General features: G+C 49.5%; 1 protein-coding gene and 1 long non-coding RNA gene across 2 annotated transcripts; one reads left to right on the forward strand and one right to left on the reverse strand.

Moving 5' to 3' along the window:
• Positions 1 to 6,323: 6,323 nt before the first annotated feature.
• LOC144729120 (homeobox protein Hox-A3-like) lies at positions 6,324 to 97,613 on the reverse strand. The gene is made up of 3 exons (XM_078609079.1): positions 95,560 to 97,613; positions 25,058 to 25,862; positions 6,324 to 7,591 (listed from the first exon to the last, which is right to left on the reverse strand). Exons 1-3 carry the CDS (start codon positions 95,770 to 95,772, stop codon positions 6,714 to 6,716), a joined length of 1,896 nt encoding a protein of 631 aa, XP_078465205.1. The 5' UTR covers positions 95,773 to 97,613; the 3' UTR covers positions 6,324 to 6,713.
• Positions 73,804 to 81,209, forward strand: LOC144729118 (uncharacterized). The gene is made up of 2 exons (XR_013587630.1): positions 73,804 to 78,505; positions 78,725 to 81,209. It is a non-coding gene; the product is annotated as an uncharacterized LOC144729118 (long non-coding RNA).
• Positions 97,614 to 144,179: the final 46,566 nt, after the last annotated feature.

Genomic DNA, 144,179 nt, shown 5'->3' on the forward strand with positions numbered 1-144,179 from the left:
GGGTGTGGGGGATTGGGTGGAGGGGGTAAAGATGAGGAGGAGTAGGAGGATGAGGAGGTGTATAGAGGAGTAGGAGGATGAGGAGGGGGGAGGATAGAGGATGGGGGAGGCGGATATTCCATAGTAACGAACAAAAATGACAGAAAAAAAACACATCACTTTTAAGTGCAATATATGTTTGCTTAATATATATTTAAAAAAACATAATGATGACATCATAACGTGAAATAAAATAGAATATTTAAATTGTCTCCATCCATCCCGAAAGAAAGAACACAAAACACTTTTTTACTTTTTAAATAAATACTGTGAGATAACGTTGTCACATTCGCTCGCTCTCTCTCGTTTCAAGCATTTTATAAACGAAAAATTCAAGACGCCTTCTCGGTTGACTTCTTCAACGTATATACAACGACCCTGTGAGTTCGAATACATTAACGTCTGGCTTTGTATCGTTATAGTTTATACAAGCACTAAGCATGTAAGGTAGGTAGGTAGTAATAATAATAACAATATGAAGTTTGTATGTATATAGGTTACAAAATGTTCCAAATCTTTAACCCTAAGACGACATGGCTGACACAAACAACAAACAAACAACAACAACAAATGACGTCACTAACTTCATCAACAAACAAACCGCCTATACCTGGTAGAAACCAAAAATATAAGCATGAGTTTTTGTTTGCCTAAGTGGAACTTGTTATATTTTTTCAATTCAACTTGTTAAAAAAAATGTGGTTACTTTTCATCAGTTTACCACATTCTCTGAAAGATACAACGCGCGCGTGTGTGTGTAGTTTTTACCCTGTATTTTTAAAGCACAAGTTTAAGTGGCGGAGCGTGGGGGTGGGGTACATCTTACAATCCGGTAAGCGTTGAAGTGTTTCACGCGTCTCTTTGTGTGTGACAGATCAGATTTGTGGAACTCTCCAACTTGCACCAAATATGAGACTCAAACTGATCATTTACAGCGACAACAAAAACAACAAAAACTATATATTTTAAATAAGTGATTGTAAAACAAAACCCCACAACAACAACAACAAATATCAGTTTGGTCATTGGCTGATCTGAGCTGATTTCACGAAGGCTGACTCGAGAATTGATCAACGCGTGCGTCTGCTCTCATGACCCTGGATTGGAACCCGGACATTTTTTTCAAGGTTGGCTGGCGGCAACAATGAATAGCGGCTCTCCTAATAATGAGCATTGGCCCACTGCTTAGACGGTCACGTCATCTCATCATCATCCATGGTCTATTCACTGCTGGATGAAGGCCTCATACAAGCCGCAACGACCTCTTACTATCTGGTAATAATAATAATGATGATCCACCTTGCACCTTGACACGAATATCGACACTCTCATAACCATAGGTGAAATAATTACGATAATAATACGAATAATAGTTTTATAATAATCGTAGAAACATATTTAGAATCCACCCACATTATCTGACCATTGCCTGGCTACATTGTCTTTTAAACAAAACAACAAAGAATGCCACGAGAACGTGCAACGTGTACATAACCACACCCCGAGACTTGCACGTGGTCATTTATAACAAATATCTCAACGTATTGCAAGGGTTTGAAATTATTATTGGAGGATGTGAGAATGAGGATCCATAGCAGAGAGGTTTGACACTTCATAACCATCATCACTACCATCATCATCACCACCAGCATCATCACCATCACCACCACCATCATCACCATCACCACCACCATCATCACCATCACCACCACCATCATCACCACCACCATCATCACCACCATCATCACCATCATTACCATCATCATGCTACTGCCCGCGAATATCGTGCTAGATTTGTGTGTATGTATGCACGTGTGTGTGGGGAGCGGTGGTGTAGTGGTGAGCGCGCTGCGCTTCTAACCCAGCGAACCGAGCTCGATGCCAAGCTCGCGGCCACCACCAGTGACGATTATATGAACCGGTCCTGGGCCTCTCCTAGGTCGACTTAGCCTCAAATGAGCACCTGGTACGATGTGTAAACATCGCCACTGGGGAGACGAAGGCGGCCGGGCGTGGTGCTGGCCACCCACCTCCTCGTGTGCCGTCCCGGCCTTCATAGGTGCTCGCTAACAGCACTTGCCCCAACAGTCTGTTAAGGCTATCCGGGGGATCTTTGTGTGTGTGTGTGAGCGCGCGTGGGGGAGCGGTGGCGCCGTGGTTAGCGTGCCGCGCTACGAATCAGGCTGTGACCCGAGTTAGATTACCGCTCACGACCAATACTAGAATCGATCCTGTGCCTCGTCTAGGTTCATTCATCCTCAAAAGAGTACGGTACCCTGCGCTTTGTGAACATCGCCACAAGGGAGACAAAGGCGGCTGGGCATGGATTCAAAAGCGTTGGCCATACCACCCCACCGTGTGCCAGACAATGCCATGCCATCCCTAATAGGTGCTCGCTAACAGTGCCAGCTCATTTACCCTGTAAAACTAAACTGAGGATTTGTGCAAGTGTGCGAGTATATGCATGACACTGTGTCCTTGTGTGTGCAGGTTTTTGCCAATGTATATGTGCGTCTGTGTGCATGTGTGTATGTATGTGTTCTGTGTTTAGACATCAGTACTGGGGAGACGAAGGCGGCCGGGCGTGATGTTGTACCGTGCCGGCCTTCACTTGTGCTCCTCGCAAACAGTCTGATAAAGGCTCGATGGAGGACATTTGTATGTGTGTTCATCGATGCACGCATGTGAGTTGAAGAGTACATACCTGTCAACCCATGCGGCTCAGTCGTATTCTTGAACAGGGAAATTGAGTTTTCAGGTCCATACGGCGTACATCCGTTTAAAAACAACAAAAACACATTTTTTGTCTCTTTGTTTGTGTTTCTTCCGTGTGACTTTGTAGGATGAACGCTGAGATTTATCGGGGGCAAGGGGTGACCAATACGGTCTGAATTGGTTTGTAATAAGGTAGGGCGCTAGTAAGGGGTTGACAGGTATTAGTGTACGTGTGTGTGTGTTTGTATGCGAGTGACGTTGTGTGTCGCCGTGCCAAGCGTGTGCGTAAACATTCGCATCTTTCCTTCACATCGCAAAGGTTTTTCACAGATTTGCCGTACGCCATAGCCCTCTCAGCCCTACCACGTGTGCCATAGGGATACTCATTATGACGTCACTTCCGCCACACCCACCACCACCCCCCACCGGGATCCGCTTCCAAATGACAAGTTGAGGCTCGTTATACGCGCTTCACGCGCCCGATGATTGCTAAACAATTTAAGTGAGTGCGAGGCCTTCAGTGTGTATGTGTCTTCGTCTTTGTAAGAATGTGTGCGTGTATGTCTGTTGTCTTCGTACGTGAATTGTTGTATGTGTGAACGTGTGCGTACTGTGCACGTGTGTAGTGAATGTGCGAGTACATGTGTACGTATGTCTTTGTACGTGTATGTGTGTGCATGGATGTGTATTTGTGTGTGCACGTGTGTGTATGTGTATGTCAAGGTGTGTGAGTGTGCGTCTACGTACGTGTTTTTTTGCGTGTACGTATGTGTACGTGCGTATGTGTGTACGTGTGTACACTGTTGAGACAAAGGCGGCCGGGCATGGTACTGGCCACCGATCTCCTCGTGTGCCATGCCGGCCTTCATAGGTGCTCGCTAACAGTACTTGCCCAAACAGTCTGTTAAGGCTATAGGGGGATCTTTATCTTTGTGTGTACCTGTGCATCAATGTTACGTGTGTACGCGTGTGCATGTGCGTACGTGCGTCCCACGTGACGTAGAGCGCTGATTCAACATTCTCTACATCAACGTGGGCAATCATCGGGTAAGTTTAGCGTGTAGCAGCAGCCGATTGTACTCACAACAAAGGAATGGGTAAAACTCGGAGAGCAAATGGGGGGTTCGTGAAATCTTCCCTGAAACCGCTCGCCCCGCTCAACAACAACAGAAAAAGTGTCAAGGTCCACGCCCTCCGATTGCCCGGTCGCGCAACTTTGTCGCACGCAACCAATCGCCGCAACCGGTTGACTGCAACCGATCGAAATGTCACCGCTGCTGCAACTCCTCGCTCAGATGCGTGCGAAGCAGGTCGCAGGCGATTTTGCGTCGCTCCGCCGACGGCATGGATGCCCAGGGCTTTGGGCTCTAACAAACAAAAACATTTTTTTTTTCAAAATGTAGCCGTTGGTGTTCTGATACCACACGCAACAACAAAATCGCTACACCACCACCAGCAGCAGCAACAACAACAACATTACGAGAGGTCTCCAAATTCCATCATCGTCGTCGTCGTTGCCATCAACGTTTGCGGAACAGGCGTCATCATCATCATCATCAACAATGGAATGTACGTGACACATAAATAACATTGACTTGTATAATAAGAACGCGACTATTGCCTACCAACTCCGTGTTACGTTTTCTTCTTTAATTATAAAGAATCACCCAGCTCCCCCCCTTCCCCCCACCACCACCATCATCATCATCATTCCCTTGGCACTGACCTCATCACACCACACAGGTGACTGTGACCAGCACTGCGGTGCACACACCAGGCTCGCTCTCACTCCAAAGTCTACGCAGTTTAGACGTACGTACGTACGAACGGACTGTCGGGGAAGGTTGGGTGGTTAGCGAGCGCCTATTAAGGCAAGCAAGGCGTGTGTGTGACAGAGAGATACGGTGGGCTAGCGGCAGTGGGTTTGCGCTGTGCTGCGCTACGAACCCGGCGACCCGAGTTCGAATTCCGCTCACGGCCACCAAACGCCAAGGGACGATTATCTGAGCCGGTCCTGCGGCTACCCCGAGGTCGACTCAGCCTCAAATGAGTATTTGGGGCGGTGTGTAAACAAGCACACTGGGGAGACAAAGGCGGCCGGGCGTGGTGCTGGCCACCCACTCCATCGCGTGCCGTGCCGGCCTTCATAGGTGCTACTCGCTAACAGCACTTGTCCCAACAGTCTGATCAGGCTATTCGGGGGATCTTTGTCTTTCACGAGAGAGAGATAAGCGTTGGTGTGGTGTGGCCAGAAATGATCGAAGCCCAACCGACCGAACGCCTTTGTCTTCCCCGGTGTGGCCGTTTACGAGGTGCCAAAGTTGAAGTCGAGGAAGCCCACACCGGGTTCAAGTGTATGCGGTACAAGATAAAGGTGCAGATCCTGCAATGGCATGGAGTAGGGTGATTGACAGGGTCTGGTTGACTGTGTTGGGTAGCGTTAGGGATAGGGCCGTGATCTGGTTAACTGGCTGTGGTAGCCAGTGTAGGTTTAACACTTAGTAGGGTTTTAGCGACCAATATCATTCATAATACAGGTTTTGTTTTTGTGGGTTAGATCACGTAAATATATAGACGTGTGTTGTGAAACCCGCCACCACCCGGCACAGCCAACCAGTAAGGTTTGACACGTAAACAGAACGTGGTCAATTCGTCACTAGTACAGCAGCACCGGCGTATTGGAGAGCCAAGCCACAACATTTACAATTTGAAAGAAACCCCTGTATGTAGGGTTAGACGGAGGGTTAATGTGGTGGCTAGTGTTGTTTGGGGTAGGGGTCGTGTTATGGGCTGGTAGTGCTGACAGTCCGTTCGTCTAAACTAGGTAATAATCTTAATCAAAGATGCCCATTCACATTAACATACCAACAACGCCCACACTCGTTCACACACTCACGTACACTCATACAAACACTCACATACACTCATACGTACTCATACATGCAATCATTACATCCACTCATACAAAGACAAATATCCCCCGTATAGCCTCGAGCAGACTGTTGGGGCACACAAGGAGAATCACACCCGGCCGCCTTTGTCTCCCTCCTGGCGATGTTTACACGTCGAGCCAGGTACTCATTTAAGGCTGAGCCGACCTTGGGGAGGCCCAGGACCGGTTTGGATAATCGTCACTGGTATTAGCCTTGAGCGGGAATCGAACTCTGGTGGCTGGGTTAGTGGCGCAGCGCGCTAACCGCTGCACCACCGCGCCCCACACACACGCACTCTCATACACTCTCCGTGTCACACACACACACGCACTCTCATACACTCTCCCTGTCACACACACACACGCACTCTCATACACTCTCCCTGTCACACACACACACGCACTCTCATACACTCTCCCTGTCACACACACACACGCACTCTCATACACTCTCCCTGTCACACACACACACGCACTCTCATACACTCTCCCTGTCACACACACACACGCACTCTCATACACTCTCCCTGTCACACACACACACGCACTCTCATACACTCTCCCTGTCACACACACACACGCACTCTCATACACTCTCCCTGTCACACACACACACGCACTCTCATACACTCTCCCTGTCACACACACACACGCACTCTCATACACTCTCCCTGTCACACACACACACGCACTCTCATACACTCTCCCTGTCACACACACACACGCACTCTCATACACTCTCCCTGTCACACACACACACGCACTCACCACTGTTTACATATCACAGGTGAATCACCACCACCACCACCACCACTGTCTCACTTGTCCACCACCACCACTAACACTCATCCAACCTAACCTACACCCCCATCCTACCCCCACCCCTACCCCCACAGCAACATCAACAACAACATCAAACGACAATAACGACGACGACAACAACAACAACAACCCCGGAGTCAAACTCCAAACCACTGAGTCTCATCGGGCCCACCTTCTCCGCGTCCTCCCCCACCCCCCCCTGCCGCTACAGGTGCGTCAGTTTGGGCACATCCTGGAGGCCCGGCGGTGGAGGGTGATGCGACGACAAATCGGTGTAAGTCGGATGCTGGTTGCAGGCCGCGTGCGGGTGGTGCCCGCCGCTTATCTGTCCGTTAAAATCCAGAGTGACGGGCGACGAGTGGTGATGCCCCGGCGGCGGGAGGTGAGAGAGATTAAACATCGCCGGTCCGGCCGATTCCACGAAGCCGCCGCCGCCGCCTCCGCCACCTCCGCCGCCTCCCTGCACGTACACGGGGCTCCCCGCCTGCTGCAGGCCGCCGCCGCCGCCGCAGAAGCCGTCGGCGCCCTGCAAGGGGTGCGAGCCGTAGTCGGGCACCATGGGGGCCCCGCCGTAGCGCTTGGGGGTCGGCGGGCAGTTTGTGAGCGCCGCTCCGTACGCGCCCGTGTGGATGCCGTACGCGCTGTGGTGCGACTTGGGGAACGACGTGGGCGAGCTGACGTCGTAGCCTCCTCCGACCACGCCGCCGCCCATGAGGCCGCCGTTGCCCAAACCGTGCAGGGGGTTGCCGTAGCCGCCGGGCAACCCGCCGGCGACCCCGCTCAGCTGTGGGCTCCGGCTCGGAGAGTGGCCGCCGCCGGGCGAGCCCATGATGCCCTTGGCCTTCTGGTCCTTCTTGTACTTCATGCGCCGGTTCTGGAACCAGATCTTGATCTGGCGCTCGGTGAGGTTCAGCAAGTTGGCCATCTCGACGCGGCGCGGCCGGCAGAGGTAGCGGTTGAAGTGAAACTCCTTCTCGAGCTCCACCAGCTGGGCGCTGGTGTAGGCGGTGCGCGCTCGCTTGGACGGGGGACCCCCCGGCGGGCTCTTGTCTCCGCCGCCACCGCCGCCGCACGAGTTCTCTCCTGGTGGTGGTGGTGGTGATGGTGGTGGTGATGGTGGTGATGGTGGTGATGCGTCCACCATCACCATAGACACGTAGGAGGAGGGGGGGAGTGGGGGGGCAGTTGGGATGGAGGTGAGAGGTGAGTTGGGTTTGGGGAGAGATTTTTTTTGGAGGTGGTTGGTGAGTGAGATTGACAGGTGGGGTGGTGAGTGGGTGATGGATGGATGGATGGAGGGTGGCAGGGAGGGGGGATGGAGGGGTGAGGGGGACGTTTAGGAGAAGTGGATGGATGGAAGATGATTTTGGAAATATTGCAGAGAGTAATTGGGGGTGGGTGGGGGGGTGAGCGTGGATGGTGAGTGGAGGGGGGAGATGAGTTGGAGAGATACGGGGAGATGGACACATCGTGGGGGGGGGTAAGGTGCAGAGGGGGAGGGGGTGTTTAACACAGCACAGTCAAAATCATAGAGGCAAGGAAATAAATTAAGTAGCACTCTTTTCTTAATGAATTCATTGATTTATTTACGTTATTTAAATATTCCGTGTGCTAATTACATATCGCGTTAACGCATTAACATGTGTTAATTAATTACAATACATTATCCCCTGTACATGAAATAAAGTGTTGGAGTGATCGACTAACATTTGTCTATTGCTGTTGTTTCTGCTGCTGATGATGATGATAATGCTGCTGCTGATGGTGAATCTCATGCTGCTGATGATAATGCTGCTCATGATAACGATACTGCCACCATCATCACCATCATACATGGTCTATCCGCTGCTGTACGAAGGCCTCACCTGCCCGTTGCTGCATGAAGACAACTTAATAAACAGGACTGCTGGGTATAAACGGGGATCGTAGCCAGAGTCAAGCAAAAACGACGCGACTGAAAAAAACACCCAACCCAACTCAGCTCAGCGTGTCAACGGGCACGAAGGCAGGTTTTCGAAGGCCGGGTCGCGGGAGCGACGTGGGATGCCAAAAATTGTTGACAATGGAGGAGAGTTTTCCGGCAGCCCTCGTTATCCCGACTGAGCTGAAAAAAGCCGCGTCGGATCAGACGATGAAGCTGCTTTTGGCGCTTGCGTTGAGTTTGACGGCGCGGTCTATCCACTGCTGGATGAAAACCACCTCCCAAAGCCATCGGCCAATGAATACAACTGAATCTTCTTGGTTCTTTCGGTAAAGTCACCACGTAGAAGGGAGATAATGAAATTATAAAAATAAAACATAATAAAATAATACAATTCTCACGACGTTTCGGCCACAACGCAAGCAGCTGTCCTCAGGTGAAGAACGAGGTCTGTCGGAAAGACAGCGTCTGAATGAACACCACCAAGCTTGGTAGTGTATATTTAAGCTGGGTTAGGGGAGGAAGAGCGCCTTGACAAAGGAATTTGCATATCAACAGATGAATTTAGCATATTTATGGGAAATGCAGATATGGGATTAGTCACTACTTGTGGAATGCGTAGGAAAAAAAATACAACTAAACTTTTATTTTTCATTTTACCAAGCAAGGCCCACTGAGCTATAGAGCTCTTTTACAGAGGCGACTTGGCCACGAATGATAGTTCAACGAAGTGGGCTTAATTACTCTAAACGCTTGTTGATTCTAAATGCGCGGAGAAAAACCAGAGGACCCAGAAAAAAATTCCACGCGACCACAGGGAGAACACGCACAGTCCAAATATACAGCAGCAGCCGTCAGGGTCGGGATCGGGATCGGGATCGAACCCACGACGTCCTGTATAGCAGGCGAGGGAGTTAAGATCTAGCCACGGGTCCACACTTGCAACAATGTCCGCCAATTCAAAGTTAACTTATTCATCAGGTTAACATTGTTCTTCATCGGCATGATCACCATCGTCTGCCGTGATGTACACGCTGCTGGATGAAGCCTTCACGAAGCCATCGGCCAATATATCTCACGGTCCCGGGAACAATTGCAGCGATTGAGGCCAATTTAAAGTGAACTTATTCATCAAGATGAAGTTATTCTTCATCATCTGCATAATCATCATCATCGTCGTTATCATTGTCAGGCATTATCAATCCACTGCTGGATGAATACATCCAGCTATCGACATTTATTGCAGCCCGTCCATGCAATGATCCTAATAATAATAAGCCATGGTTTCTCCACTGCTGGATGAATGCCTTCCCAAAGCTGCCACCATCCCTTCTCAAGTTCCTAGCGATGTCGCTTAACCATCTCGGCTCCTCCGCGAGAGCTGAGCCCATCGCTCCATCTCCACGGAGTGCGTGACTCTCACAAAGGAACTGGCGGAATGTGAGTCTGGATTTAATGGGTTTGCACCAAAATCGCGACTGAGCCAAATGGGGAAGTATGGTCAAACAACCCACCCGATGGCTGACACGGCGTTGTGAGTGAGGCCTTCATGCAGCAGTGAACTGATAATGAGCTGTTTCTTTTATTTATTAAATATTAGTAGATTCCCACACGCACGTTGATACCCATAGACTCATAAATACCCACTTGACTCACACAGAGACCCACAGATTCACACAGGGACCTTCGCACTAACTCAAAGACCTAAGATCTGCATAAAGCCGGGTGACCTGAGTTTGAATCCAGGCCATGGCGACAACACCAGTGGTGAGCGACTGGTCAAGCCAACCCCAGCTCACCTCCCCCCCCCACCCTCTCCTCCCACGCCTCTTCACCAACCCGCATTGACCAGCGTGGTGAAGTATGCTCAAGACCCCCCCCCCCTCTCACCCTCCCACCCTCCCATCCTCCACTTCTCCAGCTCCTGAAGAGGCCTCCATCCAGCAGTGGATTTGACAAAGCGACTGCCAATTAAAAAGAACAATAATCGGCGGCTGCTCAGCGCAGTCCGATCGTGATATTTCGGGGGGCGTCCCACGCGGAACGCCCAGCCAGCAGAGAGCAGTGAACCACCCAGTGGCGTCTTCCGAGGTCACTCGCCAAGACCTCAATTATTGAACCACAGTCGAGGGGGCACACCCTGCACCATCGTTTAGGAATAAGTGAGGACTTCCTGGCAACAAAATTTAATCTCATCATTATGAGCAGCAGTTTTTATTATTATTATTATCGTTACGGAAATGTTTGACTCGCCGACCCTGCGATTATCTAAAGGGTGCTGGGCTGAACCGGCTCGGGCTCGGGTATAAAACAGAAAAAAAACACGACGTGAGTTATTCGTAACGGAGCAAACGAAAACCTCGCTGGAGACCTCCACAAACAACAGTTCTCAACCTTGTTGGGGGTCTCATCGGCGAGATGCACGGCCTCTCAAAACGAATGCTGGGTGCCTACCCACAGCTGTTATTGGCAGGAAGGGCGCTGCGGTGGCTCGGAGATGTTGACTACCTCGCCTGGTTTGCAGGAGGTCGTGGGTTCGATCCCGACCCTGACGCCTGCTGTAGATTTGGAGTTTGCGGGGTCTCTCTCTCTCTCGCCGTGGTCGCGTGGATTTTTCTCCGGATCCTCCGGTTTTTTCCCTCCCCATTTAGAATCGACGTGCGATTACAGAGTATTTAGCTTCTGCTATAAATGTCCACACGTTGATAAGCCACTTCGTTGAGCTATAATTTGTGGCTCAGGTCGCTTATGATAAAAAAGCTGTATAGTTCAGCGGGCCTTATCTGGTAAAATGAAAATAGTTGAGTAGTTTAGTTATACAAGTGAGACTTTAACATCTAAAAAAAATAGTTTAGTTTGAACACTCCAGTCTACACGATAGCCCCCCCCTCCCCCCCTGTTGATTGAAAGGGAAACATTTGTGGGGCTCAGTGTGCAAATAAATAAATAGATAAATAAATAGGCTCCAGCTCCATATCTTCATAAAATAAAATGTATTATTCCACAACCCAAGGGCCTTCCAGGACAATTGTATGATGATGTATATTGTTGGGTCTTTCGGTCAAGTCACGTAGATAGGTTCAAAGAAAATAACAAAAAAGAACAAAAAACTACGACGTTTCGATCGCAACACAAGCGGTCGTCTTCAGGAAAAGGGGGGGTTAGCTTCCGAGGCAAACTGTTTATAAAGAGTTTGAAATGGGCGTAGCCCAAATGTCGGCAGCCAATGACAATGTAAGGGGTGGGTAGCCCAACCCGACGGTGGTTGGTTTTCCACCAATCAAAGTGCTGCCAGGTAAAAATTTGCATATTAACGGGAAATGTGCATGTTAATGAAAGATTGCAGAGCCGCAACCAAGAGGCCGGCGCGCCAAGTGGCTGTGTCGGTGTGAACCCTGTGAAAGCGCAAGTTTGAAATGTGCGTAAAGCACAACTAACATCGGAAGGTGGTAGGATGGGAACATCACAGCCAGTTATGACTTGAACTGGTTGATAACGTCCTTCCAATGATTGCTCAGTGTGTACCCATCTTCTCGGTTGAAATTGTGTCTATATATATGGAAGGCTTCATGAACGAATCTTTGTTCAAAGCCTGTGGGCTTGTAAAGTACCTTCGTCTTAGAGAAATCAATTTCGTGTGAGCCCACCGCATTAAAACAATGAACAATCACGGCCAAGGTATTGGTCCTACCGTGTTTCAGATCTGCCTTATGTTCACGAACACGGTCATCATCATGACCACAATTGTCATCTTCAGACATAATCAATCAATTCACTGATTGGAGGTGCATGTGCTGTGGAGAAGGGACATTGCCCGAAACGTTGGCAATTATATATATCTTAAGGCCACACAGTGTTGTTGACGAGTGTGTCGAGTTTGCTGTTGTTGTTCTTGTTGTTTTGTGTTTGTGCACCGCTGCCAAAGCAGCAGCAGCAGCAGCGGCAGCATCACCAAAATAATCTTCTAACGGGATGGAGGCCCATTTCAACCATACTTCACCATGCTGGTCAGTAGCTGTATCAAGTAAGAGAGTATCTTACTTGATACAGCAATCGTGCTGTGACGGTTTCACCTGAAGACGGAAGCTTGTGTTGCCTCCGAAACGTCGTGATTTTTATTTTATTTTTATTTTACTTTTATTAATTTAAATTATTTACCTGTTGTTTAGTGTTTAGTTTGTTGTCGTTCCCCCACACCGCCGATTAGCGCGGTTGGCTGCGTATGGTGCGAAAGAAGTTCAACATTCACACGTGTCTATGTAAGTCAGTGGGTCTCTATGTAAGTCCACTCGTCTCGACGAACACCTCTGCGTCTCTATAACAGTGTATGAGTCTAGATCTATGGTTCTCTATGTATCTCTATGGGTCTCTGTGCAAGTCTATGGGTCTCTCTGTGTAAGTCTATGGATCTCTCTGTGAGTCTATGGGTCTCTCTGTGGTTCTATGGGTCTCTGTGTGAGTTTATGGCTCTCTCTGAGTTCATGTTTCCCCATGTATCTCTATGGGTCTCTCTGTGAGTCTATGGGTCTCTCTGTGAGTCTGTGGATCTCTGTGTGAGTTCATGGATCTCTCTGAGTTCATGGTTCCCTGTGTATCTCTATGGGTCTCTGTGTAAGTATATGGGTCTCTCTGTGAGTCTATGGGTCTCTGTGTACGTCTATGGGTCTCTCTGTGAGTCTGTGGATCTCTGTGTGAGTTCATGGATCTCTCTGAGTTCATGGTTCTCTGTGTATCTCTATGGGTCTCTGTGTAAGTCTATGGGTCTCTCTGTGATTCTATGGGTCTCTGTGTGAGTCTATGGATCTGTGTATCTCTATGGGTGACTGTGTAAGTCTATGGGTCTCTCTGTGAGTCTATGGGTCTCTGTGTGAGTCTATGGATCTATGTGTATCTCTATGGGTGCCTGTGTAAGTCTATGGGTCTCTCTGTGAGTCTATGGGTCTCTGTGTCAGTTTATGGATCCCTGTGTATCTCTATGGGTGTCTGTGTAAGTCTATGGGTCTCTCTGTGAGTCTATGGATCTCTGTGTGAGTTCATGGTTCCCTTTGTATTCCGTCGGGTCTCTGTGTATCCCCCCCCACATACCCCTCCCCCTGGACCTGCTACTGACCCATACACCTGTCCCTCTCACACACAAAAGGCAAAGACCCCCCCCCCCCCCGCATCACCTTTAACAGACTGTAGGGGCAATTGCTGTTAGTGAGCACCTATGAAGGCCGGCACGGCACACGAGGGGGTGGGTGGCCAGCACCACGCCCGACCGCCTTCGTCTCCCCGGTGGCGATGTTTACCCACCGCACCAGCTTCTAATTTGAGGCTGAGTCGACCTAGCGGAGGACCAGGCCCCAGTTCAGATAATCCTCACCGGGGGCTGGCCTTGAGCGGGGGTGTGGCGGCGGTTAGTAGCGCGGCCGCTACTAACCGCTGCGCCACCGCTCCCCGCACGCGCACACAGCACGGACCACCATCCCCTCCGTGGCGTCGTCTCCATGCAGCCGCGTGCGCTAAACACGACCCCCCCCCCCCCCCGTTACCACGCGGCCCTTCTCACTTTCAAAGCCGAGTCAGCCGCGACGCTTCATCTGTCTCTCTCGTGTTCCCCCCCGCCCCTCCCCCGCCCCTCCCCCCGTGCACCACCTACCCCCCCACCTCTCCCCCTCCCCTTGGAATCCCCCCACCTCAGCGAGGAGGTTTCTCTGTTTGTCGTCTAAACTTGCTCCACGCCATAGCCCTTGAGCCCAGCCAGACACAGGTATGTGTTTCACTTGTCCGTGCACCCATTAAGCACGGGGGAGACAAAGGCGGCTGGGCGTGGTTGCTAGCCCAGACTGTTGAAGAAAAAAATGCAAAAAAAAGAAAAATATATATATTTGGCCCTTCTCCACAGCACATGCACCTCCAATCAGTGGATTGATTATGGCTGATGATCATCATACAATTGCCCTGGAAGGCCCCTGGGTTGTGGAATAATACATATTTAATTTGATGGGGATATGGAGCTAATTTATCTATCGTGTAGATGGAAGTGTTCAAACGAAACTATTTGTGAGAGGCATTGGGTCTCTGTGTGTCTATGTTGTGTGTCTCTCTCTCTGTGTGTCTCTGTGTTGTCTCTCTCTGCTTGTGTGTCTGTCTGTGTGCCTATGTTGTGTGTTTCTGTGTGTCTCTGTGTTGTCTCTCTCTGCTTGTGTCTGTCTGTGTGTCTATTTTGTGTGTCTCTCTCTGTGTGTCTATGTTGTGTGTCTCTCTCTGTGTTGTCTCTCTCTGTGTGTCTATGTTGTGTCTCTCTCTGTGTGTGTCTCTCTCTGTGTGTCTGTCTGTGTGTCTATGTTGTGTGTCTCTCTCTGTGTGTCTCTCTCTGTGTGTGTCTGTGTGTCTATGTTGTGTGTCTCTCTCTGTGTGTCTCTGTGTGTCTCTCTCTGTGTGTATCTGTGTTGTCTCTGTGTGTCTATGTTGTGTGTCTCTCTGTGTGTCTATGTGTTGTCTCTCTGCTTGTGTCTGTCTGTGTGTCTCCGTGTCTGTATTTTGTCTCTCTCTCAAATTTAGCTCTACCTGATGACGGATGCTTGTGTTGCAATCGAAACGTCGTACTCTATTATTTAATTTATTCTCTTTCCACGTGACTTTACCGAAAGAATCAAAGAGTATTTTTCAGATGTTAAAGTTTCACTTACATAAGCTGAACTACTCACGTATTTTTTGTTTCACCAGGTAAGGCCACTGAGCTAGCATTTCAGCTCTTTTTGCCAGGAGCGACCTGGCCATCACGAATGACAGCCCAACGAAGTGGTTTTGCTATCACGCGGACATTTGTAGCAGAAGCCACATACTTGATTCTAACCGTGGAGGGAAACACCTGGAGGGAAAAACCGGAGGACCCGGAGGCAAAATCCACAGGATCACGGGGAGAGAGAGAGAGACATGCAAACTCTAACTATACAATCTAGATTTGAAGTTTTCGTGACTGCAGGGATCCATACTTCTTGGTTATTTCGGTAAAGTCACGTAGGTAGAAAATAAAATAAATCACGACGTTTCGATTGCAACACAAACAATCATCATCAGGTGGGAAAACCACGGCAAGAAAATTATTCAGCAAAAAAAATGTTCTTCAGAAAAATTATTTTTATTGCTGTGGTTTACTCACCTGATGATGAATGCTTGTGTTGCAATCGAAACGTCGTGATTTAATTTATTTTATTGTATACCTACTCTTAACTACTCTTAACTATACAGGCGTCAGGGTCGGGGATCGAACCCGCATGAAATGAGTGCGATTATAAAGTAAAATCACTCATATTGGCAGTGGAAATAAATCTGCGCGACTCAAAAGTGTCAACTTAGGTCGAACTGCTATCGGTACGTAGTCCCCAGGTGGATTAGATATCGGATGTGCCTTTGCATTTATGCTATCGAATGATCCTGGGCCTCCCCTACGTCGACTCAGCCTCGAATGAGTACTTAGTGCTGCGGTGTGTAAAGCATCGTCAATGGGGAGACAAAGGCGGCCACCCAGTCCTTCGTGTGCCGTGACAGGCTTCGTAGGTGCTACTCGCTAACAGCACTTGGCCCAAAACATCTGTAAGGCTATACGGGGGAACTTTGTCTTTGTTGACCAGTTCAAATGCCTTTGGGGTACACTTATCGCTAATGTGTACAAATGAAGTCATAGATTGCCTATACAATAAGTCTTGCTGACACAGCAAGTTTCTACAGCCCATTACACACACACAGTACACACACACACACACGCAATAACCCCTTAGGCTGATATGTACGGGCTTATTCATTTAACCTTCACACACACCCGGTTCAATTACATTGATTTCTTTTCTATTAAATGTGTCGTCTGTGAAAGTCAGTTCTGTGTGTTCAGCCGTACGGGCATTCGTTTAAAAAACGTTCGCCAATCTCACGCTAAGCATCGCCCGTTATGTTCACATCTCGTCTGTACAGAAGCCAGGCGCAGGTCGTTTCAAAACAATTGGCTTTTCTCTCCCCCCCCCCACCACCAATTCTATTCCAACGAGTTGGCCTGTGGCCGCAATCTACGGTACTAAAGCTACGCTGTTTCCTGCTGCACGTATCTGATGATTCTATGATTTGAAACGTAAATTAACAGACGAGTTCAGCCTCTGTGGGCCCTCAACCCCAACTCTTCATCTGAAGGCCCCAAGCCTTCCTCTGTAGGCCACAAGCCTTCCTCTGTAGGGCCCAACACTTCTTCTGCAGGCCCCAAGCCTTCCTCTATAAGCCCCAACTCTTCATCTGAAGGCCACAAGCCTTCCTCTGAAGGCCACAAGCCTTCCTCTGAAGGTCCCAAGCCTTCCTCTGAAGGCCTCAAGCCTTCCTCTGAAGGCCACAAGCCTTGCTCTGAAGGTCCCAAGCCTTCCTCTGTAGGCCCCAAGCCTTCCTCTGAAGGCCCCAAGCCTTCCTCTGAAGGCCACAAGCCTTCCTCTGAACGTCCCAAGCCTTCCTCTGTAGGCCCCAAGCCTTCCTCTGAAGGCCCCAAGCCTTCCTCTGAAGGTCCCAAGCCTTCCTCTGAAGGTCCCAAGCCTTCCTCTGAAGGCCACAAGCCTTTCTCTGAAGGCCACAAGCTTTCCTCTAAAGGTCCCAAGCCTTCCTCTGTAGGCCACAAGCCTTCTTCTGAAGGCCCCAAGCCTTCCTCTGAAGGCCACAAGCCTTCCTCTGAAGGCCACAAGCCTTCCTTTGTAGGCCACAAGCCTTCCTCTGTAGGCCACGAGTCTTCCTCTGTAGGCCCCAACCCTTCCTCTATAAGCCCCAACTCTTCCTTTGCACCTTTCCTTTTTAGGACCCGCCCCTTTGTATATAGGCCCCACCCTTTTATGATTCGGTCCCACCCCTTTTGCCCAGACACAGCCGGTAAGGGTGGGGTCAGTGGGGGTGAGTGGGGTCAGTGGGGGTGGGCGGGGTCAGTGGGGGTGGACGGGGTCACTGGGGGCTAGGGGCGGGGCAGTTTTCTGACTATCGAATAATCAGCAGTGGAGATGGAGTGCGATGAAATCAGCTTGCGTGTAAAAGCCTTCATCCAGCAGTGGATTGACCATGGCTGATGATGATGATGAATGATCATGCTGATAATAGCTTGCTGCTGGCGGAATCGTGATGATGAAGCACCCCACCCCGGGTGTTTGAGAACTGCCCCACGTAAGTGGATAACGCAGAGCTACATCTGAGATCCATGCAAGATCGGCAGTTGACGAGCGCTGATTGAAAAAAGCCCGAGTCTGTTGACGAGACGCCGTGTGTTGGAACTGGTTCCAGAGTTTGCTTGTCTTGAATCAGTGCCGTTGAAATGATGCACTATGGAATGGTTGTCCGGCTGACGGAATGTGTAAAAAAAACAAAGTAAAAATATATTTTTTACGTGGAGAAATGGATTATATGACGGCGACACATTGCCCGCTGATGTATACTGTATCGGTAATCGGTAAGAGTCATCGACTACGAAAACAAATGGGAGCTCTATTCGAAATCGACATAAATGCCCCCCTCCAACTATTCCTGGTATAGCCTCCTCCACTTTACCCAGGGTGACAGTGAGGTCACGAAAGTTCAAAAGTTCAAATATGGTGACCCTCCTCCCCTCGTCCTCCTCGTCCTAACTCCCCACCCCCCCCACCCCAGCTGCATTCCTGAGCCAAAGGCGTTAACAAACTTTGTTAGCGGGTCCCCGTGATCCATCTCCCGGTGTTTACCACTCGCCGCTATTCACACGCAAAGCATTCAGGAGCGGTGACTAGGAGATGTTAACCACCTCGCCTGGGGCACAGGAGCTCGTGGGTGCGATCCCGACCCTGACGCCTGCTGTATATATGGAGTTTGCGTGTCTCTCTGGGGATCGGTGTGAGGCTAAGTGGGTTACAGCGACTTCTTATTTCGTACAGTCGCACATTGCTACCGGATAGTTTTACATTTTCCATTTGTATATGCCATGCATATACATTCTTAGTCATATTCACGTATGTACCTGACATGATACATCTATCGGCCTACGTACAATCATATAGGCAGTCATCTCTACATAGTCATATATAAACCCACGGTGACTGAGTTTGGTGGCAGTTGTGGTGGTGATAGTGACAGTGACAGCGGTGGTAGCAGTAGTGGTGTTGGCGATCGTGTTGCTGATGGTGATGATGTTGTGAATGCTGATGACGGTGGTGCTGCTGCCGTTATAATAATGTTGACATTCGTGGCGATGTGATAGAGGCGACGATTGTGGGAGTGGCGATGCTGAAGATGGTGACGATGGTGGTGGTAGTGACTCTGATGTCTAGGTGTTGCTGTATGTCGAACGTTACACCTCTCTCTCTCTCCTCCCACACCTCCTCGCTTGAGCTCTCGGTGCCAAAATCCAGCACGTGGCACTGCGATCCACTGATTCTCACACCTCGAGCCCAGATGGCTCTTGCGCCCAACCCCAGCATAGGGATGTGAAATTCCCATCGCCGGCTCAGAATCAGAGTCAGGTTGTTTGTTTACACTACTGCGGGAGGAATCCGATGAGCTATGAAGCTCTTTTTTTCACAGGCGTCCAGTACGGGGGGCGGGTTCAGAAAGTGACAACGACTAGAAATACGAAAAAAACACGACGGGAGTTCAGAGCAGAGGAAAGGTAAACAGATCACTGGAAAAAAAATTGAAGGTAAAAATACAAAACAAACGATGTTTGACGTTAAATTTAGATTTAAAGCTTTCGTGACTGCAGGGATTCATATTCTTGGTTATTTCGGTAAAGTCACGTAGAAGGGAAATAATAAAGTAATATAAATATAAAACAATAAATATTCTCACGACGATTCGACTGCAACACAAGCAATCGTCATCAGGTGTGAAATCCACAGCATGGAAAAACCGCCACTTTTTAAAAACTTTCTTGCTGTGGATTTCACACCTGATGACGATTGCTTGTGTTGCAGTCGAGACGTGAGAATTTGTATTGTTTTATATTTATATTATTTTATCATTTCCCTTCTACGTGACTTTACCGAAAGAACCAAGAAGATGTTTTACGTTACCAGGTTAAAGCCCACAGGGCCATGAGCTTCCTTTTCAGAAACGACCTCGCCGTCACAAATGATAGCTCGACGAAGTGGCTCATCATCATCATCGTCATCATCCTTCATAGCAGCAGCCAACAGAGTCTATCGGCTACAACACTTTCTCGACGCTTGCTGTAGCAGAGAGGCACCTGGTCGACAACTGCGCTTCAGTTCAGTTTCACGAAAACGGTCTCGGTAAATGTCCCCCCCCACCCACCACCCACCCACCTCGCCTGACCACCAAACCTCAATTTGCCCCCCCCCAACACCCCTCCACCACCCCCCCCCCCTCCAAAAACCCCCAAAAATGAAAGATGTTCTGGGGTTTTAATATTTTTTTTGTCAAATTTCAAAGAAGATGCAGCAGCGACCTTGCTCCCCATCTTTCTACCCCCCTGCTTTTCACAACCGGTTGAGTTTACGTTTGACGGTGCGTGCGTGCTTGTGCGTGCTTGTGTGTGCTTGTGTGTGCTTGTGCGTGCTTGTGTGTGCTTGTGTGTGCTTGTGTGTGCTTGTGTGTGCTTGTGTGTGCTTGTGCGTGCTTGTGTGTGCTTGTGTGTGCTTGTGTGTGCTTGTGCGTGCTTGTGTGTGCTTGTGCGTGCTTGTGCGTGCTTGTGTGTGCTTGTGTGTGCGCGCACTTTCACGAAGCGATGTAACGGGCCTGCGTGTTGCCGCAATGAAAAAAAGAAAATCAACGAAGGTTAAAACACACGAGACAAATTGCCAGAGATTGTTTCCAAATTGGGACCCCAAACACTCCCAAACTACCCCCCCCCCCCCTCCGTCTTCCATACGATTGGCGTAGTGAAATATTTTGGTCACAATTATATTTTTTTACACCTTGGTCAAAGGAAGGTCAGAGATCATAGATACAGTAGCTCATAATCAATACCGGTATCCGCACTGACTCAAACTCGCATGACCAACATCTGCCCAAACAAGCGCTGCGAGTGACGGACTGACTCACCGACTGACCAATTTCATCTCTCTGTGTTGTTCGCGCAGTCACTGGTGACCGGCTGAGACCATCAACTCACTACTAGACTCGAGAACCACGTTTGATCACAACCCAAGTCATGCATGTGGGCGTGTACGTGAGTCTATGAGTATGTGAGCCTGTGGGCTTGTATGTGAGTCTATGAGAATGTGAGTCTGTGGGCTTGTATGTGAGTCTATGAGAATGTGAGTCTGTGGGCTTGTATGTGAGTCTATGAGAATGTGAGTCTGTGGGCTTGTATGTGAGTCTATGAGAATGTGAGTCTGTGGGCTTGTATGTGAGTCTATGAGTATGTGAGTCTGTGGGCTTGTATGTGAGTCTATGAGAATGTGAGTCTGTGGGCTTGTATGTGAGTCTATGAGAATGTGAGTCTGTCGGCTTGTATGTGAGTCTATGAGTATGTGAGTCTGTGGGCTTGTATGTGAGTCTATGAGAATGTGAGTCTGTGGGCTTGTATGTGAGTCTATGAGTATGTGAGCCTGTCGGCTTGTATGTGAGTCTATGAGTATGTGAGCCTGTGGGCTTGTACGTGAGTCTATGAGTATGTGAGCCTGTCGGCTTGTATGTGAGTCTATGAGTATGTGAGCCTGTGGGCTTGTACGTGAGTCTATGAGTATGTGAGCCTGTGGGCTTGTATGTGAGTCTATGAGTACGTGAGCCTGTGGGCTTGTACGTGAGTCTATGAGTACGTGAGCCTGTGGGCTTGTACGTGAGTCTATGAGTATGTGAGCCTGTGGGCTTGTATGTGAGTCTATGAGAATGTGAGTCTGTGGGCTTGTATGTGAGTCTATGAGTATGTGAGTCTGTGGGCTTGTATGTGAGTCTATGAGTATGTGAGCCTGTGGGCTTGTATGTGAGTCTATGAGAATGTGAGTCTGTGGGCTTGTATGTGAGTCTATGAGTATGTGAGCCTGTGTGCGTGTACGTGAGTCTATGAGTATGTGAACCTGTGGGCGTGTACGTGAGTCTATGAGTATATGAGTCTGTGGGCTTGTATGTGAGTCTATGAGAATGTGAGTCTGTGGGCTTGTATGTGAGTCTATGAGAATGTGAGTCTGTGGGCTTGTATGTGAGTCTATGAGAATGTGAGTCTGTGGGCTTGTATGTGAGTCTATGAGAATGTGAGTCTGTGGGCTTGTATGTGAGTCTATGAGTATGTGAGCCTGTGGGCTTGTACGTGAGTCTATGAGTATGTGAGCCTGTGGGCTTGTACGTGAGTCTATGAGTATGTGAGCCTGTGGGCTTGTATGTGAGTCTATGAGTATGTGAGTCTGTGGGCTTGTATGTGAGTCTATGAGTATGTGAGTCTGTGGGCTTGTACGTGAGTCTATGAGTATGTGAGCCTGTGGGCTTGTATGTGAGTCTATGAGAATGTGAGTCTGTGGGCTTGTATGTGAGTCTATGAGTATGTGAGTCTGTGGGCTTGTATGTGAGTCTATGAGTATGTGAGCCTGTGGGCTTGTATGTGAGTCTATGAGAATGTGAGTCTGTGGGCTTGTATGTGAGTCTATGAGTATGTGAGCCTGTGTGCGTGTACGTGAGTCTATGAGTATGTGAACCTGTGGGCGTGTACATGAGTCTATGAGTATATGAGTCTGTGGGCTTGTATGTGAGTCTATGAGTATATGAGTCTGTGGGCTTGTATGTGAGTCTATGAGTATGTGAGCCTGTGGGCTTGTACGTGAGTCTATGAGTATCTATGGGAGCCTGTGGGCTTGTATGTGAATCTATGAGTATCTATGCGAGTGTGTGGGCTTCTATGTGAGTATGAGTATCTATGTGAGTCCATGAGTGTCTATGTGAGTCTGTGGGCTTCTATGTGAGTCTATGATTATCTTCGCGAGCATGTGGGCTTCTATATGAGTCTATGAGTATCTATGGGAGTCTGTGGGCTTCTATGTGTGAGTCTATATGGTTCTCGATGATGAAAAATAAGAATAGGTGTTAAGATAATGAAACACCAAAATATACATTGCAAGGCATCAAGTCTGCATTAACCACACGTACTTGTGGTGAGCATGCAAACAAACATGGGCATTGTCCTTGAAACTGATTGGCCCACACCAGAAACAAGCCTCGTTCTTTATGTCCTTGTCTCACCAGGCGAACAGCACAAAGATGAGCAGTTGTATCAATGGGACATTTTTTCCCCAGTATCAAATGTCCCTTAGAGTTCTCGATATTAAGTCTTTGAGTCTCTGTGTGAGTCTATGGATCTCTTTGTGAGACTATGTGTCTCTTAGGCGAGTCCAACAAATGCGAGTCTCTCGGAGAGTCTACGACTCTCGACAGCAAATCTGCGGGGATCGACGTGATACTCCGGGTGTCTTTGTAGGTCCACGGGTTCCTACGTTAAGCCCGGGCTATCGGTATTTGAAGCTCAATGTTTTATGAGTGTGCCACGTGCCCATTGAGGCATCTGCACATCCCCCCCCCTCCCAGTGCTGGGTTATCTTAGTGGCACAAGTAGCTACATATGTAGTAGCTACGGGCCCCGCACTTTCAAGGGCCCCGCGCTAAATGCTTTCAAGCTATCAATTCCGGCTCAGTGATTTTACACTTGCTCTAATACTATAGTACTATACTGCCTTCAACTTTTTTTTTATGAACGACTGGGTGTTTAAGGTTAGACATTTGTCGTATTTGGCTGTATAGCAAATGAAAAAATATAATTACTTTACTATGCAAGTAAACATTTAGTGTTTTAATATTTACGTGTTTTTGATGGGCAGACGTCGTGTTCGTAACACGCGCGGGCGTCCGCGGACCGCGAGCATTACGAGCTGGCGTCACGCGCCGCGTACGATGACAAAGGGAGAGAAAAAAAAGCTGAAGAGCGCACATAGAAGGATGCCGAAGGGTGCATGCTGGGAATTGTGCTGAGAGACGGGAAGATGAAGACGTGGATGTGAATGGGAGGCGTCACTACGATCTTTATCCAGCGGTAGAGAGACCATGGTGGTGATGATGAAGGGCAGAGATGGATGAGGTGCATGCTGGGAATTGCGCCGAGACACGGGAAGAGTAACACGTGGATCAGAAAACCAATGCAAAGCTAGAGACAGCGTATTTATTAAGGAAAAAATGAAAGCGGGGCTTGTGCACAAGATGGCATGGACCAAGAAGGGACGATGGCCAATGGACAAATATGATCCCCCCGAGAGCAAGGCCATGGTGGAGATGGAGCGACGGTAGCAGTTGATGCGCTTTGTGAAGTAAACATAAAATGTATTTTAATTGTCGGGCTTTCGGACGAGTATAATTTGTTCATGAAAACGAGGGCAAAAATTCGACCAGGCTTGACTTCATTGAGGCTCATCAGTTGGGCGTAGCCTCCAACTGACAAACACACCGGGGCTCCCCTACAATTCATAACAAGGTGTGTGTGTAGGCAGAGTTGGTGAGATTTCAAACTCGTAGCATTGATCACTGCTTACGTTTCCAGAGATGCTGCAATGTATTATTATTGCATCACTTCCTGTTGACCTAAGCCTTCCTGGGGTCAGCAGGCCTTAGGCAGCTCCTGATTGGCCAACGTGGTGTATACATTGAGGCCAGTGAAACAGGAAGTGATTGTGGAAAATGCTTACGACAATGGGATGGTGGCCTTGAGTCGGATAAAATAAGCGTGTCTATGTGTCGCTCTGAAGAAGGGCAATTGCCTGAAACGTCACGTTATATTGTTCCCTTTTAATGCCACAGCGTTACTGAAAAAATCCGTTGAGTGGTTTTGTGCATCACTGCCAACACACCAGCATCATCACCAGGGAACTGCGGTGACGAGATGTTAACTGCCTCGCCTGGTATACAGGAGGTCGTGGGTTCGATCCCGACCCTGACGCGTGTGTAGTTCGAGTCTGCATCTCTCTCTCTCCCCGTGGCCGTGTGGATTTTTATCCAGGTCTTCCGGTTTTTCCCTCCACAATTAGAAAAAAATCGATTAGAGTATTTGGCTGCTACGAGATAATAAGCCACTTCGTTGAGCTATCATTTGTGATCGCCAGGTTGCTTCTGAAGAGCCATATAGCTTAGTGGGCCTTACCTGGTCAAATAATAAAATATTTTAAAGTTCATAAATAGTTTCATTTGTTTGCATATAGAAAGCTCTGCAGAGCATGCGAGTGTGCCAATAGCATTTCACCGCTCTTAAACACCGCTATGACAGTTGTTAAATCCAGCTAATGCCCTGGTATGGCCGGGGTAAAAATCTAAGCGTCTTGTCCCGTTTTTAAAATTTTCCAGCTTCACGCTCGAATCATGAACCGAGCAAACAAAGGGTGCAGCTACTTGAGTAGTGAGTGGGGCTAGTAGATCAGTGGGAGTGGCTAAATTAAAGTGGGCGGGGCTGACAAAGGCAGGGAGGGGCTGCCACCTGATGTCTTTGAGCCTCCCAGAAATCCAGGAGCTTGAGTCGTCGCGCCCGGTACGTGTGTATCTGTCTCTGTGTGCGCGCGCATTTGCCATGCTCGCTAACGGCACTTGCCCCAACAGTCTGTTGAAGACTATGCGGGGTGATCTTCGTGTTTTGTTTTTGTTGTTGTGGTGGTGCCGCGCGGGTAATGTACCTGGCAAGGGCGAGCTATTCTTCTGCTTGGCGTTCTGCCGCGACTCCTTCATCCACGGGAACACCTGCTTGGTGAGGCTCGGCGCGTTGCCCAGATTCGACGCGGCAAACGGCTTGCTTGCCACCCCCTTCTGTCCGCCCGTTCCATTCCCTCCACCGCCACCGCCGCCGCCTCCACCGCCGCTCCCGTTGCTGCCCACGGTCCCTCCGCCGTTAGCCGCGGGGGCGGCGGACGGCGGCGGCGGCGGCGTGGAGAGCGGCGTCGGAGCGCAACCCTGCTTGTCGGGCAAGCCCGTGGTGGGCAACGTGGCCTGCCCGCCGTTGCTCGACCGCATGCAGCTGCCCCCGAGGTCGCCGGCCTTGGGGAGGGCGGGCACCGCGCCCGCCGAGCCGGAGCTCTGCTGCTGCTGTTGCTGCTGCTGCTGCTGCTGCTGCTGCTGCAGGGAGCACGCCGAGTGGCCGTACTCGGGCCCAGAGTGCTGGGAGGTCGCGCCGACGTAGGTTTGGGCCGACGGCTCGTACACGTATCCGTTCGCGCCTCCTCCTCCTCCTCCGCCTCCGCCTCCTCCACCTCCTCCACCTCCTCCTCCTCCACCTTGGTAGAAGGAGAAGTCGTAGAAGGTGGACTTGTGCATTGCGCTGTGGGGGTCCACCTCCCTCGATCGCCGGGCACTGCTATCGCTGCTGTTGCTGCTGTTGCTGTCACTGCTGATCCTGCTGCTGTCGTTCGTGGAGGTGGTGCTGAGGTCTTCACGCAGTTGGCGAAGAACATTTGCCCCCCTGGTCAAGTGGAAGAGGATTTTACCCTGTGGAGCAATTGGGGGGGGGGGGGTGGTGTTGTTGAGGATGGTGATGGTATGGTAGTGGTGGTGATGTGTGTGTCGGTGTGAGTGAGCGTGAGTTTGTGGTTGAGTATTTGAGTCAATGTTCAGAGGGAATGCGTGTGTGTGTATGTACATGTACATGCATGTGTGTGTGTGTTGCACAGGGGAGAGGGGTTACAAGGACAAGTTATGGACAGGAACATAGAGACATCGATGGCGCTCCGCTTTAAAAACTCAACTATTTTTTAACTTCACCAGGTAAGGCCCACTGAGCTGCATAGCTCATTTTCAGAAGCGACCTGACCACAAATGATAGGCCAACAAAGTGGCTCGTCACGTAGAAATGTCTTTATCATTCTAAATGTGGAGGGACAAACCGGAGGAGTCGGAGAAAAATCCACACGACCAGGGGGAGAACATAGAAACTCAAAATATACAGGTGTCAGGGTCGGGATGGAACCCGTGACCTCCTGTATACCGGGCGAGGTAGTTAACATCTCACTATATACCCGCAGCCTCCAAACGAGCGGATGCACGCAACTTGCAACGGCACACGGAAGGAAGTTACAAATTACACCCCGATCGTCATGGTTAGAAAACTCGTCGAAGACTGACTTGGCCAATCATCCCAATTGTAGGATCACAGAGCTTGGGCAACTGTTGGTAGCGCCGGTTCTGCCTGTGCAGTGCGTAACGACGTCCCACAGCAGCAGTTCGGGAGCGCGATTTGCACGAATGACGTCGCTGTATACAAATAATAAATGTCATCGTTATTATTGTTCTGCGGACTGAGACGTCTCCTCTTGTCTTTGTGTCCGTTCGTGTCGTCTGTGTGTGTCTGTGTACACACAAGTGGGGGGAGCGGGAGCGTAGTAGCGGTTAGCGCTAAGAACCCCGGTCATCCGGGTTCGAGTCCTGCTTACGGCGAACACCGGTGACGACTGAACCGGTCCTGGGCCTCCCCTAGGGTCGACTCAGCCTCAAATGAGTCCCTGGTGCGGTGTGTAAACATCGTCATTGGGGAGACAAAGACGGTCGGGCGTGGTGCTGGCCACCCACAACCTCGTGTGCCGTGCCAGCCTTCATAGGACATTGCCCCAGCAGTCTATTAAAGGCTACACGGGGGATCTTTGTGTTTGTACACACAAGTCTTCTTGGCCACGGTTATGCCCTCCCTTGGCTACGCTTGCAGAATCTGGACCCCTCTGAAGGAGGATCATCTGCACTGGTTTGAAACATTCAGGCTGGCCTGCCTATGATTCATCCTGGGTCTAACCAGACTGGATTGTGTGAGGAGCTCACAGATCCATGAACGATCTGGACACAGTCCCATCGGTGCGCTCCTCCAGCAGGCGAGACTCTGTTGGCCGGGTCATGTAGCCCGCATGCCCAGCCAATACATGCCCAAGCAGCTTCTGTTTGGCCGGATAGAGGGGGCTAAACGGGCACGGCATGGGCTGGAGAGGAGATGGACTGATGCGGTACAGGACGATGTGGAGCTGAGTTGGCTTGCCAATGACCGGTACCAGTGGGGTCAAGATGGACCTCTATGGAGGAGGCTCGTAAAGGACCCAACTGGACAGTTGGAGGCAGTCACCCACCAACAACGGAGTGGAGAGGAGCGACGCTCTCAATAACGCAGCAAGCTGGCACAGTGGGCAACACAGCTGGTGCGTCTGCCAGTCATCTCAGTCAACTTAAAACACCCGGTTCTGTCGCGTAGCCTTCGACACTTCACGTGGCCTCAAAGTGCACCTAGCCTGGCACAAGCGCCGTGGTGCCGTCGCCGTCACTTAATTGCGAATGGCGGCTGTTGTTGTTGTTGTTGAGAGAATGTGGAGGTGTCAATTTGTGTGTGTGTGTGACAATCTGTGTGCAGGTGTCGGTGTGTGTGGGTGCGTTTGTGAGTACATGTGTGTGTAGGTGTCAATGTGTATGTGTGTGTGTGGCAATCTCTGTGCAGGTGTCAGTGTCAATATGTGTGTGTCTGTGACAATCTGTGCACAGGTGTCAGCGTGCGTATGTGTGAGCACATGTGTGTGTAGGTGTCAATGTGTATGTGTGTGTGTGACAATCAGTGTGCAGGTGTCAGTGTGCGTGAGCGCGTTTGTGAGTACATGTGTGTGCAGGTGTCAATGTGTATGTTTGTGTGTGGGCACATGTGTGTGTAGGTGTCAATGTGTGTGTGAGCACATGTGTGTGCAGGTGCCACATTGGCGCTCGCTAACAGAAATTGCCTCGACAGTCTGTTAGAGCCTATAGCAGGGGGTAAGGAGACGGGGGGGGGGGGGGGGGTCTTTGTCTTTGCTATGTATTTACGTGAACCCCTAAATGCCCATTTCTCATGATAATTCCGGGCAGATTTGAGTGTGGGAATGAACATCGATCGTGAAGACACACACTCACACACAACACAGTGACGCAGCTCTCGTTCATATACACGGGACCCATGGGTAGATATTGACGAATGCAACCCAACGATCCACTGATACACGAGCGAGCGATGGCGATTCTAATGGTGTTCGTCTAGAAGGGCTAGAAAGTTGAAATCTGACACAACCACAGCCGAGTTTAGTTTCTTAGAGCTGGGATAGTCTGAAAAACGAAATTGTCCGTTTGGGTGACAGGCTGCATGCCCCCCCCCCCCACCAGATGTGTACATCGGGGTGCAAAGTTTACGAAATCAAAATCTGTGGTGGTCAGCCCAAGGACTAAAATTACGAATGGTGCTGAATCCCATTGCGACGTCACATTCACGACACTTTTTTGTTGTTCGTGAGTCTAATGAAGAGGGTTTGACACCAACGTCAGAGTGTGACACCGACGTCAGTATGAAGCAGGGAAAGCGCGTATACAACTCGTGATATGCCGTTTTTCGTATACGGGTGTTCGTTTTGAGTGTCTCTTAGTGGGGGGGGGGGGGGGAAATACAATACAAACACGCACGCAGATCGGGCTGAGACCATCATTGGCTACAATGCGCGTCACACTTTCCGCTCTCTTTTGAGTTGGTGGTCTAGGCAAGGCTGGGGGGGGGGGGCATTGTGGTCACGTGACACGCACGTCATACGGATGGGAGTGGCACTCATCGGATATTTGTGAGCAGCACAAATTTGTGTGTTGCTAAATCTACTCAAACCAACCACACACTCACTAACCCCCCCCCCCGCCAAAAAAGACAAATATCCCCCGTATAGCCTCAACATACTTTTGGGGCAAGTCCTATTAGCGAGCACCTATGAAAGCCGGCACGGTACACGAGGGGGTGGGTGGCCAGCACCACGGCCGACCGCCTTTGTCTCCCCAGTGGCGATGTTTCGTCAGCGTGTCAGGTACTCATTTGAGGCTGAGTCGACCTAGGGGAGGAGGCCATGAGCGGGATCCGAACTCGGGTGGCTGGTAAACGCTGCACCACCCACTGACAACGTTGCATGTTGTTAAATGTACCCCCCCTCACCAGAGGTGTGGACTCGAGTCATGTGACTTGGACTCGAGTCAGACTCGAGTCATGAATTTGATGACTTGCGACTCGACTTGGACTTGCATAACAATGACTTTGTCCCACCTATGAGATGTGGACTCGAGTCATGTGACTTGGACTCGAGTCAGACTCGAGTCATGAATTTGATGACTTGCGACTCGACTTGGACTTGCATAACAATGACTTTGTCCCACCTATGAGATGTGGACTCGAGTCATGTGACTTGGACTCGAGTCAGACTCGAGTCATGAATTTGATGACTTGCGACTCGACTTGGACTTGCATAACAATGACTTTGTCCCACCTATGAGATGTGGACTCGAGTCATGTGACTTGGACTCGAGTCAGACTCGAGTCATGAATTTGATGACTTGCGACTCGACTTGGACTTGCATAACAATGACTTTGTCCCACCTATGAGATGTGGACTCGAGTCATGTGACTTGGACTCGAGTCAGACTCGAGTCATGAATTTGATGACTTGCGACTCGACTTGGACTTGCATAACAATGACTTTGTCCCACCTATGAGATGTGGACTCGAGTCATGTGACTTGGACTCGAGTCAGACTCGAGTCATGAATTTGATGACTTGCGACTCGACTTGGACTTGCATAACAATGACTTTGTCCCACCTATGAGATGTGGACTCGAGTCATGTGACTTGGACTCGAGTCAGACTCGAGTCATGAATTTGATGACTTGCGACTCGACTTGGACTTGCATAACAATGACTTTGTCCCACCTATGAGATGTGGACTCGAGTCATGTGACTTGGACTCGAGTCAGACTCGAGTCATGAATTTGATGACTTGCGACTCGACTTGGACTTGCATAACAATGACTTTGTCCCACCTCTGCCCCTCACTCACTCCCTTATCCACTCACCAACCAACCCACCCACACACACGTGTTGCGTATTGTTACATCTTCTCTGGACGCAGCACGTAAGCAATACCCTCCCCCCCCCCACCAATTGCCGTGCCACTGACGCGAAGAATCTCATCCCGTTCCGGGCTTTGAATCGCATCGGAGAACGGCGGCCGTGCGACCGTCGCCCACTGATCCTGCAGCCACCATCCCAAAATAAAAAAAACCCGGAGCGGATCTCCGGGCGTGGAGCGTGGATCGTGGAGCGCGGGGCGCCGCCGACACAGACCGCGCCGTGTTTATTGATTCCCACCGCGGAAAATCTCCGCTCCCGGCGAATTGTGTTGGGCCGCATCACCCAGAGCGCCGACAACACGCGTTTATATTTCTGACTCTGTACTTCTCTCCCTCCCTCTCTCCCTCATCTTCCACACAGCCAACGAAACCCTCACCCCTCTCCCTCCCACTCTCTCTCTGGCTCCATGCCTCTCTGCACCTCACCTACCTCCCTCCCTCTCTCTCTCTTTCATCTCCGCCCTCCCTAAACCTCTCTCCCTTGCTCCCTCTTTCTCACCTCCATCTCCCCCCCCCCCGCCTCCCTCACAGTCGCCACTCTGGCTCCATTCAACTCCCTCCCCTCTCTTCCCTCCCTCCCATTTCCTCATCTCTCCCTCCCCTTCCTCCACCCATACCTCTGTCTCCCTCCGCCCCATGTCTCCTCCCTCTCCATTGTGTTTCCATACATTTTCCTGCTCTTCGTGACGCGAAAAAACAACGATTTTCTTCTTACAATTTTACTCAATTCTGTGCCCTTATCGGCGTCACGTCACAAGACGAGGATTTTTTTCCCACCTGGAATTCTTTCTCTCTCTCTCTCTCTACGCAGTGAGAAGCGCATCACCTTGTGTGAGATGAACGGCCGCGGAAGGTGATGTCACAGAGCTAGGTCCGAGATCACTTAAACCAGCCACCCCCCCCCACCTCTTTTATATGCCCCAACAAGAGTGGTTGTCGCACACCAGTCTTATTTGTAAATCTCCGAGCTGGAATTTCGCCAGAATTAAGGGAAGGAAAAAAAATCAACAGAATGGGATGATTCGTTCTGTGCAGTCATTGGTGATTCAGGCCGAGATCATCAGCGTACTAATATCTACAAGCTCTCTCCTCCCTTTCCACGCACTCCTCTCTCGCTCTGTTCCTACTGGACATCTTTGAAAGAAGAGCTTGATAGCTCATCGGTTTCGTCCAGGATAAATACATATTCTGATTCCCATCCTCGCCACAAGATCACCCTCTCCACGTCTTCCACACGACATCCCCGCATCTCACCTCACTATGACCCTATCCGTCTCTCCCTAATCTCTCTCCCCCATCTCCCCGCGTCTTCTCTCAAACCCTCGCCTCTCTCTCGCTCTTTTCCTCAACCCCAGAACACCCCCACCCATCCACTCTCCCTATCCTCCCCTCTCTCTTCCCCCATCTCACCCATCTCCTCCTACCCATCTCTCCTCCCTCCCTTAACCCTCCCTCCCTCTATTCATCTCCTCCTATTGCCCATCGCCTAATATTTATTTTACCAGGTAAGGAGACCCGCTGAGGAGCTATTGTAGCTCTTTGAAAAAAAATAAAACGACCTGGCCACAATTGATAGCTCATCCAAGTGGCGTATACATCGCCTGGGAATTTATAGCCGCAGCCGAACACTCCCAGCGCGTGACGTCGATTCTAAATGTGGAGGGGAAAAAACACCGGAGGAACCGGTCAAAAATCCACGCGACCGCGGGGTGGGAGAGAGAGAGAGCGAGAGGGGGTAGAGAAAGAGGGGGGTGGGCAGAGAGGGGGGGGGATACATAAAGCAAAGATAAAAAAAACTAAATGATGAACGAAGCAAAGTGCGGACTACACCGAGCATCTTCTTGTTTCCTCTGATCGTAAAAAAATGAATAAAAAAAAAGAAATAAAAAAATAGAGAAACACTGCAAATATACAGCAGCAGGCGTCAGGGTCGGGATCGAACCCACGACCTCCTGCATATCGGGTGAGGGAGTTAACATCTCCTAGCCACCGCGGGTGCACTACATCCCTCTTTTTTTTACGATCAGTGGAAACAAGAAGATGCTCGGTGTATTCGGCACTTTGCTTCGTTCATCATTTCGTATTTTTTTAAAATTAAATTTACATTTTTTTACTTTGCTTTATGTAAAGCCCCACCTCTCGCTCACTCTCTCGCTCCCTCTCTCGCTCACATCCCTCTCCCCCCTCTTCCTCCTCTCCCTCCCTCTCTCTCTCTCGCCCCCTCTATCTGTCTTCATCTGCCGCTGGCTGCGGGGTTATTGTTCGCTGCCTATGACCCCTCTCAGCCTCTAGGAGCCGCGCTCACAATCTCTCCCCTCTCTCTCTCTCGCTTCCCCCACCTCCCTCTCTCTCTCTCCATCTCTCTCCCGTGATGGATCGGAGCGCGCACGGGCGCTGCTACAACACGGGGAGAGGAGAGGTGGGAAGGTGGGACAGAGGAGGAGGAGGAGGAGGTGAGAGAGGGTAGAGAGAGAGGGGTTGGAGAGATACAGGGAGATGTAAGAGGGAGAGTGGGAGGGGGGCGAACGTTGGCTCTGCGGGAGGCGAGACGAAGTGGAGAGCAAATGATGAGATCGATTCTCGTGCTATCGCTATCGATACACAACATCGATTGTTTACTAGGTATGTAGCTATTCGTCGATTCCAGCTACTGACATCAATGAGTGCGCTCGTAATGCGGTGGTTTGGAGTGGTGGCGCAGCGGTTAGCACAGTGTGTTGGATGCACACAGCCGCGGCTCATAATCCCGTGGCGAATGACATCTGACCTGATGACCTCTGACCTGATGACTTTTGACCTGATGACATCTGACCTGATCTCGGCCTGGGCCATGTCCACTGCATCAAGCCGCAATGACCAGGGTGGTGAAGTATGGTCAAACATCGCCTTACGACCGACTTGGCCTGCGAGTAGACGCCACCGTTCCGCAGTAGATTGATGCAGCGCAGTAAATGATCGTATTACTATGCTGCGTATTATTAATCACTTATAAATCACGCGTGATAATCCACGAGGACACAGCATACAATGTAGATCGACACAGAGAGACAAAGACGGGTGAGAGACGCACCTGCTGTTGAGAGACAGAATCAATATATTTTTTGTTTTAACGAAAGAGGAATAACAAATCTGGGAGAAGGGAGGGAGACAGATAAGACATTGGGGGAGAGCAAAGGGAGCGTTCGGAGGAGAGGTCTCGGAGGAGTTAGAAAGAGAGAGAGAGACAAAGACGGGTGAGAGAGACACATGCTCAAACCTACCCCCCCCCACCCACATCACGAGCTCCACCGAGCAAATGGGCCATGAATTAAGGGAGGCCTGGTGGTTAATGATTGGCCCTCGTCCGGTTAATGAGTAATATGTTTTGAAAGAGATGAAAATTCAACACGTCTTCACCCCTGCTAACCCTCGACCCTTTTTCTCGGCATTAATTGTCGTCTTTGCCCAAGCTGGGACAATTCAATTGCTCGAGCCGAACTATCTCACAAAGAGGGGGGGGGGGGGTTGAGCGCCTGCAATCGAGAGATGGGAGAATTGTCGTGAATAGGTTGCGGTGACACAAAAGTGTCACGGCTACGTATGCGCGACGTTCACTCGGACTCGGATATTCGCATGGACACAAAGATGCCCCCCACACACACACACCCCACACACACCTCCACACACACTACCCCACACCCCCCCACACACCCCCCACACACCCCCCCACACACCCCCACACACCCCCACACCCCCCCCCCCCACAACCCCCACACACCCCGCCACACCCCTCCACACACCCCCACACACCCCCGCACACCCCCCCACACACCCCCCCACACACCCTCACACCCCCACACACACACCCCCACACCCCCATACACCCCCTCACACCCCCCACACACCGCCCCCCCCCACACCGCCCCTCCCACATCCCCCCACACCCCCCCCCCACACGCCCCCACACACACCCCCCCCACACACCCCCCACACACACCCCCACACACCCCCCCCACACACACCCCCACACACCCCCCCCCACACCCCCCGTGTAGCCTTAACGGATTGTAGGGACAAGCGCTGTTAGCGAGCAGAACCTGTGAAGGCCCGCACGGCACACGAAGGGGGGTGGGTGACCGACACAACGCTCGGCCGCCTTTGTCTCCCCGAGATGGCGCATGTTTCTTTTTTTTTTACACCGCACCAAGTACTCATTTCAGGCCGAGTCGACCTAGGGACGAGGCCCCCGGGGAACCGGTTCAATGCGAAGCAGACGCACACACAGCAGTAGGGGCAACTGCCGCACAGATGCAGCACGGCTTCGGGGATGGAGATCGAAACCCCCAAAAAAATTTGCACGGCCGCGATTATTTATCCCTGCGCGATATTCTTCCTCGGTGGCCACAGACAATGCGCGTTGGGCGATTTCTTCCTCCGCTGGGATTGTTTACGCCTTCGATAATTGATCCGCCGGGTCTGATTAAACACACGGTATAGGGTTGGGGATGGGGGGTGAGCGATGCATTTCTAAACGGCCATTCCGTTCTCTCCCACCACCAACACCAGCACCACCATCTACCACCCACCAAACACCCCGGTTCGAATTTAAGCGGAGCCACGGATTGATTGAAATTTTCATCGCACGGCTGTTGCTGTGACGACTCCGCGGGCAGAGGGGCGTGTGTGAGTAGAGAGAAACACGCGTGTGTGTGTGTAGAGAGAGCCACGTGTGTGTGTGAGTAGAGAGAAACACGCGTGTGTGTGTGTGTGAGTAGAGAGAGAGACACGTGTGTGTGTGTAGAGAGAGACACGTGTGTGTGTGGGTGTAGGGAGACACGTGTGTGTGTGGGTGTAGAGACATGCGTGTGTGAGTTGAGTGACACGCGTGTGTGAGTAGAGAGAAACACGCGTGTGTGTGTGTGTAGAGAGAGACACGTGTGTGTGTGGGTGTAGATAGACACGTATGTGTGTACAGACACGTGTGTGTGTAGAGACATGCGTGTGTGAGTTGAGCGACACGCGTGTGTGAGTAGAGAGAGTCACGTGTATGAGTCTATATGATTCCCTCAATGAGTCTACGGATCTCGCTGTGAATGTCAGGGTCTCTATGTGAGTCTATGGGTCTCTGTGAGTCTTTGGGTCTCTGTGTGAGTCTTTGGGTCTCTGTATGAGACGATATGGATCTCTTTGTGAGTCTATGGGTTTCTATGTGAGTCTATGGGTCTATATGTGAGTCTATGGGTCTCTATGTGAGTCTATGGGTCTCTCTGTGAATCTATGCGTCTCTGCACGATTCTATAGAATAGATACATCACACGGCGTGGGGAGGGAGGCATTAATCATCCAGCAGTGGATTGACAAACGGGTCGTGTGTGAATATTTTTTTCTGCAGAATTTCCTCCCTCGCTTCTCCCGAGCTTGCGCTCGACTAGAAACGATTTCGACCGCGGCCTCGCCCTGCCGACGTCACAATCACCGCAATCACAACGATCACAATCACCGGCCCCCACTCGAGAATGCCGATCGGGTCACCCCACCATCATTGAACCCTCCTGTCGCCACCACCGTCATGAGCCACCCCCCACACCTCGCCATCGCCGCCTTCCTCGTGCTCGATTAAACAGCTGCGACAACGTTGGCACCTGCCCAGCAAGGTTTGTTCTCAAAGTCTCACTACAAAGACAAAGATCACCCGCATAGCCTTAGACGTTTGGGGCAAGTGCCGTCAGCGAGCGGCACCTGTGAAGGCCGCCACGGCACGCGAGGGGGTGGGTGGCCAGCAACCACGCCCGGCCGCCTTTGTCTCCCCAGTGGCGATGTTTACACACCACACCAGGTACTCATTTGAGGCTGAGTCGACCTAGGGGAGGCCCACGACCGGTATACATAATCGTCACTGGGTGTTGATGGCCATGAGCCGGAATCGAACTCGGTTCGTAGCGGTAGTGAAGCCGCCTATAGCACACACCTTTGCACCAATACCACTCAACTTAACCCGATACAACTACCACCACTAATACCAACAAAACTCAATACATTCGTCGACAACACTGTGTGGCCTTATAAGGAAGGACAAATATATATGAGCAACGTTTCGGGTAATGGACCTTATTCATAGCACATTCAAAAGAACACCAGCACCAAAAATAAAGACACAGATTCCCCGTATAGCTTGAGTAGGATTGTTGGGGCAAGTGCTGTTAGCGAGCACCTATGCAGGCCGGCACATACATTTGGAATACGTACATACATACACACATGCATTTGCAAGACATATACCTACGCAAGTGTGTGTATACATATACATACCCACACACATGAACGAATATACATATGCAATGCACACACATACGTAACATACATATGCAATGTGTGTGTGTGTGTGTATATCCACACGCACGCACACACGCGTGTGTGATATTTCTACACGGATCTCTGCGCGTAGATTGGCCATTGACTTGCAACAGTGGAGAAATCCATTAACAAGCCGCGCCTGGGCCGCGTGATGGATGTGGCGTAGAGAGAGAGGGTCTGGGAGCAGGGTGCAGGGGGGAGGGAGGTGCACATGGGGGAGGGAGAAGGGGGAGGTGAGACGTAGGTGAGAGGGAGAGAGAGAGAGAGGTTAGGGGGAGGAAGGGAGGGTTGGTGAGTGGAGGGGATGGAGTGGCGGAAAGCTTTGGGAGAGCAGGTACAGGGTGGGGAGAGAGAGGGGGAGGGGGACGGGGTGGGGGTTACGGGGGGAGGGGAGGTAGGAGGAGGAGGGAGAGACAGGTGAGCGAGGTGATCGAGAGGTAGGAGGAGAGGGAGAGAGAGGTGAGAGGAGGGGGCGGAAGTGGCGGAGAGCGCCTGAGAGCATGGGGCACGAGGAGAGGGATGGAGTGGGGGAGGAGGTGGGGGGAGGGAGGGTTGGGGGGGATGTGACCGATAGAGCCGCCTAGGAACATGGGTACAGCGGGGGGGGGGGGGGTAGAGGAAGGGGAGCGATCGAGGCAGAGAGGTGAGGCATAGGTAGGTGAGGGGGGGGGCGAGGTGAAAGGGGTGGCTTAGAAAGCGGTCTGGGGAGAGAGGTGGGAGCGAGGGAGGGAGGGAGAGAGCCAGGTGAGCGAGAGGGAGGGAGGTAGTTGAGAGAGAGGGGTGAGAGGGAGGGTGGAAGGTAGCGAGCGTAATGAACACACACCTGGACAACACACCGCATTAACACAACGTATGAACACGATCCGTTAACACAATGCATTAGCACAACACATTCACACAAATGCATGAATAGCATTCGTTACGCACGACATTGACACAATACGTTGAAACAATCGATAAACAAGGTTCGTTGACACAATACATTAACACAACACATTAATACAATCCGTTAACACGATACATTAACACAGTTAATGACCGTAGTGCATTTACATAACCCATTAACACACCGCACTGACAGAATGCATTAACGCAATGCAATCCCAGAACACACAAATACAACGCATGAACACTATCCGTTAACACAACAACATTGACACAATCAATGAGCATAGAGCACTGACACGTCCATGACCACAATGCATTGCCACAATGCGTTTACACAATGAGTGAACACAATGAGTGAACACAATGTATGGGGAGAGCAAACATTGTGTCACAGGAGGATTTGTAATTGTGCCAACCTTCCAGCACACACACACTACATGCTAGACAGAATCAGAATGTTGATTTGCGCTGGAGGAATCCGATAAACTATAAAGCTCTTTTTTCACAGATGTTCAGTACGGGGGCAGCCCAGAAAGTTCCAACAACAAACAATAAAATAAACTCGATAGGAGTGCAGAGTGTAGAAATGTAAACACATCCCTTACAAACATATATACAAATACAACTCAACTCTTTGTTGTGTATCTTGCCAGGTAAGGCCCACTTCTTTGTCGGAAGCGGCCCAGCCACAAACGAAGGCTCAACGAAGCGGCTTTTATCGTCACCACGTGGAAATCCACAGCAGCGAATCGATCTGAATAATCGAGTTTCGGTGCAAGCCTTCATCCAACCGTGGATAGATCGTGGCCCATGTTGACGACGACACTGAGATTCAATAAAGAACGCACACGCCGCTGTGTAAGCATTTTGTGAGTGCCACGTAAGGGCGTTTGCGGCAGGCGTGATAATAAAAAGAAAAAAAATGTGTGACGTTGAGAAGCGTCAATTATAAGAAAGTGAGTTTAACTCGTTGTAGGCTTTCGCGACCAATCGTATCCATTGGAGGGGGGGGGGGGCTGGGTTAGATCGCGTAAATTTATAAATGTGTCGTTAAACCAGCCACCACCCGACACAGCCAACTAGTAAGGGTTGTCACGTGATAATGCTCGTTGTGATTACGAGCGAAATGTCGTTCTCGAAATGCGAACGTTGTGGGTTTACTCTCCAGCACACAGCCGGCTCGTGATGTACGAGTAACGAGTTGGCACATTTTGTTGACGTGACAAACCTTACTCATTGGCTTAACGACACATTTATATGCATGCGAACTATCCCCCCCCCAAAAAACCTCTCTATTGTGGATATAAGAAACTGATAAGGTGTAGTAGGGTAAGACACCTGGAGGTTCGTAAAGTGGACGGGTTAAGTGAATCCTCGAAGATTGAATCGGATGTAACGAACAATTAGGTCTTGACTTAAAGCTTTCGTGGCTGCAGGAATTCATACTCTGTGGGGCTTTCGGTAAAGTCACGTAGAGATAGAAAAACAATAAAATAGTAAAAAAAAATCACGACGTTTCGATCGCAACGCAAGCAATCGTCTTCAGGTGAAACAATACAGCGGGCGGACTGCTGAGGCAGGAATAAATGTAGTTATATTTAGCTTTGTAAATATAGCTATATTTAGCTATATAAACATAGCTATATTTAGCTATGTAAATATATATATATTTAGCTATGTAAATATAGCTATATTTAGCTATGTAAATTTATATTTAAAGCTTTCGTGACTGCAGGGATTCATATTCTTGGTTCTTTCGGTAAAGTCACGTAGAAGGGAACCAAGAATATATAAATATAGCTATATTTAGCTATGTAAATATAGCTATTTTTTGCTTTATTTATCTATATTTAAGACCCAAAGAGTATGAACAATTCGGTGGCTGCTGCTGCTATGGGCATGTTGCACAAGTACGATTAATAACAATAACTAACCCAACGCATTTGTCAACGGCAACATGGCGTGGCCTTGAAAGGGAAACAAATAATAATAGGCGACGTTTCAGGCAATGGTCCTTTTTCATAGGAGGTTGTAATGTGACGGGGTGGCGGCTACGGTTGCCACCTGTTACGTTATTCGATCACATATCCTACAATTATCAAAACTGCGCAATTTACTTGGCATAGAGTTCAACGCGACAACGGACAGCGAGTATGTTTTATATATTTGGAAAAGGCATATACACAACGGGTAGCAGATGTTGGGTACAAAAAGCGGGCTATGCCACCCCGAACACAGACGCCAAATCGGGACAGGTGGCAACCGCTTGGTTACCAGGCAGAGCAATGGAGGCTGTTGCTGTTGTTAAGCGCGTGGTCGTCACGGCAACGCTACATTCAATACGGCTGAATGTGTGTGTAGTGTGTGTGTGTAGTGTGTGTGTGTAGTAGTGTGTGTGTGTAGTAGCGTGTCTGTGTGTGTGTGGCGGGGAGCGGTGGTATAGCGATTAGCGCTACGCTGCGCTGCGAACCCAGCGAGCCGAGTTCGATTCCCGCTCACGGCAAACATCAGTGACGATTATCTGAACTGGGCCTCCCCTAGGTCGACTCAGCCTGAAATTAGAACCTGGTGCGATGTGTTAATATCGCCACTGGGGAGACAAAGGCGGTCGGGCGTGGTGCTGGCCACCCACCCCCTCGTGTACCGTTCAAGGCCTTTATAGGTGCTCGCTAACAGCACTTGCCCCTACAGTCTGTTAAGGCTATACGGGGAATATTTGTCTTTGTCTTGTCTACAACGTGCTGGAGGAATTTAAAAATACAAATATAATTATTACATCTATCTTTATAAATATACGCGTGCTTTTTGTGTACACTCTGATTATTGGTGATATTTGACACTCTCATACACACACAAAGCCAAAGATTTCCCTCTTAACAGACTGTAGGGGAAAATGCTGTTAGCGAGCACCTTTGAAGGCCGGCACGGCACACGAGGGGGGTGGGTGGCCAGCACCACGCCCGGCCGCCTTTGTCTCCCCAGTGGCGATATTTACACACCGCACCAGGTACTCATTTGAGGCCGAGTCGACCTATGGGAGGCCCAGGACCGGTTCCGATAATCGTCACTGGGTGTTGGCCGTGAGCCGGAAATCGAACTCGGGCCGCCGGGTTCGTAGCGCAGCGTCGCGATAACCGCTGCGCCACCGCTCCCCACTCTCTCACACACGCACAGGGGAGGGGAGGGAGAGGGGTGTTGATGGCGAGGCTTGGCGCCTGTGGGCTGGCTGCGAGTGGGGCTGTACAGCACGCGACATCGCATCGATTTCATACGAGCCCCGTGTAAGCGTCAGCCCTCGGGACGCAGCGAGACTGACACGCGCGCGTGTGTGTCAGTGTCAGCGAATGTGAATGCGCCGGTGTGTGTGTGTGTGTGTCAGTGAATGTGTCTGTGTGTGATAGTGAGTGCACCAATGTGTTTGTGTGTCAGTGAATGCGCAGGTGTGTGTGTGTCAGTGAATGTGTCTGTGTGTGTCAGTGAGTGCACCAATGTGTCTGTGTGTCAGTGAATGCGCAGGTGTGTGTGTGTGTGTCAGTGAATGTGTCGGTGTGTGTGTGTGTGTCAGTGAATGTGTCGGTGTGTGTGTCAGTGAATGTGTCGGTGTGTGTGTGTGTGTCAGTGAGTGCACCAATGTGTGTGTGTGTCAGTGAATGTGTCGGTGTGTGTGTGTGTCAGTGAATGTGTCGGTGTGTGTCGGTGTGTCAGTGAGTAGCTATCGGTTCACAGTGCACTGCGTTACGAACCTGAACACCCCGAGTTCGATTCCTGCTCACGATCAAGAACAGTGGCGAATATTTGAACTCGTCTTGGGCCATCCCCAGGTCCACTCAGCCTCAAATGAGTACCTGGTGAGGTGTGAAAAACACCGCTACTAGGGAGACAAAGGCGGCCGAGCGTGGTGTTGGCCACCGACGCCCTCGTGTGCCGTATTGTAATTCATAGGTGCTCGCTGACAGCACTTGCCCCAACAGTCTGTAAAGGCTACACGGGGAGGCCTTTGTCTTTGTGCAGATGAATGTGGGGACCGGTAGTATAGAGGTTAGTGGTTGGCCAGCACCACACCCGGCCGCCTTTGTCTCCCCAATGGCGATATTTACACACCACACTAGGTACTGATTTGAGGCTGAGTGGACCTGGCGGAGGCCCAAGACGAGTTCAAATATTCGCCACTGTTATTGATCGTGAGCAGGAATCGAACTCGGGGTGTCAAGGTTGGTAGCGCAGTGCGCTGGGAACCGATAGCTACTCACTGACACACCGACACACACACTGGCACATTCACTGACACACACATACATAGGCACATTCACTGACACACACACACCGACACATTCACTGACACAACGACACACACCGGCACATTCACTGACACACACACACACACCGGCACATTCACTGACATATACACACACACTGGCACATTCACTGACACACACACACACCGACACATTCACTGACACACACACACATTTCCGGCAAATACCAACACTTACAAATACCAACACTTACATACCATTGCGCACCCATCCGCAAACAGCACATACGCACATCATCAAACACACGCCATCACAGACACAAAGGTCCCCAGTGCAGTTTTCACAGTGCGGTTGGCCAAACCCAATGAAGGCCGGCCATGGCGCGCAAGATGTGTCACCCAGTTCCACGCCCGGCCGCCTTTGTCTTTCCCAATGTGCCGTTGCTCAAACGTCTCGCCAGAGACTCACACTGAGGCTGAGTCGACTCAGGGGATGCCTGAGGAACCACCATCCGTTCAGATGTATCTCTCTCGCTCGCCGCTCATGTTAAATATCCGTGGGCCCCGGGAATTGAACTCGGGACGCCGGGTTCATAGCGCGGTGCGCTCACCGCTGCGTCACCGCTCCCATTCCCCGCTTTGAATTTAGTTGGGGGGGTGGGGGTGGCACAGTGCGAATGAGAGGAGCAAAGGGAAGGGAGAGAGAACATCGAAGCTTCTGCTGCTGCTGCTGCTGAACTCTGCGTGAACCGAGTGCTTGTGGCCAGGCCATAAATCACTGACACACACACACATTCACACACGCTCACACACTCACGCGCGCGCACGCTCACACACTCACACATTCACACAAACGCTCGCTCGCTCTCTCCGTGTCGTTCTCTCTCCGCCTCCTCCTGTCCCTCTCTAAAAATCCGCTCTCTCATCTCATCTCCGATGCGGTCTTCCACCGTTCCCTAGTCGCGGCCCTCTCTCAATATCGCTCTCTCCTCTCTCTCTCCCACCATCTCTCTTTCTCTCTCTCCATATCTCCCTATCCACCGCGCCTGAATCTCTCCCTCCCCAATTTCGCTCTCCGCTCACTCCCAATCGCTCTCATCTTTTCTCTCTCTCTCTGAACCTCTCCACCTCTCCTCGTCTCCCCCCTCCCTCATCCCATCTTTCTCTCACCCTCCCTCCCTCTCCTCCTCCTCCCCTCTCTTGAAAATTCTGTCGGACAGCGATTAAGAGAGGCTATGCCCCACCCGTGGAGACACAGCAAGTGCTAAATTGTACATTCGTGCGCGCACGAGTGTGTGCGCGTGAGCGGTTAGCGCGCCGCGCTATGGATCCGACCACCCGAGTTCGATTCGCGCTCACGGCTATCATCCGTGACGAACATTTTAACCGGGCGCTAGGCGACTCAGTGTCAAAATGAGTACCTGGTGCGGTGATAACATCGCCACTGGGAGCAACAAAGGCGACCAGGCGTGGTGCTGGCCACCCACCCCCTCGTGTGCTGTGCCGGCATTAGATAGTTGCTACTCGACAGCACTTGCCCTAACAGTCTGGTAAAGGCTATCGGGGGTGGGAGGTAGCTTTGTCTTTGTGAGCAGCACTTGATCTGTGTGCGTGTCTATAGGAAGTGTCTCGAAAGGTATAATCTTAAAGAAAAGACAACTTCTTTGCGCAATAATATTGATCATCACCAGCAGCAGCAGCAGCCATGCTCTCTCCACTGCTGGATTATGGCGTCTTCCCCAGAAATACCTCTGCTGATTTTGCAGACGTTATTCGCGACAGACCTCCCTCAAGACTCTATGTAGCGGACACATGAGAATAATGATAACAACACAAAAACACTGTTCATGCTCTGTGGTGACGTTCAGAGAACCATTAATGAACAAATAATTATACTTCCGTTGTACTGTGTAGTTCTGTGTGCTACCCATTGACAAAAATGGGGGGGGGGGTTGGTCTCCCATTTTATTATTTATTTTGTTTCTTGAAAGAGGTTGCCAAATGCCCTTTTTTTGTTTTTTAAAACGGTGACCTGTGTTTGAGCAATGACCTCTGACCTCCAACCTCCCCCACCCCCCATACCTCCACCCCTCCCTCCTTCCCTCCCTCCCTCCCTCCCTCCATCTTCCCCCCTTCTCTTCCACATTCTATCCCTCCTCGATCGCTTGCGTTCTTTTAAAATCTTAGTTGGTCCCAAAAAAAAAAACCCCACACACAAACCCCGCAAGCAAAATTGTCTTTAAAATGTGCAATGAAGAAGGACCATTGTACCGAAACGTCGCCTATTATATGTTTTCATGGAAAAGTGTTAATTTGTTTTGGTTGTGTGCGTTGCTTTGTTATCTGCGCTTGTGCACCACTGCCGACGCAGCAGCGGTAGCGGCAGCAGCACCGCCACCACCAGATGAGTGTTTCTAGTTTGTTTGGAACCAGTGGCACAGCTGTCGAATGTGTGCAGGCGGTGCAACTGCAACGCCGTCCACAAGGCAGGGACATTGGTGGGGAAATCGTGGACCAGGGTGGTTGGATGGCAAGAGAGCACATTTCATTGCTTGCACCAAGGGGCCCAAGCTATAATAATCATCATCACACTACACGCATACCTCGATTTACGAAATGGATGAGTAAAAAAAACAACCTTAAACGTCGTAATGTCGTCAATCGGAATGGCTTTTCCCATTTATTTAATACCGAAACATTCTGGATGTGTTTCGGACAGTCATTACAACTGTCCTCCTAACCTAAAAAATGAAAAACCTACACCACATATATCACTTATTACAATTAAAAAACAACAACAACAACAACAACAGAAGAAGCTACGTAATAAAACGATTGAATAACAATAAATTTGAGTCAACAAAATAATGAAGCCCCTTTATTTCAGTTCGGGCATCACGCCCAAAAGATCTGCTGCTGCTGCATGTTGCAATGCCTGCAAAGGTAGTATAATCAGTGCTGTCGCACTGATTATACTGGTCAACAAAAAAAAATATTTTTGGCCTGGACTTTTGCAGCTGTTTTGGACTAATTTCATGGTGCTTATTCCAAATCTGATCTCAGATTTGCTATATCACATCTCATTTTTATGCTATCGGCATACCCCATTTTCATTGATTTTACCCGAAATTAACTCTGTCACTTATGATTGCAAGTTGTTGCGAGTCAGTGCTGTATTTTTAGGATAGTGTGTTTATAATATAATTTTATGTAGATATCCACAATTATTTAATATTTTTCTTCTGCAGTTTTTATTGAAAATGCAATATTTGATATCTCAAAAACCTGATGTGATAGACAACAACTGATGCCAGATTTGGAATCAGCACCCCAAAATTCCCTTAAAAACGTTGGAATACCTTATGCCAGAAAACGTGTGTTGACCAGTGTAATTATAATCGTGTTATTATAATCGTGACACTACCGCGGCTCCTCTCCGTTGATGATCTCACGGCGCGTGTGGCCGTCGAGAAAATGTCGTCAACGCGCCAAATTCGAAGTCGTTCAAATCGACGGAGATCGGCCACGACTCGTCACTCTGCGTCCGCGCGAAAAGTCGCGAAGCGAACGCGTTGGTAGATCGCGTTGGGACACCTGTCGTGACCAATGCCGGGTTATGCTGGTAGCAAAAGTAGCAAAAGTACACACACGTGTAGTAGATACATATGTAGTAGCTACATGTGTAGTAGCTACACGTGTAGTAGCTACATATGTAGTAGCTACGGGTCCCGCACTTTCAAAGGCCCCGCGTTAAATGCTTTCAAGCTATCAATTCCGGTTCGGTGATTCTGCGCTTGCTCTATTACTATAGTACTATACTGGCTTAAATTGTTATAAATAACTGGGTGTTTAAGGTTAGAGATCTGTCGCATTATCTGCTGTATAGCAAATGAAAAAATACAATTACTTTACTATGCAACAAAAAAAAATATTTTAATATTTACGTATTTTTTTTATTTAGATCCCCTTATAACATCATGCTACACATCCTGCACTGGCTTCATCCTGCACTGGTCGTAACCCACTTAGCGTGACAGATATACACACACACACAATGTAGAATTTAATAAACGAACTTATACTTTTCAACATCAATATCATCGTCAGTCAAGGCGTGATATGACTGCAGAAATTGTCATAGGAGTTGTTGCGTGACTTAAGTAACGCAGCTGTTTACTAAATATTGACACGGATATCAAACACCGCATTCAGTTTATTACTGAACAGATTTCACAACTTATTGACGTATTTAAACATCTTAGCGTGTGTAAACAAGGGCCTGCATAGAGATCCATATACTCACATAGACTGATAAAAACGGGTTCTCTAGTGATAGTGAGTTCATGGACTCAGCCTGGCCATAATAGACTCACACAGAGACCCATAGACCTCCTGCATAGAGATCTATAGACTCACACAGAGACCCATAGACCTGCACAGAGCTCCATACACTCACACAGAGACCTGCATACTCCCACAGAGACCCATGATAACAATGATAGTGCAAGGCGAGTGGTGATGGATGTCATATCTGTGATGTGATGTTTCCTTTGAATTTTCAAATGCCGATTGCCATTCTGCGGTTGTTGTTATTGCGTATTTTGCCACGCTCTGTGCATTGTGTGTACACTCACATTGCTTACGTAGAGTTGCCTTACACCGAGATTATGTACTTGGTGAACACACTCGTATGTGTGTATGTATGATGTTGAACTTCTTTCGCACCGTACGTAGCAAACCCGTGCCGATCGGAGGCGCGGGGGGAGGGTCAACACTGCGTGACTAACTACACTCACTCACTGCCTGCCACGAACGTTTTCATATCCAAGTGTATTCCACATGGCACATATGGGGAGCGGTGGTGCAGTGGTGAAGTGCACTGTGTTACCGAATCCAGGCGACTCGTGTTCGATTCCCGCTCACGACCAATAACAATTGCGAATAATTGAACCGATCCTGGGACTTACCCCTAGATCAACTCAGCTTTACACGTGCACTGTGTATCAGGTGCGGTGTGTAAATATCAGCACTGGGGAGATAAAGGCGGCCAGGCGTGGTGCTGACTACCCCATCCCCTCGTGTGCCGTGCCAGCCTGAATGATGCTACTCACTAACAGCACTTGCCCCAACAGTCTGTTAAGGCTATAGGGGAATGTTTGCCTTTTGTGTGTGTGTGTGAGAGAGAGAGTCTGTACGTGTACAACAACAAGATTATCTGGGTTCGACTCCTGGCCACGACTAACACCAGTGGCGATTGATACCTGTACCGGTATTGGGCCTTTTAATTATTCTTCACGAGCCCGCACTGACCAGAGTGGTGAAGTATGGTCAACCAAAAATTTCCCCACTATCGACGCGCCATAGGATGGACAATGGGACTTCGAGATTAATGTAGAATGGCAATTATAATGCAATTTGTGCGTACACATTTGCCTGAAATAGCGTATTAATATTTAACTCTCGCTCATTTACACGGACACACTTACAAAGGTGAATATACACACACAACCATACACACACATACCCGTATGGGTGGTTATCACCACGCCCGGCCGCTTTTGTCTCCCTAGTGGCGATGTTTTACACACAGCACTAGGCACTCATTTGAGGCTGAGTTGACCTAGGCGAGGCCCAAAACCAGTTAAGCTAATCATCAATGGTGTTGGTGGCCGTGAGCGGGGGTTGAACGCGAGTGGCCCAGGTTCGCAGCTCAGCGCGCTAACCGCTATGCCACCGCTCCCCGCATAGACACAAAAAGACAAAGAACCCCCCGTATAGCCTCAACGGACTTTTGGGGCAAGTGCTGTTAACGAGCAGCACCTATGAAGGCCAGCACGGCACACGAGGGGGTGGGTGGCCAACACCACGCCCGACCGCCTTTGTCTCTCTCTACACACACACACACACTCACTAAAACACAATAACAAAGCTAATAATGCACAGCTTGCAGAAAGAAAAAAAACCCATTTGGACGCGTTTGCAAAGTTGTGCTAAATAGGTCGAATGCGTGGGTGGTTGTTTTGTTGTTCGTGAGACTGCCGACACGAAATCCGACTTAGCGCTGCACTTTTTCGCAATCGCGTGGGTTGTCGATCCGTAGGCGGCTAAGGGGCAGGAAAGGAGACAGCGCACAGCGAGCGAGCGGTGAAACAAAATAAAACCGAGGGACGCGCAATTTCGTTCCCTTGTCCGAGACTCTGGCGCGCGGGCACGGCGAGAGATCAAGCCGGGGGTGAGTGAGCGAGCGAGAGAGCGAGAGAGCGAGCGACGAATTCTCCCCTATAGATACAACGTCTTCTCGTCGTATGGCTGATGATGTTAGAGTGCAGAGCAACAGTCAGCATTGCACGTTTGGGTTGGCCAAGCCACGTGGCCGCGTCAGGGGTAGCGGTCGTGTTGTATCGCTGCGATGTCTAGCTTGCTTGTTTTTTGTGGATCGGGGGCATTCTGGCGTCCGCTTGTACGTTGTGACGGTCTCTCTGTTCTGGATGACCCACGGTCGGGCACCGCTACCTACTTAGTGGAGAGTTTTTTTTCGTAATGTTCAAATTGTGCACGTGGGTTCGTGCAGTGGATGCGAGCTTCGTGGAAGATCAAACCCCACAGGCATCGGGAACCCTGGGCGATGTGCCGCTGGGAACGCCGTGAAACGGATCCCGAGTTTGGCTTGAACATTGTTCGTGAACAAAACGAAGCTACTGCTGCTGCTTCTTCTGCTGATGTTGCTGACGATGATGATGATGATGATGTGAAGTGACACGTGCTTGCAGAACGTCCCCCGGCCCGTAAAGACGCTGATACGTGTCAAAATGAGAATTTATAGTACGTTATATATTCGCGTAGAGACACATTGTGGGTAGGAGTTGGGGGGTAGTTATTTTTCTATAAGTAAATACGCTTCTTTGTTGTTAAGATGCTGCACAATGCTTAGTTCGTGTTGTGTACTTCTATGTTTGCGGACGTATTATAATATGTACGCACATACAGACAACCATGCACATACGTGTAAATATATATAGATACATGCACGTAATAAACACCTATATAGAGATCACCACACGTATTTAAATAGGCAACAACGTACACACACACACACGCACATTTATAGATGCGCGTACAAAGAAGATAAGCAGCATCAGTGAATAGACTGTTGGGGCACGTGCTGTTAACCAGCAAACTTTGAAGGCCGGAACGGGCGCTGATACACACGTACACACACACACAAAGGACACAGATCCCTCATGTAGCCTTCGGCGGATGGTCGGAGCAGCAAGCAGTAGCCACCTATGAAGGCCTGCACGGCACACGAGGGGGTGGTGGGTGGCCAGCACCACGCCCGGCTAGACACAATGCTCCATACAGTAAGATGCGTGAGTTGACACTTCATAAGCTGTATAAATCCACGTGGAAATGCAACTATAAGCACATGCACAAACAGGAATATATCTATATATACACACACACACACAACTTATACGCGTAACTAATGCACTTTGTCTATGTCGGCTGAGTGGTGTGAATTCTAGCGATGTTCTAGAAGGTGCTAGAGAGAGAGAAAGAGCTGGACATTGGACATGATTATAGCCCCGATTCCTCTACTTTGTAATCCTATAGAACGATCTGACAACAACAACATCACCAACAACGGACGTGTTTAGAATGTTGGGGATCGCTAAAGTGGAGGTCGCCGATTTGGTTTCACTCACGGACTGGGGGGGGGGCAGCCTCACTCAGCCTGGAGCTCCCCAGCGCTGCTCCGAGTCTGAACACTCACGCGGGATACGAGACCCGCCAGCATCATCAGCAGCATCATCAGCATCATCATCATCAGTGGACCGAGTATCCCGTGGAGTGCGACGCTAAGCCGACAGAAAGCGGACCGAGTGCGCTAACTTACCAACGCACGCGCGCGCGTACGATTTACTCATCGACACACCGCGTGTACGACAGCCGTGGTGTACGGAGTCCGTGGGCGGCATCCTGTTCAACCCCATTGCCGACAGAGTTTCACGGGTGCGACTCGAGCGGCCGCCCCGATGAATACTGGCGAGACGTAATGACGCGAACGCAGCAACAATAGGAGGAACTCGCTCGTCCGCTTCACTCGCGAAAGACGTTAAAGACCTCTTCTATCCCCCAACACCATTGACGGCATTCCGTGCCGGCGTCAAGAATTCGAATTTTTTTTAAATCTCCCCCCCCCCAAAAAAAAAACATCGCACCGCCAATAAATCGATCGCGGATTTTAAGGGTAGCAATGATCACCTCCCCACCGGCAGTCCAACCAACCCCGGGTCACTCTGGCAATTTGAGTTATCTAAAGTACGGTGGTTAGGAGATGTTAACTCGCTCGCCTGGTGTACAGGAGGTCGTGGGTTCGATCCCGATTCCTGACGCCTGCTGCTGTATATTTGGAGTTTGCGTGTCTCTTTCTCTCTCTCTCCCCGTGGTCGTGTGGGTTTTTCTCCGGGTCCTCCGGTGTTTTCCTCTAAATTTAGAAACTACATCATGTGTTTAGAGTATTTGGCAGCTAGACATTTCCATGTGATGATAAGCCACTTCGTTGAGCTATCATTTGTGGCCAGGTCGCTCTGAAAAAAAGAGCTCTCTATAACTCAGTGGGCCTAACCTGGTAAGATACAAAAAAATAGTTTCTAGTTTAGTTTCTAATACTCATTTGGTTAAACAGAATAAAATCACCTTAGATACAACACACGCAGCCACCGACAACCAACCACACTCAGACTTTGCAACTCTATCACCAACTCTGCCAGATGTCGCGATCGTAACAAATATTATACGCGACTCGTACACTATTAAGAACCCTTCGTTTCACACGAGCACGTGCGGAAACGTGTGTTGAAATGTAAAAAATATAAACCGTATACATGTTTAGGTATCGTTAGGTGCACCTAGCCTGGCACGAGCGCGCCGCGCTGACGTCAGCACACCCCTGTTGTTATCGTTGCTATGGCTGCTGCTGTCGCTGTTGTTGTTGTTGTCTCACTCACCCCTTGGAGAAAGAATTCCACTATTTTCCCAAAGCAACTTCGTTCGAAAAAACCCCCAACACACAGACACAGACAAAGATGCCCCGTGTAGCCTGCACATGCCGACGGGGTCAAGTGCTGTACGCGAGCAACGATGAAGGCCGTCACGACGCACAAAGCGAGTGGGGGTGGGGTTGTAAGTGTGGCAAGCACCACCCCCGGCCGCCTTTATCTCCCCGGTGACGATGGGGTTTGCAAGCTGCTACTTCTAAGGCTGAGTCGCCGGGAATCGAACTCAGGTCCGCGCCACTGCGGATTCCTGAGAGCAGTGCGGTAACCACTGCGCCACCGCTCCCGTGAAACAAAAAAAACCTCAACAAAAAAAGTAGAAACTTTAGCGACGGGGGGTTGGGGGGGGATCAAGCGAGTTATATATGTATTTATCTGATGCCTTTCCGGGTCGTACCGCATGTCGAGCGGCACGCCGTCCGACGTTTCGGCACAGGGTGCTCGTTCAGGGGGGAGCTTCTTGAAACTCGCACTCAATGCAGCCCCTGAAGCAGAACGCCGGAAGGCCATCGTGAGACTTTCAACGACGGGTTACTCAAGTTGACATACTTTTCGATTTAAAGCTTTCGTGACTGCAGGGATTCATCTTCTTGGTTCTTTCGGTAAAGTCACGTAGAAGGGAAATAATAAAATAATAATAAAACATAATAAAATATTTTTTTTTATGTTTTAGTTGACATACTTTATTTGTTCCCATTTTTTAAATTAATTTTTAGAACGACTCGCTATAACCTTTTCCTTCCACTCGCACTCCTATCGTTTTTTAGTATTTTGTTGTTGTTGATGTAGCTTGGTGGCCCGCCCTTACTGGACGATGCCTGCTCTATATTTGGAGTTTGTGCCCCTATCTCTCTCTCTCTCGCCCCGTCTCCGTGTGGATTTATCTCCGGGTCCTCCGGTTGTTTTCCCTCGAACGTTCAGAATCAACGTCACGCGTTTGGAGGATTTGGCTACTGCTGTACATTTTCCACGCGATGATGGTGATGGTGGTGATGATAATGATGATAAGCCACTTCGTTGAGCTATCATTCGTGATGGACCGGTCGTCTCTAAAACAAAGAGTTATACAGGCCCAGTGAGGCTTACCTGCTCAACAATTTTTTTTTTAGTTTATCTGTGAGAAAGCTTCATAGCTCATCGGATTACTCCTCCGGAATAAATGGACTTACTCCTCCCCACATTAGTGACCTCCTCCAGCCATATATTCCATCAAGATCATGAATATCCTCAGACTGTGCCTTGCTCGCTGTCATCACCGCGGTCTGCAGGCTTCACACTTGTGGTGGGCTGGAACTCGTTGCCCCTTCGAAGTCACGACTTCCAAGACAACGAAAAATCTTCAAATCTCGACTCAAAACGCATCTGTTTAAAATGGCCCTTCTCTCTCTATACTCTTAGTTTTTTCGGTAAAGTCACGTAGGTAAAAAATGAAATTAAAATTAATACAAATAAAATAATAAAAAACTCACTTGATACAGCAAATCTGGCTGTGACGGTCCCACCTGATGACGGAGACTTGTGTTGTCTCCGAAACGTCGTGATTTTTTATTTTTTTTTATTAATTTTAATTTCATTTTTTACCTACGTGACTTTACCGAAAAAACTAAGAGTATGAATCCTTGCAGTCACGAAAGCTTCAAATCTAGAATTAATACCTTCTCTCTTTCTCTTTAGTTATTCTCAAACGTTAAACTCAATTCCTCTTTCCTTTGGTTGATGTTCAACTATTGTCCGCCTTTCCCACGCACAATGCCACTGAGAACGATTGTTTAAGAGCGCTTTATAAATTGTAATTATAATAATAATAAACAAAGATTTTCATTCAGAGTTGCGCGAGGACGCCCGGACACAATCGGCAGAAAAGTTACCACCAAAGCATCCGCCAAAGAACCCTGGGCAACAGTCGGTATTTATTTACTTATTTGTGCCTTCATCTATTTGCCCTTCAACACCCACCGCTCGCGCGAACTCTGCCGAGTGCGGAGGTGAGAAAATTAATCTTGGCCACACTGGGAGAGAGAATGAACGCCAGTGTGGTGTTTGGTGTGTGTCGTGTCTGTGTGTGGTGTGTGCATGTGTGGTGTGTGTGGGGTATGTGTGTGTGGTGAGTGTGTGTGGTGCCTGTGTGTGGTGTTTGTGTTGTGTGTGTAGTGTGTGGGGAGTGTGTGGTGTATGTGTTTGTGTTCTGTGTGTAGTGTATGTGGGTGTAGGGTATGTGTGGTGTATGTGTGTGGTGTGTTTGTGTTGTGTGTGTCGTGTACGTGAGTGTATGGGGTGTGTGTGGTGTTTGGTGTGTGTCGTGTCTGTGTAGTGTATGTGTGTGTGGGGTGTGTGGTGTATGTGTGTGGTGTGTTTGTGTTGTGTGTGTGTTGTGTGTGTAGTGTGTGTGGGGTGTGTGTGGTGTGTTTGTGTTGTGTGTGTAGTGTATGTGTGTGTGGGGTGTGTGTGGTGTGTGTGGTGTGTTTGTGTTGTATGTGTAGTGTATGTGTATGTGGGGGAGCGGAGTACTTGGTGCGGTGTGTAAACATCGCCACTGGGGAGACAAAGGCAGCCGTGCGTGGTTCTGGCCACCCACCCCCTCGTGTGCCGTGCCGGCCTTGTCTAACAGCACTTGCCCCAGCAGTCTGTTAAGTTTAGCACGGAGGCTCTGTCTTTGTGCGGTGTTGTCGTGTGAGATTTACACGCGACGCGAGCGTGGGAACGAACACGTGGCACCGTCTCGTGTACCCCCCTACCCCCCTGAAGAACACGAAGAGGACGCAATCACTCAAAACGCAACGCGGCCAGCAACACGCAGCACTAATGTGAGTGGACAGATCCGTAACGATGACACGGTGGTAATTATTTATTGTAACAAACAAAAAAAATGCGTTTTCTTGATCTTGCGCACAGTTACAAAGAAGAACGTGGAAAATTACTATGACGCGCCCTCGCTGCCCCCCCAAAAAAACGCCAGGCGGGCAGCAACAAGCAGCACTTGACTCGAGCAAGGCTGCTGTAGGAACGTGTGGCCGGGGGGAGGGGTTGGAGTGGGTGGCGGGGGTCGAGGGGGGAGTCTCCGAAGTGGGCAGCGAAGTGGCCGACAGCGATTTGCCGTGCTCGCTGAAAACGTGCGGATCGAGAGAGACAGGAAGAGGAGGAGCCGCCCACGTGGGTCCGAGGAGTCGCGCGGCGTCACGGTGGCCGTGTCATGAGTGAGCGTGAGTGAGCGACCATGAGAATGAGTGTGTGAGAGTGTGTGAGTGTGATAGTGAGCGTGTGTGAGAGTTAGTGTGTGAGAGTGAGTGTGGGTGCGAGTGAGCGACCATGAGAATGAGTGTGAGAGTGTGTGAGTGTGATAGTGTGTGAGTGTGAGAATTAGTGTGTGAGAGTGAGTGTGGGTGTGTGTGAGCGTGAGAGTGTGCGAGTGAGTGTGTGTGAGAGTGTGTGAGAGTGAGAGTGTGAGAATTAGTGTGTGAGAGTGTGTGTGGGTGTGTTTGAGAGTGTGTGAGAGTTAGTGTGTGAGAGTGAGTGTGGGTGTATGTGAGCGTGAGAGTGTGTGAGAGTGTGCGAGTGAGTGTGTGTGAGAGTGAGTGAGCGTGAGAGTGAGTGAGCGTGAGTGAGCGACCATGAGAATGATTGTGTGAGAGTGTGTGAGTGTGATAGTGTGTGAGTGTGAGAATTAGTGTGTGAGAGTGAGTGTGTGTGAGCGTGAGAGTGTGCGAGTGAGTGTGTGTGAGAGTGTGTGTGAGAGTGAGAGTGTGAGAATTAGTGTGTGAGAGTGTGTGTGGGTGTGTGTGAGAGTGTGTGAGAGTGTGCGTGTGTGTGTGTGAGAGTGTGTGAGAGTGTGTGAGCGTGAGAGTGTGTGTGAAAGTGTGCGAGTGAGTGTGTGTGAGAGTGAGCGTGAGAGTGTGAGAGTGATAGTGTGTGAGAGTGTGTGTGTGTGTGAGAGTGTGCGAGTGAGTGTGTGTGAGAGTGAATGAGCGTGAGAGTGAGTGTGATAGTGAGAGTTAGTGAGAGTTAGTGTGTGAGAGTGAGTGTGGGTGTGTGTGAGCGTGTGAGTGTGAGTGAGAATGAGTGAGCGTGAGAGTGTGAATGAGTGTGTGAGTGTGAGAATTAGTGTGTGAGAGTGAGTGTGGGTGTGTGTGAGAGTGAGTGTGTGTGTGTGTGAGTGTGTGGGTGTGTGTGAGAGTTAGTGTGTGAGAGTGTGCGTGAGAGTGTGTGTGAGTGTGTGAGTGATAGTGTGATAGTGAGTGTGATAGTGAGTGCGATAGTGTGAGAATGAGTGTGGGTGAGTGTCACAGTGCACTTGCTCACAGTTTGCTACAGTATTTCAGCCACAGTTAATCACACCTCTGCAACGGTCAAACTATTCTGCCATTACTTCTCCCAACCGGCTGAAATCGCTAATGGTATAGATCCCATCCTCCTAACGAGTCTGTCATTACGCATGGCTAATTGGCCCACAACCCAATCACCCGCAATGCCTCCCTCCTCCTCCTCTCCCCACCACGACCCTGAAATAATCTCGGAAGCTAAGCGATGTCTTGAACCTGGATATGCCAGGATGAGAGACCACCGACCATGCAATCATAATAACACAAACAATGACGCAGAGCAAGTGTTATAGGCTGCGTCGAAGCTACGTTGAATGTGGATAGAAACGAGTATTGTACTACACGCTTCTATGCTCCCACGTCTCTACTCCCAATAGTGACGGCCAGCCAGCTTTGTCAAATAACCAGACACACCGCGGTCAAATAACACCCGCAACTCCATCACTCGTGTAACCTCCCGATTATCACGGTTGGCTACGTACGGTGCATAAGAAGTTCAACGTACGTCAACATACAACGTAGGGTGTGCGTGTGTCTGCCTATTTGTGGGACGCGGTAGTGTAGCAGTTAGTGGTTGAGTGTGTGGATGAGTAAGTTAATGAGTGGGTGGATGAGTGATTGAGTGAGTAAGTGGGTGAGTGAGTGAATGGGGAGGTGCATGGGTGAGTGGGAGAGTGGGTTGTGAGCGAGCGGGTGGGTGAATAGGTGAGCGGGTGGGTGAATGGGTGAGCGGGTGGGTGAATGAGTGAGCGGGTGGGTGAATGGGTGAGCGGGTGGGTGAGCGGGTGGGTGAGCGGGTGGGTGAATGGGTGGGTGAATGGGTGAGCGGGTGGGTGAATGGGTGAGTGGATAGGTGAATGGGTGAGCGGGTGGGTGAATGGGTGGGTGAGCGAGTGGTTGAGTGTGATGGGTGAAAGTGGAGTGAGAGCGTTGTTGTGATCTGCAGTGTGGGTGAGATGCAACAATCACTGCCTGATAAGACCCGAGACCTCAACGCCGCGTTCGATTCCCAGCCACGGCTAAAATCAGTGGCCAGTGATACCACAACCATCCCCCCCAATTTCACCAAACCGCACTGACCACGGTGGTGAAGTATGATCAAGTAATCCCCACATTGAACCACACGGCGTGGGGATGCCTTCATGCCACTGAATAAAAATTGAGAATGTAGATGTATTAGTTAATTAACATTTTCCGTTTGTTTTTTTACTGCAGAGAAATAGCTGGAAGTGTAGAATGTATTTTTGTTTTATAAGCGAGTGCAATTGTCTTTAATTAACTATTATTTTACAATGCATGCATAAAATCAGTATTGTCTCATGCTAAATCCTGTAGGTTATACATAATCACTATATACAGTTTATGGGTTATCATATTCATATTATCGTTCGTCCGGATTATAAGACGCACCAATTTACTCTACGTGTATATTATATAGCAACAGCTTAGAGGAAGCTTCGTGCATCTTATAATCCGGCAGGTACGTGTGTGCGTGTGTGTGTGAAACCAGATTTCCATAATTGAGATTTTTTTGGGTTAAATCACGTGAATATATAAATGTGTCGTTAAACCCGCCACCACCCGACACAGCCAATTCGTAAGGTTACTAGTTCAGCACACTGGTGTGTTGGAGAGTAAACCAACAACATTTACAACAACAAAAAAACCTATGGATACTATTGGTCGCGAAGGCCTACGAGTATAATCTGGTGATTATCGTAAATCTGTCTATATCTAGACAACTGTATGCAGTGCAGCTGTTGTTTAGTGATCGATGTAGTACCAACAGTGTTTTAGAAGGGATACATAATTGTAATCATTTTAATTTCGCGTGAGCTTCTAACGGGACCCATGTGGGAAAATATTTTTAAAAACATTGGTTACCTTCTTCTTGGTTCTTTCGGTAAAGTCACGTAGAAGGGAAGTAATAAAATAATAAAAATAAAACATAATAAAATGAAATAACTCTGAAGAAGACTCGTTGCCCGAAACGTCACGTGATTATACATGTTACACTTTTAAGGCCACGTAGTGTTATCGACGAATGTGTCGAGTTTGTTTCGCTTTGCTAAAGTCGGACATGACAACCACGTTTTATAGCATAACTCGGGTTTATCGAGATTATTTAAACTATTTTGCTGCGATAAATGTCCACATGATACGCTACATTGTTTCGATATCATTTGTGGACCAGGTAGCTTCTGAAAAAATAAGTGAATGCCTCAGTGGGCTGTACCCTGTAAGAAAAAAAAAACTAGTTTCGTTTTAATTGCATTTTTTTTTAATATTTGTTTTTACCGTTCCTATACTTTTCACTCAAATCGTGTTTGTTGTATTGTTTGTTGTTGCTACGTTCTGACCCCGTGTCCCGACTGGACATCTGTGGGGGAAAAAATATCTCTACTGTATAGCTCATCGGATTCCTCCAGTACCAATAGATACATATTCTCATTCTGATATTATCGTATAAGTTGCGTACGAGTGTGACGCTAAAAGCAGTGCAAAGCGAGGGGGTAAAGCTCCGTCAATCCACTGCTGGATGAACACCTCCCCAAGGCCAGCGTCATCCTCTCGCTCGAGTCACAATCCATCCCGTCAGTGTATCTCTGTCCGTCTGTGTATCTCTGTGTGTCTGTGTGTCTGTGTATCTCTGTGTATCTCTGTCCGTCTGTGTATCTCTGTCCGTCTGTGTATCTCTGTCGGTCTGTCTGTCTTTATGCCTGCGCGTATATAATATTTAGATTATTTTGCGTTGTGTGTTCTATAATTCTGCGTCCAACTAAGTGTCCATATATTAAATCAGAGGCTCCGTGCATATATCACACCGTACAGTTGACCAACAGTGACTCAAGCGAGCCATCAAGCATTGCGATTCTGCTGATGTTCAGTGTTCGTATATCTAAACCGGTCCGGATCGAGTTTGCTTGTATTGAACCAATGCTGATGAAATTATGCACTCCCGCAAGGCACTCGTGTGGCTGATGGGACGTGTTTATTTTTTTTTATACCTTTATTTATTGTTATATATTCAGGGGCAGGTATGTTGAAGTAGTTGGACGCATATCTGGACGTCTTTGACTAGTGGACATCTGTGAACAAGAGCTTTATAGCTCATCTGATTCCTCCAGTCTAAATAAATATTCTGATTCTGATATATTGTCTACTTGTGTCATCGTGTCTGTGTATTGCGGAACTGTCCACACACAGCAGAGAGAGAGAGACACACAGAGAGACACACAGAGAGACAGACAGAGAGACACACAGAGAGAGACACACAGAGAGACAGAGAGACACACAGAGAGAGACACACAGAGAGAGACACACACAGAGAGAGAGAGAGAGACAGAGAGGGAGAGAAACACAGAGAGAGACACACAGAGAGAGAGACAGACAGAGACACACAGAGAGAGACACACAGCAGAGAGACACACACAGAGAGAGACACACACAGAGAAACAGAGAGGAAGAGACACACAGAGAGAGACACACAGAGAGACACAGAAAGACACACAGAGAGAAAGACACACAGAGAGAGACACACAGAGAAAGACACACAGAGAGAGACACACAGAGAGACAGAGAGGGAGATCTGTCCCTGGCTCAGCATGGCATGATGTGTAATTAAGTTGAAACGAGTGAATGGAATACTTGGTCGATCACCCTTCAATGGCCCAGTTTGGTTTCTATTTATTGCCGCGGTTAGCCATTAACCCGCGTCTCCTCGACCGTTCCACCGCAGCCTTTTGTGTGTCCCAGCTTACGAGGCACGCGAGGAATATTAAACGCATTACTCTGCTGCTGCAGATGTCGCTCCGTTAGGCTGTGGAGGTGCACAACCACAACCAACAACTCAACATGCCCCGTGTGCATAACAACAACAACAACACTTCTTCTTGGTTCTTTCGGTAAAGTCACGTAGAATGGAAATAATAAAATAAAAATAAAACATAATACATTAATTCTCACGACGTTTCGGCCACAACGCAAGCAGCCGTCCTCAGGTGGAGAACAGGTCTGTCGAGAAGACAGAGAGAGACACACTCTCAGACCTGTTCTGCACCTGAGGACGGCTGCTTGCGTTGTGGCCGAAACGTCGTGAGAATTATTTTATTATGTTTTATTTTAATTATTTTATTATTTCCATTCTACGTGACTTTACCGAAAGAACCAAGAAGATGAATCCCTGCAGTCACGAAAGCTTTAAATCGAAACAACAACACTGTGTGGCCTTGAACGGTTAAACGTATAATAATAGGGGACGTTTCGGGCAATGATCCTTCTTCACGTATATGCTCTGAAGGAGGGACATTTCCCGAAACGTCGTTGATTACATATTTATTTAATTGTAAAGACACACACATACGCAGTAGTATTGGCGAATGTATTGCATTATTGTTCTTATTTATGCTTGTGCATCACTGCTAACGAAGCAGCCGCAGCAGCACCAACACTGGCATCGTCATTGTACCAATGCAGGTGTTGGTGATGCTCTACTGTTCGCCTTTTGGCGTTCTCTGGTCTCACACTCGTGAGACGAGGCCCTTGAAGAACGAGACTGTCTCTGGTGTAGGCCAAGCAGTTTCAAAGGCAATGTCCATCTATTATCAGAGCATGTTTTTTTTTTGCATGTTCACCACAAGTACTGTGTGGTTAATGCGGGAATGATTCCTTGCAAAAGGTTTCCATTTGGTGGTTGAATATCGTAACACCTGTTGTGTTGCCAGAAAGGGTGAAACCTATTATTTTTTCATAGACACACGGACACGCATACAGGTTCCTAGAGATAGATTCAAGACGCCAGCCACAGCGATGCAACCGTGGACATGCAACCTGCCAGCTACGGACCGCACAGTGAACTCACTGTGGTGGTCTGTGCTGCTTCAACAGAGGAAGAGCGACACGACACGAACTCTCACTCTCTGCTGAAGCCCTCTCGTCGTGGTGGCGAGCAGCAGCAGCAGCAGCAGAACTCGACATTGGCATCATCATCATCATCACGCACGGGAGTAGAACTCATGAGGAGCTCGGTCGTGGAGATGAACAGAAACGAGATGAAAACGCAACGGCTTCGCTTCCTTCCCATGATCTGTCTCTGCATGAAACATATACATCACTGTATATATTATTGGTTCTTTCGGTAAAGTCACGTAGAAGGGAAATAGCAAAATAATATAAAAAAATATATTTATAAAATAATATAAATATATATTTATATATAAAATAATATAAATATATATTTATATTATTTTACTATTTTCCTTATACGTGACTTTACCGAAAGAACCAATAATATGAATCCCTGCAGTCACGAAAGCTTTAAATCGCTGTATATGTTTTGCACATTTCATCGGCGTCTGTGGGAGTGCATCATTTCAGCGGCATCGGCTCAACGCACACGTGGAAAACTCTGGACCGGTTTCGCCGTTTGGTGCCTCATCATCATCAGCCAGGCTCGCAAGAACCCAATGATTCTTTTTCTTGGTTCTTTCGGTAAAGTCACGTAGAAGGGAAATAATAAAATTAAAACATAATAAAATACAATTCTCACGACGTTTCGGCCATAACGCAAGCAGCCGTCCTCAGGTGATTGGCAAGGGCTGGCCCTCTCGATGTTTCATTGCTGATGCTGCCGACATATATCTAAAAAGTAACTTTTTAAAACTTGTTTTTACTTATGATAATTTTGTAGTGTTATTTTCTTAAATACGCATTCGATTGCAATTCATTATGATGCATTTTGTTTGTATGGAAATTGCTTTTGTTGTTGTGCTTTAGTATTTTAACGTTTTTATTTTATCTGTACAGCACTTTGAATTGCATCTTTTGCACAAAGATAGTGGTATAGAAATAAAGGATTGATTGATGTACGCAATAGCATGATCATCGCCCTTTGCCATCAGTGGACAAACGAGATGTTCCAGCTCCACGTGTTCCTAGCTAAGTCTATCGAGGTCAATTATGACAATTATCAATTTGATCGTGTAATCGATTGTCGCAGCAATAAATTTAGCGGCGTGGTTTCAACATCTCCATCCTATCAGTAGTGTGATACCAATAATAGTTTTTATTGTAATTATTTTAATTATTATTATTTAAATCTGAATAAACAGCATCACCACCACCATCTCAAACTATCATCAGTGTAATATTAATCAGGTTCATTATGATCATGAAACACCCTTGCAAACGATACGTCCCATGTAAAAGGACACATTAATTAATGATTTCTTATTGCGTCCTCCTTACTACAGATGATGTTATATTCAATCATCATCATGAGGATTCTTGTCGTCTTAATGTAAGCGAACCTCAATGAAAGTAATCTACAACCCAGCATCCTTCCTCCTACCAACAGCAGGAGCATTGTCATCAAAAACTAACATTATCATTGCGTGCAATTAATTTCGCTTCCTAAAGTTAATTAAATAATAATCAACATCATCATATTAGCAGTATCAATACTAAAATTAATTCCCGTAATTTTCAATCGAATGTCTCGTGATTAATAATAATGTAATAACCACCATCATCAATAACCATCGTTATCGACACTAACATCCACTCCATTCACAATCGTTCTAAACCTCATTGTTTACATTAAAACAATCCGCAATTATCGAATCGTAAATTATCAGCATCGTCAATCATCGCAAAATTATTATAAAATAACAAAACTACTACACTATCCTTAACACGAAGTCTACATGCTAGTATTAGCAGTAACACATTAAAAATTATTACACTAATTATACTAACACGACCCCTACAAGTCTACAATGATCTCGGCATGGCCTCGGATTGATACGAACGCGAAACGATTCACGGGACGCGTCACCACGCGACGCAGGCGCCGTCTCCTTCCGCGCCCTCGCACATCAAAGTAGTGCGCTCGACGTCTCGTCCAATCACTGTGGGGCATCCCCTGCCCCCCCCAACCCCACCCCACCCCGACAAACCACCTCGACCCAGACCCCGGGCCATAGTAACGTGGACATCGCTGAGTGGGGTGGGGGGTGGAGCCGTCAATTCGACGACTTCGTTCCGCAGGGAAAACCCTTTTCAAAGGGCGTCACGTGACCCAAACACAACCCCCCCCCAAATCTGTACAGTTGCCCCTCCCCTCCATCCCCGACCAGCCCCCCCCCCCACCACAAAAGGCATCACGTGATGCTGCCCCCCTCCAGGCGCCCCCATTCTTACAGTTACCCCCCACCCTCTCCTCCCCCCCAAGGCGTCACGTGATCCAAACATGCTTTGACATTCCCCGTTCCCCAACCTTACAGTCGCCCCCTCCCCTCACCCCCCTCGCCCCTCCCCTCGCCCCTCCCCTCACCCCCTCGCCCCTCCCCTCACTCTCCCTCGCCCCCTCCTCTCATCCCCCTTCGCCCCCTCCCCTCACTCCCCCTCGACCCCTCCCCTCACCCCCCCTAGCCCCCTCGCCCCTCCCCTCACCCCCCTCCACACGATACCCCCCCGCCGCCACCCAAGGCGTCACGTGATCTAAACATGATTCGACATCAAAGACAGAAAGGGTCCTCCCGTGTGTCGCCTTCCACAGCCCGTCCTTGATTTGGGGGGCTGGGGGGGGGGGGGCTGGGGGGGGGCAAAGTGCTCCTAGCGAGCAGCACCTACGAAGGGCCGGCAAGAGGGATGGGTTGGCAGCAACCACGCCCGGCCGCCTTTGTCTCCCCAGTGCTGATGTTTTGACACGCAGCGCATTAGGTTACTCGTTTGAGGCTGAGTGGACCTGGGGGGGGGAGGATGCCCAAGGACGGGTTCAAATATTCGTTATTGATCGCGCGCGGGAATCGAACTCGGGGGTGTTCAGGTTCGAAGCGCGGCGCGCTAACCACTGCGCCACCGCTCCCCACAACATTAGACATCTACCCCCCACCACCACCACTCCCCCCACCACCTCCCTACAAAGCTATAAATACCCCGAGCACAATGATTTATAATCTCAGCTCGAGTCTGTGAAAAAGGCTTTCACTTACAAGAGACTGTAAAACATTTCCCCTGTTTACATTTTTACGATGATGGTGATGGTGATTGCTCAATATTCATCATTGTAATTAGCATAGTGCGTGGGAGCGGTGGCGCAGTGGTTAGCACACTGCACTTTGTACACATTTCTGTGTTTGTTTATGTATCTGTGTATGCGTCTGTGTGTATCTGTCTGCATTTTTGTGTCTATGTATCTGTCTGTGTATGTGTCTTTGGATATGTGTGTGTCTGTGTGGTGTGTATCTGTATGCGTTCATCTGCGTATGTGTATGTCTCTGTATCCGTATATATATATCTGTTTCTGTGTGTGTCTTTGTCTTTTATCTGTGTCTGAATGTGTCTGTGTCCGTGTTTGGTTCATTAAATCAACCCGACTCCGATGTTTTTCTATGATGCGCATCATTAGACATTGAAATATAAACCTGGCTTGGCTGCCCCCTAGGTCGACTCAGCGGAAACTAATGATACACAATGATTGTGCATGTTTGGGGTGCCACGGTGGCGAGATGTTAACTACCTCGCCTGGTCTGCAGGAGGTCGTGGGTACGAGCACGACTCTGACGCCTGCTGCTGTATATTTGGAGTTTGCGTGTCTCTCTCCCCCCGTGGTCGCGTGGATTTTTCTTCGGATCCTCCGATTTTCCCCTCCACATTTAGAATCAACATCATGCGTTTAGAGGAGACACATTTCCATGTGATAAGCCACTACGTTGAGCTATAATTTGCGGCCAGGTCGCTTCTGAAAAGCAGCTACATAGCTCAGTGAAACCTTACCTGGCAAAATAAATTTAAAATAATAATACATCTCACCTGGTACTCATTTGAGGCCGAGCCAACTTAGTGGAGGCCCATAACCCATTCAAGTAATCGTCGTTGCTGGTGGCCGTGAGCGGCGCTCTAACCTCACCACACCACCACCACTCCCCGTTACAAAGACAACAGCATAAATCCCCGCGTAGCCTCAACAGACCGGTCCCCTTTGCACACAAACAAAGAGAGAGAGGGATGATAACGGAAAGAGTTGACAAATAAGCGGCGCGTTGATTTAAGAGTGGAGCCAATTGACTTCAATCGCGGGGCCATGCGCGCCATGCCTGCAAGCTGGAGGGCATGGAGATAGCGGAGGTGTGGGGGAGTTGTTCAGTCTCTCGGGGCCTGGTGCTGTGTTGAGTTTGCGATGTCCACCAACCCCTCTCTGCGTATCTCTCTGTCTGTCTCGTAGGCTGGGTGACGCTGGACGTTCTTGGACACCGGGGAAGACCCCTTCCTCGACTGTGCAATGTCCACCACCAACAGCACACTGGCTGTTCGTCAACGTGTGGATGATGATGATGATGTGCAGATGCGGATGCTGATGATGATGATGATAATGGGATTTCTTTTGAACTGCTTTTTGTGTTTGGGTTGTTGTGCTTCCCAGCACCTCCGATTAGCACGGGTGGATATGTACGGTGCGAAAGACGTTCAACATACATACTTACATGTACGGATGATGTGCGGATAATGATGATGATGATATGCGGGATGATGTTTAATTTGTTTTCCTTCCCGGCACCTCCGATTAGCACGGGTGGCTACGTACGGTGCGAAAGAAGTCCAACATACATGCTCTACAAACGTTCACACGTGTGGTACATACCCACATCAAACAAACACACGCAACATAACAAACACGAAGACAACGTTAGGAATCATTCTCGATTTTGGAGTTAGGCCACGAAACGATCTGACCGAATGCGTCCAGTCGTCGAGATAACGTCAAGGCCCTCCACCACCCGATGCATGTCAAGGCAATTAAATAGCCACGTGTACGAAGATGTAACGCGACAATTCGAGTGTGTATTGTTGTTGCGTTTTTGTTGTTGCTTACGCTCACTCACTGGGTACGTCGAAGAGCAATTATAACCACCAAACATTTGCAAGGACAAGAGCAATGAAATGACGAAGATACACGTGCACACATAGAGGCACATTAATTGACACTGCCACATGCATACAAGATGAAGATCCCCCGTGTAGCCTGAATAGACTGTTGGGGCAAGTGCTGTTAGCGAGCACCTTTGACGGCCGGCACTGTGGCACACGAGGGGGTGGGTGGCCAGCACCACGTCCGGCCGCCCTTGTCTCCCCAGTGGCGATATTTACACACCGCACCAGGTACTCATTTGAGACTGAGTCGACCTAGGGGTGGCCCAGGACCGGTTCGTAAAATCTTTACCGGTGTTGGCCGTGAGCGGGATTCGAACTCGGGTCGCCGGGTTTGCAGCGCGCTAACCGCTACACTACCGCTCCCCCCCCACACGGACACACACAGAGACACACACAGACACACATAGAGACACACACACACGGACACACACACAGACACACACACAGATACACACACACAGATACACACACACAGACACACAAACACAGAGACACACACACAGAGACACACACACAGACACACACAGAGACACACACAGAGACACACACACACAGAGACACACACACACAGACACACACACAGACACACAGAGAGACACACACAGAGACACACACACACAGAGACACACACAGAGACACACACACAGACACACAGAGACACACACAGAGATACACACACAGAGACACACACACAGAGACACACACACTAAGACATACAGAGAGACACACACACACAGGCACACAGACACACACACACAGAGACACCCACAGACACACACACACAGAGACATACACACAGACACACAGACACACACACAGGCGCATGCACGCGCGCGGGAGTTCCCGAATTCATTATCGCCCCATTCACCTGCCCGGCGCTTTCCAGTAAAGCGGTGACAAATAAGAGGAGGGATCGTGGCGCCGAACTTTACGACCCATAAACTCGCGTTATTTCCCCATTAATAAGCGGCTCCCACGTGCTTAAAGGGGCTCATGTATAGATCCCGACGGAGCCGTTACAAACATCGCTGCTGTGCTCGCCTGCCTTTTGCACCGTGTAACCGGCATGGTTTACGATCATTATCGCTGCTACATCATCATCGTCGTCGTCGTCGTCGGTCGGGTAGTAATTCACACCATCAAGGCAGTGTATCGCCATCATCACAAGGTAAACCATCATCACGAGGCACCCGAATGCCATCCGCGTAACCATCATCATCACCACCAATTAACCATCATCACAAGGTAAACCATCATCAAGAGGCACCCGAATGCCATCCGCATAATCATCATAATCATCACCACCAGTTTAACCATCATCACAAGGTAAACCATCATCAAGAGGCACCCGAATGCCATCCGCATAATCATCATAATCATCACCACCAGTTTAACCATCATCACAAGGTAAGCCATCATCACGAGGCACCCGAAAGCCATCCGCGTAATCATCATCATCACCACCAGTTAACCATCGTCACAAGGTAAACCATCATCACGAGGCACCCAAATGCCATCCGCGTAATCATCATCATCACCACCAGTTAACCATCATCACAAGGTAAACCATCATCACGAGGCACCCGAATGCCATCCGCGTAATCATCATCATCACCACCAGTTAACCATCGTGACAAGGTAAACCATCATCACGAGGCACCCGAATGCCATCCGCGTAATCATCATCATTACCACCAGTTAACCATCGTCACAAGGTAAACCATCATCAAGAGGCACCCGAATGCCATCCGCATAATCATCATAATCATCACCACCAGTTAACCATCATCACAAGGTAAGCCATCATCACGAGGCACCCGAATGCCATCCGCGTAATCATCATCATCACCACCAGTTAACCATCACCATCACCACGGAGGCCGAAAATAAAGACAAAGATCCCACCCCCCTCAGTGTAGCCTTCACAGAATGCTGGGGCAAGTGCTGCAAAGCGAGCACATATCAAGGCCGGCACGGTACACGAGGTGGTGGGTGGCCAGCACCACGCCCGACCGCCTTTGTCTCCCTAGTGCCGATGTTTTTAGACACCGCGCCAGGTACTCGTTTGAGGCTGAGTCGACACACACACACTACACTTGCAAATGTTTCGATACGTAAAGTAGTCGACCTAGGGGAAGCCCAGGACTGGTGCAGATAATCGTCACCGGTGTTGGCCGTGAACGGGAGTCGAACTCTGGGTGGCCGGGTTCGTAGCGCTAACCACTATACCACCGCTCCGATACCACCGTCATCTTCACCACGAGAATCATCGCAAAATAAACATCATCAATCATCATCACCGTGTTTAAAATCACCATCCCCACGAACATCACCCCATGTAGGGCCTCTTCCGCCATCACCATCTCCACCATCATCACCTTCACCACCACCATCACCACCAAGAATCAAACACAATAACAACAACATCATCATGATCACCACAAGTTAGGACCAGCAACCATCAACCACCCCATCAGCCGATAAACGCGGCGTGTGCCCCTACAAACCATCAAACCTCGTTCCCCCCCTCTCTCAATTCACCACCATAAATCAACACCATGCTGGTTGGCTTGGCTGACTAGCCAACTTAAGCTGAATAGATTTTTTTTTTAAACAGACTACCCCACAAAACAATATCCTATATATTTATATATTTGTTTTTTTTCCTTCCTCCTCCCTGTTGTTTAAAGCCTCACGCACGCCGGCCCTTCGAACTGGTTGCCAACATTCACGAGACACCAGCTGTAGCGCGACACCAGATGGCTGCGATGCGATTGACGCTTCGCTCAAAGTCGCAGTCGCGGTGACCTCGGCACAGCAGAAGAAACACGAACAAACTCAGCGGCGTCAAGGAAGCCGATCATTCTAAGCGAATCGCGAGTAACAGGGACCCACGGTTTCCCTTTCTCTCTCTCTCTCTCATCATCATCATCACCTATTCACTCTCTATCAGTACGGCCTACCTCTTCACTCTATCAGACCTACATCTTGATTTAAAGCTTTCGTGACTGCAGGGATTCATAAATCCCTGCAGACCTACCTCTTTACTCTATTAATAAGACCTCCCTCTTATCTAACTATCAGTAAGACCTCCTTCTTCTCTATCAGTAAGACCCACCTCTCATCTAACTATCAGCAAGACCTCCCTCTCATCCAACTATCAGCAAGACCCACCTCTCATCTAACTATTAGCAAGACCTCCCTCTCATCTAACTATCAGTAAGACCTCCCTCTTATCTAACTATCAGTAAGACCCACCTCTCATCTAACTATTAGCAAGACCCACCTCTCATCTACCTATCAGCAAGACCTCCCTCTCATCTAACTATCAGTAAGACCCGCCTCTCATCTAACTATCAGTAAGACCCACCTCTCATCTAACTATCAGTAAGACCCACCTCTCATCTAACTATCAGTAAGCCCCACCTCTCATCTACCTATCAAGAAGACCTCCCTCTCATCTAACTATCAGTAAGACCCACCTCTCATCTAACTATCAGTAAGACCTCCCTCTCATCTAACTATCAGTAAGACCCACCTCTCATCTAACTATCAGTAAGACCTACCTCTAATCTAACTATCAGTAAGACCCACCTCTCATTTAACTATCAGTAAGACCCACCTCTCATCTAACTATCAGTAAGCCCCACCTCTCATCTACCTATCAAGAAGACCTCCCTCTCATCTAACTATCAGTAAGACCCACCTCTCATCTAACTATCAGTAAGACCCACCTCTCATCTAACTATCAGTAAGACCCACCTCTCATCTAACTATTAGCAAGACCCACCTCTTATCTAACTATCAGTAAGACCCACCTCTTATCTAACTATCAGTAAGACCTCCCTCTCATCTAACTATCAGTAAGACCTCCCTCTCATCTAACTATCAGTAAGACCCACCTCTCATCTAACTATCAGTAAGACCCACCTCTCATCTAACTATCAGTAAGACCTCCCTCTCATCTAACTATCAGTAAGACCCACCTCTCATCTAACTATCAGTAAGACCTCCCTCTCATCTAACTATCAGTAAGACCTCCCTCTCATCTAACTATCAGTAAGACCAACCTCTCATCTAACTATCAGTAAGCCCCACCTCTCATCTACCTATCAAGAAGACCTCCCTCTCATCTAACTATCAGTAAGACCCACCTCTCATCTAACTATCAGTAAGCCCCACCTCTCATCTACCTATCAAGAAGACCTCCCTCTCATCTAACTATCAGTAAGACCCACCTCTCATCTAACTATCAGTAAGACCTCCCTCTCATCTAACTATCAGTAAGACCCACCTCTCATCTAACTATCAGTAAGACCTACCTCTAATCTAACTATCAGTAAGACCCACCTCTCATTTAACTATCAGTAAGACCCACCTCTCATCTAACTATCAGTAAGCCCCACCTATCATCTACCTATCAAGAAGACCTCCCTCTCATCTAACTATCAGTAAGACCCACCTCTCATCTAACTATCAGTAAGACCCACCTCTCATCTAACTATCAGTAAGACCCACCTCTCATCTAACTATTAGCAAGACCCACCTCTTATCTAACTATCAGTAAGACCCACCTCTTATCTAACTATCAGTAAGACCTCCCTCTCATCTAACTATCAGTAAGACCTCCCTCTCATCTAACTATCAGTAAGACCCACCTCTCATCTAACTATCAGTAAGACCCACCTCTCATCTAACTATCAGTAAGACCTCCCTCTCATCTAACTATCAGTAAGACCCACCTCTCATCTAACTATCAGTAAGACCTCCCTCTCATCTAACTATCAGTAAGACCTCCCTCTCATCTAACTATCAGTAAGACCAACCTCTCATCTAACTATCAGTAAGACCCACCTCTCATCTAACTATCAGTAAGACCCACCTCTCATCTAACTATCAGTAAGACCCACCTCTCATCTAACTATCAGTAAGACCCACCTCTCATCTAACTATCAGCAAGACCCACCTCTCATCTAACTATCAAGAAGACCCACCTCTCATCTAACTATCAAGAAGACCTCCCTCTCATCTAACTATTAGCAAGACCCACCTCTCATCTAACTATTAGCAAGACTCACCTCTCATCTACCTATCAAGAGCTGCAAGAAGACGCATCTCTATCAGTAAGACCTACTTCTTATTCTATATCACTCAATAAATAAATAAATAAGGCCTACCTTGTGTTAGAACGCAGACTTTCATATAATTGTACGCTCAACTACGTACACACACACGTCGTTCGTAAGTTCACACGTGTGTACATACGTGTGCGTACATTAAATGTATCTATCCATTCTCTCTCTCTCATCTCTCTCCTCTTCTCTCCTTGCTAACTCTCTCACTCGAAGAATAAGATAAGATGTATCGTACATTGCATTGTCCGGCAGAGTTGCGTATTCTTAACGCATCTATACACGGTACAGTAATACCTCCATACACTAGTTAGACGCGTTCCTGGAGCTTCGTTCGTATATTGAAACATCGTATATTGAATCACTTCTAGCATTGGTACTACGAGGATGCGTTCCCAGCCTTCGTAACTTACCATGTCATACAATAAACCACTTCATGACTTACCGTTCATATTGTAAACAAAGACAATTTACGTTGAAAACAATGCATTTTATACTGTACAGTATAATAATAAAAAAACTAACATAAATTAATTAAACATAATGAAGAAACATAATTTATATATTTAATACTGTAGACGGACGCTTTTATTATTAATTTCAGCGCATATATCAATTTAACTTCATATATGTGTTTTGTTTTCTGTGTAAAGTACAGTAATGGTGAAAAACTAAGTTCGTTTTACCGAAACTTCGCATTTACGCATGTCGAGGTATGACTCTGTTTACACACACACTTACGCGTGAGTTCGACGCGTGCGTGTGCCATGAAAGAGAAGGATAATCGTGGGGTTATGATGTGGAAGATCGTGGGGTTATGATAACAATAATCAAAAACACGTGGAATAAAGTTCCGTGAGTTACAGATAGACACAGACAACTTCTACGCAACTAGCGGTGTCTTCACATCGAGTTATCTCTGTGTGTGTGCGCTTTGAACTATACATGAGAGAGAGAGAGATACATAGACAAACACACAAAGACACAAAGACAAAGATCCCCCGTGTAGCCTGAACAGACTGTTGGGGAAAGTGCTGTTAGCGAGCACCTATGAAAGCCGGCACGGCACACGAGGGGGTGGTGTGGCCAACACCACGCCCAGCCATCTTTGTCTTCCCAGTGGCGATGTTTACACACCGCACCGGGTACTCATTTAAGGCTGAGTCGATCTAGGGGGAGGCCCAAGACCGGTTCAGATAATCGTCACCGATGTTGTTCGCCGTGAGCGGGAATCGAAACTCGGGCCGTAGGGTTCGTAGCGCAGTGCGCTAACCGCTGCACCACCGCTCCCCACACACACATCACACACACATCACACACACAATTAAATAAATATAATAACGACTTACTTCCGGGGATGTGCAAACATCGAGGAATCTCTTTCAATGGAGCGAGTTAAGTGTGTTCGATTCAACATCTCTCTGTCTCTGTCCGTCTGTGTCTCTGTTCGCCCCTGTGTGTGTCTCTCTGTCTATATCTTTCTCTGTCTCTGTCCCTGTTATCTGTGTCTGTCCGCCTCCCTTGTTAGTCCGTCTGTGTGTGTGTGTGTCTCTCTATCGGTGTCGATCCAAGCGAATTCAACGACTGTTAGGAGCAACACGCGCCCGTTCAACTTCCACGGCCCACGACTGCACCACGCGACTCAAACTTGCTCCGAACACACAAAGACAAAGATCCCCCCCCCACCCGTATAGCCTGGACAGAATGTTGGGGCAAGTGCTGTTAGTGAGCACCTAACACACACACACACAAAGACAAAGATGTCCCGTATAGCCTTAACAGACTGTTGGGGAAAGTGCTGTTAGCGAGCACCTAACACAAAGACAAAGGCCCCCCGTATAGCCTGGACAGAATGTTGGGGCAAGTGCTGTTAGCGAGCAACTTATACACACACAAAGACAAAGATGTCCCATATAGCCTTAACAGACTGTTGGGGCAAGTGCTTTTAGCGAGCACCTTATACACACACAAAGACAAAGGCCCCCCGTATAGCCTTAACAGAATGTTGGGGCAAGTGCTGTTAGCGAGCACCTAACACACACACACAAAGACAAAGGCCCCCCGTATAGCCTTAACAGAATGTCGGGGCAAGTGCTGTTAGCGAGCACCGAACACACACACACAAAGACAAAGGTCCCCCGTATAGCCTGCACAGAATGTTGGGGCAAGTGCTGTTAGCGAGCACCTAACACACACACACACACACTGTCCCTCTGTCTATCCGAATCGCCTCCCTGGCTACCAACTTCTGTTAAGTTCCAACTCCGTGTGCGAATCAGTCATGGCAAGCAGAGCTCGGCCTAAGCGAAGACAAACAATCCCAGCGGAGTCGCGTCTTCACTTTCCGTCTCACGACATTCCACACAATCTACACCACACACACACAGTACCACCACCACCCCCCTCTCTCCTTGTCTATCTAATGTTCTCAGATACTTACAGACTAACGTTTCCGCGACTTGTCAATCCGTGCGCCAAGCTTTGCGCACACAACGCAAGCCATAACTCAAAACTCGCTCGCTGCATTCCGTACAACACTGGCACACTCACACACACACTCCCCCCTCTCTCTCTCTCTCTGCCGTGTCTGTGTGTATGTCTGTGTGCTTTTCCCCTACCTCTCGTCTCTGAACACTCGTCCCCACGTGCGGAGGAAGGAGTGGGGTTGTGGGAGAGGTTATAGGCAGCCACACCGCCCCTCATCCTCCTCCATCGCCAGCGTTGTAGACGCGTTGGGGCTTTTTTGGGATTTTCTGTGGACCGACCGCAAAATGGCACTCGGGCAAAGGAGTGTCACTCCGGCTGGTGTTAAAGTTCCTTCGCTTCTCTCTCCCCTCCCTCTCCCCTCTCTCGCTCTCTCATCATCTTCTGCTTCTTCTACCGCTCACGAGCTCGCAGGGGTGATGCTGGTGGTGGTGGGGTGAGAGCGCTCCTGTGATGTTTGTCTATGTCAGCGCGTGTGTGTGTAAGTCGACTAAGCCTCAAACGAGTGCCTGGCGCGGTGTGTAAACACAATCGCCAGTCGGGGAGACAAAGGCGGCCGGGCGTGGTGCTGCTCACCTCGCCCCCCCCTCCCCCCCGGTGTGCCGTACCGGTCTTCCTAAGTGCTGCTTACTCGCTAAACAGCACTTGCCCCCCACCCCGAAAAAAATGCGTGGAGGCTATACGGGGGATCTTTGTCTTTGTGTAAGTGCGAGAGAGAAGGGGGGGGGGTAGATGTCGTGACACTGCTCGGCATCCTATCTGAGCTCTTCTCGAATCGTCAGCGGCTTCAGCCGCCAGGCTCCCCGTGTCTCCGCGTTGACGACTCGAAGGTAAACACGCGTGACATTAGTTGAACACGTAGCAGGCTTTCGCGACCAATATTATTCATAATCAACGTTTTTGGGTTTCGATCGCGTTATTTATAAATGTGTCGTAACCCTCCACCACCCGACACGGCCAATCAGTAAAAAAGTGAACTATTTGTCTTTTGTCAACGTGACACTTTTTTTTACTGATTCGCCGTGTCGGGTGGTGGAGGGTTACGACACATAAATAACGCGATCTAAACCCAAAAACGTTTATTATGAACGCGTGAAGTTGTCGGTGGTGGTGGCGGCGGTGTTCTAACGCAAAGTTTTATCGTAAGCACTGCGTGAATGGTTATCATGTATGAAAAAAACAACCTTAAAACTTAAATAAGCCGTGAATGCGTGCGTGTGGGTTTCTAAAAACACACACACATACACCTAGTGCGGTGTGTAGTAAAACATCGCCACGGAGGGAGACAAAGGCGGTCGGGCGTGGTGTTGACCACCGGCTTTCGTAGGTGTTACTCGCTTTACAGCACTTGCGTTACAATAATCGTTTCATATTGTGTACATCTCCACACGTACACGTAGTTGTATAATTACATTAATAATCCACGCACTTCACCTACTCTCGATAACAAACACAACACCAACTTCGATATGGACGCTGCTATGAAGAAGGTCCATTGCCCGAAACGTAGTTTAATATATATATGTAATTGTTTCAGTGTTTGACGACCACACGCCGGGACGCGTTGGTGTTATTTTGTGTGCACCGCAGCAGCAGTATAGCAATCGCCAGATGCGTGTGTTTCATCTTGGATGTGTGTCTGTGTTTATCAAAGTTATTCCACGATAGGCCTCTAGATTTGTACAAGGCGTTGGTACTGATACAACAAAGACAAAGATCCCCCGTGTAGCCTTTAACAGACTGTTGGGGCAAGTGCTGTTAGCGAGTAGCCACCTATGAAAGCCGGCACGGTGGCACACGTGGTGGTTACAAAGACAAAGATCCCCCGTGTAGCCTTTAACAGACTCGGGCAAGTGCTGCTAGCGAGTAGCCACCTATGAAGGACGGCACTGTGGCACACGAGGGGGTTACAAAGACAAAGATCCTCCGTGTAGCCTTTAACAGACTGTGGGGCAAGTGCTGCTAGCGAGTGGCCACCTATGAAGGCCCGCACTGTGGAACACGAGGGGGTTACAAAGACAAAGATCCCCCGTGTAGCCTTTAACAGACTGTCGGGCAAGTTCTGCTAGCGAGTAGCCACCTATGAAGGACGGCACTGTGGCACACGTGGTGGTTACAAAGACAAAGATCCCCCGTGTAGCCTTTAACAGACTGTGGGGCAAGTGCTGCTAGCGAGTGGCCACCTATGAAGGACAGCACTGTGGCACACGAGGGGGTGGGTGGCCAGCACCACGCCCGACACACTGTCACGCACACACACAAACTCCTTCCACACTGTATCCTAAATAAATATTAAATTGTAAACGCTATGGAGTTATAATCTTCGACGCAGTATTCGTGGTTTCGCTTTTTTAAAATATATAAAAATTATTACACGTAAAATATTGTGTTAATAGTTAAGGTGATTATGCATCGTAAATTTAGATATTATACACACGTACATACGTTTACATTGCGTTCATACCGCACGTTTACATGCGTTAATTATACATGCTCACGCACACATATATGTACATCTTACACACACACACACACATGTATACAACAGAATGCGTGCGAACCCCATTTAACTCGTTATTTTGAAGAAACGATTTTACTGCTATCTATTGCAACGTTTAGTAACAGTGCCGTTTGTTACTGATCGCTTGGCGTTTTGAGTCTTTGGGGGGTAGTGCGAGGCAATGGTGACATATATAACAATATATATGATGAAAGTGTGTACTGTATTCAGTCTGAATACATCGGCATATACATTATTAGATTTATATTAGGATATCAGTAAAACATGTGACTTTATCAGTGTACACTACTGTACATGATTTAATATGTTGTGCCAATGACAGATTAAAATTGTGTGTTAAATCATTATCTGTTCGCAGCGCCACACGCTGTAACCACTCAGCAAACCGCACTAAAATATTTACATATATATGTGCAATATGTATCGATGGTATTGTCCGTGTATGTATAGTAGTGTATTCGTGTAAAATGTGTACAACTTAATATTTATCTTCAAATCAAGATTGATATTTATCGTGGAGAAAAAAAAAAATTAAAGGTCGGTCATTGTGGGGCGGTTCGTTTGACCATACTTCACCACGCCGGACAAATATCGCCGATATGGCTTAACGTGAGCCGTCGTGGCTTGGAATCGAAATTCACGTCGCCGAGGTCGGAGGAGCGGTAAGACGCGCCGCCAAATGTGTGTGCCCTGTGTCAGTCATCTTCTAGGAATTATACACACACATTTACCGGCTTATAAGACGCACCAATCAACTTTCGCTTCAATAAACGCATTATATGTGTGTTCGATACGGTACGTGTGTTCGATACGGTGCGTGTGTCAGTACTGTACGTAACAGTTTCCGTTTCATTTAAAGTTGATGGCGAGTTTCACTTTTCTTTTGATTAGTGTGACATAGGTACAAACCTACATGTTCCATCCGATTGCGTTCATGTGTTTCACACACACATATAGACGAGGAATCGATGTGCTGGCTGTGCTGCCTTGTACGCTGTGTTCCAACACCACCAGAACCGCACTGTAGGTCACAACAACACTCGCACACTCACCCACCCACTCACACACTCACCCATTCACTCACACACTCACCCATTCACTCACACACGCACCCATTCACTCACACACGCACCCATTCACTCACACACGGACCCATTCACTCACACACGCACCCATTCACTCACATACTTACCCATTCACTCACACACTCACCCATTCAGTCACACACTCACCCATTCACTCACACACTCGCCCATTCACTCACACACGCACCCATTCACTCACACACTCACCCATTCACTCACACACGCACCCATTCACTCACACACGGACCCATTCACTCACACACGCACCCATTCACTCACATACTTACCCATTCACTCACACACTCACCCATTCAGTCACACACTCACCCATTCACTCACACACTCGCCCATTCACTCACACACGCACCCATTCACTCACACACTCACCCATTCACTCACACACTCACCCATTCACTCACACACGCACCCATTCACTCACACACTCACCCATTCACTCACATGCACACTCACCCATTCAGTCACACACTCACCCATTCACTCACACACTCGTCCATTCACTCACACACTCGCTCATTCACTCACCCATGCACTCATACACTCACGCACACACTCACCCACCTAGCAACTCACTCACTCACTCACCCACTCACTCACTCACCCACACACTCACCCACACACTGACCACACTGCAGGTCACAATCACGCATAGATTTCCCTCACATTCCAACCATCACCACCGCCGTTTGTTTTCCCCCAAATTCGTATTGTAATAATAAAATACCAGTGCTCAATCAAAGGTATAACGTGAGAAGCTCATATCTCTTACACACTTTAATAATGCCGGTGGTGTTCCTGGCCGCTTGCTGCTTTTGGGTCTTTGAATACCCTGTGGTAAGCCAGAGTGATACAACATGGGCACCTACACACAAAGACAAAGATCACCCGTATAGCATTTAACAGGCTGCTAGGGCAAGTTGCTGTTCGTGAGTCGGCCGGAACGGCAGACGAGGGGGTTGTGTGACCAACAGCACGGCCGCTCGGACGCCTTTGTCTCCCCCAGTACTATTCAGTACACACCGCACCGGGGTACTCATTCAAGGCTGAGTCGTCCTAGCGAAAGCCGGGGACCGGTTCAAATATTGCAATTGTTGTTGGTCGTGAGCGGGATTCGAACTCTTGATTGCCGGGTTCGTAATGCAGTGCAGCGCTAACCACTGCGCCACCGCTCCCCAAAGACAAAGACATGCTGTGTATATATGTGTCATAGATATGGGTCATATTTATATGGGTCACCCCATTTTAGGCACCACAGAGTTGATCCCACACGTTAATGGAATAAATGTTGGAAATTTTTATTCATTGAGAATCTAACCCTACGAAAGATTTGCATCGGTGATTTTATTAGTGAAATTGGTGATGAATTGATATGTAAATGAAATATTAACGTGTGATCGTGACGTTATAGCTAGCAGAAAGCTGTTCAGCGCGCTGCGAATTTACTGGCGTTCTAAATGTTTATGGACTTTCAATAATAAATTCGTTAATTAAACATGGACATTATAGTTTATATCCTCATTAGAAACAGTCAACGCGTAGCAATTATTACAAAATAATTTTTATTGTCAAACGTACCGTTAATTAAAACAGTTATACGCAATAACAACTATTAAAATAGAGTACTGTATAAATACAGTATATATATAGAGTACATATATACAGTCTTTTACGTACTCCGTGAGAGATGTGAACTGGCATGAATGGCGACCTTCATCCAGCAGTGGACAAAATATAATTTCAACGTTGACATCAGTCCCGCCGAGACCAGCGTGGTGAAGTATGGTCAAACAAGGACCCTCGTCTGCACCACGACCCCGGATGCGTCGTTGGCAGTATCCGCTCATCCAGAAGTGGATTTTTCTTTCTCCACAGACAAAACTCAACAGATAACCCCCCGGAATTGGTCAATGATTTGACATGACGGTGAGACAAATGTTTTACGAAGACATCAACAACATAAGCTTGCAAAAACTTACTCGCCTTTGCACACGCAGCATGATGTATCGACCGCCTGTACAATGACGCAATACGCAGTGTGCAAGCCTCAAGTGTGTCCACTGCTGGATGAATCGAACTCGGTGCCATATCGGTTATCAATCGGCAGTGGGACGAAAAAAACCGGTTTAGCGATATCGCTCCGTCGCCACTGATGTCAGCCGGGGCCGCGGGAATTGAGGTTCGTGGAGTTCGCGGCGGGGAGTGCTAACCACTGCGCCACCACTCTACCGTACAGGCATTGTTATAAACACACACAGTGGTTTTATTATAAGTATTCGTATTATTGTTGTCAAAGAGAGACAGACGTTTGTAATTTGAATGTCACGCAAAACTATAAATAGATTAACATTATTTTGATGCGGTTGTAAAATCATGTTATCTTTTTTTTTACATACAGAGGCAAACATAAATGAAGACACGCACAAAGATCCCCCGTATAGTCTCAACAGGCTGTTGGGGCAAGTGCTGTTATCAACCAACACCTATGAAGACACACGAAGGGGTGGGTGGCCCACACCACGCCCGGCCGCCTTTGTCTCCCCAGTGGCGATGTTTACAAACCGCACCAGTTACTCATTTGAGACTCAGTCTACCTAAGGGAGGCCCAGAACCGGTTCAGATAATCGTCGCCGGTGTTGTCCGCGAGCGGGAATCGAACTCGGGTTCTTAGCGCAGCGCGCTAACCCATACACCACTGCTCCACACGACACTATCTAAACAAAGACAGACAAAAATCCCTCCTACAGCCTGAACAGACTGTAGGGGCAAGTGCTGTTCGCGAGTAGCACCTATGAAGGCCGACACGGCACACGAGGGGGTGGGTGGCCAACACCACGCCGGACCGCCTTTGTCTCCCCAGCGGCGACGTTTTACACACACGCGCACACACAAATGTAGACGCAAACACACGGCACACAGCACACACGCGCCACACTCTCTTTAACGTGACTGGCCGACGCTTTTAATGATAAATAACCCAAACCCAGGCGGCTGAACGATGTCACAAAGCCCTCTTCCAAAGCTCCCTCCCCCTCGACCACCCCTACCCTGCCCCCTATCACCACCTTTTCAGCAGGGGGGGGGTCTGTCCCGGTAGGGAAAGGCGATACGACCAGCAAGCAGCAACAGCAGGAGATGGGTGTGTGAGTGGCTGTTTGACCATACTTCACCACGCTGGTCAACGCGGGGGTTGGGTGCCAAGGTAACAGAATTACAACAATTGGTTTTGCAGCACTGCCCCCTGCTGCTCGAAACCTGCCCCCCCCCCCCCCGCAGTCTATAGCAACCTGTTATGCATGGTCGGTGGCTGCCCATCCACGCGTTATCCAGGCTCAAGTCCTGCCGCGCTTCTGAGATGAGGGCAACACACGCTCGAAGCACCGCACAGATGAATTCAACAATCCATTGCTGAACGTGTGTACGCACATATCTGTGCGTTATGTATGCACGCCTAGGTGTGAGTCAATACGCGTGTGTTATTGTACAAATGTATAATAATGTGTATATGTGTACACACACACGCACGTAGAGAGTGGTGGCGCAGCGGTTAGCGCACTCCGCTACGAACCCGGCGACCCAAGTTCAATTCCCGCTCACGGCCAAAAACAGTGGCGAGATATTTTAATCGCCCCTGGAACTCCCCGCCCCCCTCTAGGTCGACTCAGCCTCATAACGAGTACCTGATGCCGTGTGTGAACATCAGCTTGGTGCTGTACCCTACCGGCCTTCATCGGTGCTACTCGCTAAACAGCACTTGACCCAACGGTCCGTTAAAGCCTATACAGGGGAAGGGGTGTATCTTAGTCTTTGTGTATATATGCACAGAACCCCAGCAGATAACACCTAATACTCGCAGACAAGTCTGCCATCCAAATACTATCCAGGCTTCACACCTGATTAGCTTCCGTAGACCTAAAACGATGTAAGCTGTAGTAAGCGATAGCTCGTAGGCCACCTGCCTATAGGTTGACACAGCAGCCAGCTGCTGTTCTATGGGGGACCTCATTGTGAGCCCCCCCCCAAACCCCTCCTTGTTCAGTAATCATATGAACGAAAAAAAAAGCGCAACAAAAACTCCCAAACAAAAACATTTCTCAAAGACGCTTCGAAGAGGGGGGTGGAAGGATGGGGGGGAGCAAGCCGGTTTGAGGGTCATTACGGCGGAGGAGGCATTCATCCAGCAGTGGATCGAGCAAATTGATGTACACGTGCAGGCACAAGTGTGTGAGCGCGTGCGCGCGTGTGTACGCACACGTATGTATGTATATAGGCACGCATTCTGCACACGTAGATGTGAACACATAGACGCGTGTCCACACGTCTACACTATACGTGCATGCATACGTTCGTTCACATGCGCACAAAGACAAAGGTCCCCCCGTATAGCCTGCAACAGACTGTTGGGGCAAGTTTCGTGAGCGAGCAGCAACTACGAAGGCCGCAATGGCTCACGGGAGGAGGCAGAGTGGGTAGCCAATCTCACGCCCGGCCGCCTTTGTCCCCATCAGTGGCGATGTTCACACACCGCAGCAGGTACTCACTTGCGGCTGAGTCGACCTAGGGGAGGCCCAGGACCGGGTTCCATTTCCGTGAGCGGAAATGGAACCCGGGTTGCCGGGTTCGTAGCGCAGTAGCACGCACACACACTGGGAACACATTCAACGTACACATTCAAACTGACATACATGGCTATACACATACACACAAGCGTACATACACACGCGTGCATGTATACGCCTTTGTGGAAAATGTTACAGATTTGAAGCATTCACACACACACACAAGCGTATTAAAAACGCAGTACGCAGTGAAATGTGTTTGTATACGTTTCCGTATTGTATAATCATAATTATTGCTGGCAATAAAATTCGCATTGACATTAAGAATATTGAGTACGCCGTTTGTTGTGAGCGTGCATGTGTGTATGTTGTGTTGCGTGTGTATAATTATGTGTGTATGTTGAGCTGCGTGTGTATAATCGTGTGTGTTTGTTGAGTTGCGTGTGTATAATCGTGTGTGTATGTTGAGTTGCGTGTGTATAATCGCGTGTGTATGTTGTGTTGCGTGTGTATAATCGCGTGTGTATGTTGAGTTGCGTGTGTATAATCGTGTGTGTGTGTTGTGTTGCGTGTGTATAATCGTGTGTGTATGTTGAGTTGCGTGTGTATAATCGTGTGTGTATGTTGAGTTGCGTGTGTATAATCGTGTGTGTATGTTGAGTTGCGTGTGTATAATTGCGTGTGTATGTTGAGTTGCGTGTGTATAATCGCGTGTGTATGTTGAGTTGCGTGTGTATAATCGGTGTGTGTGTTGAGTTGCGTGTGTACAATCACGTGTGTATGTTGAGTTACGTGTGTATAATCGTGTGTATATGTTGAGTTGCGTGTGTATAATCGTGTGTGTGTTGAGTTGCGTGTGTATAATCGTGTGTGTGTGTTGTGTTGCGTGTGTATAATCGTGTGTGTGTGTTGTGTTGTGTGTGTATAATTGTGTGTGTATGTTGAGCTGCGTGTGTATAATCGTGTGTATGTTGTGTTGCGTGTGTATAATCGTGTGTATGTTGAGTTGGGTGTGTATAATCGTGTGTATGTTGAGTTGCGTGTGTATAATCGTGTGTATGTTGAGTTGTGTGTGTATAATCGTGTGTATGTTGAGTTGCGTGTGTATAATCGTGTGTATGTTGAGTTGTGTGTGTATAATCGTGTGTATGTTGAGTTGTGTGTGTATAATCGTGTGTATGTTGAGTTGTGTGTGTATAATCGTGTGTATGTTGAGTTGCGTGTGTATAATCGTGTGTATGTTGAGTTGTGTGTGTATAATCGTGTGTATGTTGAGTTGTGTGTGTATAATCGTGTGTATGTTGTGTTGCGTGTGTATAATCGCATGTATGTTGAGTTGTGTGTGTATAATCGTGTGTATGTTGTGTTGCGTGTGTATAATCGTGTGTATGTTGAGTTGTGTGTGTATAATCGTGTGTATGTTGAGTTGTGTGTGTATAATCGTGTGTATGTTGAGTTGCGTGTGTATAATCGTGTGTATGTTGTGTTGCGTGTGTATAATCGTGTGTATGTTGAGTTGCGTGTGTATAATCGTGTGTATGTTGAGTTGTGTGTGTATAATCGTGTGTATGTTGAGTTGTGTGTGTATAATCGTGTGTATGTTGAGTTGCGTGTGTATAATCGTGTGTGTGTTGAGTTGTGTGTATAATCGTGTGTATGTTGAGTTGTGTGTGTATAATCGTGTGTATGTTGAGTTGCGTGTGTATAATCGTGTGTGTGTTGAGTTGTGTGTGTATAATCGTGTGTATGTTGAGTTGTGTGTGTATAATCGTGTGTGTGTTGAGTTGTGTGTGTATAATCGTGTGTATGTTGAGTTGTGTGTGTATAATCGTGTGTATGTTGAGTTGTGTGTATGATCGTGTGTATGTTGAGTTGCATGTGTATAATCGTGTGTATGTTGAGTTGTGTGTGTATAATCGTGTGTGTGTTGAGTTGTGTGTGTATAATCGTGTGTATGTTGTGTTGTGTGTGTATAATCGTGTGTGTGTTGAGTTGTGTGTGTATAATCGTGTGTATGTTGAGTTGTGTGTGTATAATCGTGTGTGTGTTGTGTTGCGTGTGTATAATCGTGTGTATGTTGAGTTGTGTGTGTATAATCGTGTGTATGTTGAGTTGTGTGTGTATAATCGTGTGTATGTTGAGTTGCGTGTGTATAATCGTGTGTGTGTTGAGTTGTGTGTGTATAATCGTGTGTATGTTGTGTTGCGTGTGTATAATCGTGTGTGTGTTGTGTTGTGTGTGCATAATCGTGTGTATGTTGAGTTGTGTGTGTATAATCGTGTGTATGTTGAGTTGCGTGTGTATAATCGTGTGTGTGTTGAGTTGTGTGTGTATAATCGTGCGTATGTTGTGTTGCGTGTGTATAATCGCGCGTGTATGTTGAGTTGCGTGTGTATAATTGTGTGTGTGTGTTGTGTTGCGTGTGTATAATCGTGTGTGTATGTTGAGTTGTGTGTGTATAATCGTGTGTGTGTTGAGTTGTGTGTGTATAATCATGTGTATGTTGAGTTGTGTGTGTATAATCGTGTGTATGTTGAGTTGTGTGTGTATAATCGGTGTGTATGTTGAGTTGTGTGTGTATATTCGTGTGTATGTTGAGTTGTGTGTGTATAATCGTGTGTATGTTGAGTTGTGTGTGTATAATCGTGTGTATGTTGAGTTGTGTGTGTATAATCGTGTGTATGTTGAGTTGTGTGTGTATAATCGTGTGTATGTTGAGTTGTGTGTGTACATTCGTGTGTTTGTTGAGTTGTGTGTGTATAATCGTGTGTGTATGTTGAGTTGTGTGTGTATAATCGTGTGTATGTTGAGTTGTGTGTGTATAATCGGTGTGTATGTTGAGTTGTGTGTGTATAATCGGTGTGTATGTTGAGTTGTGTGTATAATCGTGTGTATGTTGAGTTGCGTGTGTATAATCGGTGTGTATGTTGAGGTGTGTGTGTATAATCGGTGTGTATGTTGAGTTGTGTGTGTATAATCGTGTGTATGTTGAGTTGTGTGTGTATAATCGGTGTGTATGTTGTGTTTTTTGTGTATAATCGTGTGTGTATGTTGAGTTGCGTGTGTATAATCGTGCGTGTATGTTGAGTTGCGTGTGTATAATTGTGTGCGTATGTTGTGTTGCGTGTGTATAATCGCGTGTGTATGTTGTGTTGCGTGTGTATAATCGTGCGTGTATGTTGTGTTGCGTGTGTATAATCGGTGTGTATGTTGTGTTGTGTGTGTATAATCGTGTGTGTATGTTGAGTTGCGTGTGTATAATCGTGTGTGTATGTTGTGTTGCGTGTGTATAATCGGTGTGTATGTTGTGTTGTGTGTGTATAATTGTGTGTGTATGTTGAGCTGCGTGTGTATAATTGTGTGTGTATGTTGAGTTGTGTGTGTATAATCGGTGTGTATGTTGAGTTGCGTGTGTATAATCGGTGTGTATGTTGAGTTGCGTGTGTATAATCGCGTGATGTGTTGCGTGATGTGTGTATAATCGGTGCGTGTATGTTGAGTTGCGTGTGTATAATCGCGTGTGTATGTTGGAACGGTGGCACAGTGGTTAGCTTCGCCGTGCTACGAACCCAACGGATCGAGCTAAATTCCCGGTCACGGCCAGCACCAGTGTCGATTATGTGAACGGTGTGCGCGCACAAAACAATCTGCACTGGGAAGACAAAGGCGGTCGTGAGTGGTACTGGCCACACCAACCCCGCGTGTGCTGTGTCGTTTTCCGGCCTTCATAGTTGCTACTCGTAAAACAGCACTTGCCCCAACAGTCTGTTACAGGCTATATGGGGGATCTTTGTCTTTGTTACATATGATGTTCATAACATTACATCTGTAAACTACATCTTAACGTGTAAGGAATATACGTCGATATATGTGTTTGTATGTTTCGATGTATTCACAGCATTCATGTCCAACTCTGCGTGGTTATGTTTGTGTACGTTATCAATTGCCCTCGTGAAGTCAATGAAACCAAACTAAACCTCAATTTCTATGGGACTCCCAAATTTTAAAACTATTTTTTTTCATGAATTATCTCTTTATAAGAAGCCGCCTAAATTATAATTGTGGCCACGTGGTGTCAAGCTCTCTTTAGCCTTTCAAGAACATCATGGGATATGTAAGTTCGTTTCCTTGTATTAGATAGTCAAAGGTAAAGATACCCAGTATAGCCTCAACATGCTGTTGGGGCAAGTGCTGTTAGCGAGCACCTACGAAGGCCGGCACGACACACGACGGGGTGGGTGGCCAACACCACGCCCGGCCACCTTTGTCTCCCTCGTGGCGATGTTTACACATCGCATCAGGTACTCATTTGAGGCTGAGTCGACATAGGGGATGCCCAGGACAGGTTCAGATATAATCATCACTGGCGTTGGCCGTGAGCGGGATTCGAAGTTGCGTGGCCGGGTTGGAAGCGCGCTAACCGCTACACTACCCGCTCCCCACAATAGCCTGAACATGCTGTTGGGGCAAGTGCTGTAAGCGAGCCACTAATGAAGATCAGCCCGGCGCACACACACACACATTATATATACATACACACAAACGCATGTACAATATTCTAAACATATTCCAGGAGGACGATCAAATCTGACTGGTCGACCACGGTCTGACTGTCTGGGAGGATTTCATGCAGCAGTAGATTCATTACAATACTGCTACACACATCATTGTCAACGTGACGATGTGTGTGTGTGTTTGTGTCTAATATGCGGAGAGCGTCTACGCTACGAACCCGGCTACCCGAGTTCCATTTCCGCTCCGGGCTAACAGCCGTGACGATTATCCAAACCGGTCGTGGGCCTTCCCAAGGTCGGCTCAGCCTCAAATGAGTATTTGGTGTGATGTGTAAACATGAGGACATGCGTCACCCTTTCTGGCAATGATAGCTTATTCTTACTTCCTCCCTCCCTCTATCATTTTTATGCCGGCAAAACGGTCCCATAGACATGTGCAGACATCGCCACTGGGGAGACAAAGGCGGCCGGGCGTGGTGCTGGCCACCCCACCCACCTCGTGTGTCGTGTCTGGCCTCCATAGGTTGCTACTCGCAGACAGCACTTGCCCTGGCAGTCTGTTGAAGGCTATACGGCGAAGGTGGAATCTTTGTCTTTGTTTGTCTTTGAATATCTAATATGGGGGGGGGGGGGGGGCTGGTGGAGGGGCAGCCAATGTGTACCTGATGTACGTGTCTCGTAGCGGTGTCAAGCGTCACCCCCCCCCCCCCTTACACCTCTACACACACACACACACCCCCCCACACACACATACAGACCCCCCCCCCACACACACACACAGACACAGACCCCCCCCCCACACACACATACACACAGACCCCCCACACACACAGACACCCACACAGACACACACATACACACACACACAGACACACACACAGACACACACACATACACACACATACACACACACAGACCCCCCCACACACACACAGACCCCCCCACACACACACATACACACAGACCCCCCCACAGACACACACACAGACCCCCACACACTCATACACACAGACCCCCCCACACATACACACACAGACCCCCACACACACACACACAGACCCCCCCCCACACACACACATACACACAGACACCCCCCCCCACACACACACACGCAAACACCCCCCCCCCCCCACACACACACGCAGACACCCCCCCCCCACACACACACATACACGCAGACACTCCCCCCACACACACATACACACAGACCCCCCCCCCCCACACACACACACATAGACCCCCCCCCCCACACACACATACACACAGACACCCCCCCCCCCCCACACACACAGACCCCCCCCACACACACACGCAGACACCCCCCCCACACACAGACCCCCCCCACCCCTTACATTTCTCCCCACACACACACACAGACCCCCCCCCCACACACACACAGAGACCCCCCCCCACACATACACAGACCCCCCCCCCACAAACACAGACCCCCCCCCCCCACACACACACACAAACCCCCCCTTACATCTCTCCCCACACACACACACAGACCCCCCCCACCCCTTACATTTCTCCCCACACACACACACAGACCCCCCCCCCCACACACACACAGAGACCCCCCCCACACACACACAGACCCCCCCCCACACACACACACAAACCCCCCCTTACATCTCTCCCCCACCCACACAGACCCCCCCACCCCTTACATCTCTCCCCCACCCACACAGACCCCCCCCCCCACACTTCTCGTTCGAGTCGCTCATAAACCACCGCGTCTGACAGTGGCGTACGGTCGTAACAAAAACACTCGCCAAGCGGGCCTGTCACATTATTTAGCCATGAAAAGAGGAATTAACAAAACAATAAATATATCGCCGAGGTAAATTGGGTGCCCCTTGTTTGTGTCTCGTTGTCGTTGTTGTTGTTTGCGTGCGTCTTGTGTTGTTGCGAGGAGCGGTGGTGCAGCGGTTAGCGCTGCGCTACGAACCTGGCCGAGCCGGCGGTCCGATTCCCGTTCACGGCCAACACCCGGCGACGATTATCCGAACCGGTCCCGGGCCTCCCCCTAGGTCGACTCAGCCTCAGATGAGTACACCGAGCAAAGCCACTCGGGAGACAAAGGCGGCCGGGCGTGGTGCTGGCCACCCACCCCCTCGTGCGCCGTGCCGGCCTTCGCAGGTGCTCGCTAACAGCACTTGCCCCTACAGTCTGTTAAGGCTACGCGAGGTATCTTTGCCTTTGTTTGCGTTGCGTGTACGCGTGTTAAAAAAGGGAGCGGTGGCGCAGTGGTTAGCGTTGCTTGCTATTGCGCTACGAACCCGGCACAGATCCGAGTTCGATTCGGTACGCGAACAGCCGGTGACGATTATCTGAAACGGTCCTAGGCCTCTATCTTAGGTCGACTCAGCCTCAAACGAGTGCCTGGTGCTATGTGTAAATATCGCCACGAGGGAGACAAAGGCGGCCGGGCGTGATTTCTCGCCCCACCACCTCGTGTGTCGTGCCGGTAGCCTTCATAGGTGCTGCTCACTAACAGCACTTGCCCCAACTGTCTGTTAAGGCTATACGGGGTATATTTGTCTTTGTGTGCGTGCAGACAAAGGCTCACACACACGCACACGTGTGATTGTGTATAATACGTGTATTGTATATAAAAACAGACGGGTTACCTTGCATGAACGGGTGTCAAATTGTGTACATACGTGTAGAGTTCTGTGTATTTGTAAAATTGTGTTTACGCGTGTGCGTGTGTCTTTCAAGTTCCGTTTATATCAAATTACAAGTTTAGATTATTATTATCAAACACTACAATATACGTCATGTGCACATCTGCCCGTGTCAAATGCTGTCTATGCGTGCCTGTGAGCGTGCGTGTCTGTGTGAAATGGTGTTAGGTGCTTGTGCGTGTGTGTCTATGTGCGTGTGGTAGTGTGTGGGGAGCGGTGGTGTAGTGGTTAGAGCGCTGCGCTACGAACCCGGCGACCAGAGTTCGATTCCTGCTCACGGTCAATACCAGCGGCGATTATCTGAACCGGTCTTGGGCCTCCTCTAGGTAGACTCAGCCTCAATTGAGTACCTAGTGCGGTGTGTAAACATCGCCACTAGGGAGACAAAGGTGGTCGGGCGTGTAGCTGGCCATCCACCCCCTCGTGTGATGTGCCGGCCTTCATAGGTGCTCGCTAACAGCACTTGCATCAATAATCTGTTGAAGGCTACACGGGTGGTCTTTGTCTTTTGCCAAATGAAGTCCGTGAAAAATCGTGTTATTTATCTAGATGTGTGCGTGTGTGTGTGTTTCAAAGTGTGTGCGTTGCATGATGCTCGCGAACAGCACTTGCCCCAACAGTCTGTTAAGGCTAAACCTATATTATGAATAATATTGGTCGCGAAAGCCTCCGTGTTAAATTGACTATACGGGGGATCTCTGTATTTGTCGGTGCATCATGGTAGCTCGCTCTGGACATTAATAGGCGCTCGCTAACAGCGCTTGCCATCAGGATCTTCGTAATGTCGTTGGGCATTCGTACGTTTCACCTACCAGCATAATCTGTCCGTGGAAAGTGCGCACACGTGTACACATTTTATAAGGGGCGGTACGGTTACGTACATTTGAAGTAAGGTGGTAAATGCGATTTTAAACGCAGTGATGGAAATCATTCACGGACCGCTCTCAATTCACTGCCGGATGCAAGTACAGTGTCTCCCAAAAATAAGCTGTCGGTGGTCATTGGAGGGGACCGTTTGACCATACTTCACCACGCTGGTCGGTGCGGTTTGCTGTGGGTGGTGGCTCCCGGACCCGTTCACATTTAATTCGCCACTCCACGTTCACCGTGATCGGGGAATCGAACGCGCGATCGCTGGGTTTACACAACAACATCGCATTGCGCTAACCACCGCGCCACCGCTCCCTATATCGCACGTAATATATGCCTCCGAAACATTTACAAATAACGTGTCTGTATTCATACACACACACATGTATATGTGACCTTCACACAACGGTAACAACAACCTCACCGAGCCTCGGAAAACTTGTTTTCAAGAGAGCCCCGCTTTCAGCGGCATGTTTGGCCGCAAAAATTCCATCCGTGAACGCGCAGGCTTGCGTGAGTCAAAGAGACTCACTCCCCTTTGCCCGATTTCTATTTTGTTTTGTTTGACCGGAGCGGAATTCCAGTCACGGAATTACGTGGAGCGACGATCGACGGCGGCCTCATCGCGGGCGTGTCCGTGCCCCGTGCGTAATTCCGTTACCGCGCGCAGGTTCCGAATCCGGTCAACATTAGTGAATATCTGAACCGGTCTTCGATGGATGATTGGGGTCCGCTAAGATCAAGCATCGGCGAAGGACGCTTCAAAACGACGCCCCCCCCTCCACCACGACTCGATGCGGTGTGTCCTCCCATCATCCAGCAGTGGATTGAAAGGGGCCGTGCAAACGTCCTCGCGGCGTTTTGCCAATGCCGCCGCTCTATCAATGTTTAGAAGCGTTCGTGTCAGATACAGGGAGGGAGAGAGAGAGACGGGCGTATTAACTGAATGAGTGAACGGGTGGCGTGGATTCTTGCGATGTTCTCGAAAGGGCTAGGCCAGGGGTCGGCAACCAAAATAACAAGAAGAGCCATTTCTTTACAATTCGGTACAAAATTCAGTATTTCAAGAGCCGCAATGCATCTATGTACATACGTACATATCGTCAAGAAGCAGCCCGTAAAGAGCCGCATGCGGCTCCGGAGCCGTAGGTTGCCGACCCCTGGGCTGGGCAGAGCTGAAATTTGTCACGAATATAGCCTCGAGTCTGTCCTTTGTAATCCCATAGAACGAACTGACAACAGCAACAACGGAGGTGTTTAGAGTGTTGGGGGGGGGGGTGAGGGTTGGTCACTAAAGCCGAGGCATGCGGAGGTCGCCGATTTGGTTTCACTCACGGACTGGGGGGGGGCAGCCTCACTCAGCCTGGAGCTTCCCAGCGCTGCTCCGAGTCTCAACACTCACGCGGGATTCGAAAGCCGTCATCAGCAGGAGTGGTGGTGGACCGAGTAAAAGTCACCTCTTCCCGTAGAGTGTGACGCTGGAGCCGAGAAAAAGCAGGGGGTTAGCCCGTTATCCGTTATTCATAATTTATACTCCAGTACTTGAGTCGTGTCTGTCTGCACATAATGATAGCGGGGAGCGGTCTTGTTCGCGGTTAGCGCGCTGGGCTACGAACCCGGCGACCCGAGTTCGATTCCCGCTCACGGCCAACACCAGTGACGATTATCTGAACCGATCCTGAGCCGCGTCTAGGTTGACTCAGCCTCAAATGAGTACCTGGCGCGGTGTGTGAACATCGCCACCGGGGAGACAAAGGCGGCCGGGCGTGGTGTTGGCCACCCACCCTCTGCGTGTGCCGTGCCGGCCTTCGTATGGTGCTGCTCGCGAACAGCACTTGCCCCAACAGTCTGTTAAGACTACACGGGAGATCTTTGTTTTTGTGTACGCAATGAGATGTCCCTACCTAGGGGGTCTATTGAAGGCGTTTACGCGCACATCGGGATACAGCGGTGGCGCGGGTGGGCAGCGCGCCGCGCTACGAACCCGGCCACCCGAGTTCGACTCTCGATCGCGGCTGTCATCAGTGGCGCGCGCAATCAGCACGCAGCCCGACCGCAAGCACCCTCCCCAGTCGCACATCAACAATGCGCACTGCCCAGTGACCAGATTTGGTGAAGTATGGTCAGCCAAACAAACTCCCAGCATGACCGCCGCGGCACGGCTCTGTTGTATACATATACACAGAGGCTTATCATCCAGCAGTGGATTGGCCAAGGCGCTGTCGTACAAGATACGGACCCAATGATTGGTTAATATTTGAACAGGCGCGCACACAAACATAGCTATTGGCGGTAATGTTTTAACTTTGGGGTTAATGATTAACAACGGTACCGCATATATTTTGCACACAGACAAAGATTATCCGTGTAGCCTTAACAGACTTTTGGGTCAAGTGCTGTCAGCGAGCACCTATGAAGGCCGGCACGGCACACTCGGGGGTGGGTGGAAACCGCCACGCCCGGCCGCCTTTGTCTCCCCAGTGGCGATGCTGCTTTCCCTGGCTGCGTCTGTGCTCAGCAGTGTCTACAATAGTGCAATAACAACCCTGCAGTTTAACGTGCATCCAAGCCCTTATGTCAATCCGCTCGCCTCTTATTAACCTTGGCCCGGTGGCTCTGCTGATGAGCCTAGCAAAGGGTGAAACCGGTGCCGAGATGTCTCGTATCTGCAAGCGGAATGATGCTGCTGCTGCTCCTCTTGTCCTTTCTACTGTTGCTGATGCTGCTACTGCTGATGATGATAGTCACTCGTAGCCGATGGAATAATGTAATCGCCGTTCCTAATGCGAGTTTGACTCCCGTGTGTGGGGGGACAAATGAGTACGCGGAGACATCTCACCACGCACACGAGGGAGACACTACTCACGTCGAATGCAAAAAAACCCCTAAAATATGAAAAAATACTAATCAGTAAATAAACGTTAACCAAAACAAATGTCCACAGACTTCCACTCGCGTAAATGTCTGTGGACATGCCATGCATCATGCTATGATCGATTATTATTGTTACTGTATCATAGTTGTCTTGCAAGGGGATTGGTGTACACGCGTGCTATGTGTTCGCGTATTCTACGAATATGTGGCAGCAATCATCCATCGTCAATCGACTGCTGGACGAGTGTACGGGGATGTTTGTGCGGCCAAATGCGTCGTCTGCATCGCGTCCGTTGTCTTTTTGAGTCACCAATCGAGCGCGCTTCGCTCGCTCTCCACTGGTTACAACGTCACGCTCCACGGGAGAAGGCGAATTACTCGGTCCACCACTACTACTGCTGACGATGCTGCTGATGATGCTGCTAATGGGTCTCGTATCCCGCGTGAGTGTTGAGACTCGGAGCAGCGCTGGGGGAGCTCCAGGCTGAGTGAGGCTGCCCCCCCCCAGTCCGTGAGTGAAACCAAATCGGCGAAATCCGCGTCCATCCACTTTAGCGACCCCCAACATTCTAAACACCTCCGTTGTTGTTATTGATGTTGTTGTTGTTGATGTTGTTGATGTTGTTGTCAGATCGTTCTATAGGATTACAATGCACAGACTCGGGGCTATAACCGTGCCGAACGCCTAGCTCTCTCTAGCGCCTCTAGAACATCGCTAGAATTCTGCACCATTCGCTCAGTTACTTATCGTGTCTCTGTGCTGGCAGCACCACCGTTAGAGGAACACAATACAGTTATAGGGAATTATAGTCGACGTTTCGGGCAACGCTCCTTTCTGATCGCTGTATATATTTGTCGAGTGTATCCATAACGGTACAATTAATACAGCACACGAGTGCCGGTCCTGGTCCTCCTCACAGTCGACTCAGCCTTAAATGAGCACTGTCACTGGTGCGATGGTAAACGTCAGCACCGAGGAGACAAAGGTGGCCGGGCGTGGTGCTGGCTACCCACCCCATCGCGTGCCGTGCCGGCCTTCATAGGTGCTCGCTAACGGCACTTGCCCCGACAGTCACTTAAAGCTACACGGGGGATCTTTGTCGTTGTGCACGTAACGGGAGCGGTGGTGGAGCGATTAGCGCGCTGCGCTGTGATCCCAGCGAACCGAATTCGATTCCCGATCACGGTCAATATCAGTGGCGATTATCTGAACCTATTCTGCCCCCCTAGGTCGACTCAGCCTTAAATGTTGCGCGGTGTGCAAAGTCGTCAGGGGCGTGGTGCTGGCCACCCACCCCATCGCTCGCCGTGCCGGCAACCCTTCGTACAGCTGCTGCTGCTGTGCAGCGTGTTCAAGACGACACGGCGAGATCGTCGTCTTTGTCTGCTGTCAGGAACCCACAACGCGCTCGGCAGTCGCCTTGCTCTCGGCTTTCATCGTCACACTCCTCCACCGGGACCCGTGGGCGAATTGCTCGGTCCACCACTACAACTGCTGATGCTGTTGATGATGATGCTGTTGACGAGTGTTGAGACTCGGAGCAGCGCTTGGAAGCTCCAGGCTGAGTGAGGCTGCCCACCCCCAGTCCGTGAGTGAAACCAAATCGGCGACCTCAGCGTGCCTCCGCTTTAGCAAAATCCCTCTCCCCCAACATTCTAAACACCTCCGCTGTTGCTGCTGTTGTTGGTGTTGATGTTGTTGTCAGATTATTTCTACAGGATTACAATGCACAGACTCGGGGCGATATTTCACGGACATCGGTAGAATTGACACAACGCTCGCTCTCGAATGGACATCGCATTTTACGTTAGATGTATTCTATCGTGGTAATTCGTATATATATGTGTGAACACGGATAATTTGTATATTGACATATATGTGCAAGATATGTATATATATAGTTACGAGTTGTCTTACCACAAGACAACCCACGTACATATATAAATACACGCATATTAAAAATCCCATACGTACTATTTAAGGCACAAACACGCTATATGTTTTGTATATATCAGTGCGAATAATATATATGATGCAGACCAGAACACAATTAGTCATGTTCAAAGATACGTCACACTTGCACATACACCTACGGACCATTGACCGGCGTAGTGAAGTATGGTCAAATACCCCCCCCCCCCCGTATATTGGATTGACAAACACGGCTCTGCGTGCACGCCATACATACAAAGACAAAGACCCCCTCCCCGTATAGCCTCAACAGACTGTTGGGGCGAGTGCTGTTAGCAAGCAGCACCTACGGAAGCCGGAACGAGGGCACCACGCGCGCCCGGCCGCCTTTGTCTCCCCAACACACGAACACACACGCACACTACACTTGCAATGATTGCGACATATACAGTAGTACATATTGCAATGACTTACGATTGTCAATTACTGTGATTATGGCAGTAATACAGAACTATAACTTTAAGTACATATTTACTGCATTTATTTTTCAGATAAGGATAATTTCTATCATATTTAGAGTTATGTTTGTAGTAAAGTAATATATATGTGAGAATGCAATGATCACGTGTAATATGTTCACATATGCGTGGTATATATTTTATTGGCAGATGTTTTGTAAGCGGCTGTATTTAACAATTCACGTAAACTAATTACATACATTGCTCACACATATACACACGCTAAACACATACATATACACATTAAAAACACGTAAATATATACACAACCACAAAACAACATAAATATATACACTAAACCCATATCTATCGTGTATCCTTAACACACTGCGTGCCGACACGGCACACGAGGGGGTGGGTGACCAGAACGACGCCCGGCCGCCTTTGTCTCCCCAGTGGCGATGTTTACACACAGCACCAGGTGCCCATTTGAGGCTGAGTCGACCTAGGCGAGGCCCAAAACCAGTTCAGACAATCGTCACCGGGTATTGGTAGCCGTTGAGCGGGAATCGAACTCGGGTCGCCGGGTTCGTAGCGCAGCACGCTAACCGCTACACTACCGCTCCCCACACTCTCATACAATCTCCGTGTAACACACAAACACACACACGCACGCAGTACATCTCGTTCACGCGTTCACCTATTCCCATTGTTGTCACCCGCAGTCGCAGCCTTCATTAATAACGGGTGTCGGGACGCGGTCTAGGACCAGACGACACCCAGACGGGAAAGAGAATCAGCAACCCCCACTGCTCTGACACACAACAACAACAACAGCACTAACAACAACATTCACAACAATACTCACAACAACACTGATCACGACAATGCTCACGACAGCAACACTCACAATAATCACAACAACAATCCTCACAACAATACTCACAACAACAATGCTCACGGCAATACTCACGACAGCAACACTCACAAAAATCATATCAACAATCCTCACAGCAATACTCATAACAACATTCACAACAATACTCACAACAACAACATTCACAGCAACATTCACAACAATACTCACAATAATCACAACAACAATCCTCACGCCAACTCACAACAACAACATTCACAACAATACTCACGATAATACCCAGAACAACAACATTCACAACAACACTCACAACACAAATACTCACAACGATAACAACATTCACAACAATACTCACAACACAAATACTCACAACGACGACAACATTCACAACAACGACAACAACATTCACAACAACAACGCACCACAACAACGCTACTCCCTCCCCGACACGCGCACATCACGGCGACACGTTCGCTTACCTCGGGACCACCCTCAACGAATCGCTTCGAGGAGTGTTGAGCGGTGGCCGGGGGGCAGCTGAGCGGCTGTGATCGAGGTGAATCGCCAGGCGCTGGTGGTGGTAGTGGTGGTGGGTAGATAGGGTAGCGAGTCGGGTGGGTGGGTGAGTAGCTTTGGTGAGCAATAGATGGAACCGGCGACGGGAGCGAGCAGGCTGCAGCAAGAGAGTACATCAGCTGTCGGCACCGCCAAGTGGCTGCTGCTTTTGCCCGCTGCTGCTGCTGCTGTGATGGCGATGCTGTACGGCCGAGCAACCAGGCGAGTGGGCTGGTTGGTGAGCGAGCGAGCGAGCGAGCGATGCGGTGGAGCGGGTGAGTTGAGGAGGTGAGCTAAGCACGGTAGATGGTGGCTGCTCGGGTGGTTGGGGGGGGTGCTCGCCCTCGGTTGTAAATTGAAGAGTTTCGACCTTTTTTGCGCTATCAGCAGCGACGGTCCATCGGTGGCACGGGCAGAGGTGGAGGAGGTTGCCTCCGGTAACAAAGACAAAGATCCCCCACACCTCACTCGTGTAGCCTCGACAGACTGTTGGGGCAAGTGCTGTGAGCGACGCGCGCGGGTTGGGGTTGTCGATGTTGTCGTGTCGATGGTTGTCGTGTTGATGTTGGGAAAATCAACGATGGGGAATTTAATGACGGCGTGAAATCGGATGAGATCCTTCGGTCCAATGCCAAGAGCAGTATGATTACGCGTACAGATGATAATCACAAGCGAGACTATAGTTTTCGTTATAGAATGTGTTGATGATGAATATTCGTATCCTCGTTGTCTGTTGTTAACTGTCAAATTGGTCGTCTGCTTTAAATATTTTTTTACCAGAAAAAAATATTCTTATTCCCAGCTTTGGGTATGGTCACGAACCGTCGAGTATGTAGTCTCCTCCCAGAAAATAAATTTTCTTCCAGCAGTTGCAATTTTTAGTGTCAACAATTTTTTACCATTTGGTATCAATAATACTCGTTTCGTTACAGCGTATCAGCCGTTCTATATTTGATTGTAGTTGCCTGCTAACAACCTCTATATTGCAGCAGCATTGCAATTGTTAAATATAATTAATGATGATAATACAAGGTGATTGTTTGCTTTACAAACTAGAGTTTTGGTCAGCCGTCGCTCTCAATCTGTCCGACTCGTGTAATTTACGCATTCCTCAAAATCATTTCTTAGTGTCAATCTGCAGTTGCACCTTCTTCAGCATCAGCATCGTCATCGTCAGCATCGCGAGAACCAGTTGCGTTGTATTGGATGGTACGCTTGCTGTTGTCGGTTGCTTGTTGTCTGTTGTTGACACCCTTACGATCTTATCTCGCTCTTAAAATCATCCCCACCGCGCGTCTCTCTCTCTCTGTCTGTGTGTCTCTCTCTCTGTTTGTCTCGCTCGTATCTTCTCTTGCCAGATGTGCAAAACAGCGGCCGAGATGTACTTACGGCCGTCGCATCGAATGGTACAAAACAAACAAAAAAAATCCACGCTAATAGTGGACGACAAAAAACGTCTTAAAACGTTTCCTTCCGATCTTCTACGCGGAATTGTGTTGCAAGTTGCAAATAAAAAATCGCACGGCTTGTGTGCACCCGATGTTGTAGACTTAACGCGTTCGCAGTCGCACACATAACAGACGTTGAACCGAATTGTTATCACTGTACTTTCAATCTCGAGTCGAGCTTCTTAGTGAGGGTTGAAGAAAATAAAGAATGATTTATTCTCTCTCTCCCCTCTCTCTCTCTGTCTCTCTTGCTCTCTCTCTCCAGCCTCTCGCCGCCGAATATGAATAAATATTTCAAACGCAGCGCAGAAATCCGCAGGCAACAAATACGCGCTTGACAATCTTGTTCGATTTAAAACGTTCCGACCGTCGCCACCAGCTGGGCTATGAAGCTGCATTGAACACTGAAACCACCGCTGCCACCACCATCATCATCAGCATCATCATCATCAGCAGCAGCGGCGGCGGCGGCAGCAGCAGCTGTAGCAGCAGCAGCAAGCAGTGTAACGCACACACGCTCAAGACGCACGCAAGGCGGACACCACCACCACCCACCCACCCACACGTTCGCTCTCCGTTCGCTATTCACAACCCCCCCACCACCACCAAGCCCAACAACCACCAACCCCAGCACCTCCACTATCGCCACCACTACCACCGCTCTAACCCTCTCCCTAATAATTCATGCATCTAGCATCCATACCTCCCCTAACCCGGACCCTCCCCCCCTCCCTCCACCACAACCACCACCACCACCCGTGTCCAACCTCCTCCCTCACCCTCCCTCCTCCTCCTCTCTCTCTCTCCGCCCAGACATCCCCCCCTTACCCCCCCACCGCTCCCCCCACCAACAACCGCTCAGATGCAACACCCCCCCCCCACCACCTAACCGCGCTGCGATCTTCACATCGCTTCGTCGGTGTAAGTCCGCGGGCTAAACAGCTCGCTCGAGACCCGCCTGGCCGCCTTCTGTTCTGCTCCGCGGTGTCCCCCGAAGCTCAGCCGCGTTCCGAGGCACGCGCAGCCGGGGACGATGGGACGGAGGGGGGCAAGCTTCCTTGCGCAGGTGCCAGGTGCATCGGTCGTGTTCCGGGGTTTTATTTTTAAATAAAATTTAAAATATTCGAATTTTATTTTTTTTAATAAAAAAAAAATATCGTTATTATGATTATGATTATTTGTGTCGCTTGGCAGGATGGTGGGATCTGGCTGTAGCTTGCAGCCCCCCGGAGACTCCATCCTGCAGTGGATTGCCCATGGCTGCGCGTTTGTATATTTTCTCATCATGATCGCGACATATCTGCATTTGGGGGAGGGGGGGGGGTGGAAGCTTTCATCCAGCAGTGGATTGACCCACGTCTTGTGTGTATGATGATAACGACATGTGCACATATCAAGTACGAATATCCACGTGTGTGGTTATGTGTATGTGTGTGTGTGTGTGGTTATGTGTATGTGTGTGTGTGTGTGGTTATGTGTGTGTGTGTGTGTGTGCGGGGAGCGGTAGCGCAGTGGCTAGCGCACTACGCTATACGAACCCAGAAGCTTATGCGAGAGCAGATCGGCTGTCATCAGTGGCGAGCGGTGTCAGAACCGGTTCTGTGATTCCCGCAGAGATCGCCTGAGCCTGAAGCGAGTCTACCCTGGTGCGGGTGTAGTAAGTAAAACAAAAAAAAATGTATCCGCAGTTGGGAAGACAAAGGCGGACGGGTGTGGGGCTTAACCGACCGGTCGTTCGTTGTGTCGGCTTCCGTCAGTGCCTCTCTAACAGCCCCTCCGTGTCCCAACAGCGTCACTCGTAGGCCACACGGGGGATCTTTGTCTGCATCCTCGTCTGCATGTGTGACGGAGATTCGTTTTTCACGTGTTTTTTTTTAATATTCATATATATTGATAGAGAGAGATATACGGGTCTGAAAGGCTGTGAATCCATCTAAATACAACGAGTAGTATTGCATTTATTTAAGCTCTCTCTCTCTCGCAGCACTCTGGCGATCCATCGCTGGATGATAATGATGATGATCATCATCATCATGATGATGATGATCATCTTGATGATGATGATGGCCTCCTACACACCTCCTCATCGTCCGCGTTCGCCGTCGTGAGTACGCAAATTTCACCCTCATGGGTGTTTTGAACGGGTGGATAGTGATGCACACACACACACACGTACATATATGCAAGGGAGGCCCCATGACATATATGTACGTATTAATACAAGTGTAATTTTTTTCTGTTATGTATCTACATATTTAACATGAATATGCGGCCCTGGAATTGCACGTATGTTGAACTTCTTTCGCACCGTACGTAATCATTCGTGATTAAGATACATGCATGCATGCATCGTAATATTATTGTCAACGTATTATTTGATTTTCTAACACCAAGGCATTGTTAGGACTAACAACTCCTTGGAAAGGAGGTACTTGATTGGAATTAAGTTAACGTTTACGTGTGCAATCATTCGTTAATTCATTCAGTGATTCATTCCTTTCAATGTATACGTGGGGAGCGGTGGGGCCGCGATTAGCGCGCTGCGCTACGAACCCTGCGACCCCGAGTTCGATTCCCGCTCACGACCAACACCGGTGACGATTATCTGCACTGGTCCTGAGCCTCCCCTTTGTCGACTCAGCCTCAATTGAGTACCGAGTGCGATGTGTATAAACATTGTTACTCGGGAGACAAAGGCGGCCGGGCGTGGTGCTGGCCACCCACCCCCTCGCCGTGCTGTTCTGGCCTTCATAGGTGCTCGCTAACAGCACTTGCCCCAACAATCCGTCAAGGCTATGCGGGGGATCTTTGTCTTTGTCCGCATGTCTGCAAGGATATTTCCTTCCAACCCTACATTCACTTTTGAGCCGAACGCGTTCCGAATGGGGTAACCTCCGTCGGTGGGAGATGGAGCGACGACGATGATGATGATGATGATTATTAAAATCGCCTCGTGCTGTGCAGGTGCTATAGGCGCAGCTCGATTCATCGCAGCATCTCATGGGAAGGTGCCTCCACGGTTTGGTGGGGGTGGGGGGGGTCTAGAGGGAGGGGGGGAGGGGCATTCATCCAGCAGTGGATTGAACATGACCGATGATTGACTATAATCGACTGATGTATTCACGGCGCGATTATTGATTCGGCAACATTTCAGGCGTGATGTGAACATTTGCCGTAGGCCCCCCAAAAAAAACGCCAAGCGGCCAGTGACCAGCAGCACTGTCAGCGTCGCCAGAGATCGGATTCTAACACGTCTTCTGGAATCGAGCAAGTTGATTGTGAAACGAGTTTGGGGAAGAGAGACGACGATGGCGATGATGGTGGTGATGATGATGATGGTGGTGGGAGAGGGAAGTCCAATGTGGGGCAGCACGAGGGGAAGGAGCGGACAGAGGAGTGAGGTGACCTGCAGTGTGGTGCGTGGGTGGTGAGTGAGTGGGTGAGTGAGTGTTGTTGTGACCTGCAGTGTGGTGCGTGGGTGGTGAGTGAGTGGGTGAGTGAGTGTTGTTGTGACCTGCAGTGTGGTGCGTGGGTGGTGAGTGAGTGGGTGAGTGAGTGTTGTTGTGACCTGCAGTGTGGTGCGTGGGTGGTGAGTGAGTGGGTGAGTGAGTGTTGTTGTGACCTGCAGTGTGGTGCGTGGGTGGTGAGTGAGTGGGTGAGTGAGTGTTGTTGTGACCTGCAGTGTGGTGCGTGGGTGGTGAGTGAGTGGGTGAGTGAGTGTTGTTGTGACCTGCAGTGTGGTGCGTGGGTGGTGAGTGAGTGGGTGAGTGAGTGTTGTTGTGACCTGCAGTGTGGTGCGTGGGTGGTGAGTGAGTGGGTGAGTGAGTGAACATGTGTGTGGGTGAATGGTTGAGTGTGTGGATGAGTGGTTGGGCGATTGAGTGTTGTTGTGACCTGCAGTGTGGTGAGTCAGTGAGCAGGAGAGTGAGTGCGTGATTGAGCGAGTGAGCGAGTGTGTGGGTGAGTGTGTTGGTGAGTGATTGGGCGAGTGAGTGTGTGTTGTTGTGACCTGCCGTGTGGTGAGTGAGTGAGTGGGAGAGTGGGTGAGTGAGTGGGAGGGTGAGTGAGCGAGTGTGTAAGTGAGTGAGTGGGAGAGTGAGCGAGTGTGTGAGTGAGCGAGTGTGTGGGTGAGTGGTTGAGTATGTTGGTGAGTGATTGGGCGAGTGAGTGTGTATTGTTGTGACCTGCAGTGTGGTGAGTGAGTGGGAGAGTGAATGAGTGAGTGGAAGTGAGTGAGTGGGAGAGTGTGTGAGTGAGCGAGTGTGTGGGTGAGTGAGTGGTTGAGTGTGTTGGTGAGTGATTGGGCGAGTGAGTCTGTGTTGTTGTGACTGCTTTGTGGTGAGTGAGTGTATGAGTGAGTGAGTGTGAGAGTGAATGAGTGAGTTGGAGGGTGAGTGAGTGGGAGAGTGAGTGAGTGGGAGGGTGAGTGAGTGGGAGAGTGAGTGAGTGGGAGAGTGAATGAGTGAGTGGGAGGGTGAGTGAGTAAGCGTGTCGATGTAGAAGTGAATCGGACAACGGATGAGACGAAACAACCATTTCTGATTTTGGGGTTGGTGGATCAGAGAGGGATCGACAACGAGATCTGGTTTCTTACACAAGGGCAGTACAGCAAGTAGTTTCTTCATATTTGTGTGTGTGTGTATGCACAGGGACGAATCCTTTACGTCATTTGTTGTTTTTCCGTCTCTGCTGTCGCCTCGTGTGTGTTCGTTGGGGCTTTCTCGGGCAATTCGTTTTAAAAAGTGGATTCCCTCCCCCTGCACACACACACACACAACCCAACGTCGCAGGGGTCTGATCGAGAGTTATTGATACAGAGTTATTATCGAGAGTTATCGATACTTGGTGACACGATCGCGGATGAATACGCACATATACATAATGACGAATATCATTTAGTGGATGTATCTAAAAGCAGCAGCAGCAATGATGATTATAATAAAACATGTTTTGGCACTGCTATCACGAGAAGCATTATTTTTGTTTCGTAGGGCCAAGGCGGCCCTCAACGTGGACGGTCTAGACACGGATCTTGTCCCTTCTCGACTTACATTGAATGTCTGTCCGTCTGTCCGTCTCTCTGTCTGCCCGCATGTCTGTCTGTACGTCCGACAATGCGCTGCTTTATCCGGCGAACTCTCTGTTCTTCTGTACGTCTGTGTGACCCATCCTTTGTCGAATTCCTGCGCCTCAACTTTCGTCTGTCCATTCCTCCGTACATCCGTCTGCGTGCGTGCTCGTCTTCTTCTCTGTCTATCTGTCTGTCTATCTGTATTTCTGTCTGTCTGTCTTTCTTTATATCTGTCTGTCCGCTCGTGTCCCTGTCTGTAAGCGCGTCTCCCTGCGCCGACGATTGTCCGTTTCTGGTGTCTGTCTTTGGGGTCCATGTTCTCTGTGTGTCTAAATTCCGAAATATGCAAAATGTTCAATAACCATCTCTCGTCTCGGCACAGATGCGCACACACGTGCGGGTTTACTGTCTTATCTTGCTGTGATATCCCGAGGAGCGGCGGCGCAGCAGTTAGCGCACTCCGCTACGTAATCGGCGATCTGCATACCCACACCGCCTCTTTGCCAGGCCCCCGACCGCTACCCACCAGCGTGGTGAAGTATGGCGAAACAACCTTTCGTGACCGACACGGCGCGTGGGGAGGGCCTTCATCCAGCAGTGGATTGACAAAGGGCAGTAAATTATAGATTAATTATACATCGCATTTTTGCATTTACATGCATCTATGCATCCTCTGCTCTCAGCGAAGCGAGACGAAGAGTCGATTTTTCAAGGGCACATGCATGTACTCATGCGTGTATGCAATCAATCACGCGTGAGTGTGTAAAGCGTGTGTGTGTACATGTGTGTGTGCGTGTACATGCGTGTGTGGGGAGCGGTAGTGTAGCAGTTAGCTGCGCTATGAACCTGGCAACCCGGGTTCGATTCCCGCTCACGGCCAACACCAGTGACGATTATTTGAATCGGTCCTGGGCCTCCCCTAGGTTGACTCAGCCTGAAATGGGTACCTGGTGCGGTGTGTAAACATCGCCACTGGGGAGAAAAAGGCGGTCGGGCGTGGTGCGGCCACCCACCCCCTCGTGTGCCATGCCGGCCTTCATAGGTGCTCGCTAACAGCACTTGCCCCTACAGTTTGTTAAGGCTATACGGGGGATTTTTATCTTTGTGTGCGGGTTGCGCTGGCGAAGTGGTTAGCGCGCTGCACTAGGAACCCGGTGAGCCGAGTTCGATACCCGTTCAGGGCCACCATCACCGGCGACGATGATCTGAACCGGTACTGGGCCTCCACTAGGTCTACTCAGCCTCAAATGATGCGCAAACATCGCCTCACGAGAGACAAAGGCGGCCGAGCGTGGTGCCGGCCACCCACCCACCCACTCGTGTGCCGTGCCGGTAGCCTTCATAGAGGCTCCTCACTAACAAACATTTCCCAAAACAGTCTGTGTGTGTGTGTGGGGGGGGAGCGGTGGCGCAGTGGTTAGCGGCACACTGCGCTACAAACTCGGCCGGCCACTTCAGTTCGATTCCCAATCAGCGGGGCTGCCGACCTCAGCGAGTGACTGGGCCTCCGTCTAGATCGACTCAGCCTTAATTCTTCTAAAAACACCGACACTAGGGGACAGAGGCAGCTCCGCGCGACGAGATGGGTCACGGCCGCCTGCTCCGTCAATCCCCGCACGGCGATCTCATCGTCCCATCTCCACGGCGATCGCCTTGGCATCTTTTGTGGCTGTCATTCCGTGACCTGCTCCTGCCCGTCAACTCCCGTCCAGCCGTGAGAAGTCTCTGCCCAAGCAGATCGCTCGCTCACTCACTCGCTCACTCGCTTACTCGCTCACTCGCTCGCTCACTCGCTTGCTTACTCACTCACTCGCTCACTCACTCGCCTACTCGCTTACTCACTCGTCCACTCGCTCACTCACTCGCTTACTCGCTCACTCGCTCACTCACTCACTCGCTCGCTCACTCGCTCACTCACTCGCTCACTCACTCGCTTACTCATTCACTCACTCGCTTACTCACTCGCTCACTCGCTCACTCACTCACTCGCTCACTCACTCACTTACTCACTCACTCACTCGCTCGCTCGCTCACTCGCTCGCTTACGTTTTAACGACCAAGTCAAATCTGACGTCCCCCCGATATGTTGTGCGTGTCCCTGCAGAGCAATTACATTCACGTGAACGGACGTCAATAGAAGGTGCGAGACGGTGCAGAGATGTTAACTACCTCGCCCGGTGTGCAGACGAAGGTCGTGGGTTCGATGCCGACCCTGACGCCTGCTGCTGTATAGTTGGGGTTTGCCTGCGTCTTTCACTCTCGTCGTGGTTCGCGTGGAATTATCTGCGGGTCCTCCGGTTTTTCCCTCCACATTTAGAATCAACAACATCACGCGTTCAGATCATTTGGCTGCTTATACATTTCCACGTGGTGATGATGAGCCCACTTTGTTGAGCTATAATTTGTGGCCAGGTCGTTTCTGAAAAAGAGCTACATAGCTCAGTGGGCCTTACCTGGTAACATGAAAAAAAAAATCTATTTTTTTTAAAGAATAGGCTGGCAAAAAAGCATATATAGAGATCTGCAGAACTTGGGCAATTGTTGGTAGCGTATTTCAACGCACACAGCGTTGAAATACGGTGTTTTTTTCTGGAAGGCTTTTCTGTTTTTTCCAGGATTTTTCTGTTGCGTGTAGTCACTTTAAGATGTTTCTTGTTCATGTTCTTGTTTTGTTGCGGTTGCGCCCGAGTCAAGAGCCGCGTGGCCCACAGGGTTATACCTAATAAATGAAACTGAAACTTGAAACTGAAATCTGAGTCGTTCTCTCTCTCTCTGAGTCGTTCTTTCTCTCTCTCTCTCTGAGTCGTTCTCTCTCTCTGAGTCGTTCTCTCTCTGAGTCGTTCTATCTCCCTCTCTCTGTCTGTGTCTGTTTCTCACTTCGAGACTTCGATTATTCGAGTACTTTACAGTGCAGCGGTCATGGACTAAATAAGCGGACACGTATGTATGGTGGACTTCTTTACCACCGTACGTAGCCAACCGCGCTAATCGGAGACAGACGCTATTTTTACAATTCCTCCACTAGGACGTGAGTGATAATTCTGCGGCATCCTACAGGATCTTCTATTTAGGATTGCACCCAGCTAGAACCCATATCTAACGGCGAGGGCTCCTCCCCCGTCGTCTTTAAAAAAAAAGTCCCGGGCAGTTCACCACTCACCATGGATGGGTTCAAGCAAGCCCGACTAGTACTGCTGATGAGACACTACGAGTCGAAACCGGCCCTTGCCCGATACACATTCGGGCAGTTCACGCGCACTGTGTTCAAGCGTGCCGGACTACTACTGCTGATGAGACAATGCGAGTCGAAACCGGTGCAGAGTTTTATTTGTTTTGCTCGAGTTGTTGAAATAATTCCGCGTAAAATAACGCACTCCCGCAAACAGGGCCGGCTATGTGTGTGCGGCTGATGTGATGTGTAAAAAAACGACATGTTTATAATACTTGTCTTGTTTCACACGTAAGGAGGCTTTCGCGACCAATGTTATCAAAGAGAGAGGAGTTTGGGTTCGATCGCGAAATTAAACACGTGGCGTTAAACCCCGCCACCAGCCGACACAGCCAATTAGTGAGGTTTGAATTGGCACGTTCCGTTTACGAGACAAACCTTACGAGTTGGCTGTGTCGGGTGGTGGCGGGTTTAACGACACATTTATATATTTACGCGATCTAACCCCCAAAAAACCCCTCTATTATGGATGGTACTTTAATTATTTGTCTGTGTCATGTGCAGAGACGGATATGTGATGGAGACATCGGCTACTTGATCAGTTGCTACTTCGAACTCGTCTGTACTGTACATGATGCTTGGATGGAAATTGCTTAAATAAACGAAGATTATTGAATCGAATATAATGCATTCCTTTGTTCTTCATAGCATTATTATTATTTGCATATATATACACATTGCACGTTTACACACGTACGCATACACACACACACATACCCTTTCACGCGACAGTACGTACACGTACACACATATACAAAAGACAAACATCCCCCGTGTAGCCTGTAAGAGACTGTAGGGGCAAGTGCTGTTAGCGAGTAGCACCTATGAATGCCGGAACGCTCCACGAGGGGGTTGGGTGGCCATAAACCACGCCTAGGCCGCCTTTGTCTCCCTAGTGGCGATGTTTAAGCACCGCACCAGGTACTCATTCGAGGCTGAGTCGACCACACATAAACACACACACACACACGCAGCAATGCCCAAAGGCAAAGACTTCCAAGTATAGCCTTCACAGGCGGTTGGGGCAAGTGCTGTTAGCGAGTAGCAGCTATGAGGGCCGGCACGGCACACGAGGGGGTGGGTGGCCAGCACCACGCCCGACCGCCTTTGTCTCCCGAGCAACGATGTTTACACACCGCGCCACATACGCATAAACACACACACACCACACACACCACACAACACACACACACCACACACACACACAGCCCACACACACACCGCATTTCACAAAGCGGCGTCTGCGAGTTACCGTATGACGTCACTGAAGTGCAGAGAAAGTCCATTTAGAGTATCTGCCCGCTCAGACGGGCAATTGGCGAGCCATCGAGCGACCTCTCTCAGCCAGTGGTGTACAATTCCACGTTTCCATGACGGGGCGGGGGGAGGGCGAGGTGGGGGGGGGGGCCCGGCCCAGTCGATCCATGTGAATACCATCTCCGAGGGAGATGCGTGCGTGCCTGGATCGGTGCCATTCTCGATGCCCGTGTGGAGCGCGGCGTGATTAGAGCGAGCGATGGAACACACGACGGGAGAGGTGGATGATGGATGATTCGGACTTCGGCAACACGGACACGACACTCGGCCGACACATAAGACGACGCAAACTCAAAGCACACAACGTGCACACAACAAAAAAACACACACACACACACAGACACAAAGATCCCCCGTGTAGCCTTAACAGACTGTCGGGGCAAGTGCTGTTAGCGAGCAGCACCTATGAAGGCCGCCACGACACACGCGGGGGTGGTGTGGCCAGCACCACGCCCGGCCGACTTTGTCTCCCCAGTGACGATGCTTACTACACACTGCCCACGGCCACCAAGGCCATTGGCGATGTTTTGAACCGACTCTGGCTAGGCCTGCCCTAGGTCGATTCAGCCTCAAACGAGTACTTGGTGCGGTATGTGAACATCGCACTGGGAAGACAAAGGCGGCCGGGCGTGGTGCTGGCCACCCACCCTTCCGTGTGCCGTGCCACCCTTCATAAGTGCTCGCTAACAGCACTTGCCCCAAAAGTATATTAAGGCTATACGGGCGATCTTTGTCTTTGTGTGTGTCTGTTTAATAGTGTCCATAGAGCTGTGTGCCTATGTGTGTGTCTGTGTCTGCCTACATTCTTGCATTTTCTCGGATCCTTCAGAAAATATGGGCGCCACGGTGGCTAGGAGATGTTAACTACCTCGCCTGGTGTACAGGAGGTCGTGGGTGCGATCCCGACCCTGAGGCCTGCTGCTGTATATTTGGAGTTTGCGTGTCTCTCTCCGCGTGGATTTTTCTCCAGCTCCTCCGGTTTTACCCTCAACATTTAGGATCCGCACGCGTTTTGAGTATTTGGCTTCTGCTGTAAATGTTCCACTTGATGATGACGATGACGACGATAAGCCGCTTCGTTGAGCTATCATTTGTGGCCAGGTCGCTTCAGAAAAAGAGCTATGTAGCTCAGTGGGCCTCGCCTGGTAAAATTAAAATAAACATTTTATCTTAAGTTCAGATCAATGAACCCAAACAACCCTCAAGGCGCCTTAGAGGATGTCTCTGCGAGCCTTGGGCATTAACACTGAATCCTTCAAATCCTCAAGATGTCTTAAGCTGGCTCTACGAGCCTCTGGAATTAACGCGGAACCCCATGAAATTCCACGGATGCATTCGTCTGTCTCTATGAGCCTGAAGCATTAACACTGAACCATGCGGAATCCAAAATACGTCTCGTCACATGTTTTGTTCCTGTCATCATCATCATCATAACCATCATCAGGAGCAGCAGCCGTGGTCAATCCACTGCTGGATGAAGGCGTCCCAACGCTACCGCACACCCGTGTGAATCATCCACCCTGTGGCCTGCGCATGACCTGCACGCCGCCTCGTTTTCACCGCTCCCTCTCCTGGGAAGACGTCCTCTTTCGGACACACTACAGTACGCGGGGCGGTGTTGCTCAGTGAAAGGAAATTTTCGGGCGAACGCGGTTCTTCCATTCTGGAACGCTTTTGGCACAACGCGAAACGCGCACCGTTATAACGCGAAACGTGCGACCGTTATGAAGCAGAACGCGCCCGTTATAACGCGGAATGCGTTCGTTATAACGCAAAATGTGCGCCCGTTATAACGCGGAATGCACTCGTTATAACGCAAAATGTGCGCCCGTTATAACGCGGAATGCGCTCGTTATAACGCAAAATGAGCACCCGTTACAACGCGGAATGCGCTCGTTATAACGCAAAATGTGCGACTGTTATGAAGCAGAACGCGCCCGTTATAACGTGGAACGCGCCCGTTATAACGCGAAATGTGCGACTATTATAACGCGGAATGCGCGCACCGTCACAACGCGGTCCGTGAGCGGTCGACGGCGAACTATTTTCTTGAGCCGCGCGGCTTAGCGGTGCGGCAACATCCTACAAGTAATGATGCAGTAACACGGCGGCGTACCCCCGGTGATTCGTCCCGCCATCTCACTGCTGCGCGTCCCTAGTAGTAGTAGGAGTCCATCGTATCTGGCCAAACGCTATCGTTACAGGGCACATTCTTTCTGGGGAAATCGTTTTTGCTTCATCGCGTGTTTCGCTTAACGTGGACACTTTTCAGGAACGCATCTACGCCTACCAACGCGTTAAACGAGGACTTACCGTCTTGTGTATCTGGGAGGTGTGGGGGGTGTGGTGATGTTTATCCCGGGGCTATGTATTGGTGTTTGGAAGTCGGTGAAGGGATTCCTTCATCAGTGACATTAATGTGGCCCCAACGGTAGCGAGTTCTCTGTACTTAATACACTTTAAGTACGAGCGGTTATTTAATTCGTTTCAGTGCTTTACTAAGCTTTTTTTCTACGTCGCATCGTTCGTTGTGAGAAGGAGCTTCATAGCTCATCGAATTCCACCTCCTCCACCAAGAGGCAAATACAACTTCTGATCCCAAGCTTGCCGCTTGCTGCTGCTGCTGCTGTTCGTTGCTGTTGTTACTGCAGAAAGTTCGCGGTTCGAAACCAGCGGCCGCCCTGGTGATCACTGCGGTGGTGCGGTATGAACCCTGAGCCATCACTCACGCGCCGTCCGCTTCGCTCGCGAATCGACGTTAAAGACCCTTCCCCCTCCCCGTGACGTCTTTCGCAAGGGTAGATACGTTGCGTGCCGGCGTAAGCAATTTGGCGAATTTAAAAAATAATGCACCGCAAATTATTTAATTGCAATTACGCACAATCATCGACCCACCCACCCCCCTCCCTCCCACTATAATGAATGAGTTGTTTCACCCGGAGACAGCCTCACTGAGTCCCATGGCTCTTTACTCACCGAGGGTCCTGCCGGAAAGTAAATAAGTATATAAATGTTGATACAAGAATGTGCAACAAAAGACAAAGGCGCCTACACACGTGTGCGCACACGTGTGTATGCGTATGCGTGTGCGCGTGTGCGGGAATTCTGCATGCAACTGAGCGGTGGAGGTGGCGGTGGTGGTGGTGGTGGTGGTGGCGGTGGTGACGGTGGTGGTGGTGGCGGTGGTGGTGGTGGTGGTGGTGGCGGTGGTGGTGGTGGTGGTGGTGGCGGTGGTGACGGTGGTGGTGGTGGCGGTGGTGACGGTGGTGGTGGTGGCGGTGGTGGTGGTGGTGGTGGCGGTGGTGGCGGCGGCGGTGGCGGCGGTGGTGGCGGTGGCGGTGGTGGTGGAGGCGGTGGTGGTGGTTGTGGTTGTGTGCCTGCCGCCGGGGTAGTCAAACAACAGCAACAACGACGACCACGACAACAACAACAAATCCATCTGTGCGGCGTTTCTCACTCGCAACAACGATCCGTGTCGCTGCGTCCGCACGGCTCCACGGGGAGGAGGCGCCTCCACCCCCCGCCCAAACGGGGCCAAGGGGAGAGGGACTGCCATTTTATTATTTAGTTTTTATTGTTGTTGTTATATTCTCTCTTGGTTTCCCGTTTTGAGGAGGTTGGAGCAGGGAGGAGAGAGAGAGAACGTGCGGAAGAGGATGCAGGAGGAGGAGGAACGATGTCTCCCCCCCCCTACTCCTCATTCTCAACCAACCCCCCATCCTCTCGCGTAGCCTGTCTGGCTCTCTCATTCTCTCCGTCTTTCATTCTCTGCCTCATTCTCTGTCTCTCATTCTCTGCTTCATTTTCAGTGTCTCTTATTCTCTGTCTCTCGTTCTCTGTCTCTCATTCTCTGCTTCATTTTCTGTCTCTCTCATTCTCTGCCTCATTCTCTGTCTCTCTTATTCTCTGCCTCATACTCAGTGTCTCTCATTCTCTGTATCATTCTTTGTCTTTCATTCTGTCTCTCTTATTCTTTGTCTCTCATCCTCTGTCTCTCTCATTCTCTGTCTCATTCTCAGTGTCTCTCATTCTCTGTATCTCTTATTCTCTGTTTCCTCCTTCTCAAGCAACCCCATCATCTCTCATTCTCTCCGTCTTTCATTCGTTGTCTCTTTCATTTTCTGTCTGATTCTCAGTGTCTCTCATTCTCTGTGTCTATCATTCCCTGACTCGTTCGCTGTGTGTTCCATTCGCTATGCCTGTCATTTAATTATCTCTGTCATTCTCTTTAATTATGTGCGTCTCTCTGTCTCTCATTCACTCTGGGCGTTTCTTTCATTCTCTATGTCTGTGTCTTTCATTCTCTATGTCTGCATCTCTCACTATGCAGTGTATGGGTGTGTGTGATTGGCAGTGTGGGTGATTGCGGTGATGGTGGTGATGTTGATGATGGTAATGATGATGGTGGTGGTGCTGATGGTGATGATGATGACAACTACAGCAGAGAATGCAATTAATCACACCTGATCACAATCCGGCGATTCGATTAATTATTGTGGGCGGAAGTGCATCAAATCAAACATGAGAATCGACACGAAATCTACCGTCTCATTTGTATCGTTTCTCTCTCGTGTGTATGCGCATAAACACGTCATTAGCATAACATTTGCATACGATTTGCATACGATTTGCATACGATTTGCATACGCCAGACTGTCGATGATTGCACATCGGTGTTTCATTATTCGCGTAGCTTCGTCGCCAGCGCCCACTGCGCGCGGCACGTGCTTTAAACTCGCCTCTGCCGAGCGACGAGCAACAATCGATCAAAGTTGCCATGAAGTTGATTTCGGTCCATGTGTTTACAGGTCGTGGTTTGGGACTTAAGACGCAGGGACGGGGGGGGGGAGCGGTGGTGCAATGGTTAGCGCAGCGCGCAAGCAAACCCCCCGGACACATCAGTGGCGGGCGATATCCGAATCGGTTTCTCGGGCCCTGTGTATCCCCCTTCATCAACCCGTGCTGACCAGTGCGGTGAAGTATGGTCAAACAACCACCTCACTCCCCCATGACCTAGGGGCCGTCCATAAATGACGTCACGCGATTTTGGACGATTTTTGACCCCCCGCCCCCCTTCGTCACACAACGTCAGAAAAAGTTAGACCCCCCCCCACTCAAATATGACGTCACAAGGCTCTGCCCCCCCCCCCAAAAGACAATAAAACATGCTTCAAATCGCTTTAAACTATTGTCATTGTAGTGCGTATTTAATGTGGCGTTGCACTCTGATGTTAATGGAGAAAACATTTATTAAAAAGTCTAGTTAATTAAGTAGAACGTGTTGTCTATATATATTTAAAGTTGCGCATTTTGATGTGACGTCACATTTCTCAAACCCCCCCCCCCCTCGTCACACATCGTCACAAATGTCTGACCCCCCCCCCCCACCCCCAGGTGCGTGACGTCATTTATGGACGGCCCCCTACACGGGCGCAGGGAGGCTTTCATCCAGGAGCGGATTGACAGAGCGCTGAGTGCATGTGCTTTCGTTTAATATTCGTGGGTTTGCTGCACATGTTTCCGGCCGCTCTCTGCGGTAGAAGTGGTGCTTGTGGTAGATGCGTTCCAAAAAAAAAAAGAATAGGGCGCGCAATGCGAAACCGCACGTGGAGACAGCGGCCTATCGAGTAGTGCACAAGTACAAATAGTACACGTAGTACACACACACAGTACATAGTACACACACACAGTACACATAGTACACACACAGTACACATAGTACACACACACAGTACACACACAGTACACACACAGTACAACAAGTACACACACAGTATACCCACAGTACACACAGTATACACACACTGCACACAGTACAAAGAGTACACACACAGTTCACATACTGTACACACAGTACACACACACTGCACACAGTACACACACACTGCACACACACAGTACACACAGTACACACACTGTGCACACACAGTGCATACGCACTGCACACACTGCACACATATCGTTGTTTCACATCCGACCGCAACCCGCGTAAAGCGAATTTGTGGCGTCATTCGGTTCGCCGCAGATGCGCCGTGGAATCGCACAAAGCGAACACGCATGAAGGGGGGGGGGGGCGACGGGTGTCTGAGTGGGGGGCCGTGTTCACAGTGGACAAAGAGACGGACAAGCGTGGAGGCTCATTACAGGATATCTGACGACAGACAGACAGGGGAAGACACGTAGGAGTACAGCATGCCAAGCAGAGGACGGGAAAGACAGAGTTCCCCGGTGTAGCCTTAGCAGACTGTAGGGGCAAGTGCAGCTATGAAGGCCGGCACTTATTTTGAGGCTCAGTCGACCTAGGGGAGGCCCAGGACCGGTTCCAATAATCCTCACTGGGTGTTGGTAGCCGTGAGAGGGGAATCGAACTCGGGTCGCCGGGTTCGTAGCGCAGCGCGCTAACCGTTCCCAAAACAAACACACAAAGAGACATCAACAACAACAACCGCCATTCGCTGCTAAGTGGCGCTTGTGCCAGGCTAGGTGCACTTTAAGGCGACGTGAAGTGCCGAACGCCCGCCTGTCAGCAGGCCACGGGGCAGACCCCAGGTGCCACAGGTTGACTGGCTGAGATCCAAAGACAGAGAGGCATAGAGACAAACACACACACACAGACTCGCACTTACATAGACACTGCCACACAAAAGGCTCACGATCCACACAGAGAGAAAGAGAGAGGCACGGACAGAGGGGAGGGAGGGAGAGAGAGAGTAGAGGGGAGTGAGCGACGGATGCTCAATAAGGGAGAGAGGCAGGGAGGGAGAGACAGAGAGAGAGAGAGAATGCAATGGGGGGTGGGGAGATGGAGAGAGAGGGGGGGGAGAGAGATTCCATCACACCAGCACGAGAGAAGCCGGCACAGTGGCGCAGAGAGGGAGACACGTGTTCAGTCAACGGCATCGATTCATCAGCGTGATGGGAGATGACATCCCGCCAAAACATCACCCATCAACCCATCATCATCATCGTCGTCGTCTCATCGCCCCATCACTCTTCAACCATCCTCCCCATCACGCATCTTCTTATAGCCCATCACCCCCTCCCCCCCCATCATGGCATTGTATCGCACTTCTCTTAAAGTCTCATTCCTCCTCCACCCATCATCCTATCGCCCACATGTTCAACGTTTCATCACCCATTATCCCATCATCTAAACGGCCCATCCTCCCATCACCCCATCACTCCATCATCCCCTTATCCCGTCATCCCATCATCCCATCCTCCCATCACCACATCCTCCCACCATCCCATCACGCCAGCACGCGGAAGAGCACGGAGCCATTCAGTGATGTTCATGGCGTGGACTTGTGAGTACAGTCTTGCCTGTCTGTAGAGCTGTCTGTCTGTACAGCTGTCTGTCCATATGGTTGTCTGTGTATAGACATGTCTGTCGATTGTATCGTCTGTCAATCTGCTGGGTTGTCTGTATATAGATAGCGCCGTATGTCTGTCTGTAGAGCTCTCTGTCTGCACGGCGGTCTGTTTCTCTATGTGGCTGTCTGTCTGTAGGGTTAGCCGTATGTAGATGGGATTGCCTGTCTGTAGGGCAGTCTGTTTGTAAAGTTCTCTGTCTATGAGGCTGTCTGCAAGTATACAGGTCTGTATATTTGCCTATAGAGTTAGTTATTTGTTGTAAGTGCATATACATATATTTCCCCATGACTTTGTGTGTGCGTATCAGGACTATCTGTGTCAATGTGTCTACACATACGGTGTGTGTCTATACGTGCGCGTCCTTCATATGTGCTCGCCTACAGCACTTGCCCTCCCAAGTCTGTTCAAGCTATACGGGAGAATCGATGTCTCACCTTCATGTCTGTCTGCACGCGTGTAAATCTCTCTGTCTGTCTATCGGCTTGCTTACATCAATCCCTCCGTCTGTCTACGTTCATGCGGGCCTACTTGTCCGTCTCTATACGTCTGTGTTGTGCCTTAGACAGATCTGTCCCTTTGTGTGCCATTGCATCTGTCCCGTTTGTCACTGTGTCTGGCCGTTCGACCTCCCGCTCGTTTATCCGTCTGTCCGTTCATCCGTCCACGCTTTCACTCCGTCCGTTCATTCGCCAGCCTCGCTCCGTTTAACCAACCGCGTCTGTTCGTTTATCCACTGGTCCGCGGCGATTTCATTCGTGTCGGATCTGAGTTCCAAATATAGAAAAAGCAGACACTGTATCCTTCACGCATCTGTCTTCTCCACGTAAAAGAAGAAATGCTTACTTTGATTTTATTCACGCAAAACCGCCGCTTCCACTGCCTCGTTTAAGACTTGTGCACGATTTCAGCAGCATCGATTCAGGACGAGCAAAGCACAGGCCCCAGTGTCGGGCAGTCTTTCCCCCCCCCCCGCCCCCCCCCGCCCCCCCCGCCCCCCCCGGCTTATACGTCCGCACATTGAGCTAAGAAGCCGATCCAATTGGCTCTCATCAGCAGTCACGAGTTTGCTCCCTTGCTTGCTTGCTCCCGTTCGAATCGATGCTGGCGAACTGCCAGGTTGTTAATAGGCAAGGGAAGCCCTCTTCTTTAAGACGCGGGTTCCGAGCTCGGGCGCGCAGAAATTTCGCAGCCAAAGTCGCAAGAAGTATCGCCACTATCCTGCCGCACGGTAATTTTTCTTCCACTACTACTGCCGCTACGCATGATCGCTGACGATTAAAGCGAAGGATAGAGGACGACTGAGACATCACGCCTGGAGAACAGCAACGCCTAAGACCTCTCGTTAATTTAAAGCGCATCGGAAATGAGAGGCCACAAAATCAGTGTTTGAATGATATTAATACTATCTATATGAATAACTTAATCGGTATGTCTCAAAGACCTCTTGGATACTTCCCGACAATGTAGAAGGCTGATATTTGGTACATATTTATCTTTGAGGACACAAACAACATGAAACATCTGAAAATCCGTGATTTTTCATTTTAAGGCCCCCAAATCTCGATTTAAATGCCCTATAAACATGTTTACGTGTCATTCAGAAACCGTAAAAAATATAAGATTGCGGTTTTTCGTTTGACATAGCGTTAAACAGCAAATAACATTAAAGCGAAAATCATTGTTCAATCTATTATTGTTTTTGAGATATTTTGGATTCAAGCGGTTTTCAAGGAAAAAATATATGCATTTTATGATGTTCAAATCTTAATAATTTGAAAACGGTAAAATATAGGCGCTTCCCCTCAAAGAGAATTAAGTTAATTAATTTTTGTTCTTTCTCTGGATATTTTTTTCATATAAGAAGTTGGATCAAGTTGTCAACAAATTTAGTGTTTTAGCGGGAAAATAATGTTTTTGGAGTGGTTGTTAGCATCTGATCATTGATAAAAAAAAATGTTAATCATTATATTTATTGAAAACGTTTGCTTGGCGAAGACAGACTTCGTGAACTAATTACTAATAGTAATATTTGTCTTCCTCCATCGTACGGCATTAAAAACAAACCATTAAAGATGCCACAATTGTATAGTTATTGTTTATGAGCCATTCCACTACAGCATCCTGCAGTGGTAGCTAAGTGGAGCAATCCGCTCGTTCCACCAGGATACACGCGGCTGTATTGGGATAGCTGAGTGGAGTAGTTCGCTCATTCCATCAGAGTACATGCAGTTTTATTGTGATAGCTGAGTGGAGTAGTCTACTTGTTTCATTGTAATTGAAGCATGAAACGTGCTCGATTTATTTCACAATGGTAGAAATTATAAAAACAATTTCGTTCGCCATCCTAAAAATAAAAGACGGACGGCCGCCATTTTGGTGGCGGCCATTTTTTATTTTGGCGGCCATCTTTGAGGTTCAGGTGGCCGATGGCTTTCTCCTGAAGTGACCATTGGAGATTATCCGCGCAGAATGTGCTTGTATCACTATTTAAAAGATTACTCGTGTTGCCTACTCCCACAAAGACGAATCACAAATCGTGAATGTATATCCTGCATTGTAAACGACTGGGCAATAAAAGCTGGATTATCTGTTGGATTGCCAAACACGCGTGATGTTATGTCATTATAAAAATGCGACTGATTATCCTCCGCACACCAAACCTTAGCCAGGGTCCTGTTAGTACCCAGTCCCTTTGTCAACATATCCACTGCTGGATGTGAAGGGCTGTCCACCCACTCACCGTGAATGTGGATCGTGGGGAATATTTAACCATACTTCACCGCACTGATGACTGTGGGTTGGTGAAAAGCGATACCCAGGGCTCGATCTGAGATTGCTCGCCACATGATGTTAACCGTGGCCGGATATTTAAATCAAGTGTTCTGGGTTAATAGCACGGTGCTCGAACCACTACGCCCCTATTCCACCCAAACAAGCTATTACATGTGCGGTTTAGAATTGTATTTATTTTATTTTATCATACCAGGAAAATGACAGCAGGCTCCGCCTGCTTTCTGTCCATACTTCACCATGCGGGTCAAGTGGATGTAAGAAGGAGCAGGGTCGTGTCACCAAGTCAGTAAAAGCCCCCTCGTCAGTTGGTCAACCGCAATGGGGAATCGAACTCCGCTGGGCCGGGTTCATAGCACAGGATGGTGGTGTCACTTACGCTGCCTCTGCAGTGCAGTGTCTTTACAGCACGCACAATATTAACCCGGCCTCAACAGTCGCTCGACAGGCGGACGCGTAGGCCTCTGCGAGTGTGAAGGGGTTGTTACAGCGCAAAGGGAGTTATCCCATGCTCGTAATGCACACGCAGGAATGGACGTGGGGGGTGGGTGGGGGCCTTATGCGTTACTCTTAATCTTAATGGCGTGCCGTGGCAAAGGCTGTGGCGAACGGGGTGCTAGCTTCAGGCACCCCTGCTGATGGAGGGGAAGGGGGTTTGATGGTCGTGGGAGGATGGGGGGGGGGTCCAGCGCCAGTCAAATGCGGTAGCGCACGGAGTGACGGCCGGCTGGTGGTTCAGGTTTTATTTGTTGGGGCGATACCGGCACCGCAATCTGTGAGTTGCGTGGGGGTGGGTGAATGACAAACTTTCACCGGGCGGTCTTGTCAGGCTGAATTAGATCGGCTGCTCTCGTTCGGTTTGGGTACAATGTAGGCATACTCTTAGGTGTTTTGGTAAAGTCACGTAGGTAAAAAAATAAAAAATACTAGAAATAATAATGGGAATGATATAATAAATCACGACGTTGCCTCGTGATTTATTGTGAATTTATAATTTTATTTCCATTATTATTTCTATTATTTTTTATTTTTTACCTACGTGACTTTACCGAAAAACCTAAGGGTATGAATCCTTGCAGTCACGAAAGCTTCAAATCTAGAAACAATGTAGGCACTTCCTAGGCTTACGAGCCGGCGTGGAAGAATTCGGGCCAAAAAATTTGGTTTTCGAGGGGGGCCTATCTCGAGCTCGCTGTCATGGAGGCCACCTTCCGTCATCAGTGGAGTGTGCGCGGCAATTGCGGGTGCTGCGCTTTCGCCTCCACTATGTAAACAGCGTCCAAGAATTGTGTCATGCACCCATGTTAGGAGGTAGGGCAATCGCGTTCCCATTAATAATAATAATGACAGAAGCGATTGAGCTAGTTTAAGAGTGTTTTGATATACATCACAGACTTCATATGTATGCATGTATTTGCGTGTGTGAGTGTGTGTTGAGTAACACTGGTAGGATGCCAACGACTTAAAAAGAGGACTTTGCTAATGTGAAGGTCTCGCGGTGTCGGGTTCTGTTTATGAAGTCGATTGAAGGATGGGTGTGAATTCCGACTTAAACGTTAATTCACTCACTCGTGAACAAAAGAGAAAGATCCCCCGTATAGCTTTGACGGACTGTTTGGGCAAGTGCTGTTCGCGAGTAGCATCTATGCAGGCCAAGAACGGCTGTTCACCCAGCTCCACTCCCGGCCACCTTTGTCTCCCAAGCGGCAATGTTTACAACATCGCACCGGGTACTCATTTGAGGCTGAGTCGATCTAGTGGGAGGCCCAGGTCACCGGTCCAGAGAATCATCACTGGTGTCGGTCGTGAGCGGGAATACAACTTGAGTCGCCGGGTTTGTGGCGCAGCACGGTAACCACTACACTACCGCTCCCGATAGACACACACACACACACAGAGTGCCGTATGGTGCGAAAGAAGTTCAACACACACAAACTAATATAAACGCATTTCAAGTATATTTTTGTTACACATCCCATCCGTCAAACAGCCTTCTGGCAGTGCACAATTTCAGCAGCGTCGGTTTCGATGCTCGGTGTCTCATCATCATCATCAGCAGCAGCAGAGTCAGCCCTGCTGGTGAACTGCCAGATGTTCTGGAGGCCGAAGATTTCAAAAGGATTCCGCGGACAGCCGTGACTCGATGGCGGCACGGGGGAAGACGAGGGGGGAGGGGGAGGTGGGGGGTGTGGCCGCCGAGAAGGGGAGGAGGAGGCGGTGGGAGGTGGGGGAGAGGTGGGGAGGGGGGGAGGTGGGGGGTGGGACATCGTAAATCTCGCGCTTCCTTCCCCCTGCCTCATGCAGCATGGGTCACGGGCGCGCTTCATCAACGAGACGACACCTCGCACGCGTGCGTGAGTTGTGGGAGCGGTGGCGCAGCGGTTAGCTCAACAGAGTGGCGTGGTAAGCCACTTCCTTGAGCTAACATTGCGTGGCCAGGTCGCTTCTGAAAAAGTGCTGTATAACTCAGTAGGCTTTTATTTTTCGATTTAAAGCTTTCGTGACTGCAGGGATTCATCTTCTTGGTTCTTTCGGTAAAGTCACGTAGAAGGGAAGTAATAAAATAATAAAAATAAAACATAATAAAATCAAATGTTTTATTTTTATTATTTTATTACTTCCCTTCTACGTGACTTTACCGAAAGAACCAAGAAGATGAACTCAGTAGGCCTTGTCTGGTAAAATAGAAAACAAATAGTTTAGTTTCCCACGTGTGTGTGTGAGTACACGTGTTCCGTGTGTGTGTACACGTGTTCTACGTGACGCACACAGCGTGAATTGCTTAGCATGTCACGTGGGGACGGGTTAAACAAGCATCGGGCGCGTGCAGCGTAGAACGAGTTAATTTGTTTTGGAATGGGGAGGATGAGCAAATTGATAAACGCGGAAAGACGGAGCGCGTTGGGGGATCGTGAGGACTGGAGTTTGAGAAACCCCGGACTATAAAACGTTCCATTGCCCTGACTGTGAACGCAAACAACACTTAGCATATGTAAACAAAAACAAGCAAATAGACAATTTGATAGCCAAACAACCGATTAAATTTACAATTATAGTTCAGAAAATCTAACAAAAATATATAATTGCAAAACATTTTCTTTTTTATTCAGATTAACCGATGGTTACGCGCTGGTGGAATTTTACCCCATAATGCCATTCGGCCTAAACACGTGTCACCTTAGTCTGAGCTTACATTGACTATCACGTGGCTATTTGTTATCGAGCCGTACGGATGAAAACAGATGGCGATGAGTCAACTTGCTGTAGGACGTTTCTCTGAGCGAGCCCAGGGAATGATGATGTCTGACGGCTTAGGTGGGGTAAATTACTGCGTGTCTTTCGATTTAAAGCTTTCGTGACTGCAGGGATTCATCTTCTTGGTTCTTTCGGTAAAGTCACGTAGAATGGAAATAATAAAATACTAAAAATAAAACATAATAAAATAATTCTTACGACGTTTCAGGTGGAGAAGACAGACTCTGTCTTCTCGACAGACCTGTTCTCCACCTGAGGACGGCTGCTTGTGTTGTGGCCGAAACGTCGTGAGAATTATTTTATTATGTTTTATTTTTAGTATTTTATTATTTCCATTCTACGTGACTTTACCGAAAGAACCAAGAAGATTACTGCGTGTCGTCAACCCTCCTCAGCAAGTCCAATAACAGCGGCACGTCAATGAAACGTGCCACATTCAATACTGCTGTAGCAGAACGGCGCATTGTTGTAGAGTAACCTCACGATGTTTAAATGGGCACAATGTATGAGCTACTGCTAACAGCCTAACTTTAAACTATTTTAATTTGTTCCAGGTGAGGCCCACTGAGCTATGCAGCTCTTTTTCAGAAGCGGACCTCGCTACAAATGATAACTCAGCGAAGCAGCTTATCGTCGTGTGGAAATTCATAGCAGCCAAATACTCTGAACGCATTTAAATGAGGGGGGGGGGGGGGGGACCCAGAGGACCCGGAGAAAAATCCACGCGATCACGGGGAGAGAGAGAAAAAAAATGTAAACTCAAAATATACAGGCATCAGGGTCGGGATCAAACCCACGACCTCCTGTATACCAGGTGAAGCGGTTAACATCTCGCCACCGTGGTATGATTCTGAACGGTAATTTCCAGTGGAGCGTCTTTAGCTATTTAAATGCTGTGAGGTTACTCCCCGACAACAACACCGTTGCAGCGCTGAGGCAGTAGTGTATTTGGCACGGTTTGGATTCACGTGACGCTTTTACACAAGTTATCCGTGTCGGGTGGAGGACGGTATACAACACACGCGTTTTGTACGACCTAACCCGATGCAAATCATTAACGAATCGTGTGCAACTCTCTTCCCGTGGGCGTCGAAGAGACGCCATCATAGGCCTACGCTCGGCAGGAGAAGGCGGTACAGCAAGGGAACTTATCGCCATCTGTTTCCATCCGTACGGGGGATAGAGCGTTGCCCCTTCACACAATCTATGGGGTTTTTCCAGGTGCTACGGCTTGGTCTTCCCGCGTGTATAACACACGCAAACGCGTCATCGTTAATTGGCTGTGAAGATTTTAATGAAATAAAAAAAACCCAAATTGCAAGCAGCAGCAGCAGCAGGAGCATCCTCAAAAAATAGTCCGACCACTCACGATGCCTCTCGTGCAGGACTAATCAGTGAGTCGGGGGGGGAGGGGGGGGGGCATGTGACAGTCACAGGCGCAGCCCTGCAAATGCTTGCTCACGAACACCGCTGGGGGGATGAGCCTGCGACACACAGGGGGGCCCTTCAGGAAGAGCTGAGAGGAGCCGCACACTTTAGCGCAACACAACGCGCCACTTGCCATGGATCGGTCGATCAACCGAGCGAGCGACCGAAACTGCCGGGGGAGCGGAACGAGAAAAGAGGTTGGCGAATTCGGTCCAAACCCCCCCCCCCCCCCAACAACCCCTCAAAATGTGGTGGAATAAGTCGAGACGGCGGCTCGTAATCAATAACGTCTCACGCGGGAGCGACTCAGGAGCCACGGGGGCTTTGGGCCGTACCTCCGTGATCAGGACAAATGAGCCCGGAGGATAAGATGTGTGCGCGCACATGAATACTTGATTGCAGGGAGGTGCACGTCGTCCGCGGAGATGGAGTGATTGGATCAGTTCGCGGGCGGCAGCTGCTTTGGATCGCGGGATCGCGTGAGGAGATGGCGACAGATTGAGGGGGGAGGGCTCTTCATCTAGCGGTGGATTGATCATGACCGATGATGATGGTGGTGGTGGTGCTGGTGGTGGTGGTGGTGTTGAACCGGTAGCGGACTTTGTCCGCTTTCTCTCGGCTTTAGCGTCACACTTTACGAAGAGGAGGCGAATTACTCGGTCCACCACCACTGCTGATGAGGCTGATGATGCTGCTGACGGGTCTCGTATCCCGCGTGAGTGTTGAGACTCGGAGCAGCGCTGGGGAGCTCCAGACTGAGTGAGGCTGCCCCCCCCCCCCCCAGTCCGTGAGTGAAAACACATCGGCGACCTCCACTTAAGCGACCCCCAACATTCTAAACACCTCCGTTGTTGTTGTTGTTGATGTTGTTGTTGATGTTGTTGTTGATGTTGTTGTCAGATGGTTCCATAGGATTACAATGCACAGACTCGGGGCTATAAACGTACCGAATGTTCAGCTCTCTCTCGCCCTTCTAGCATTGTATTTAAAATGCTTGAATCAGGCAATCACGTTCTCTTTGTTTCGTCCACAGATTTAATTAATTAGATTAACATAAAACCACACACGCTCACGAACGGCTCTCCAGCCCTTCCGAGAACATCGTGAGAGTACGCATCAACTCAAGTCACGATCTCCTCTGTGTTTACGATGTTTAAGAAAACTTCTTCTATTTAAAAACGGTCTCTATTAAAATACAAAAAATTAGTGTGGACTTGCCTCGATATTTTTCAAGCAAACCGGACCGAATGACTTCAGACGCGGGTATCAAGTTCCCGGGATTAGTTTGAGCCGCGTACGTCCGTACCAGGGTAACACCGCGTCCACAATATATACCTCCAGTCGATTCCAGCCATCCCAAACACATTTTAAACTGGGATATTAAGAGACAAGGCGGTAACAATCATTTGAGTCAACGAGACTACATTTGAACTATCCCTCAACTGTCCAGCAGTGGATTGGCCACGGCTAATGATGATGATGGTGGGTGGTGTTTATATAAAAAAATACGACTTTATAAACACAGTTTATTTTTATAATTAAAATGCTATTATTGCATTTTAATGATCCTATTATGCATTGCATAACGAGGATCGGGCGAGTGGTGGTGAGCACAGTACGACATTAACCCAGCGGCGACCTGAGATAGATTCCTGCTCACGACTAACATCAGTGCCGAGTGGTACCTGACCTGGTGCTACTCCAATCCCTCTCTCTCCCCACCCGCACCTCAACCATTGACCGATCCACACTGACCAGCGTGGTGAAGTATGGTCTAATACTTAATTTTAAGGCCTTGACACAGAGACGTGGTTTCTCTGTGTGCCTATGTACGTCTCTCTCTCTCTATGTATCTCTGTGATATCTGTCTCTACTTATATGTCTGTCTATATGTCTCTGGTTCTGTGTTTGATCTCTCTCTCAAATTTAGCATTCTCAGGAAGAACGTAATCAACCAGGTAGGGTGTTGACTGTTATGTCATCCGACTCTCTGTTGTATTACATTTCTAAGTATACTAGATTTGTGTTTCTACTTCATTTATACCTGATGACGATTGCTTGTGTTGCAATCGAAACGTCGTATGCTAGTATTTAATTTATGATTTTCTTCTTCTTGGTTCTTTCGGTAAAGTCACGCAGAAGGGAAGTAATAAAACAATAAAAATAAAACATAATAAAATAATTCTCACGACGTTTTTATTTTCTCTTTATACGTGACTTTACCGAAAGAACCAAAGAGTATGGTCTAATAATCCCCCCACCACGAACCCGCAAGGCGTATGGGGGGGGGGGTCTTCATCCAGCAGTGGATTAACTAACGACGACTGTGCGTGTGGCATCATCCTGTGCGCAGGCTCAGCGCAGCGTGTTACGCTACCCCCATATCCGTGTGTACGTGTACATGTGGCATTGTGTACACAGCCCATATATATACTGGAGCGCAGTGCCACGGTTCATTGTGTTGTTTAATATTTAACAAACACAAATAAACACAAATCACTCGCGTTCACCTCCCCCACACCAATCACTCGGAATAGACCCCCACCCTCTCTCTCTCCCCCTACCCCCCTCCGTCCTCACCCCCCTAACCCCTCCAACCCCCCCTCAACCGCGACCCCCCACCACCCCCCCCCCCCTAAAAAAAACTCCTTCCCCTCTCACCTCCTCCAACCCCCCTCGAACCATCTTCTGACTATTGCCAAGCAACGCCTTAAGAAAAGCGACAATGAGGGAGCGGCGATTCTTGACGCATCCAACTCTTTGGGAGCCGTTCCTTGGCTCCACTGCTGGATGAAGAGGCCCCACCGGCGCCGTGCCGATCACGGAGTGTTTGCTTGGCCAAGGCACGCTCTCGCTCTCTCTGGCTCTCTCTGCACGCTGTTGGCGAAGGGTTGTAACCCAGAACCGGCTGGCAGATATCACTCGACGTGAACCTCGCATCGCTCTGGTTCGGTAGCGCGGTGCGCTAATCACAGCGCCACCGCTCCTTGATGATGATATATTAAACTATGAAACTATTACTAAGCAATGTTCTCTAAGACCTGTTCTTCACCTGATGACGGCTGCTTGCGTTGTGGCCGAAACGTCGTGAGAATTGTATTTTATTATGTTTTATTTTTATTATTCTATTATTTCCCTTCTACGTGACTTTACCGAAAGAACCAAGAAGAAGCAATGTTTTATTTTATTTATAGCAGGTAAGGTCCACTGAGTTGCAGGGGCTCTTTTTCAGAAGCGACCTGGCAACAAATGATATCTCAACGAAGTGGCTTATCATCGTGTGGAAATTTACATCAGCCGAATCATCTTAACGCGTGATGTTGATTCTAAATGTGGAAAGAAAAACCGGAGTACCCGGAGACAAATCCACGCAACCATGGAGAGAGAGAGAGAGAGACACGCAGACTTCAAATATACAGCAGGCGTCAGAGTCGGGATCGAACCTACGACCTCTTGCATACCAGGCGAGGTAGTCAACATCTCCTAGCCACCGCGGCGACCCTTACCAATGGCAGCATTATTAACAGCAGCTAACATATGCACATAACATTTAAAACAATAAAACATTATCCCTCGAGTTCCCTGGCTGGCTGCTGGCTGGGCTCCTCTCCACCACCCCAACAGTCACGCTGTTGGCAGCGGCTGCCCACGTGGTCATTGCCACCGAAGCTAGCTGGGTAACTGGCTACACGCGATCTGTTTTCCGTGTAACAAATAGACATTGAAGGGCTGCGTTGAAACGGAGGAATGATACGTTTCGAGGACGTTAATTGCCATATTAACAAAAAAAATTTAATTTTAAGCTTTCGTGACTGCAGGAATCCATCCTCTTTGGTTCCTTCGGTAAAGTAAAGTAGGTAGAAAAAGAAAATTAAATAAAAAAAAATTACCTATTACTATTATGATGTTTTATTTCATTTTTCTACCTACGTGACTTTACCGAAATAACCCAAGATTAATTAATTATTATAATTAATTATTATAATTAATTATTATAATTAATTATACTTATTATAGATAGAGATACTGAAGTGGTTGGACTAACACATACAGCAGCCTTATCACGGCTCATTGAACGTAGCTCCAACTTTACAACTTGTGCCCCGATTATTGCGATTCTTTCGCTACGATATTATTCACATCCCTAGAGAATATTAAAACAACAACAACAACAACCTGGTGATATGCAGGGTGCTTCAAAAAATTGTTAACACTTGTGAGAATTTGCAACGACACCACAATAAATGTGCGTGCCTTCGGGCTCTGGAAACCACCTGCATGGAGGAGATTCCAGGCCACGCGTTGACAACGATGGCGAACAAGTGTAGACTCTGTGACTTTTTGAAGCTATTAACATTCCATTTGGTATCACGTCACGGTGTATTATCTGTTATTTTCCCGTTAAAAACGTTAAGTCCCATATCAATGTTAACATTTTTTTGAAGCGCCCTGTTTATCATCTATCGACAACTTTATTACGACGTGGACATAAAACAACGTCACTTTCAGTGCTGCGAGTGTGCGTGAGGATTGTGAGATGATCGTGGACATGTCGACAGCAGTCCCTTAGTTTCCATCGCAGAGCAACAACGACGGCTCCTCCCCTCGTACGTGTCACGTGTCGCGCACGCTTGACACGATTGCCCGACGTTTCGCTCCACGCACCACGTGCTGGGCGCTTCTCCGCGGCGAACTGAACTTCACCAGGGTGAGTGAACTTCACCGTCCGGAAGCGTTCGGCAAACTTCATGAACACCCCTCTTCCCCCCACCTCCCCGGGCAACGTGTCGCAAAACGTCGGACATCTCGTCGCTACCCAACGACACGCGGGTTACAGCGCGGGCGTTCACGTCAGAGGGCTACACAGCAGTAGCAGCAGCAGCCGCAGCAGCAGCAGTAGCAGCAGCAGTAGCAGCAGCCGCAGCAGCAGTAGCAGCAGCAATAGCAGCAGCAGCCACAGCAGCAGCAGCCGCAGCAGCAGTAGCAGCAGTAGCTGTAGCAGCCGCAGCAGCAGTAGCAGCAGCAGCAGCAACGGGGAAGTTCTTCTAGATTTGAAGCTGTCGTGACTGCAAGGATTCATACTCTTAGGTTTTTTCGGTGAAGTCACGTAGGTAAAAAAATAAAATTAAAATTAATAAAAGTAATTATTGAAATACATTTTATTCATATTATTACTTTTATTAAATGAAATTAAAATTAATAAAAGTAATAATAGAAATAAAATAAAATAAAAATTTCAAATATTTGTAAAAAAAATTTTATCTACGTGACTTTACCGAAAAAACCTAAGAGTATGGGGAAGTTCTTGGCGAGGGTTTTACTTTGTCCAATCCAGGGGCATTTTAAAATTATTATCATCATCATCAATATTATTATTGTTATAAAGACCCACGTCACGAATGAAGCCAGCAGAACGCTTCTGCTGCTGCTGCTGCTGCTGCTGCGGCTGCTGCTGCTGCTTCTGCTGCTTCTGCTGCTTCTGCTTCTGCTGCTGCTTCTGCTGCTTCTGCTGCTGCGGCTGCTGCTGCTGCTGCTTCTGCTTCTGCTGCTGCTGCTGCTGCTTCTGCTGCTGCTTCTGCTGCTTCTGCTGCTTCTGCTTCTGCTGCTGCTTCTGCTTCTGCTGCTGCTTCTGCTTCTGCTGCTGCTGCTGCTTCTGCTTCTGCTGCTGCTTCTGCTGCTTCTGCTTCTGCTGCTGCTTCTGCTTCTGCTGCTGCTGCTGCTGCTTCTGCTTCTGCTGCTGCTTCTGCTGCTTCTGCTGCTTCTGCTTCTGCTGCTGCTGCTTCTGCTTCTGCTGCTGCTGCTGCTTCTGCTTCTGCTGCTGCTTCTGCTGCTTCTGCTGCTGCTTCTGCTGCTTCTGCTGCTGCGGCTGCTGCTGCTGCTTCTGCTTCTGCTGCTGCTTCTGCTGCTTCTGCTGCTGCTGCGGCTGCTGCTGCTGCTTCTGCTGCTGCTGCTTCTGCTGCTGCTGCTTCTGCTGTTGCTGCTGCTGCAAACCCCCCAACAGAAACTCTGCAGCCTAAAGCTGGTGCCGGACGACGTGCCGTGCACTCATTTGGATCCCACCAGCAAGCCTGGAGAGCGAGATCCTGACCGCATGGGCAACCCAAGATTGCCAAAACAACCGCGCCCGAGGCATTGTGCCGAAAAAGAGGTCTGCCTTCAAAAAAACACGAGAGAGATGAGCTGCTGCTGCTGCCGTGCGATCAGTGGTTGCGACGCCAACGTGGATTGCTCACAAGAATAAACACCTCCTCATTCACGACCCAAGCAGCAGCAGCATCATCATCATTGCCGCACCACCTCCTCCTGGCTTTGACACGTCTTCTCAAAGGCACTCGGCGGAACCACCAACCGTGTCGGAGCATGGGTCATCGTCATCTCTCCTCGCGAGTCGGAAATTAAATCCGCGAGTCGCGGTGGTGCGACCGTGGTCCCTGCACCTCCGATTAGCACGGTTGGACACGTACGGTGCGAAAGAAGTTCAACATACATGGAGATACATAGCTGTATGTAGCGGACACGTTGAAGGCGCAAGCCACAGTTGTCAGATTGTGGCGACGCAAACCAAGCTATGGACCACAAAGTAAACACATCTAGACAACAACAACCGCCATTCGCCACTAAGTGGCGGTGACGTCACCACGACGCTTGTGCCAGGCCATGTGCACCTTGAGGCCACGTGAAGTGTCGAACGCCCGCTGGCAGGAGGTCACGGGGCAAACTCAGGTGCCACGGGTCGACTGACCGAGATGACCGAAATGACTGGCTGATGCACCACCTGTGCCCCCTACTGTACCAACTTGCTGTGCTTTAGCCACCCGGCGCTCCGCTCGTTGTTGTGAGCGTCGCTCCTCCGCCCTCCGTTGTTGTTGGAGGGCGACTGCCTCCAACTGCCCAGTAGCGTCCTTTACGAGCCTCTTCTACAGAGGCCGATCTTGACACCGCTGGTACCAGTCATCGGCAAGTCCACTCAGCTTCACGTCCTCCTGTACCACATCACTCCATTTCTTCTCTAGCCCGTACCGCGCCCGTTTAGCCCCCTCGATCCGGCCGAACAAAAGCTGTTTAGGCATGCGGTGGCTGGGCATGCGGACTACATGACCCAGCCAACGCAGCCTTGCCTGCCGGAGGAGCTCACCGATGGGACTTTGCCCAGATCTTTCAAGGATTTGTGAGCTCCTCACACAATCCAGCCTGCAGGTTAAACCCAGGATGGATCGTAGGCAGGCCAGCCTAAATGTTTCCAACCGGCGAAGATCGAGACTCACACAGACACAGAGGCACTCATAGATATCCTACATAGAGATGGATTCAAGACGCGAGCCACAGCGATGCAACCGTGGACATGCAAGCCGCAAGCTACGAACCCCACAGAGACCCCACTGTGGTGGTCTGCAGACTTCGACGTTGCTGTTCATCTGCTGAAGGTAGTGCCATTCGCAAACAATAGAACAAAACGTGGAGCCTTTGTGCAGTATGCAAAATAAACTCATCATCATTTGCCTTTGGTGGTCATTCCCGTGTTAGGTCACCATCAATAGAAATGCGAAGAGATGTGACCCAACTGACACCAGCAGCAGCAGCAGTGATGCGGTGATTTAACAACAACAACAACAACTCAACACACTCAACCCTGTGGTCTTTGAACAAAGAACAAAAATGTATATAATCGGAGACGTTTCGGGCAATGGCCCTCATTGAGAGCACTACATAGAGAGACCAGTAGAGAGACGGAGTGGATGATAATACATTTTAAAGCATGTTTTCTGATGTCCATGAGTGTTTATGTAAGAATATAAATAGTTAGTGATACACTCACACTGGCAATGGAGCACCAGACATGCCCATCAATTATCACAAAGCATCACTACGAAATAAACACGTTTATATTAAAAGTAAAAAAAAATATCTTTTACCAGCTAAGACCCACTAAGTTATTTGGCTCTTATTCAGAAGCGACCTGGCCACAAATGATATCACGTGGACATTTATAGCAGCCAAAGACTCTAAACGCGTTACGTCGATTCTAAATGTGGAGGGGAAAACCCGGAGCACCCGGAGAAAAATCCACGCGACCACGGAGAGAGAGAGACACGCAAACTCCAAGTATACAGACGTCAGGGTCGGGATCGAACCTACGACCTCTTGCATACCAGGCGAGGGAGTTAACATCTCGCCACCACGGCAACGCGTTACTGGCACAATGCATCATGGGGAACGGTGGCGCAGTGGTTAGCGCTACGCTGCGCTTCGTACCCCGGCGAGCCGAGTTCGAATTCCGCTCACGACCAACACCAGTGAGGATTACCTGAACCGGTCCTGGGGCTCCCCTAGGTCGACTTAGCCTCAAAATGAGTACCTGGTGCGATGTGTGAACATCGCCACTAGGGAGACAAAGGCGGCCGGACATTCGTGGTGCTGGCCACCCATCCCCTCGTGTGCCTTGATAGGTGCTACTCGCTAACAGCACTTGCCCCAACAGTCTGTGAAAACTACACGGGAGATCTTTGTCTGTGCCTGTCACACGATGTGTAGATATATATATGTGTGCGTGGTGATGCTGCTGCTACGTTGGCAATGATGCACAAACAACAACAACAGAGCACGTTCCGTGTCAGTAACAACAGTGTGGCCTTAACAAGGAAATAAATGGACGGAATGAAGCTGTGTAATAAGAGAATGGGGTCGACGCATCAAACGAAAATGAATTCACCATCACCACCCATCCGTCTCTCTCTCCACACACACAGCATCTCTATCCACACGCACACTGCATCTCCACACACACGGCATCTCCACATACACATCATGTCTCTCCCCACATACACACACACACACTGCATCTCTCTGCACACACACACACACTGCATCTCCACACACATAGCATCTATCTCCACACACACACGGCATCTCCACACACATGCGACATATCCACACACACGGCATCTCCACACACACACGCGGCATCTTTCCTCTCCCCACACGCGCACGGCGAGCGGTGCCCTTCGTCTGCGAGCAGGAGGCGTAGTGACACCGACGTCGTTGTGACACCGTGAGTCCGCATCGCCAAGTGGAGCCTCCGTAAATCAGCGGGCCGCGATGATCGCGCCCGTGGGAGTCAAAGACACAATCCCCGTCATCGACGACACGGGGGGGGTGGGATTTAATAATAATAAATAACACACACCGCTCATCCGACACACCGCTCATCCGACACACCACTCATCCCACACACCACTCATCCCACACACCACTCATCCGACACCCCGCTCATCCGACACACCACTCATCCGACACACCGCTCATCCGACACACCACTCATCCGACACACCGCTCATCCGACACCCCGCTCATCCGACACACCACTCATCCCACACACCACTCATCCGATACCCCGCTCATCCGACACACCACTCATCCGACACACCGCTCATCCGACACACCACTCATCCGACACACCGCTCATCCGACACCCCGCTCATCCGACACACCACTCATCCCACACACCACTCATCCGACACCCCGCTCATCCGACACACCACTCATCCGACACACCGCTCATCCGACACACCACTCATCCGACACACCGCTCATCCGACACACCACTCATCCGACACCCCGCTCATCCGACACACCACTCATCCGACACCCCGCTCATCCGACACACCGCTCATCCGACACACCGCTCATCCGACACACCACTCATCCGACACACCGCTCATCCGACACACCACTCATCCCACACACCACTCATCCCACACACCACTCATCCGACACACCACTCATCCGACACACCGCTCATCCGACACCCCGCTCATCCGACACACCACTCATCCCACACACCACTCATCCGACACACCGCTCATCCGACACCCCGCTCATCCGACACACCACTCATCCGACATACCGCTCATCCGACACCCCGCTCATCCGACACCCCGCTCATCCGACACACCGCTCATCCGACACACCACTCATCCGACACACCGGTCATCCGACACCCCGCTCATCCGACACACCACTCATCCGACATACCGCTCATCCGACACCCCGCTCATCCGACACCCCGCTCATCCGACACACCACTCATCCCACACACCACTCATCCCACACACCACTCATCCCACACACCACTCATCCGACACACCGCTCATCCGACACACCGCTCATCCGACACCCCGCTCATCCGACACACCACTCATCCCACACACCATTCATCCCACACACCACTCATCCCACACACCACTCATCCCACACACCACTCATCCCACACACCACTCATCCCACACACCATTCATCCCACACACCACTCATCCCACACACCACTCATCCCACACACCACTCATCCCACACACCACTCATCCCACACACCACTCATCCCACACCCCACTCATCCAACACCCCACTCATCCCACACACCATTCAGGGGGTGGGTGGCCAGAACCACGCCCGACCGCCTTTGTCTCCCCAGTGGTGATATTTAACACACCACACCAGGTACTCATTTGAGGCTGAGTCGGCCTAGAGGAAGCCCAGGATCGGTTCAAATAATCGTCACCGGTGTTGGCCGTGAGCGGCAATCGAACTCGGGTCGCCGGGTTCGTAGCGCAGCGCGCTAACCGCTACACTACTGCTCCCCACATCACCATTATAATCATCATCATCACCACCACCATCATCACTTAGACGTGGGATTACAATTCTAAATGTTGTGCTTTCACTCTTCAACACACCGGTAGGCTAAAGTAGTGAACTATTTGTCTTTTGTAAACGTGACACATTTTTACTGTTTGGCCGTGTCGGGTGGTGGAGGGTTACGACACATTCATAAATAACGCGATCTAACCCAAATACCTTTATTATGAATAATATTGGTCGCGAAAGCCTACGTGTTAAATTAACACACACATATATATACAAACAATACACGTTCATCAACATCATCATCAGCAGCAGCATCCCCACCATCATCATCAAACACTAGCATCATCACCATCAGCAGCAGCATCACCATCATCACCAGCATCATCACTCTACCATCATCATCACCACCAAACACTACGAACCCGGCGTACCCAAGTTCGATTCCCCGCTCACAGCTAACACCGGTGACAATCATCTAAACATGTCTGGTGCCTCCCCTAGGTTTACTCAGCCTCAAATTAGTACCTGGTGCGGTGTGCACACATCTACGGAAGGGGGTAGGGGAGAGACAAAGGCGGTCGGGCGTGGTTGTTAGCAATGCATCCCTTCGTTTACCGTGCTGGCCTTCGTGTGTCCCCGCTAACGGCACTTGCCCCAACACGTCTATTGCAGCTACACGGGGTGACGATGACTCATGACGATGATGATTGTGACCTTAATCATCGTCGGCGTCGTCGGGATCATAGTTCGTGTAGTTCTATTCGCGTCGCCATCGACGTCTTGCGATCGCGATATTGTTCGCGTGTCTCGCGAACGCGTGCGCCAAGTTAATGAAAGATGTTTTGTAAAAAAAAAGTGGTAAGAGATATTGTATTTATTCGTTAATTGTGTTTTTTTGGAGTGGGGGGGGGGTACTGCTTTAGTGGGGCGGGAATAGAAAGGGGGGCTCCGTTTCTCCGAGCATGGGCCAACAAAACAAAACAACGACCAAACGGTCAGCAACAAGCAGCACTCTTGGTAGACGCGCGAACTGGAGGAGGGCTTTGCGTCGATGGTAGAAGGAGGGAGGGGAGAGTGGGATGGGGGGTTTGGCGGTGCTGCTTTTGTTCTCAAATTCACGGCAGCAGAGCGCAGGGCCCCCGCAGGCTCAAAACGCCAAGCGGCCAGCGACAAACGGCACTGTAGTCGATAGAAGAACTAAACACTATTAACTTAAAAAAAACATATTTTATCAAGTAAGGTCCCGTTGAGTTCATAGTGGCTTTTTTTTATCAGAAGCAACCAGGCTGTCAAAGATGATAGCTCAACGAAATGGCTTATCGTGTGGAAATTCATCACAGCCAAATAAATACTCACGAACGCATGCTGAGTCTAAATGTGGAGGCGGAAAACCCAAAGGACCCGGAGGAAAATCCACGCGACCACGGTGAGAGAGAGAGAGAGAGACACGCAAGCTCCAAATATAACAACAGGCGTCAGGGTCGGATATGGAACCGACGACCTCCTGCGTACCAGGCGAGGTAGTTAACATCTCCTAGCCACCGTGAGAGGGGGATAGGTTGTGGTTGGGGGAGGTAGAGGGGGGTGGGGGTAGCTCTGGGGGGAGAGGGACTGCAATGTTCGGCTTCAACGCAAAAAACTCCAGCGGCGGTATCAATTATTGAACGGGTCACGTGACTCTCGGAAGAAATGAGCAAGGAGGCGTGGATTGTGCGTGTGTGTGCGTGGATGCGTGTCTGTGTGTCCGTGGTGTACGTGTCTTTGTGTATGTGTGTGACGATTATCTGAACCGGTCCTGAGCTTCCACCTGGGTTGACTCAGCCTAAAGTGAGTACCTGGTGCGGTGTGTGAAACATCGCCGCTGGGAAGACAAAGGCGGCCGGGCGTGGTGCTGGCCAACGACCCCCTCGTGTGCCGCGCCGGTCTTCATAGGTGCTCGCTAACAGCACTTGCCCCCAAAAGTCTGTTAAGGCTACACGGGGGATCTTTGTTTACGTGTCTTTGTGTCGGGGGGAGCGGTGGCGCAGTGGTTGGGGAACCCGAGTAAGATTTTCGCTCGCGACCAATTCCAGTGACGATTGAATGAACTGGTCCTGGGACTCCCCTAGGTCGACTCAGACTCAAATGAGTCTGAATGGGGAGACAAAGGCGGCCGGGCGTGGTGCTGGCCAACGACCCCCTCCTGTGCCGTGCCGTCTTAATAGGTTTTCGCTAACAGCACTTGCCCCAACAATCTGTTAAAGACGGCTAAACGTGGGCAATATTTGACATTGTATACAAACTACTATAAAGCCATACATTCTAGACATCGTGTGAACACACACCTATTATACATATACTAAACGCGAGATATAAACATAAACGCACGTAGCATATGTAACGCATGCTACATAGGCAGTTAATAATTTTAATTTTGAAATACGACATAAATTAACGGTACGCTTAATCATGATTTATTTCACACACACAAAGACAAAGATCCCCCTGTATAGCCTTAACAGACTGTTGGGGCAAGTGCTGTTAGGGAGAAGCACCTATGAAGGCCGGCACTGTGGCACACGAGGGGGTTGATGGCCAGCCCCACGCCCGACCGCCTTTGTCTCTCGAGTAGCGATGCTTGCACACTGCACCAGGTACTCATTTGAGGCTGAGTCGGCCTAGGGGAGGCCCAGGACCGGTTCAGATAATCGTCACTGGGTGTTGGTGGTCGTGAGCGGCAATCGAACTCGGGTCACCGGGTTCGTAAGCGCAGTGCGCTAACCACTGCGCCACCACTCCCCACACGTGCGTATACGCACCCACATATACGTACAAAGACAGCGACAAAGAGATCCCCCCCGCCCCGTATAGCCTTCAACAGACAGTTGGGGCAAATGCTGTTTGCTAGCGACACCTATGAAAGCCGGAACGGCACGCGAAGTGTTGGTGCGTCCGGCACCACGCCCCACCGCATTTGTGTGTACGAAGACACACAGACACACACACACACGCACAGACACAGACACACACACACAGACAGACGAGACGTGTAGCCTCTTCGTTCGTATGTCACTTGTCGGCACTGACAAAGCAGAGCAGCAGCAGCAGTGGAGCAGATAGGAGACGCCGCCTCCAAGACTGTTCACGTTACTACAGGCGAAGTCAAGGAATCAATGGACATTGATTCATCCCATTGTTCATTGCTTTTATTTGATCCGTGACTTTTTTTTTTACAGGGACGAGAAGGTCACGGCAAGGCGACATCACGTTCAGCGTCGCAACCATCACACGATCGTACGGACACACACACAGACACACACAGTCGCACAGTCACACAGACACACAGTCACACAGATATACAGTCACACAGTCACACAGACACACAGTCACACATACACACACAGTCACACAGTCACCCAGTCACACAGAAACACAGACACACAGTCACACATACACACACAGACACACACAGACACACAGTCAAACAGACACACAGTCACACAGACGCACATACACACAGTCACACATACACACAGTCACACAGACACACAGTCAGGCAGTCACACAGACACACAGACACACAGACACACAGTCACACAGACGCACAGACACACAGACACAGTCACACATACACACACAGTCACACAGTCACCCAGTCACACAGAAACACAGACACACAGTCACACAGACACACACAGACACACACAGACACACACAGTCACACAGACACACAGTCACACAGACGCACAGACACACAGTCACACATACACACAGTCACACAGACACACAGTCAGACAGTCACACAGACACACAGACACACAGTCACACAGACACACAGTCACACAGACGCACAGACACACAGACACAGTCACAAGACACACACAGTCACACAGACGCACAGACACACATAGACACAGTTACACAGACACAGTCAGACAGCCACACAGACACACCTACACACAGTCACACAGACACACACAGTCACACAGACGCACAGACACACAGTCAGACAGTCAAACAGACACACAGTCACACAAATACACAAACACACAGTAACACAAATACAGTCAGACCATCACAGACACACAGTCACACCGTCACACACAACAATCAACGTCTCATTCACAGCCAAAACTATCACCACAAGCGACATCGCAGTTGATACCATCACAAGCAATGTCGCGAAAAAACATCACCACCCACAAACGCCATCACATTCACCATCGCTTTCACCGTCACACGACACAATCAACATGAAAATCACCGCAGCATTCACAATCAAGTCCACCGTAACGACAACCACCATCGCTATCACAATCCACATCACAAGAACACAACGCAGTATACAATCACCGTCACATTCACCGCCGCGCTGCCCGTAACAACGAGTGACCATCGCAACAAATCTGGCACACAATCCGTGAACTCTCTCACACACACACACACAACTGCGCATTGGTGGCGCTTTGGCATAAATAGGAGACATCGTGACTCTGCTATGCACTAGGGTCGTTGTCCGAAACGTCGCCATATCGTAAACACACAAACCTCCGTCCACACCTAAGTGGCGGTGAGGTTACCACAGCGCTTGTGCCATGCTAGGGTGCACTTTGAGGCCACGTGAAGTGTCGAAGGCCCGCTGGCAGGAGACCACGGGGACAGACCCAGGTGCCATGTGTTGACTGACTGCGACGACTGGCCGATGTTACCACCTGTGCTCCCCACTCCGCCAACTCTCTGCGTTTTATCCGCCCGGCGCTTCGGTCGTTGTTGTGAGCGTCGCTCCTCTCGCCCTCCGCTGTTGCTGAAGGGGCGCCTGCCTCCAAACTCTCCAGCAGCCGCGTCCGTAGAGGCCGATCTTGACACCGCTGGTACCGGTCAGCTTCAACATCCTTTCTGTACCACATCACTCCATCTCTCCTCTAGCCCGTGCCGCGCCAGTTTAACCCCCTATATACGGCCGAACAGAAGCTGCTTCACAACTACGGTGGCTGGGTATGCGGGATACATAAATATACACACAAATACAAAGATCCCCCGTATAGCCTTAACAGACTGTAGGGGCAAGTGCTGTTAGCGAGCACCTATGAAGGCCGGAACGGTACACGAGGGGGTTGGGTGCAGGCCCTTGTCTCCCGAGTGGCGCACCAGGTACTCATTTGAGGCTGAGTCGACCTAGGGGAGGCCCGGGACCGTCTCAGATACTCGTCACCGGTGTTGGCCGCGAGCGGGAATCGAGCTCGGGTAGCCGGGTTCATAGCGGAGAGCGTAGCGCTCACCTCTACACTACCCCCGACACACGCGCGCACGGTCACACGCGCGCACGGTCACACGCGCGCGCGTGCTCACGTTCCGTCGAGGGCAATCGCTGTCCCTTTGTGGAATGCTGCTGGGTGGTTGTGCCTCGGCACTGGGGTGAGGCGCGGACAAAGTTTCGTTCTGAGTGACTTCAAACCCGACAGCCACCCCCCACCACCCCGTTCTGTCGCCTACCCCCCTCCCCCAGCCCCCCCCCCCCGAGCACCCTGGCAACACAACAGCAACGACAACACAACGACGTTCACGCACAAACGGCGGTAAGTTATCCGTAAAGTGCGATTTTTTTTTTGTTGTCACCGAACAATGACGATGTACCGAGCGAACGAGTGAAATCATCATAAGCGAACGCGTCATACGCGTTGGTGGAACGCGTATGACGCGTGCGGTGACAACCTGGACAACCAGCGACGAATATAATCGACGGTCTTGGGCCTCCCCTAGGTCGACTCAGCCTCAAAATGAGTACCCGGTGCGATGCTTAAACTTCGCCACGAGGGAGACGAAGGCGGCCGGGCGTGGTGCTGGTCACCCCCCCACCCCCCCCCCCTCGTGTGCCGTGCCGGCCTTCATAGGGCGCTCGCTAACAGCACTTGCCCACACAACCTTATAGAGGCTACACGGGGGGTCTTTGTCTTCGTCTCTGTGAGTATTCAAACGCTTTCCTTCATGCCCAGTCACCTCGGGAAAACCGAGTCACCTCGGGAAACTCCACATTCCTATGACGGCGTCGTACGCGCCCGTCTGCGAGCGAGAACGCTTAACGACAACACCACCAACAGCACCAGCAACACACAACAACACAATCGATGTAGACACTTTATCGACCGTCGACGATGGGCCGATGGATGATGGGTGCCGACGTGGCGGGGATGTGAACTCGCGACACTCGTCGGAAAGCGACAGCGACACCACGTGTCCTGGGCCGAGTTAGCGATTGACGCGCGGGGCTGAGCCGAGAGAGAGCGAGAGCGAGCGCCCGTGTCACCGCTGCGGCTCTGATGGAAGTAAAATAAAAACAAAGATCAGGGGGGTTTCGTATCCTTTCTGCAGTGCCGGATTTTCATAGTAGCACAAGTAGCTACATACGAAGTAGCTACACATGTAGTAGCTACTACACATGTAGTAGCTACTACGTGTAGTAGCTACTACATGTGTAGTAGCTACACGTGTAGTAGCTACACATATAGTAGTAGTAGCTACACATGTAGGAGCTACATGTGTAGTAGCTACATACGTAGTAGCTACGGGCCCCGCACTTCCAAGGGCCCCCGCGCTAAATGCTTTCAAGCTATCAATTCCTGTGCAGTGATTCTGCACTTGCTCTATTACTATTGTACTATACCGCCTTCAACTTTTATGGATGACTGGGTGTTTAAGGTTAGCGATTTGTCCTATTATCTGTCCGTATAGCAAATAAAAAAAATACAATTACTTTACTATACAAGTATTTTTTTAAATATATATTTGCTTGTTTTTTTATTTAGGGCCCCTTTATAACATATGCTGCAGCCCCCCGCAACTAGCTGAATCGGGCACTGCCTTTCTGGCAATAAAAGAGGACACCCAAATGGACACCCTTTCTGGCAAGGAATCATTGTGCCGCGTTCGGCACACACGGCGCGTGCTGTGAACACGCAAACAAACGCGCCCTGGTGGTAATCGCACATGGCGTTGTCTTTGGAACGGATTGGCCTACACCAAAGACGGACTTCTTTAGGACCCAGTCTCACGACCAGTGTCAGAGCACAGAAAAACGGCAAAAAGGCGATCAGGACAAAGGCGATGTGCCTATCAGAGTATTGATAGCTCGGGTTGAGCAGTTACGTGATGGACCCTTTTTGCCAGTTTCAAAGTATGAAAAATACGGTGCACGAGGGTATGGGTGGCTTGCACCACGTCCGTCCGCCTTTGTCTCCCACAGTGCTCATGTTTACTACACACCGCACCGGGTGGTAATTTTAGGCTGAATCGATCAAAATACGAAGACACACACACACACGGAAACACACACACACAGCATTCATGGAACTTACTCATTCTATAGCGGCTATCGATATGCCTTTGTGAAATGATGCACAATTACGCAGTCACGTAACAATCATCATCATCATCATAAAATATACAATTAATTATTATTCCTTTCTGAACACGCGCGCTCATCTCACGCAACTAGCGCCAGTTAACATGACCAAAGCGTGCATCCTCCAACGGAGAAACTCAGCCAAAGACAAACGCCCTTCCATATATACACACACACAATAAACAAAAGTCATCCTCTCGCGCCATACAGATATTATTAGAACTCAATCTTGATTGGAAGCTTTCGTGACTGCAGGAATCCATACTCGTTGGTTCTTTCGGTAAAGTCACGTGGGTATAAATATAATTTGAACTGTTAACATCGTCGTCGTAATGATGCGAGCGCTCCAAGGAACACGCCCTGGAAATGCTCATTCTCACGGCAAACGTCTCCTTACCAATCAGAGGGAGCCTCTTACGCCGCCGTTAGAGGCACCCGAGACGTCTCGGAAGGAGAGCGAGTTTCGCGGACGCCACGGTGGCTAGGAGATGGTTAACGACCTCGCCCGCTATGCAAGGAGGTTCGCGGGGTTCGATCCCGACCCGTGATCGCGTGGATTTTTCTCTCTCCGTGCTCTCCCCCCCCCCCACATTTTAGAGTCAGCGTTCACGCGTCTCAAACATTTGGCCGCTTTAAATGTCCGCACAACGATACGTCACTTCGTCGAGCTATCGTTTGGATGGCAATACCGCCATGGATTCTAGCGTCAATCTGTGCGGGGCTTCGTGAGTTGCTGTTACCCGTTAGAGCGCGCAACGTGGTGGGTGGGATTCCAAACGTGGCAGTGTAGCAGGGCCCTCTTGACAACGAGTCTCGTGACTCATTAATTGCCATCAGAGTAATAATCGTAATCATTATTAAAATAATTGCATTTTCGTGGCGCTTTTCATCAATGACCTCAAAGCGATGTGCAGGACGCAGCAGCGGCAGACACTCGGCATGAAAATAATATCATGAATTAATGTAAAATAATAATTTACTCAATGAACTAAAAGTGTAATAAGCGGCAGCGTATAAATAGGTTTTAAGGCGCATTTTAAAAATATCCACAGACTCAGAAATCCTGATTATCACTCTTAACAACATATATCGAGATGCACGTATGCAAAAAAAAAACCCCACCCAACTCGCTCAATGTTTTGTATCGTTATTATTCAATGTACATGTTTACATGGTATAGTAACGATTACAGATTGTGACTATCACAGAGACGTAAAGGGAAGAGATGGCGCGCAATGGACCCGGAAATCCGAGTTGACTTCCGTCCGCCGTTCATGGCCAACGGGGCAGTGGGCGAGAGACATTTGAAGCGGTCAAACACCCTCGGCCATCATCAACCGAGCACTGACCAGGGTGGTGAAGTATGGTCAAACAATCTCCCACACGACCCGACACGGAGTGGTGAGTGTGGTGGTGGTGGTGGTGGCGATGGTGGTGGTGGCGGGTGCGTGGAGCTATTTCATCCAGCAGTGGATTGAGAAAGTATCCCTAGATTTCGATTTAAAGCTTTCGTGACTGCAGGGATTCATCTTCTTTATTTTTATGTTTTATTTTTATTATTTTATTATTCCCCTTCTACGTGACTTTACCGAAAGAACCAAGAAGATGTATCCCTAGATTATCATTGATGCTGTACTCATCCGTGATAGGATGTGGCTGGCGTGCGATAGAGTGAACATGTATTGGATAATATTAAGTGGAGAGCACGTGGCATTACATACAGACACACGGATGCGATTGCTTAATAGATGCTCGCAAACAGCACGGCCAGCCTCTGTTAAAGGCTGCACCAGGGGACCTTTGTCTTTGTTAGTATGTATGTTAGTGTGTCTTTGTTAGTGTGTCTTTGTTAGTATGTATGTTAGTGTTTGTTTGTATGAATGTGTGTGTGTGGGGAGTGGTGGTATAGTGGTTAGCGCGTTGCGCTACGAACCCGGCGAACCCGAGTTCGATTCCCGCTCACGGCCAACATCGGTGGCGTTGTTTTGACCCGGTCCTGCGCCTCCCCTAGGTCGACTCGGCCTCAACTGAGTACCTGGTACGACGTGTAAACATCGCCGCTGGGGAGACAAAGGCGGCCGGGCGTGGTGCCGTGCCGACTTTCATAGGTGCTCGCTAACAGCACTTCACAGAGGACATACGGGGGATCATTGTCTTTGTATGACAGCACTTGCCCCAACAGGCTGTTGAAGGCTATACGGTGCATCTTTGTCTTTTGTATGTGTACGTGTGTCACCGCATGTGTTCTAGTCTACGCGTGCATACCATATGTCCAGCCTGCGTATGCAATTATACACACACACACATATAGCGTGTATATATACACACACACACAGAGAGAGATTTATACGCACATATATTGCGCAGTGCCTATAGACTGTCGGCGAAAGTGCCGTTAAGGAAGCTATTAGAGAGGCGGCACGGCACACGAGGGGCCGATTCGCTCGTCCGCATTTGTCTCTCTCCTCCCCCCCGCCCCTCCACCCCCTGATGCTCCAACAAGCGCCCCAAGTACTGCACCCTTTACTCGCTTAAAACCCGAGCCGAAATCGTAAAACATCGCTCGTTAAGACGCGAGACACGGGAGTCGAACTTAGGTGGAGGGTGACCCCGCGGTTCTTTAAAGCAGGAGATCGAGCACCTTTAATGACACACACAAGACAAAGATTCCCACCCCACCCGTTATAGGCTTAACAGACTGTTGGGGCAAGTGCTGTTAGCGAGCATCACCTATGAAGGTCGGGACAGCACACGAAGGGGGTTTTGGGGTGGCCAGCATCACGCTTCGGCCGCCTTTGTCTCCCCACTGGCGAAGTTTACACACGCGCACTCGGTACTCATTTTGAGGCTGAGTCGACCTAGGGACGAGGCCCAGGACCGCTGCAGATAATCGTCACTGGTGGTGTTGGTGGCCGTGAGCGGGAATTGAACTCGGGTCGCCGGGTTCGTAGCGCAGCGCGCAAAACCGCTACGCTACCGCTCCCCATACACGCACGCACGCACACGTGGATGCATTGACATCACACCACACAGCGCACCACCACAAGCACACCGCACCACGAACGGAACGGACTTGGAACACGCGGCAACCACTGCGCCACCGCTCCCTATGCGAATACACGACACGGGTACAAAGACAAAATATCCTATCCCCGCCTCCCATATAGCCGTTCACAATTGTTGGGGCAAGTGCTGTTAGCGAGCACCTATTGACACGCTTCACGATACATTACAAAGACAAAGATCCCCCGTGTAGCCTTAACAGACTGTTGGGGCAAGTGCTGTTGGCGAGTACCTATGAAGGCCGGCATGGGACACACGAGGGAGTGGGTGGCCAGCACCACGCCCGACCGCCTTTGTCTCCCCAGTGGCGATGTTTACGCACCGCACAAGGTACTAATTTGAGGCTGAGTCGACCTAGGGGAGGCCCGGGACCCGTTCAGAGAATCGTCACCGGTGTGGGTGGCCGTGGGTGCGGGAATCGAACTGCGAGTCGAGCGGGTTCGAAACGCAGACGCGCTCACCACTGCGCCACCGCTCCCCACGACAGCGTACACCACCCACCGTCATATATATTATTATACTCTCATATATATACACACACACACCACGCAGCATTCCCCTCCCTCTCCATACATCCCACACACGCACAATACATCACCAGCGCACGGGCGTACGCACCTCGAGTAAACAAATGGCATTCGTTATGAGTCGGCATCAATCGTATCCCGAGAACGCGTGCAGCAAAGCTCGCTGTGTACAAAAAATAATAAATATATAGAAATATATCGACGGTGTATATATAGACACACGCGCGCGCGCGCGCAACACACACACACCACGTGAGCATCCTCCAGCCTCGACTCGCGATCAACCCGTCCCACCGCAGGGCGAAGGGGAAGCAAAGGGGCAGCCCTGCAGTTGCCTCGCTCTCGCAACTTTTGGCGGCAGGAGGTGCCGGCGGAGGGCGTTCGCGTAGGTTCGATCCCGTGGGTTCGATCCCGGACCCTGGCGATGCCCGTTCACTGCGGTATTTGGAGGCCGGGTGGATTTTACTGCGGGTTCCTCCGGTATTGCACCAGCCCCCCCCCTCGCCAACGCTGCGCCCGTAACAATTGTATAAAGATGCGGTTAGATTGTTTGGCTGCTACTCTAAAGTGTTCCCACGTCTGATGATGACGATAATGATATCAGCCACTTCGACGATGAGCTGTCATCATCGTCATCACGAGTCGCCAGGTCGCGTCTGAATAATAAAAAAAAATAGTAGCTCAGTGGGCTTTAGCTGAGAAATAAAATAGTTTATAGTCGTTTAGAATAGATATGGGGAGCTCCAACCATGGGTGTTTTTGGTCTACTCTTCCACGCTGTTTTTTAAGAGGTGTTGGAGGAGGAGGGGGGAGGTATGCCCACACTTTACCCCGCCTTAGGCGACGTGCCGATCGGCTAACTGCGGTGAGAGGTGTAGGATTTCAACATCAAAATGTAACTTGCACAGCTGTTTTCAGCTGCCGCGCCCGGAGATCGAAGCCATTGGACAAACACTACCGAGCTCTGCAGCGTGCGCGATGACTGCGTCTAAAGCGAGCCACACATTGCGAGCCGTGGCGTGG

This window comes from Lampetra planeri, chromosome 31 (genome assembly GCF_965212315.1).
Source record: "Lampetra planeri chromosome 31, kcLamPlan1.2.h2, whole genome shotgun sequence".
Lineage (NCBI taxonomy): Eukaryota > Metazoa > Chordata > Hyperoartia > Petromyzontiformes > Petromyzontidae > Lampetra > Lampetra planeri.

Bases quoted from the DNA above. Each gene is read 5' to 3' on its own strand.
- LOC144729120 (XM_078609079.1), bottom strand. From the start codon at position 95,772: ATGTACTCTCTTGCTGCAGCCTGCTCGCTCCCGTCGCCGGTTCCATCT. The intron at 25,863-95,559 runs GTAAGCGAACGT...ATTGCTCCACAG, and splicing joins TCGTTGAGGGTGGTCCCGAG to GGTAAAATCCTCTTCCACTT. The intron at 7,592-25,057 runs GTACATTACCCG...CACCACCACCAG, and splicing joins GAATAGCTCGCCCTTGCCAG to GAGAGAACTCGTGCGGCGGC.